The sequence below is a fragment of the Callospermophilus lateralis genome, unplaced genomic scaffold (assembly GCF_048772815.1).
Source record: "Callospermophilus lateralis isolate mCalLat2 unplaced genomic scaffold, mCalLat2.hap1 Scaffold_66, whole genome shotgun sequence".
Taxonomy (NCBI): Eukaryota; Metazoa; Chordata; class Mammalia; order Rodentia; family Sciuridae; genus Callospermophilus; species Callospermophilus lateralis.
In genome coordinates this window covers 6291183-6435361 of record NW_027514882.1, presented here as the reverse complement: position 1 = coordinate 6435361, position 144179 = coordinate 6291183, and the positions used below count along the sequence as shown (strand labels likewise).

At 45.2% G+C, this 144179-nt stretch overlaps 2 pseudogenes; one reads left to right on the top strand and one right to left on the bottom strand.

The window, feature by feature from the left end:
- The first annotated feature begins 827 nt into the window (after positions 1-827).
- On the top strand, positions 828-2102 carry LOC143389859 (zinc finger FYVE domain-containing protein 1 pseudogene; annotated as a pseudogene).
- Positions 2103-30258: 28156 nt separating this feature from the next.
- LOC143389850 (paired box protein Pax-2-like) lies at positions 30259-108632 on the bottom strand (annotated as a pseudogene).
- Positions 108633-144179: the final 35547 nt, after the last annotated feature.

Below are 144179 nucleotides of genomic sequence, written 5' to 3'. Positions count from 1 at the left end.
ATAGTGAGAACTATTAGAAAACCATAGTTTAAGTCCTCTTCTTATTTAGACTTGAGTGAGATGAACTTTGAAGAAGGAGCAAGACCTTATCAAGGAGGACTTTTATGAATGACTAGAAATTAAGAATTCACCCTCACTTCTTACTATGGTGGGAGTGGGCCACGTAGGCAAAGGGAAGGCTGGACTCTGCTATTACCACTGTGGGGTTTCCATAACCTGCAAAAGGTCAGTCTGGAGAATCTTACTTCAGTTAAGGGTTTCTTGAAGACATCTCCGCCCTGAGCTGTTTATCACAGCTTTCCAGATCAACACCTACAAGTATGAAGCTCTTTCTAACATAATTCATTGATGTTTCTGACAAGCACCTGGTCTTTCAGAATCAAGTTTGGAATGACAGCCTGGCACCAGTGAATGTCTTTGCATAGATTTAATGACATTAAGATGCACAGACCATTTTATTTTTAGTTTTCGGCGGACACAACATCTTTGTTTGTATGTGGTGCTGAGGATCGAACCCAGGCTGCACGCATGCCAGTCGAGCGTGCTACCGCTTGAGCCACATCCCCAGCCCGATAATCCTCCTTCTTCAGCCTCCTGAATAGCTGGAATTTTGGGCATTTGCCAACATCCCTGGCTAGACTTTTCTTTTTAGAAAGCTGCTAAGACTGGCTTTGAACTTGTGATGCTCCTGCCTTAGCCTCCAGAGTTGTTGGGATTACAGATTTGCACCAGTGTGCCTGGCTATGACTGTTATAGTATCACCTGTCAGAGGTGCCAGAGAAGCTCATCCAGGACTGGTTCCGGAAGCTGGGTCGCTTCCCTGAAGCTTTTAGCTCCATTCATTACAAGGGAACGAGGACTTACAATCCCCCCACAGACTTTTCTGGGCTTCGTCGTGCTTTGGAGCAGCAGCTAGAGAACAACACCACCCGTTCACCCCGACATCCTGGGGTCATCTTCAAAGCCCTGAAGGCACTGAGTGACCGTTTCAGCGGTGAGATCCCTGATGACCAGATGGCACACAGCTCCTTTTTTCCAGATGAGTACTTCACCTGCTCCTCCTTGTGCCTCAGCTGTGGGGTTGGATGTAAGAACAGCATGAACCATGGGAAGGAAGGAGTGCCTCATGAAGCCAAGAGCCATTGCAGGTATTCTCACCAGTATGACAACCGAGTTTATACCTGCAAGGCCTGCTATGAGAGAGGCAAGGAAGTCAGCGTAGTGCCCAAAACATCTGCCTCCACCGACTCTCCCTGGATGGGTCTTGCAAAATATGCCTGGTCTGGATATGTGATCGAGTGTCCAAACTGTGGCGTGGTCTATCGTAGCCGGCAGTACTGGTTTGGGAACCAAGTTCCTGTGGATACAGTGGTGCGAACAGAGATTGTGCATGTGTGGCCTGGAACTGATGGGTTTCTGAAGGACAACAACAATGCTGCCCAGCGCTTGTTGGATGGGATGAATTTCATGGCTCAGTCTGTGTCTGAGCTAAGTCTTGGGCCCACCAAAGCGATGACTTCCTGGCTGACAGACCAGATTGCCCTGCCTACTGGAGGCCCAATTCCCAAATCCTGAGCTGCAACAAGTGTGCGACATCCTTTAAAGACAATGACACTAAGCATCACTGCCGGGCCTGTGGGGAGGGCTTCTGCGACAGCTGCTCATCTAAGACCCGGCCAGTGCCCGAGCGGGGCTGGGGGCCTGCACCCATGAGGGTGTGTGACAACTGCTATGATTCCAGGAATGTCCAGTTAGATGTTACTGAGGCACAGGTAGACGATGAAGGCGGAACACTCATTGCTCAGAAGGTGGGAGAGGCTGTGCAGAACACCTTGGGAGCCGTGGTGACAGCCATTGACATACCACTAGGCCTGGTGAAGGACGCGGCCAGGCCTGCCTACTGGGTGCCCGATCATGAGATCCTGCACTGCCACAACTGCCGCAAGGAGTTCAGCATCAAGCTCTCCAAGCACCACTGCCGCGCCTGCGGACAGGGCTTCTGTGGTGAGTGCTCCCATGAAAGCAGGGCTGTTCCCTCTCGTGGCTGGGACCATCCTGTCCGAGTATGCTTCAACTGCAATAAAAAGCCTAGTGACCTTTAACCCCAGCTCCCTCTTTCCAAGTCCTTCACAATTCCTTAGGTTCTCAGGGTTAGAAACAAAAGTCTCATTGAGGTAGGCCCTCCTCCCAGTCACCTGTTGTGGTATGTGTTCTCTCCTCTCCTCTTTGGGCCACTTTCCCTCTGTGGGGGTGAGCCTGACGGCAGGCCGAAGGCATAAACCCCTCAGGGCAAGGGACCGAGCAGCTCTAAGCAAAGGGTGGTGAACCCAAATCTGTTGCATTTATTTCAGCTAAAAATAATATATATATATATATATATATATATATATATATATATATATATATATATATATAGACATATACATATGAAAGGAACTTGGGAGTGTATTGAGGCTGCTACTGGCTGTGAAGACTTACCCCAGTCTGTCCCCACTATAGGGACGGGATGGCAGTGGTAGCAGGTCTTCCCCACAAAGCCAAGCCAGGTCCAGAGCCACTGCGTTGCTGGTCGCCTTTTGCTGCTTCTCTGCAAGCCTTGGCAGCCTCCCTTTCCTGACTTTTCCCTTCCAGCCCCCCAGCTGCCTGATTGGTGGGTCTCCCAGCAATGCCTACTTGAGGCAGCCTGAAGGGAATTCTGCTTGGGCCCTCAGGGAGCTGAATCCCAATTCTTGGATTAAGCCTGTTAAGCCTGTTTTAGAGACCAACCAGCTTATTGTGCGGGTCTTAGGGGTGTATGGAAGGTCAGAAGTTGGGTCTTCAGTCCTGAGAAGTCAAGTTCAGGTGCTGTGATGTCCCTTGTAGTTGGGCAGAGTCCCAAAGGACTTGGGTCTTCCCCAGCAGCCTTTCCTGCTCCTTAATGCTTCTGTTTCCACTAGGCTATTCTGGAAGGCCGCACTTTTGCTCCTAAATCAAAGCACCTGCTACCCTCCTCCCCCTTGTGCCTATCGTCTGCTTCTGAGTTTCACACTAGAATTTTTATTGCATAAAGTGTCTTAATTCTTTGTTTTCAGACACACAACCCCTCTAGCTATTGGAGGGGTAATCATGAGTAACCTTCCAGGGAAACAGAGCACAGAATGGACTGTTAGTTGTTTTTTTAAAAGTATATATAAATATTTCAACAGATCATAAAAGAAAAATTCTATGTCTTTGGTCCATGCAAGGGAAGTCAAATGAATGTTTCTCATCAAGAGCTTGGACATTTATACCTATCATTACTGGAAAGAGACTGTTGTGCCGAAATCCTGTCATCGGGCAGAGTTTATCTTCAGTGGCCAAAAAAAGAATTAAAGCAACATAGTTCCTGACTGACCTGGCTGGTGGGTGGAGCTTTGGGGAGGTGCATTGGGCGGCCATTCCTGGCTTGAGTATCTGTGGGATATGAGCCCCAGAGTGAGTTAGTCTCAGACCTGCGCCTTCCTGTCTCCTGTGGACCAGCGACTGAGGCCCTACTTGAACTGTGTATTATCAAATTCGCCATCATAAAAGAATCTTCCTGCTGAAAAAAAAAAAAGATGCACAGACCAGAAATGATGATATGCAAGACACATCTTAAGTAAAACTCAATTTTCCAGAAAAACCCATATTTTTCCACTTCTTTTTAATTTTTTTTTTGGTACTGGGGATTGAATTCAGGGGCACTTGACCACTGAGCCACATCCCCAGCCCTATTTTGTATTTTATTTAGAGACAGGGTCTCACTGAGTTGCTTAGCACCTCATTTTGGCTAAGGCTGGCTTTGAATTCACGATCCTCCTGCCTCAGCCTCCCAAGCTGCTGGGATTACTAGCTCGTGCCATCACACCTGGCCATATTTTCCACTTCTCTCTGAAAAAAAATCTGTATCAAAGTTCTATGGATTCAAAAAAGATGGGAGAGAGTCATGTGGTTGGTTATGTGTTGAACAGTACTGATATGGTTATTATAGGTAGAAAATAATTAGCCAATGAAGCAGTATCAAAGGAAATCAGAGAACAGAGGAGAAAACAGCAGTCGACACTTTCTGGAAAATATCCTGAGGCCTACTTGAAAAACGGCATGTAATACTAAGCATAAAACATGTCTGCAACCATGAATGGAGGAAGGGTGGATCCTGTGTTGTTGTCCATAATTTATAAAGTGGTTTCTTTCTGCCTGTGAGTGATATCAGTCATCAACATTTATGCACTTTCTGTGTGTCGACTCACACACGTAATGGCCTCTAGTTGATTATTGAGACAGTTCCACCTTAAGTAGCAGTTGGTTGAGAAATGAGGACAAGTTATGAATATGAGCAACTCCTGAGAAGTTTGGCTGGGAGTGAAAGAAAAGATAGTAGAAGAAGATGAAAGTGTGTAAGATGCACTTTCTTTTACTTCTCACCTGTGCAACACAGGCACAGGTTGTTCACGTGACCCAAGCAGTATCTAACAGGGTCACTAAAGGATTTAATGTCCGTTTATTGGCTCCTAGCACAATACTGATATTCCCTCAAATCAGAAAAATGTGGACGGGAGGCTCCTGGTTAGACTTTTGAGAGAAGGCTGCAGAAGAGAGCTAGATTGTTCCTAGGAGCCTGGAAGAGCATTTGAACCTCAGTAACCCTCCGTTAACACACACAATAACAAAAACATTTGCAGGGCATTTACTACATGTCAGATGCTAATTGTACACCATCTTATTTTATCTTCATAACAATCCTATGAAGTGTGTAATATTATGTTCCTTCTAAAGGTGAAAAAATTTATGCCCAGAGAAGTAAAGTAACTCCCCCCATATGATATCAGTACAGAATATAGTCTTTGACTCCAAATCACAGATTATCATCCCCTACCACCTCTTACAATTATCTTACTGGGGGAAGGGGTGGGGAAATGTATAATAAGGAGGTGTTTAAGGTCTTCAATTATCTGTTTTCATCTATCTCCTGATTGGGAAGCAGAAATTCTAGTCACTATTACCTGGATACTATATCAGGACGGATTCTCATCTCTTCTTACATTGCCTCCAGACTCCTAGAGAATAGGCTTGATTTTCTTTTTGTCCAGGTCTGCAATGGTTGAAGTCTGCTTCATTGTCACAAATGGGTGAAAAAATCTATTTTCTCGAATTCTAGTACATCAGATGTGAAGTGAATGCTACAAAACTGCTTAATGAGTCTTGAATGTGAACAGTGTATTGGCATATTTAAGACACATTGCAATTGTCAGAAATTCCTTTGTGGTTTCCCCTCTAGCCTGTGAATGGAGGTAAGTTAACTCTGTTTTTCTGGCACTTTTAATCTCTAATATATAATTTTGTTTTCTTTTGGTTTGAAACCATGAAGGATAAATTATCTGCTGAATGCTTTTGGCAGATGGAGGGGAAGCATCCCAAAGGTCTCAAAGTAAAAACTCTGTACCAACATGTAGCTAGCATGATCATGCAACTTCCAAGGGTAAAGAATACTGTGCATTAAAATAATAATAATAATAATAATAATAATAATAATAATAATAATAATAATAATAATAAAGTAAGAGGCCAGAAAGCTTTCCTAGGAGACAGGTTTCTTTGCTTTTGGGATTCATCAGTCATTGCCACACAAAGGGCATTTCTGGTGTTAGGAGATAGAGAATAACAAGGGGAATATTTTAAAGAATCTGCTCAGAAGTAGAAGACTGAAAAGCAAAGTTTAAGTGGAGCAGACAAATAATATTTCAGGCGTGCCAGATTTGAATGTAGCATGTTGTGTGTTCGTGTATGTCTGTCGCCTTGACATGTGTGTGTATGCTGGTCCATAATTTACCTTGTTAGAGGCATCAGCTGATTTAGGAGTGACAGGGCTTTTAAGTATTTACAATATTTCCTAATTCTCTTGCTCCTCTGACCAGAGGACTCCAAGTGTGGCTTCGCAAGGGCCATCCCTCAGCACCTGCCCTGAGGGACACTGTTGGGGGCGGTGGGGGGAGCCTCACCTTCCATCTGAAGCTCTCCCACTGAGTGATTCTAAAGTCCACTTCCTGGAAAACATCAGCATTAAAGATCAAAGTGGTGTGAGGCCACGTGAGAGAAAGGAAGTTTTGTAATCTGAACCCTGGGGCCAAGAGGAGTTATTCTTCCAGACTTTGTTTTGGAAGTGGCATTGTTTTGAAAGGCAAAAGGCCAGCCAAGGCCTGAAAAATCATGGCCATTGTTTCTGAAAACAGCCGGGGTGTTGATCAGATAAAGCAAGGCCAGCAGGCTGCATTTTGAGTGAGCCCTGAGAATGCTTGGGAATGTGTCTGTCTTTGTGTATGCCACATCAGCCCCTGGGCCTTGTTGTCACTCTGATGGATAGCTGGAGCTAATGCTGTAGGTGCAAAGACAGCTGGAGGTGGGGAAGGGTGGCACTTTTGAGAGAATTCTGGTTTAATCTAGGGCTGTTTTTCTGAAAACAGAGGTTTGGGTAGCCATAAAATAAATGTGGCACATTTTTCTTAGTAGTCAATTTTACTAGAAGATTTGGGGTGAAAACGGTCTTCCTTGAAGCTAAAAGGATCAACAAAGGCATTGTGAAATAGAAGGCAAAAACTGTGTGAACTTTAAATATAAATTCAGGTATTTTAAAGAAAAAATTAATTTCAAGTAGATAGATTCCTGCTGCCTCCCCTATCCCCCCATCCCAGTGAACAGGTAAAAGCTGTAGTGTGCATTTATCAGCCCTGCATTGGACATTTTTGAGCAATTAGATATAATCCAGCATGAACCCAAAAGGGATTAAGGACATTTTGTTGATTAAAACAGAAGCTTTAAACTGAAACTTGAAGTTGAAAATTGTCAGTCCACAGGCTGAGTCTGACGCACAGGCCAGATTTAATCAACAGCACGTTTAGTGTGGTCTATGCTGTGTTAATTTTTTAAAAGTTAGTTGCTAATATTTGTAAATCAAATTCCTCCTAATAATCTAGTTTCTCTTAAAAAAAATGGTGGGGAAGGTTTGGCAGCAGGAAGCCTGGGATCTTGCATGGCAACACTTAGCTGGAGCTGCTTGGTTCACTGTGAGTGACAAGCCAGGCTGCTTCTCTCACTAGCTTAGCTGCCTGGTCTCTGTAGACACTTCCTACCAGTGATGCCTCCCTCAGCTGAGATACCTCCAGAGTTTTTCCTGTGGTCTAATCTTTATAGCATTTACCCCTCTTTCTCATGTGGTCATGTGGCTTCCTGATGACCTTAGCTCTCATGGTAGCCTAATATCTGGATTCTTTGTATTCTGAGGCCTAGTTCTTGCGTCTTGATCTAACAGTACACAGACAAGCTGCATGTATCTGACTGTGTGAAGACTCAGCCCAGACACTGGTGTTTGCTACATTGGTATCAGAGACCTACAAAAAGCTGCCCATCTCTACTTTCACCCAGTGTTGGATGAGGTGAAGATAATCCTTTAAATATTATTCATTTTAGAACTTATTATGACAGAGGCAGGCAGCAATTTTGGTACTGGGGAGAAAGTGTAGAGAACTCGGTTGCTTGGCGGCTTTCGTGTTGGAGAAAGACTCGGATGGGGAATTAGGGGCCCTGAGTGGCCATCCTGACTGCACCTGCTGTCCATTCTCAGGCATGGGATTGAGTTGGTCATGCATGGCTTCTTCTCTGATGTGGCTCTTGTCTTCTGAGCCTTGACTACCTCACAAGCTTTCTGAGAAGCTCCAATGTAATAATGTCAATGAATTCGCTTAGAAGATCATAAGAACATTACAAATCTAAGATAACACGTTCCCATGAAAGGTGGGCTGTGCCTTTGCAATGTGAACAATAGAATCCCCAATACATTTATATGCTTAGCAGTGGTAGTTGCTGATGGTGAGGTAGTTTCCCCCTTTAAAGACTGAAAATTCTGTTACCACAAAAGATATCTGTATTGGCCAAGTCAAGCCTTAAAATGATAAAAGAATATCTTGCTATCTTTTTGTTCAGTGAATACCAGAGTCACCTACTACCAGCTCCACTAAGAAATAATGGTTATATAAAAATGTGTTTGATTTTTATAGGCTCAGAGGTCACTGGGATCCAGTTTTATATTCATTATTTGCTAACACTATTTTCCTTTCATGTGCTATGGATTTGTGAGGGTCTTTTTCTTTCCAGGCAGTCAGGAATACGAATTTGTTTTTTATTGATCTGCTTATTTCAGTTGGTATAACAGCATGTTTTAGCAGATGTTCTGCTAGTCCTATCTCATTTTACCTTTTGTAAAAATTTTAGTGTTTCTTGTTGGTGGCAAAAGAAAAAAAATCAGTGTTTCTCCTTGAACAATTCTGAACATGTCGTTTGATGTTTTCTGGCTAAGCTCTTAAATCTTGTATGGTGTGACTTTAAAAAAAAGAGTAAGAGAGAGAGAGAGAGAGAGAGAGAGAGAGAGAGAGAGAGAGAGAGAGACATTAGAGATTCTATCAGCAATCTCATTCTTCAGAGCTTTCAAAAGAAAACTTTCAAAGGCACTAGGTTTTCTATAGCTGCTGAGATTTCTCGCATTTACATTCATGGACAATAATCTTTTTCAACCAGAAAGCAGAACACTATTTGTTCCATTACTTATGGTATCCCATGGTCAGGATTTTTTAAGCCATTGTAGAGTTTTAAATGTAGAGTTTAGGACCATGGATATACTAGAGGCTGTATAAAATCTTACAGTTTTGATTCCATACCTATTTCATCGAGGAACCAAGAAAGTATTAAGACTTGCTTTTTAGACAGATTTAGCTCACATAAGTACTTTACATGGTGGGTGATACAGAATTAACCTAGACCCTGTTATACATAGAACCACCTAACTAATGATCAATACCTCATCACACACATGTGCACACACACACGTACACACCCCAACTGTCAGTTGGTTATGAGGTCCTATGTTTCTTGAAGTGTGTTCTGTAGACCATTGGTTCTACGGATGCTTTCTCAAAGTAGGGTTCTGGGTTGAAATGAGCATTAACCCAGCTTGGAGTCAGCTCACAACTTGATCTCTCTTTGAATCTAGTTTCCTATCCTACAGGAGAACAGAGAAATCGTAGATAACAGGACCAAGAAGAGCAGTGCCATTATCTCCCTAGCTGTAGACAATATGTTGCTAACAGACTTTTGAGTTTAGTTTTCAACCTGATTGACATTTATTAGGAGCACAGGCTGGTACCCCTTAACTATGCCTAGGGCAACCACATAATCTATTATTTAAACTAACCACAATTTAGAGAGTGAAAAGGGGGGGTGCTTTTGATCATTATGCTTGACAAAAGGCATAATTGGGACTGCGTTGGATAAAGTAGGGCATAGAGTCACCCCAAGTCTGATGAACCTCAGAGCCCAGCTTACATCATAACTTTTCCATAATGCCTTTCTGATTTTCCCAATTGGAAGACATTTTTTTCACAACATGGAAATCTCTTTTATTAAATGTATAATGTTCTACTTTGTCTTAATAATTACTTAGGTACCTCCTGTATCCCCCCTATTAGGCTCCAAGTTCAGACTCATGATCTGTATTTATGCCTTCTGTCTGTCTGTCTATAGCACCCTTTCATATTAGCCTGTCATGGTGAGTACAAATGAATACTGTTGTTTGAGTGAATGGATGAATAAAAATCTCAGCACCAAAAGTCTGGTACCCTTCTCAACTCTACTGTTTTTTTTCCCCTTAACAAATGGTCTACCCTCAATGTGATCTCATCATCACACATCTTTCATAAATCTTATGTCCTACAGGCAATTTTCTCTCTTTCTTATTTATTTTCAATATCAGATCTGTTCAGGTGTCTATTGGATTTGTGTCTTCTTCATTCCTGTGGTCACAATTCAGGCCCAAGGCTTTACTCTGTTCTTCTTGGATGTACACTAGCTTCATAGCTCTTTACCTTGTTTTGAATTTCTTTTCAATTCCCATTTTGAACCTATACCTGCCCACTTTACCTGCAGTGGAATTTCAATGTTTTTTCCCCTATTTTAGAGCCAAGTAACCTTTGCAATAGCCCCTGTGGTGAAATTCGAACTCCTTGAACTGGCATCGAAGGCCACTTAATTAACAGAATATAATTTATAATTTATAAATTCAACCTTTTGAAATTTTTTCCTCTTCTTTAGAATTAATTGTCTTCATCTGATTCTCTTATGTGAAAAACCAAGTTCTTTAGGGTAGAGATATAGCTCAGTGGCAGAGCACTTACTACTTGCTAAGCATGTTTTAGGCTGTGAGTTTAATCACCAGTACAGCAAAGGGGGGAAAAAGAAGATGAAGGACCGAGGAAGATGAGGAGGAGAAGGAAGAGGAGGAGGAGGAGGAGGAGGAGGAGGAGGAGGAGGAGGAGGAGGAGGAGATAATGAAGTTCAAAATCTGGTTCTTTCTTACTTTTCCAGCCATTTATTTCTTCTGCTGTTTTTTTTTTTCCCTTTATAGTCTATACTCCGTCTACCACTGAACTATGCAATTCCCAGATTGTTCCTTAAATATCCATACTTTTGCATGTGATATTCATTCTGCTTAGAGAACTTCTTTTTATTAATACTGCATATTCTAACTCATTCCTTTAGATTTATCATAATATTGCTTGCTATGTTTGCAATTTTTTTCATTATTCTTTCTTCAACCACTCTTAGCAATTTGCTCTCTGTGTTTGTAAAGTTCTGGTACTATATGTATCCCAGTGAATTATTGACTAGTCTGCTTCTCTTCCATGTTGAGAATTTCTTGAGGCCAGGGACTTTTTTTTGCACTCTTTTATTGGGCCTAAGAGTGATTAGTATATAATAAATTCTTAACAAGTTTTAATTAGTATATAATAAATTCTTAACAGATATCAATTTGGGCACACACTTATTGAAAACTTGCTATGTGTTAGGTATCACCTTGTTCAATCTAATTTAATTTAATCACCGTGATTGGCATCTGACAAAGAAATCCATAATATCTCTGTTCTACACAGAGGAAATGTACAGACTCAGTAGTAACTTATCCAAGGAGTACAACTTTGGATGACAGAATCAGGGCCAGAAACCAAGCTATGAAATTGCAAAGTACTGCCTATGTTCATCAATATCTATCTCTAAATCTTGGCTTATTCATGGAAGAATTTGAAGGCATAGGCCCAAATTTACTTCCTGATTATTTCTTCCAGGATTATATCAGCCATATCTTATTCTATATCCACTCATTTGGCCACTTGTGTCATAAAGTTTATCAACTTAACATCAGTGGCCTGACGTGCATGATTTTCGTAGTCCACTTCTTGACTCACTCTAGACTTGAATTGTGTTCTCTTTTTAATTGACATTCTGCCCCATCCCGTGAGACACACATTTAACTAGAGTTCTGGACGGGCCCTACAACTTGAACATAAAGCTCTTGACTGTACATTGTATGTTCTCATTTTCCCCTGCAACAGTCTCTTTCAGATTGGAGTCAGGCTGGGAGTCTGCATGGTTAGCTAAGTTGAAGACTCTCTTGTCAAATTCTCTTCACTAAGGAAAAGTTAACTACTCTCCACCAAGAGAGGAGGTAGAGCAGAACAGACCAGATCCATCAGTAAATATTATAGCAAAAAGAAAGGGGGAATTAATAGGGAAGTGTGATGTGGGTGGTGTTCACAGTGATCAACGCATGACTCTGGACCTTGCTTAATAAGTGATATTTTCATAAGACCTGGAGGAGATAAAAATACTTGATAGTTGTTCAGAAAACATTTGTTGGGTGAATAAATGCTCTTTCAGTGAACGTGGATCTCAGAGGGAAAGGAAACTAGAATATTATTTTTGCCTGTTCCCTGAGGCTCAATGTCAATTTCATGGTGCTGCAAAAAGCAAAATGGTCAACAAATATATGAAAAAAAATGTTCAACATCTCTTGTCTTTAGAGAAATGCAAATTAAAACTACAATGAGATTTTATCTCACTCCAGTCAGAATGGCAATTATGAAGAATACAAGTAACAATGTTGATAAGGATGTAGGGGGAAATAGGTTCACTCATATTGCTGTTGGGAATGAAAATTGGGGCAACTACCTGGAAAGCAGTATGGAGATTCCTTAGAAAACTTGAAGTGGAACCACCGTTTGACCCAGTTATCCCTACTCCTTGGTTTACACCCAAAGGACTTAAAATCAGCATACTACAGTGACACAGTCACATTAGTGTTTATAGCAACTCAATTCACAATAGCCAAACGATGGAACCAACCTAGAAGCCCTTCAACAGATGAATGGATAAAGAGAATGTGGTAATTACACATGATGGAATATTACTCAGCCAAAAAGAAGAATGACATGTGGTCCTTGCCATTAAATGAATGGAACTACAGAGTATCATGCTAAGTGAAATAAGCCAATCCCCCCCAAAATCAGAGGCCAGATGTTTTCTCTGTGTGGATGCTATCACAAAATAAAGGGTGGGGAGGGAAGAATAGAAGTTCATTGGATTAAAGAAAGGAGAATAAAGGGGAGTGAGGGGGATGGGAATAGGGAGACAGTAGAATGAATTGCCCCTGATTTTTGTATGTTCACGTATGACACAACCAGGGTAACTCCACATCACGTACAGCCACAAGAATGGCATCCTAATTAGAATAAGTGATACTCCATGCACGTATAATATGTCAAAATGCACTCTATTGTCATGTATCTCTAAAAGGAACAAATAAATTTAAGAAAATAAAATACCCCCCCCCAAAAAAAGCAGACTTATTCTGCCTGAGGATGGAGTATGGAAGGAAGAGATGAGAAGAAGGGATGGTCTGGCACAGGCTTAGGGAGGAAGTGATGGGAGTCAGCCACAGGTGTTCAGGGAGACCCGTACCTAATACTGAGTTCAAAGGTCACCTGGAAGCCAAAGCAAACCCTGCGGGCTGGTCTATCCAATTCAGTCATCACTTTTCTCCCTGAGGTCTTACTTCTGCTTAGGAAGATTTGTTTTCCACCTTCTTAGAATCAGAGAGGCATATGCATTTTTCCCCCCCACGAGTCAAGCTCCCGATCATTAATTCCCCTTTTGAAACTTTTTCAAGCTGTTAACCAAAAATTAATGATCAGTAATTGCCAGTAACGGTTGATTTGTCTGGGATTATCACTGAAGTATGAAATGCAATTTAGAATCCCATTATGATTAGTATTCCATTTCACTCACTAAACAGGGTGACCTTCTAATTTAGAAATTTAAGATGCTCATTAGATAAATGTTAAAATGGTGCTGGTATAATTGTAATTGTCTTTTTTTCTAGTTTCCTTATATCATATTTGTTTTTATTGGATTTGGGGGATGGGGTGGGGAACTAACTGCCTGTACATTGTATGTTCTCATTACATTGTATAAAGCTGGACATTAAAGAGGGTTGTAAAACCAAAATAACGACATTGTAATGACTATATTACTTTTGAGAAAAATATAGTTTTTTCCCAAAAAACATGTTGTTAATGTTAAAAGAATTTTTAAAAATTTGGGGTTTTTTTTAGTTATATATTACAGCATAATGTATTTTGCATTCTTGTAGTTGTACAGGGTGTGGAGTTACACTGGTTGTGTATTCATATATGAATGTAGGAGATTTATGTCTGATTAATTACCCTCTCCCTTCCCTTCATTAACCTTTTGTCTAATACAATGGACTTTTATTCTTCCCCTCCTTACCCTCCCTCATTGTGGGCTAACATCCACATATCAGAGAGAACATTTGGCATCTGGTTTTTGGGGATTGGCTTATTTCACTTAGCACAATATTCTCTAGTTCCATCCATTTATTGGCAAATGCCATAATTTCATTCTTCTTCATGGCTGAGTAATAATCCAGATAATGGTTTATTATTGTTTTTAAATGAATTCAGTATTTGATTTTTAAAATTTTTATTTCTAATATAATAAGTATCAGGAGGTGTAACTCTAAGCCAAGGATCTTTAGTGTCCTCAATGATTTTTAGGAGTCCTCAGGCCAACATATTTGAGAATTGCTGATTAGAGGTGGAGCACATGGGCACAGAATCAGACCTACTGCTTGTCACTGAGCATCAGGTGACTTCATCAAGATAGATACCTGTGCAATGCCAGATACGTCACCTGTGAAGCAGGAGTGGTCATCTTTCCTGCCTCCTCGAGCTGTGACTCCTAGAGATGTGACTGAGTGAAGGCCTGGGAAAGCAGAGCATGGTTGCTCGTAAGCTTTCAGTGAAGCTTCTCTATCTTAATTTGCCCAGCTCCGTATCAGTGAGATGAGGAAGCTGAGGTCATCAGAAGGAGTGCCTTGCCTGAGGTGACACAGAAAGTCTATTGGAAGTTGGAAGTCTATTGGAAAGTTGCTATTGTAAAGTTGCTATTGGAGCATCTATTGGAAGTTGTCTCCTGATTCTCACTACCCTACTTTGGCTCTCCAGTAACTTCATCAACCATTCGTCACCTTGTGATTTCCCATTTGAAATTAAGGGGGGGGGGGGCAGATATGATCTTTTCTATTTAATTCTAATATCCCAATCACAATAATTCTTGTTCATATATTTATCTGACCACTTTCAATCTGATAGTTCTCTAGCCACTTTCAATATGATGGTGTTTAGCCCATAAAAAAAGCAGAGAAGGTGATTTTGTCTCCATTTAATAGATGAGGAATTCTGGGGCTCAGGGAAGGTTAAATGACTTTCCTAGCCATTCATGACAGAGCAGGTGTAGAGGCCAGGGCGATTAAGTCTCTTGTGTTGTATTTTGCAGCTGTTTGGCATTGTAAATATTATCTAATCTAACCTCTTAATTTCATAGAGGAAAATGAGTTCCAGAGAGGTGAATTGACTTTCCAAGGGCACAGAGGACCTGAACAAGGTGCAGAAGAAGCTTAAATAGTAAGTGTGATTTGGAGGATTCTTTTGGTTTCTTTGTTACAGGTTTTTGTGTACTCTAGTTTAATGAAGATAATTGTACTTCCTTCTGATTCTGGGTTGTATACACATGGCAGAGCTATTGTTTTAGTGTTTTAAATATCACGGGTTCAGTGATGTGCATTTTGCCTAATCAGCTTAGGCTGTTTAATGACCCTTGTTCCTGTGTTCTTGGTGTTTAAATCCTCAGCCTCATTGAGTTGTGGATCTTGTTGGAGGCAATAGGCGTTAACTTGCACCAGGGGATACACTGATTGTTTCTCAGGACTGAACTTTACCTCAGATGCTTGCAAGTTTCAATTTTATGTACTTTTTTGTGTTAGATTCTGTAGTATGTATATTTGTTTGTTTGGAGAGAGAGAAAGAGGAGGGAAGGAATGATTGGTATCAATATCACTGATGGAGCATTTTTGGAGCATTTTCTTTTTCTGTAAGAAAGACATACAATTCACTGTCTAAAAATAATATTTCTATCCTCTTTGGGGCTTTATATTAAAACAGTTGCATGTCAGCATACTATAGTAATGTAGCTGTGGAGAGCAGTGACAGTGATTGGGAGATCAGTGTCTAAGATTGGGGTCCCTAATGTTTTCATGGCTGTGGCATGCTTGGTGTCTGGGAAAATTTCTGTGCAAAGATGCAGGATGCCTGGTTGCTATGGTAATGCCCTCCATGAGGAGGCTCTGTGCTAGAGTCTTATCAGCCTTGACCTTGTTCTCAGGCACACAGCTCCTGGGAATGAAGGAATTCTCTTGCTAAGACAACCACAATGTTTCACTGGCTCTGCTGTTCCTGAACCTGCCCCCATAATAGTAATTTTAAACAATGGGCTTTCTTGAGAACTACACAATGCTCCTAACATTGTACATTGCAACTGTAGAATGTAACTGGGGAATAAGCTGCATAATGTTGCTAACCCTGTAACTTTCACAAAGACAGAGAATAATGCTTGCATAGTCTTTAATCTAATTAATGAGACATATGTGATAAATATTGCTGGCATAATTCTTTAGATCCACTGCTTCATCAGAGAGCAACACTCCACCCGATCCCAGCTAAACAGATTTGATTATGTTAGTCTTTATTTTTCCAATCTCCCACCACCTCTCACTGGAACCTGCTAGTTTGGCTGCACTGGTCACAGCACATAGCTACATCAATGTTCATAGCAGCTCAATTCGACATCGCTAAATTGTGGAAGCAACCTAGATGCCCTTTAATAGATGAATGGATAAAGAAACTGTGGTATATATACACAATGGAATATTAGTCAGCATTAAAAGAGACTAAAATTATGGCATTTGCAGGTAAATAAATGGAGTTGGAGAATATCATGCTAAGCAAACTAAGCCAATCCCAAAAAACCAAAGGCTGAATGTTCTCCCTGATAAATGGATGGTGATCCATAATGGGGGTGGAGGGCATGGGAAAAATGGAAGACCTTTGGTTGAGCAAAGGGGAGAAAGGGATGGGGAGGGTGCACGGGATCAGGTAGAATGAGATGGACATCATTACCCCAGGTACATGAATGACTGCACATATGGTGTGACACTTATTGCTACATGGTACACAACCAGAGAAATGAAAAGTTGTGCTGCAATTGTGTACAATGAATTGAAATGCATTCTGCTATCATATCTACCTGATTAAAATAATAAATTAATAAAAAGTTGCATGTAATTCTTTAATTGAAAACAAATTAGGAGAACAAAGTAGAAAAAGAACCCAAAGTCTCTTTAGCGTTCTTGTTTTCCACATGACATTGGTCCTGTCCCAGGTGGTCTAAGAGAAGGGCAGAGAACATGGGGAGGATTCAATGACTGGGAGAATGGGCTGTGGTTCTCTTAGGGTTCTTGGGACTTCAGGAATGTGACCAAAGAGACTATTGATACCTTAACAAGACCTGGGAGTGTCTGTTTCAGGCTAACAACTTGATGCTTCTTTAACAAATGTACTTGAGTATTTGTTCATTTAGAGTTTGAGCTGTGCATGGGGTAAGGATGAAGAAAGATCCACACTAGTGACAACCCCCAACTTAATCTTTGTTGTCTAAGTGCTAGCCCCCAAATGTATATGGTCCAGTTGGCAAAAATCACACTTTGAGCTCCTCAAATCTACCCTTCATAGGAAGCAGACATTTTGGCTATGTCTTTGTGAGATTCACAGAGCACACAAGGAAGTTCATTAGGTAATCCTTTCCAGTCCCATACATTGTTTTCTACCTGGACTCCTATGAAACTTGTGTTCTTGATCTCATCACATTTGCAATAATCACTCAGTGCCCCAAAACTATGTTTCAGCTCCCCTATTTGATGGGGCCCTTATTACTCAAGTGGTTGGTTTATGCCTAATCTATTTCTGAGTCTTTGTTATAGAATTAATCTTCTATCTTCTATATACAGAGAATGGATACACGGAGCATGGACAGGCAATGCCTATTTCTTGAATGGATGAATTAAGACATATAATGTGCAAATTTCATTTCACTGACTTGTGGACACTTGAAGATTTGAGATTCTTTTTTTGAAACATGGCCTGTTTATGTTGAAAGCAGGGAAAGCTAGGATTGACATTTTAAAGAATAAAGGCACTCTCCTCATATGTTTGTCTCATCTCTAGGGATGAACCATATGCTTTTGCAAGGTATTAAGAACTTTAACAAGAGTTAAAATCTAACCTTGTAAAATTTTAATAAGAGCAAGGTGATCATGTTTCCAACATACACAGCCATATTGCTAATTAAACCTGACAGCGGCTCCCTGGATCACACATTGTCTAAGTGCCAAAATCAGGAAGAAATTTAAGTGTTCAGTTTCTCAATCTACTTCATCCTTTTGCCTTGGTTCTGGGAAAGCTTTTGTTTTATATCAGCATATATTCTTCTAGGGATCTGTGTCTGGGAGAGTTTCATTGCATGCACCTTCCTCTGCACATTCTCTGTAGTAGAGGTGAATTATTTCCTCTAAGAAGACATCATTCCATCAGCTTCAATGACTATCAAGTGAAGGGACACTTTCAGGCCGGTTGGAGCCACAAGCTAGTACTTGCTAGCAGACATTTCTCTCTTTGGCAAATAGTGTTTCTCAAAATACTTCCTCCTGTGTACCCTCCTCCTATAGTCTGCCCATTGGGTCAGGTGATCTAAAAAGACCATTGGCTTTTATGCTTTTGCATGTTCTTGGACTTCACTGACATAATAATTAAGAATAAGAAGCAGGGAGTTGTGAATTTGTCCAGGTTTATGGAAGAGGTGCCTTTCTTCCTATAATGACTTCCAAAGGCTATAGAGTGGGGTTAAATTTTACTACTCAAATTAGATTCACTCATAAAGTGCCATTTTAATTCTGCCATCTTCCACTCAGAAAACCCAGACCCTGCAGTTGCCACATCACTTTTCTGCAGGCTCTGGGATTGGATCTTTGGCCCTGAATCTAGGCTTCTGAAGTGCCCTAGGCATTTCCAAGAAGAAGAAAAAAAACTCTGTAGTTGTATTTATAGATGATTATTAGCTCTCCTTAAAATGGGGTGATTGATTAAATACTGAGAACACATTGGACCCTTTGACAGACTTATTTGCCTGACTAGTAACACATAATAAAGTAAAAGCATCCTACTAGAGAGTCCTCTAGTTAACAGTGGGAGAATGATCTATCCCAGAAGATTTGGCAAATCTTAACTTAGATATACAGAAAACTTGAGAAATCAAGGAAATAAAATGCCTCCAAAAGTCTATAACCCAGCAACAATTGAATCCTCAGATATCAAAGTAGATGAAATGCTAGGAAAGGATTTAAAAAGTTGATGGTTAAAATGAACAACAAACTAAAAGATATAATGAACTAAGAGAGATAATACAGGAGGTAAAAGATAATTTCAATAAAGACATAGATATCCTGAAAGAGAACTAAACAGATATCCTGGAACTAAATAAATCAATAAGTCAAATTAAAAATTCAGTGGAAAGTATCACTAGTAGATCAAATAGGTATATGAAAAATTGTAGCATATATGTGTAATAAGAATTGCAATGCATTTCACTGTCATGCATTTCACTTTATTTTTAAAAATCAATTAAAAAAAGAACATGTAGAAGACAAATTTTCACATCTTGAAGACAAGACATACAATCTTGAAAACTTAACAATAAAAATGATAAGAGACCATGACCAAAATATTCAAGAAATCCAGGACTACATGAAGAGACAAAATATAAGGATCATTGGCATTGAAGAAAACAGTAAGATTAAAAACCAAGAACATGTATATCCTTTTCATTGAAATTAAATCAGAAAAATTTCCAGATCTTGGGATTGAGATGTATATTCAAATACAGGAAACATTCAGAACTCCAAATAGACAAGATCAAAAAAGGTAATCTCTATGACATCTACACCTTATAATTAAATGTCTAATATATGGAATAAGGGTAGTAGTATTTTTAGATGTTCAAGAGGAAAACAACTGGTCACATTTACAAGTAAGCCAATATGAATCACCATTGATATCTCAGACCAGATTTTTTAAAAGCCAGAAAGTCTTAGAATAATATATACCAAGCTATGAAAGATAATGTTTGCTAACAAAGATTGCTTCATCCAACAAAGCTATCCTTCAGAATTGAAGATAAAATAGAAACCTTCCCATATAAGCATAAGCTAAAATAATTCATGACTACTAAACAAGCACTACAGTAAATATTTAAAGAAATATTTTATGTAGAGGTAATGTAAGTCAAACTTCAGAGCCAGCAAATGAATGAATCTCACTAGAAGAGTAGCTTAGAAAAGGAGAGCCAAGTCTGAATAAAACATTAGAAATAAATCAAAATGTCAGGAAATAATAATCATCTCTTTCTACTGAATGTAAATAGTCTAAACACTCCATTTAAAAGAGACTGGCAGAATGGATTAAAAAACAGGACCCAAAAATATGGTGTTCACAAGAGACTCACATAACAGGAAAACACATTCACAGACTGGAGATGAAAGGTTGGAAAAGATATACCATAAAACAAAGACTGAAAACAAGCCAGAGTAGCTATTCTCAGATCTGACAAAGGAGTCCACAAGCTAAAATCGATCAGAAGAGACAAGGAAAGTCATAGTGATAAAGGGTTCTATCAACAAGAAGATGTAATGATTACAAATGTTTGTACCCCAAATATTGTTGCACCTAATTACATAAAACCAACATTACTTGACATAAACTCCCAGATAGACTCTGATAAAATAATATTGAGTGAGTTCAACACACCCCCTCTCACTAATAGATAGGTCATAGATCATTCAGATATAAACTAAGTAAAGAGTTTTCAGATCTGAAAAATACTGTCAGTCAAATGAACCTAACAGACATGTATAGAATATTTCATCCATTGACAAATGAATTTACTATCTTCTCAGCTATACATGGAACCTTCTCCAAAATAGACCATATTTTAGGACACAAAACAAGTTTTAGGAAATACAAATTATTGAAATAATTTCTTGCATTTTATCAAGCCATAAAGAAATGAAATTATAACAGAAAATGTTTTAACACATGGAGCTTGAATGATACACTTTGCGGGGGTGGGGGGGGGCAGTATTTGAATGCAGGGCTCCTTTACAACTAAGCTACATCCCAGATCTGTTCTATTTTTTATTTTGGGGACAGAGTCTCACTAAGTTGCTTAGGGACTCACTAAGATGCTGAGGCTGGTATTAAACATGTGATCATCCTGCCTCAGCTTCTGGGGTTTCTGAGATTACAGTTGTTACATCTTAAGGTCCTAGGAAAGCAAGAACAAACCAATTCCAAAAGGAAATAATTAAAATCAGAACCAGGAAATAATTAAAGAAGTCCGAAAAGAATTAAGATTAGAGGCAAATTTAATAAAATTGAGAATAAAAAAAAATATAAAGGATCAATGCAACAGAATTGGTTCTTTGAAAAGATAAACAAATCTTAGCCAACCAAATCCAAAGAAAAAGAGAAGTCCCAAATCAACATAATTAGAGATAAAACAGGAGATAACACCATAAACATTGCTGGAATCCAGAAGGTCTTTAGGAACTCATTTTGAAAACTTACATTCCAGTAAGTTGGAAAATCTAGGGAATATTGACAGATTTATAGACACACATGACTTGCCCAAATTGAACCAATAGGATATGGAAATCTTAAACAGACCAATATCAAGCAATGAGATTGAAGTGACAATTAAAAGCCTTCCAACAAAGAAAAGCCCAGGACCAGATGGATGATCAGCCGAGTTTTATCAGACCTTTAAAGAAGAACTAATGTTGCAGATCCACCCACAGCAGCCTGTGCGGAACCCAGGCTCCCAGTAGGCCTGGGTCTACCCCTTTACTGATGGGGCAGACACCCACTGGAGCCCAGCCTCGGGCACAGGACTGCCTCTCACCACCAGCAGACTATTGCAGGAGCCCAGGCCCAGCCCAGATCTGCCCACACCAACTTGTACAGGACCCAGGTCCAGGGTAGGTTCAAGTTCACCCCTCCCCCTCACCTGGGAATCTAAGCCTAACCCACTTCCATCTTGGAACATGGCAGTCATTGCCATAGCCTTCCCCATGCAGTAGACCCTAACTTTTTGACCCCAGACAGGGCCTAGAAGCAGATGCATCTGAGAGCAGGCATCCCAAAGAGTGTGAGGCCCACCCTTTCAGCCCCATCTCTGTAAGACATTGCTTCCATCTTGGGGCACCTTAAATATTACTTTGAGTTACCTCAGCTATTGCCATCACCACATTTAGATGCAGTAGCATACATTGAGGGACACCAGCAGGGTCCGGAAGCCCAACATCAAGGTGAGGTACAGACAATCTGCACAGGTACTACAAGAACACAGGGAAAAAACTATAATATCTCAGATCCATGCTTCAAGAAAGGAAGACACATAGACAACATGAAAACACAAGGGAGAAAAGTGCCCCAAACAAACCAAGACACTATAATAATAGAACCCATGGACTGTGAAGTTGATGAAATGTCAGAGAAGGAGTTAAGAAGGTTCATAAATAAGATGATCTGTGAATTAAAGAATGACCTAAATGAGCAAATACAGGCAAAGAGATAAGAGAGCAAATACAGGTAGCAAAAGATTACTTCAAGAGAGAGATACTCTCAAAAAACAAACAAAAAACTTTCACACAGAAATCCTTGAAATGAAGGATACAATAAACCAAATAAAAAACTCAATAGAAAGCGTCACCAAAAGACTAGAAAACTTGGAAGAAAGAACGTCAAATAACGGAGTCAAAGTATACAATCTGGAAAATAAAGTTGATCACACAGTGAAGATAGTAAGAAACCATGAACATTCAAGAATTATGGGACAGCATCAAAAGGACAAATCTAAGAGTTATTGGGATAGAGGAAGGCACCGAGTTTCAAACCAAAGGAATGCACAATCTCCTCAATGAGATAATATCAGAAAACTTCCCAAGCATGAAGAACAAATTGGAAAACCAAATACAAGAGGCTTACAGGACACCAAATATACAAAATTACAACAGATCACACCAAGGCACGTTATAATGAAAATAAATGCCTAGCTACAGAATAAGGATAGAATCTTAAAAGCCTCAAGAGAGAGGAATCAAATCACATATAGGGGGAGACCAATTCGTATCTCAGCAGATTTTTCAAACCAGACTCTCAAAGCCAAAAGATCCTGGAACAACATATACCAAGCTCTGAAGAAAATGGATGCCAACCAAGAATCTTATATTCAGCAAAACTAAGCTTTAGATGTGATAATGAAATAAATACCTTCTATGATAAACAAAAGTTAAAAGAATTTATAACTAGAAAGCCGGCACTACAGAACATCCTCAGCAAAATATTTCAAAAAAAGGAAATGAAAAACAATGATGAAAATCAGCAGAGGGAGGTATTACACTAAAGGAAAATCTAATCAGAAGAGAAACCAAGTCACTTTAAATACCAAAAATAAACAAAAATTGCTGGGAACACAAATCATGTTTCAATAATAACCCTGAATGTTGATAGCCTAGGCTCACCAATAAAAAGACATAGACTAGCAGATTAGATAAACAAACAAACAAAGAAACAAACAGAAGAAAAACCAACAACATGCTTCCTCCAAGAGACTCATCTCATAGGAAAAGACATCCACAGACTGAAGGTGAAGGGTTAGGAAAAATCATATTCACATGGACTGTAGAAGCAAGCAGGGGTTTCCATCTTCATATCAAATAAAGTAGACTTCAAGCTAAAATCAATTAAAAAGGATAAAGAAGGACACTATATATTTCTCAAGGGAACCATATACCAACAAGTCTTAACAATTATAAATATATATGCCCCACACAATGGAGCATCTATGTTCATCCTATAAACTCTTCTCAAGTTAAAGAGTCAAATAGACCACAACACAATAATTGTTTGTGACTTCAACACACCTCTTTCACTACTAGATAGATCTTCCAAACAAAAGAAACTGAACAAAGAAACTACAGAACTCAATAATACAATTAACAACTTAAACTTAACTAACATATATAGAATGTTTCATCCTTTGACTAGAGAATACACTTTCCTCTCAGCAGCACATGGATCCTTCTCTAAAATAGACCATATATTATGCCAAAAGCAACTCTTAGCAAATATAAAAATGTAGAGATACTACCCTGCATTCTATCAGATCATAATGGAATGAAATTAGAAACCAATGATAAAATAAGAAATAAAAGCTAAATAATATGCTACTGAATGAACAATGAGTTGCAGAAGACATCAAGGAGGAGATTAAAAATTTTTTAGAGGTGAATGAGAACACAGATACAACATATCAATATCTTTTGGACATTATGAAGGCAGTTCTAAGAGGAAAGTTCATTTAATGGAGTTAATTCCTTAAAAAAAGAAAAAGTAAACAAATAAATGACTTAACATTACAACTCAAAGCCCTAGAAAAAGAACAAATCAACAGCAAAAGCAGTAGAAGACAGGAAATAATTAAAATTAGAGCTGAAATTAATGAAATTGAAACAAAAGAAACAATTGAAAAAATTGACAGAACAAAAAGTTGGTTCTTTTGAAAAAATAAATAAAATTGACAGACCCTTAGTCATGCTAAGGAAGAGAAGGAGAGAGAAAACTCAAATCACTAACATACGTGATGAAAAAGGAAATATCACGACAGACACTAGATAAATACAGAAGATAATTAGAAATTACTTTGAAAACTTGTCCTCCAATAAAATAGAAGATATTGAAGGCATTGAAAAATTTCTAGAGTCATATAATTTGCCCAAATTGAATCAGGATGACATACACAATTTAAACAGATCAATTTCAAGTATAAAATAGAAAACACCATCAAAAGTCTACCAACCAAGAAAACCCCAGGACTAGATGGACACACAGCCAAGTACTACAAGACCTTTAAGGAAGAACTAATACCAATACTCTTCCATTTGTTTCAGGAAATAGAAAAAGAGGCAGCACTTCCAAACTCATTCTACGAGGCCAATATCACCCTGATTTTAAAACCAGGCAAAGACACATCAAAGAAAGAAAACTTCTGATCAATATCTCTAATGAACACAGATGCAAAAATTCTCAATAAAATTTTGGCAACTTGAATACAAAAAACATATCAAATGAAAACTTCACTGATATTTCATCTCACTCCCATTAGGATGGCACCATCAAGAACACAAATAGTGGGGCTGGGGTTGTGGCTCAGTGACAGAGTGCTCACCTAGCACAGGCGAGACCCTGGGTTCAATCCTCAACACCACATAAAAATAAATAAATACAATGAAGGTATATTTAAAAAAAAGAATACAGATAACCATAATTGCTGGTGAGGCTGTATGGAGAAAGGTAATTCATGCATTGGTGATGGGACTGCAAATTAGTGCAACCACTCTGGGAAGCAGTATGGATATTCCTCAAAAGACCCAAATGAAAGTACCATACGAGACAGCTATCCTATTCCTCAGTATTTATTCAAAAGAACTAACATCCACATACTACAGTGATACATGCGTACATACCAATGTTTAAGACTGTAATTCATAACAGCCAAATGATGGATCCAGACTAGGTGTTCCTAAGCAGGTGAATGGATAAAGAAAATGTGGTATATAGACATGGTAGAGTTTTAGCCTATAAAGAAAGATGGAATTCATTTTCTGTTAAGTGGATGGAACTGTAGAACATTATGCTGAGGCAAATAAGCCAGACTCAAAAGGTCAGGGTTGACTGTTCGCTTTCCTAGGTAGAAGCTAAGAGGGAAATAAAGAATTTAAAAAGGGGAATCTCAGGGAAATAGAAGGGAGAATAGTGGAGGAGAGAAAGGAAATCAGGTGGGAAAGGGGAGGAATGGGAAAGGAAAGGAAATGTAGAATAAAAATCACTGAAGTATGTGCATGTATGACTATATCACAATGAACTCCACTTCTATGTATGACTATAATGCACCATTTAATAAATAAATTAATAGAAAGAAGAGCAGTAGAGCCAAGGGGAGCGATCAGGGGGAGTAAGGGAAAGATGATAGTACTGGGAATTGAAAAAGAGCAAATGATGTTATGTGCATTTTCCAGTATGCCAAAATGAACTCCATGATTATGTAGAACCAAAATGCCCTATTGAAAAAAGAGAGAAAAAAAGAAAAAAAAAATGTTCCATTTCATCGTGGGTTCTTTTCTTTTAAATTACTTTTTTTTTTTTTGTAAAAATGAGTCACATTTACCATCAAAAAATTTACCAAAGTGGGCTGGAGTTGTGGCTCAGTGGTAGCATACTAGTCCTGAATGTGTGAGACACTGGGTTTGATCCTCAGCACCACATAAAAATAAAATAAATAAAATAAAGGTATTATGTCCATCTACAACTAAAAAAATTTAAAAATATTAACTAAAATATAAATTACAAATAAAAAGTCAAAAATTGTCCCAAATCTGACCTGAGAAAACCCATTATCTTTCGGCCAATACCATACAAAGTCCATTTCTGGAATACCCATGTGCCAAAGATGATGTTATACTTGTGTCTGGTTCTGTTTATGTTTTAGTTTTCTCCCAGGTAGGAGGGAGACCAGAAGTGACACAGAAGAAGAGGTTCCCAGGGGACCCACAAAAGTACCTTTGGGTCCCAGTTTGTTGGATTGGGCAGGGCAGAGCTACCTGTCTGGGGAGACCTGGAGGCAAAGTCAGGTGCTGGAGACCAGATGCCTGCTACATATCATGAAGGTGGTGTTCAATGGGCTACTCTGGCCTAACCCAGTGCCCTGGAACTTCTGGGAATTCTCTTGATGCATACCAAGCAATGGGAGTCATGCTGGGTTTTTGTGAGCTGAGTTCTGAGGAGGTTCTCCAAAGTGGAGTGCATGCCTTTCAGGGATGCAAGAAAATCCAACTGGGTGTGAGAAAAATATATTAGAACCTCTATTTCTTTTTCAAAAATATTTATTTATTTATGTATCTTTAGTTTTAGGTGGTTACATTAGTTTTATGTGGTGCCAAGGATCGAACCCAGTGCCTCATGCATGCTAGGTGAGCACTCTACCACTGAGCCACCACTCCAGCCCCTAGAACCTCTATTTCTATTTTTATGTTTTACAAAATTCCTAATGTGTTTGTCTAGTACATTTATGGAATGTGTGAATGAGTAAATATATATTGGAACGACATGAACAGAATTTTATTGCAGATATAAGACCCCTCTTTGGTAAAGAGGGTGGAAGGTGGGGCTGCCATTTGCTGAGAGGGAGAATAAAGAGGAGTCACAAATGAGGAGGGAGAAGGAAGAGGTTGAGTTTCTGCTGATTTGTTCTGCATATTCCTGAGGTGACATGGGTAAGTTTGGGAAAAACAAGGCTTCTGCATCTTGGTGGGAAGGAGGCATCTGGGAGTCACTGCCCCAGGCAAGAAGGAAGGTCACTCCTGAACCTGTCCAGCAGAAGCCCTGCTTACAGCCCTTTAACCTGGCAGCTCAGAGTTTCAAGAATGTTTCAAGTGGAAGGAGACTGAGAGGGAAACTGCTGGGGAGATTTCTTGGGGTGAAGAAGGAAAGTCTCCCAGTGTGGAGAGCAGATGAAAGCTGGGGCCTCTGTGTTGGCAAGAATGGGGTAGGATAGATCTGAGAGGTTGCTGAAGGGCCTCGAAGAAATCTTTGTTGCAACAGGACAATCTTGGACAATCGTGACATCCTTTTCCCAAACAGGAATAGACACAAGGACAGACATACAGATCCTTCACTGTCATCTGGCACAAGAACAAGGTGTCTAAAAAGACAGTCTCCTCCTACGACAACCTCAGATCCACCCCAGGGACTCATAGGTCCACAGGGACAAACAAAAATCTATTCACATGCAGTAAGAAATCCACTCATCACCCACCACCACCCTCCTACCCGACACAGGCGTCTGTACATGCTCTCAGGGACACACCCAGACCTCAATACAGGACCACCACTCCCAGAGGTTGCTCGCCAGGGCCTGAGACTCGGCAAGACACTGGGGTCGTGCGAGGTCCGTTAGCAGGCTCCAGGGTTCTCCGCCGGGCTGGCGCTCTCCTGGTGTAGAAGTGAATGCAGAGAGAGGCAGGAGAACCGGGTCTCCGTGGTCTCCACGCAGACTACCGGGATAGAATTGCGGCTGCGCGGCAGCAATTGGCCGGCTGACGAGCGGAGGGAGGAGACACACAGCACCCAAGACTACCCCCGCCCACGTTTTGAGGGCCTCAGATGTAGCGTTCGGAGATCCTGCACCCTAGTTCCGGATGCAGGGACAGTGGCAGGAGCACAGAGTTGGCCTGGTACAGATGCACAACTTCCAAGTTATCTCTGAAGTTTCAGAAACACTCCTTGACCTGAGGGCCTGGGTGGGTGGAGGAGTGCAGATGCTGAGGGGCAGGCTTGTCTTGGCCAGCCTGCTCTCAGCTGTCGCCTAGAGGAGGCAATAGTTTGGTTGGAGTCACAGAGAGGAGTTGCGGGGATCATTGAGAGGATTATTGGGGATCAACCTAGGCGAGGGGAGGCTGGTCCCAGAGACAGGGAGAGAGAAACCTGGAGCCATGGGGAATGACATACAAAATTTTATTATTATTATTATTATTATTATTATTATTATTTATTTATTTATTTATTTATTTCTCATGTGCACAAAAAAAAGAGAGAAAAGAAAGAAAGAAAAAGAAAGTAAAGGGACAAAAAAAAAGAAAAAAATAATCAAAACGAACCGACGCATTGAAAGTGGCCAAGGAGACCAGAACCTTCGGGGGACCTTTCAAAGATTAAGCCTGGTCCTTAGTCCCGGGAGCTTCTGCCCGGCCAGCCTTACAAGGACTGGAATGGGCTTGACCTCGGAGTTGGGACCTGGGCGCCCTCACCGTCCTTCTCGGGCCACAGGAGCCAGGCTGGGCGCCGGCAATTCCCTTAAATTATTTTCTTTTCTCGCTTTCCCTTTCAAATACAAAGGCTCGAAGGGGAGAGAGATCTGGGCAAGGACTCCAAGCCTTTTCGGATTTGTTCAAGGATTTTTATTTATTTATTTATTTTCACTTTTATTGACTTTTGTTTCTGTTATTTCGAGTTGTCACGATCCACGGGTGAGGAGACGTACTGAGAGAGCACTACAGGGCGGGGCGGGGCGGCCCAGTCCGGCCGGGCCCAGCCGCAAAGGGCCAGCGGGGGGACTGGGATGCCACCTCTGATCTAGGATGCCACCTCTGATCTAGCCTGCGAAGGCAGGATGGCCGGGGCTGGGCTGGGGAGAGAGCCCAGGGAGGGGCAGAGACGGAGACAAGCGAGGCAAGGACAGACAGAGACAGAGACGAGGGGAGAAAAGCAGAAAGAGGAAGGTGGTGAAGAGAGGGGAGAGATGCACTGGGGTTGAAAGCGAAAACACGGAATTACAGAGAAATAGCCAACAAAACAGGCGAGAGGAGTCTACGGGACCATGTTCGTCATTTTGCATAGAGATTTCTTTCGTAATTTTTTTTTGTAACATAAAAATGCCCCCCTTCCTGGACGTGCTGTGCTTTAGTGGGCGTGTAGCTGTGTCCCCCCTCCCCCCAGCGAGCGGCGACTCTCACAGCACAGACAGCGGGGCGTATCTACAGGCAGGGCGGGCGACAGGAACTCTACGGGGCGGGACGGAGGGGGAGGGGTTATATACACCGGGGTTCGCCTTCACGCGACACACACCATCTTTCTACAAAGCAGCAGCCTGTTGGTATTTTTGTTTTGTTCCTTTTTGCAAAGATCATATTAAATAATTGTAGACTTTTGCGGTTCTGTTCAGTTCTTGTGGGAAAGGAGGCTAGGGGCGGGGTGGGGAGTAGGCAGCCCCCACTTCCACTCCACGGCAGCTCGGACTTCAGCTCAGAACCGGCTCCTGCCGCCGGCAGATTGGGAGTCTGTGTCGGGGTCGGGGGTCACTAAGAGACTGCTCGGGAAGACCGGTGCCCGCTGCCGATGGAAACTGGTCCCCCGGCGGGTCGGGAGAGCGTCCCACGGGGCGGCAAGTTGGGGACCAGGGACCTCAGGACGTTGATGGATGGGCAAAGGAACCTCAGGAGGGAAAATTGGGAGGATGTGAGATGGAAGTGACGCTGAGGTAGGGGCAAGGCGAGGCCGAGTTGAGTCACGTAGCAGGAGATGCCTGGGCCCTGGGGAAGCAGGCAGTCCAGGTAGAGGAAGCGCATCCTAGAGTGGGGCTTGGTTGGCGCAGGCCGCTGGGGCTGCATGCCTTGGATCCCAGTCTTGGAAGACTTGACACCCCCAAGCGCCATTCCTAGAGCCCCCTCACGCCCCCTTTTCCACCTTCTAGGGCTAAACACACCCAGAAAGCAGGGGGCAGTCCGGCTGGCTCAGGGGGTAAGGAATTTTCTCCCAGGGTTCGGCAGGCGGTTTTCCCTTCTTTTGCAGAAAATCCGTTTTGTTCATTATTTCTTTTGCCCAGCCCCTCCAGCCAAGCCTCCTGGCGACCAAGCGTCTGAGACAGGCTGCTCCGGGGCTGGGCCACGCTGCAGTCCGCGCTGATTGTGTGTCACAGAAATTTATCCGGCGTGTGCGGCGGCGGGCCGGGCCAGAACCTGCTGGATGGCAGGCCGGCTCTGAGACCGCTGGGCGAAACCCAAGCGAGCTGGGCCCGACCCACCTCAAGGCGCTGCACAGTCCAGGCAGGCGGGGAGGGGCGGCGGGCAGGGTTGGGGGCGGCGGACCCGGGCCTGAGGGTCCCGCCCACGGCTTCACTCGTCCTGTCCGGTCTTCGACGGGGTGACGTGAAGGGCTGCGGGGATCTTGGGGTGGGGTTGGAATGGTAGCCGAGAGAGAGGCATCGCGTCGCGTCGGTCCTCCCTCCCTCCAGGGTGGGTGGTCAGACCGGGACGATGTGGAGGCCGAAGCGGAGGCTGAAGCTGTCGGCCTGAAGCTTGATGTGGTCCCCGCGGTACCTAGTGGTGGTCATAGGCAGCGGCAGCAGCGGCAGGGGCGGAGCCCCGGGGGGGGGCGGCACTATAATAATAAGGGGAACCTGGAAGTTAACACAGGAGAAGAATGGGCTGGGTGAGAGGACAAAAGGAGAACAAAAAAGGAAAGAAAAGCAAAGCAAAGATTTCCCCGAGCTGGGGTCCAGCGGGATCAGGGCTGGGAGACCATGGCTGGGCTGCACGGCCTTGAGGAAAGCTGCGTTCACTGGTCGGGAGAGGTGACGCCAGGCTGAGGACCCTCCAGGGAGAGTGACGTTGGCGCATAGCCTTCTAGTGACCCGGGAGGGAGGGGGAGGAAGGGAAGATGCAGGAGGCGCTGGCGTCCTTGAGGGATCCCAGGGAGTTAGTGTTGCACTAACGAGCCTGTCCCCTTGGCAACCCAGCACCCGGAGGTTGGGTTGCCGGGAGTGGGACCCGAGTCCCGAAGCGACCCTGCGGAGCTGGCGGGCGGGCAGGCGGACGCTCAGAGCCGCCGGCCAGCTAGGTGAGGTACTCACTTAGTAAGGCAGGGTTGCTGAATCTCCAAGCCTCGTTGTAGGCGGTGTATTGGGGGTGGCTGTACGGGTTGCCGGAGAACTCGCTCCCTGCGGGAGGTCGGGGGAGTGGGGGTCAGACTCGAGCACGCTGGGGTGGACCCCCGACGAGCCCTGCAGGTGTTTTTGCCCTTCCCCCCAGTTCTGGGCCGCAGGTGTGGCAGGCAAGGCAATGGCTGGTGCAGGCCGGTCGGAGGCGGGACAATCCACTGGGTCCGAGTGGGGCTAGAGGAGGCGGGAAGTACCCATGCTCTCCAGCCCAGGCGCTTCGGGACATCCAGGAAAGGCTTGTTCTGGCCTCGGGAGAGCTCATGCGACTAACTTGGGGGTCAAGCGCTTTTCAAGTGGACACTCCGGTTCTAGGAGCCATAGTCCCAGAGGTTAGAAGAGTACAGGAGAGTGGTGAAGAAAGGCCACTGGGACATTTTTTCCCAGCAAGTCCTAAGAAAGGCATCTCAGCATGTGCCAGTGCAAGGTGGTGTGTGTGAGTGTGCGTGTGTTCCCGCGTGCGCTTGCTTCCTTTGCCTATAGAGGTTCTATACATGGGCCAAGCGGCAGGGGAAGGACACTGTAGGAGCAGGTGGGCTGCCCACTGGTCCAAGAGCAGTGAGCGTAGGTCCCCGTGGGCTGGGAGCCATCGGAAGCTTCCTCCCTCCCTCTGGGGAAGAAAGGCCAGGCCTCTGGGTTTCCCCCTCGCCCTTTCTCCTGTGTGATGACCCCAGACTGTTTACAGTGATCCCTAACCGCGGGTTAAGTAGAGGAGAAGGGGCCCCTCTCTGAGAGGGAGCTGGGGTGGGGGTGGGGGATGCAGCCACTGGAAAGCCTGTTTATTGACGAGGAGGGAAAGCATGCGTGCAGCAGGATAATGAGCTTCTGAGCTCAACTGTGACCAAGAGGAACTGAGCTATCTCCTTCCCCATCGCTAATGAAACAAGTGTAATTTCCTCATCAGCACTAGATTCTGTTTAACGACTCCCCCCTTGCCACCATGAGCTCTCTGCTGCTGGGCTCCCCTCATCCCCACCTCCCTGCAGACTCCCCACCTCCATCTCCCCACTCTTTCTTCACCCCACCTCTCTAAGACCTCCTCCAGCCTCCACCTGCTCTTTGCTAGCACCTTGCCCCCCAAATTTTCTTTTCCCCAGCAATACTTCTACTTTCCAAAATCTGGGCAGGAATACCTTCACCCACACTCCTACTCCTGTCTATTCTGTAACACTCTGCAGCAACAATCTCCCTTTGCCTTACCCCCACCCTAAACTCTGCTTACCCAGGGCTACCCCTGAAATGCTGAGGTCAATCACCCTCTTCTATCCTCTCCCTCTCCCCCTACCAGCAAGAGTTGAACTTCAGGGACAGGGCACACAAGAGAGTTGCTAGAGGCAGTGGATTACAGGCCTGGGTAAGGATTTCTCTCTTTAAGAGTTTTTTTTTGGTGTTTCTGCAGATAGGAACTTCTACTCTCTTTGGCTTCAAGCCCTGCTCCCAATCTGGGGTGAGGGGTCTGAACAGCACGACCTCCAGCTGTAGTCATGGCCCTAGCCCTAAATACAGCCTTTGCCTCCCTGATCCACAAAGCTGAACCTGATGCCTCTCCGGCAAGGGGTAGATCAGCCCTGGAACAATAAGGACCTGGGTTCTTGAACAGATGTGGTGGTATCTAGCTTGCCTCTCCAAAGCCAAAGTCATTTGTTCCTGTCCTCTGTCCCTCTTAGGGACTATATCCCTCCTTCCTCTGGTTTGGGTTGGTTCTCCTCACTGATCTTACCCTGTGGTTTGGTGTAGACCAGGGTGGCTTTGTCTGAATGACTGACATGCCCCTGGAAATGGTTCTTGGCTCCAAGTTTCCATGGAAACCAGGACAGGCTCTTCCAAGCAGTATCAGCTGGCTGGGGCACTGAGGGAAAAGCTGAGACTGAGTGCTCCTGGGGCACAGGCTCAGATGGGTGGGTGCTGAGGAGGGGCCATGACATAAAGTGGGGTGCACAAAGGGGGAATTTTTGCAAGCTTCCTCCCTGGGTTACTCATGAGGGAGGATGAGGTGCCAACTGCACCCTCTAGGGAGAGAGGGGAACAGAATAACAGTGATTTGCAGGGAGGGGATCTTGGGTCTTACCTCACCCCCAGTCTCAGACTATAGACCACTCAGCAGCTCACTCACAATTTAATTACCCTCACCTAGATTAGGCAGCTGCAGTATTGTCACCTACCAGGCACCATTCCTGCCAGGGTGGAGGTGGGGTAGCTTCCCTGGCCAGTGGGGGGCACGTGAGGGGGATAACCAGGCAGAGTGGTGCTCGCCATGTCACGACCTGGAAAAACACAAAGGGGAAGGGGTGAGGCCTGGAAGAAAGGGGCCTGCCTCTGCTTGCACCCAGGCACTCCAGGAAGAAGAACTCCTGGAGAGGAAGGACCTCTGTGCAAACATGCACCTGAATGTGCAGGTACCGGAGTGCCTTTGAATGGGTGTGTGTATGTACAAGCGGCCAGGTGTACACCTCTGTGTAGCTCTTTGTGTCTTTCTCTATGCATTTGTGTGTCTGCCTTTGCCTGTGTCTCTGTGTTCCAAACCCAGATGGAGATGGGAGGAGATGACCTGGTTTTACTCCTCCTTCTCTGCAAGATATTAAGTTGTGGTCTCTCCAGTAGCCAAATGTCTTCCATCTCCCTTCCCTAACACACCATCTTTCCTTCAGGTTTTGAGGACATCCCATCACCAACCTTACAGGGGCTGATGGACCTTCCTTGTCTTCTACAAATGGGGCTGCAGGTGCTGGATCTGACAGGTATGGAGGGCCCAGGACCAGCAAGTAAGCTATTTTGCTGTTATTGTTTATGGCAGTTAAATGAGAGAAAATTATCCCAATTTGGATCAAGAGCTTTGAGTCAATAGTGCAAGTGGATCAGATCAAGTTCCAATGAGCAAAATCTGCTTCCCTACCAACTGCTGGGCTTCTTGGACTTCTTCCCTAGAGTCCTCTATTAGCCAGGGCCTGGAGAATGGGAAGCAGGACTTTCCTTGCCAGTGTCCTGGTGTGGAGGTAAAGTGAGTCAATGTTAGGGAAACATCTCTGGTCCATAGACGGTTCCCCTGGAACACGGCTGCATGGACTGGTTTTCCTCCTCCATTGCTATGAAGGTAATGCTGCACTCACGGCAACTTAATGTGTTCCAATCATTAATGACAATATTTGCTTCTTCCCTCCCCCATACTCCCACATGCCAGACTGCTCTATGCTCTCCTGGGGTTCATTTGTCCCCTGCAGATTCTCCTTATCCTCACCATCCAGTGCCTCATGCCTCTGTCCAGACCTTGGAAGGCAAGGCATGTACTTCTCCCAGTTCACTTTCTTTCCCTCAGTTGGGCCTTGGTTGTCATCCTTCCCATGGCTATTCTAAAGCATAGTTCTGGGGCTGGGAATGTAGTTCAGTGTAGAACATCTGCCTGGCATGTGTGAGGCATCACAGGGGGAAGAAATATTAAAGCAGAGTCAAAGCATCTTTCTTTGCTACTGTCCCCTTGAAGATGACCTCACCTCCTGTGTTGCTGAGGTGTGTGTTTTCCTGCCCCTACCTTGACACAACTGAGTGATTCATTCTTCTCTAAGAACAGAGTTACAGCTCAGGATTTTTAATTTCCAGCTTCCTACTGAACATTTTCAGTAGCTGTCCCACTGTTACCTCAAATCTAACAGGAATCAAGGCTGATTCATATTATCCCCAATCAGTTCTACCAATCCTTTTATTTTTTGTAATACTAGGAATTAAACCCAAGGGTGCTCTACATCCCCAGCCCTTTTTATTTTGAGAATTGACTTGCAATTTTCCCAGGCTGGCCTTGAACTTATTCAAATCCTTTTGAAGACCAGCAACTCTGGGGTCATTGACATAGCCTTCTTCTTGCCCTCTCTACATGAAGTCAGATACCAGGTGTGGTTGATTTTCCTTAGCCAAGTTTGTTACATTTGCACATTTCCATTTCCTCTACCACTTTTAAAACTCAGCTAAGCACTTGATTTTGGTTTGCACTTGCCCAGTGGTTTTCCTTTGCTTGTATCCCTTGTCTCTATATTCTTATCCCTCCTAGCCACCCCACATGTGGCTTCTTGGCCAGCCCTCATGAAATGTTGCTTTCATCACACCACTTCCCCTGTAAAAGCCATCATTGATTCCCGTAGGCTACAATTGGAATGGAACCTCTGCAGACTGTCAGAGCCTCCCAGGAACTCTCTCCACCCAACTCTCTCAGCTCTGACTCTAAAACTACCGTTTTAGTTGGACTGTTTTCATTGTGTGCTATGAAACCTCTGTGCTTTTGCCATCCCCTTTTCTTCTTCCTCATTCACGGTTTCCCTCTTCTTCCTGCTCAAGCCTCAAAATTCCTACTATTCTACTCATCAAGGAACCATTTCTTTCCATGGTTTACCACATCATTACATTATATAAATGTGTCATCCCTGTTATTACATATCCTGGTTTGTTTCTTCAAATAGATCATATGCAACCCAAGGGCAGGACCTGTCTTCTGCTCTCTCCTACATAGTTGGGAACATGGTAAATACTCAATGAATAATTGTTTTTTAGTTCTCTGTCTTTCCATTGCATTTATAGCCAATTCCTAATAAGGTTATGATTGTTTTAAAACTGTTTCAAATATATTAATCTCCTACAAAGGGGTAAAGCTGGGCAAAATGTAATGTTTTTATCTTTTTTTCTTTAAGGACAATTTAAACAATTGTTTATGAATTCTTATAGGATGGTGAAAGATTTGTAGGGAGAGGCTCATCTGTTGTGATTCAATTTTATCATGTCATAGAATGTTTTTCCTATATCCCTACCTAATATAACTGATATCTCACATTTCTTAAAATTCAAGAACAAATAGAGAAGAACTGCCAAACAAGAGATCACTTATGACTCCCAGGGAGGTAGAAGAATCTGTGTTTGCTTTTGTTTTGGATTTTCTTTTATTCACTTTGATTGTCAATAAAAAGTATATATCTCTTGACCATCTTTCAGTGAGTAGACCTGAAGTGGACAATGACAGCAACATTCACTTTGTAAAGAGATTAATAATATGGAACTTACTGGTCACAAAAAGCCTGAAATAGAAGAGAACTAGGGAAGATGTGGAGGTTTTGAAGCTAGGTAGTCATAGGAAACAAATTCCTCCTGTCCCTATGATGTGCATGTCTACAAAGCAGCCAGAAAAAGGAGTAAGGCTTCATCTTAACAAACAGAAATTTAAATGTATCTGAGTTCTGGGTTTTCAACTGCATGGTTCTCACAACCTGTTGCAGATGAATTGCTCAAAATCTAAGGTTTTGTCAGAAAATCTCCTCCCAAGCTTCAGGAGAGAGAAGAAAAGCTGGGTGACTTGAAAGCTGTCCCCAACTAACCCAGAGGCACTTCAATTGCAAAGTTTATTCCTTTTTCTCTTTTGCAAAGTGGTACAGCCAGGGGCTGGGGGTATAGCTCAGTGGTAGAACAATTGCCTAGGATGGGTGAGGCTCTGGGTTCAATCCTCAGCACCACATACAAACAAATAAACAACAACAAATACATAAAATAAAGGTTAAATTCTTTAAAAAAAAAGTGAAAAAATTGGGCTTGGGATATAGCTCAGTTGGTAGAGTACTTGCCTTGCATGTACAAGGCCCTGGGTTCAATCTTCAGCACTGCCCCTCTCCCCAAAAGAAAAAGTGGTACAGCTAGCTTGCTGAAAGTCACATACTAAACTATTAATTATAAGGCACATTTCCAAATTCTATTTTAAAAAACTGAATTTGGGAAGCACCAGGCAGCAGTTTTTAAAATGTGAGAGAAGAGGCCCACAATGGAAAAAGCATTCCAGCTTCCTAGCGTTTGGCATACAGCTGTGCTCCATTCTGTCACACATTGTCACTACAAAGAGGTGTCTGTTCAGGACCCCTGAGCCAACAAAAGTGCAAGCCGCTGCATACAAAGCACTTTCAATGGCTTCATTAGTACACAGGTGACACCTGAAGAGCAGGAAAAAATTGACCAAACTCTTCCCAGAGCCATATATTCCTCTGGAACACCATTGTCAATAATGAAAAACACATATTGCAGGAAGTTTTCAAATTACTAAGATCATCATACCATTTGCCCAGCAGCATTCTCTGAGAAAGTCTCCTTTAGTGAGGGAATATAAGTGAGTAATGGAACCTGTGCAAGGAGGAATCCACCGAGCACCTGGTATTGCAGTACTACAATGATGCAGTACTAGAATGATGGACAGACAGGAGTGAAGACAGACTCTAAAACTGTAGATGGGCTGGGTACAGTGGTGCACACAGGTAATCCCAGAAACTTGAGATTGCCTCAAGGTAGGAGGATCATGAGATTGAGGCCAGCCTGGGTAACTTAGAGAGACCATGTCTCCAAATAAAAAATAAAAAGGGCTGGGGATATAGCTTGGTGGTAGAGTGCCCCTGGGTTCAATCTTCAGTACCACAAACAAACAAATAAACAAACAAAACCAAAACCCTCTATAAGACAGCACAGCCACCTCCTTTACACAAACAAACAAAAACTGAGAAATAGGATAAAATGGCTACACTGCAGAATGGAATGGTTATAAAATATGTGCTATCCAACAGGAGACAGGGAGCAGTAAAGTATTTGCTTTGCTCACTGACAATGCCAGTAATATGAAAACAGCACCAGGAATCACAAATGGATAAAAACTCACATGTTACTAAGAGAGAATGGGGCTTTCATGTTGCTGCTTGCTTTCTAAGCTTTTAAAGACAAGAACCTTCCAGACGATTAGTTTAACACCCTTGTTTTAAAGGTGAGAAAATGGAGGCACAGAGAGGCACAATGACTTTCCTCCAGTTACATAGCTAGTAAATGGTGGAGCCAAAGTTTGAAGCCATATCTATGCCACACTGCTTTTAATGACAACATGCAGCCAGATAATCCCCCAAAGAGCCAAAGAAAAGGAAAAGAAGTCACCTGACAGGCAAGTCTCATACCATCATGCTATCATTAAGATGAGACAGGAAAAAAAAAGGGACACAAAGAATAAATAACTGACATGAAAGGTCTGTAATAAAACTCCATGGGGTGTAGTATTAATCTCCTTTGAGAGTTTTCTGAAAAAAACAAAGAGGCTCTTCAAGAAACAGTAGTAGTTGGGAATTTTAAAGTACTCAAAACTGTTAGAAGCACTGTACTGGATGAGGATGCCTTCTCAGTTCAACTGCAGAGTCCCTGAAGATTCTAAAGCCAATTTCTACAACAATCACCACATCTGAATCAGACAGTGCGCTTTTGTCAGACATTCCTTAGCAAATGGGCCAGAGCAAATCAACTGTTTTGGAGAATCTAAGAGCAGCCTCTCTTACAAATACAGAGAAAAGCAAAGCGAGAGATTTTATTAAGAAATTGGAAATTTTTAGTTATCAGATAATTTGCTACTTTGTCAAGTATAAGATCCAAGGCCAGAGTTATATTTTTCCTTGTACCTAGGTTCCATAGCATTCACTGAGCACCTACAATATGCTAAGTTCCGTCCTTGATATTTTATATTATCTCATTTGATCCTTATATAAAACTTATGATGACCTGTTTTTAATCCCTACTTAATAGATGAGAAATTGAAACCCAGAGGAGATATGTCCAAGATTCACAGTTAGTAGACAGTAGAACCTAGACTACAAAGAAAACTGTATGTACACTTGGGAACTGATTTTGGAATGATATTCTCAAATACTGTAGACCTAGGTATTTAGTCCAGGAAAGTAACCTAGGATCATGCCAAACTAATCCTTCCTAGATGAGAACATCCCGCCATTGCTTGTTTCTTTCATGTCTAAGCTTCTTTCATTTTTTTTAACAGTGGGGGCTTTCAATTGGTGCTCATGGCCTGAAATGACCCATAGATGCATTTCAGGGGGCTATAGAAAGCTATTTATAAAATGTTATAGACATTCTACATGCATATCTTTCTAGGTAGATAGTTCAGATGTATTCCTGATTCAAAGATTAATAATCAGCATTTATAAAAAAAAATCAAGAGAACCTCTGGTGAAGCTGGTTTGCTTGCAATTGCTTGAATGATAGCAATAAACAAGATCATACAGAAAACAGCACAGTGTGGGCTGGCAATGTATCTTAGTGGTAGAGCACTTGCCTATCATATACAAGGACATGGGTTCAATCCCCAGCAAATAACAAACAGCAACAACAAGAAAACAGCAAAATGTGGAGTAGCAGGGAGGCTTATCTCAAGTCCTAGCAAATGTCAGCACTCAGAAGACAGAGGAAATAATAAAGAGAAAGCTGCCCAAGAAGCAGAAACTGCTGCTCGTGATGGCTTTGGCAACAAGACTTATTAGACACAGATTTATACAGCAAAAGTTATATCCCATGCGTTTAGAGATGCGTTTCCTCAGCATCTTTCTCTGAAAATGAGCACTTTTGCTATCCACTTGACACTGTGGAGGACCCTAAGGCCAGAAAACATAACTCTTGTTTTACTATCCTATCCTCAAGTTTTGTCTCCTTCTCATAAGGTGGCAAAAATGAAGACATTAGATTTCTTCGAGGTTGGCAATCTGTGCCTGCATCTGACACAAACATTTATAATACTTACAATAATACAGTTATTAAATTTGTAATTACTGCCTAAATATCCCCTACCTTTATATTTGCTATATCATTATGGCCCTTTATGACCAATCCAAGTTATATATAATACACTAAAGTAACAATTTGAATCTGTAAAAGGTGCTTTAAGAGGAAAGGGAAAGGGTTTTTACATATTTCATGTTTTTTATTTTTATTTCTCATTTCCAAGTCCTCCCAAGGATTGTCCCCTGGGACACAGCTGCCAGAGTGAAGATCCCTGGCCCTGGCTCTGTTTTGGTCCCACATTAAACAGGAGGCTCAAAGTTCCAGCAGAGGGGGCTGTGCCCACAGCTCAGGGTAGCTCCTCTGGCTGATCTTGAAGCCCACTGACAGTTGGACCTTTAGTCCCTGGGGTGTCCTAGATGGGGATGCTGCCTGGATCTGCATGGGCTAAGTGAGGTCTGATCCTTGACCACCAAACAGCTGGACACAACCAGTCATCCTGTTCCCAACCCTGTTTCCCTTAGCACACAGCTGTTGAGGTGACTGGTCCAGGGCCTCATGGGAGATTTTTCCTTCTAACTCAGCTGGACCAAGGATGGTGCTGTGATCTCAAGATCCTGGGATAAGACTAGGGAGCAATGGAAAGAGGACAATTTCAAAGGGCTCAAAGGGAACTTAACTATCCATCCCCTAGGCCAACTCCCTGATTTACAGAAGAGGAAACTAGGCTCAGGGAGGGAGAAGAAATCTCCAGTGCTGTCCTCCATTCACTTCCTGATGCTGCCTTCTCTGGCTCCATCAGCAAGTCACAAGTGAAGAGTAGAGCTGGGCAGGTGCTGGTACCTAGGCGATTGGGCCCAGGCTCACAGATGGGCTCAGCACATAAGAGACCCTCATGCTGGGTGGGCAGAGGTTAAGCCTGTTTGCACAGTCTCCTGATACTCCAGGTCTCCCAGTTCCTCTCTGGCTTTATTTTGTTCTCTGAGAGCACTGAATTTTCAGCTCTAATCCTTTTGAAAGCGCAGCGTTTTTCAGGCGCTCTGTGTAAGTGAAACCCTAATTCCAAGGAAAACGGCCACTTAAGCTGCTGGAGCATTAGTCTGCTCTCAGAGCCACTGCAGGATTTCCTCCCTCCCTGCCTGCCAGCCCAGCCGCCACTGGGGAGAAGAGGGGAGGATTCCAGGCTGAAGGCATGCAAAGCCCTCTCAGAAGCGACAATAGTGGCAGAGCTGCCTTCCAAAGCTCAGGGTTAAAAAAGCACTGGCTCCTTTGTCCTGAGGCTACAGCTAAGAGTGGGGGAAGAAGGGATTCTGAGAACCCTGGGGAAGGAGGAGGAGGGGTCTTCCTGTCACCTGGGGGTGGCTGGCTCTCTGGGGGTCTTGCTTAGATGGCTTTGAGGCTACCAAGACATTTCTGAGTCCTTGTTCCCAGTTTATACCTGTAACATTCATTCTGACACCACTATTGAGAATTTCTGGTAATTCAGAAAAGATTGGGTTGGTAGTGGATCTTACTTTCCTTTTCTTCTTAGAACACGTCAAATAATGGAGTAAATGGTCTTGTGCTGGAGGATCCCCGTTTTGCAGGACTCTTTGGGACACCCCAAGCATGTCTAAACAGCATCTATAGCAGCTGAGAAGTTCCTTCTCACCTAGCAAATCACAAAAGCAGTGTCCAGTGTGCTCAGACACTACCCTTTTTTAGCCTGAGTTGGCTATTATAGACACTTAAAGATTATTAATTTTTAAAAAATTTGTGGTGCTGGGCATTGTTGAATGAAAATATTTTGATCAAATTCAGACTGGTCTCTCTCCCTGACCTCTAAATGAATTAAGACTACTGTGAAGGAAAAAGCAGTCCATTTGGAGTGCTCTGCCTCTAGGGTCTCATGGATGAGGTGGCAGGAGGAAAGATGAAGGGAGGAAGTAGAAGAAAGGACCAGGATATGGTCCAAATTTGGGCTTAGAAGACCAGGGGCTGGGGATGTGGCTCAAGTGGTAGCGCGCTCGCCTGGCATGCGTGCGGCCTGGGTTCGATTCTCAGCACCACGTACAAACAAAGATGTTGTGTCCGCTGATAACTAAAAAATAAATATTAAAAAAATGCTCTCTCTCTCTCTCTCTCTCTCTCTCTCTCTCTCTCTCTCTCTCCCCTCTCTCACTCTCTCTTTAAAAAAAAAAAAAGAAGACCACAGAACTGCATCTTTACTAAAAGGCCCCCAAACTTTCATCTCTTCCTCATCCTCCCTGTGACTTTCCTCCTCTGGGTAACCCCATTATCAGCCTGCATGCTGCTCTACCCTGGGAAGGGCAGTTGGTCATTGCTGGGCTAGCTAGAAGACACAGATAGGGATGTGGGGTGGGATGGGGGCTGGAGGTAGGGGTGGTACAGTTTTCATTCTGCTCAAAGTTGACTGCTGTCCATAGTTCTAGAATGGGTTGGTGCCTCTTCTTTTCAACATCCTTTCTCTCTAGAGGTGGACTGGATAAAGGAGGAGAGAAAAGGGCCTGATCCAATAACTCCCTAGGCTGCAGGCCCAGGGCACCCGCAATATCTGTCAATGTCTCATTGCTATGGAAATGCCCCTATAATTAAATCAGAGTGAGATCTGGGGGCTGTAGGTCCTTGGGGATGTGTCTGGAGGCCTCGGGGATGTCTGGAGGAAGACAGCCTCTTCTCTTTGGGTATTCTTAGCCTAAATGAAGGACCTGGGGCCTATGGGTGCAGAGGAGAAGCCCTCTATCTTGGTTTGGCCTCTGCAGTAAGGGCTCTCTGACTTGCCACATGTCCCAAGTTGCCCTCACCCTCTCCTTTCAAGGTTGGAGAGGAACTCTGATGTGTGTGCCCTAAATTCCTCCAGCTAATCAGGGGCTTTGAGCCGACAGACAAGACTAGGAGACTCCCAGCCTCCTTCAGAAACACTTCTTGGCCTTTATTGCCCTCTCTTCCCCTGAGGGGCTGGCCAAGGGCTAAGTGTTTTATGGAGGGAAATGCAGTTGCATTGGAAGGGGGTTGTTAACTACAGGAAAGAGGCAGTTCCTGGAGGTCCTCAGGACTCCCTGAGCAGGAGGAGGAGGTTTCCCAGGGTCCACACCTCTATCTACTAAAAGGCCACTTTGCTGCTCATTGCAGATGGGGGCAAGAAGTCTGAGCTGGGGCTGCTGAGAGTTGACACCCTCTCTCTGAAGCTGAGCCTATATCCCTTTCCCTGGCCTCCAGGATACAGGGGGCCAATGGTGCTGCTCAACTTTGAACTTTGGCTCACCCGCCTCCCTACCTCTGCTTAAACTTGCCGGTTCCAGGAGTCCAGCACTTCTGCTGTTCTCCCTGCCTTGGGCATTTCCCTCCTGCACAGAATCCACAGATCCCCCTGGACCTTAGAGCTTCCATCAGAGTTGCAGTCTCTAGGCATTGAGAGAAGTTTCTCCCTAGCTCTTGAACCAAACCACCTTCCTCCTGCCATGGTGGGGGTGTAAACTGTCCCCCCCCCAAAAAAAATCACCACACACTGGGAAGAAAACACTGTCCTTGTCCCTAACTCTTCAATGTTCAGACATTTTCCCAAAGAAAAGTTAAGATTCTCTGCTGAAGACTAGCAGTCTAGGAGCTTGGATAAGACAGAAAACAGGCTCTACTCTCAGAGATGCCTGAGACTCAACTCTCTCAGTTCCTCCAAGACCCCAAAATAATGAGCTATAGGTGTGGCCTTCATTCTTGGTCCTTTTTGATCTCCATTATCACACAACTTGTTGGGCAGTGGTGAGGAAGGGACCCTGGTTCTGTAATAAAGGCAAAACTTATACCTCTTTTGATCCTTTCTAGAATATGAAACATGCTTAATTTATAGTTCCTTTTGGATAATTCTATGATCTCCAGTTCTTGGGGGTAATATTTCTCCTATGTATTGCTTTGGCTAACTTTCACTTATGATAGTTGGCATTCACATGGGATGTGTAATTTTTTATGGTGAGCTCATCTTTAATTGTAATTATTTTTTTTTCTTTGTGGGAGTTCCTTGTGCCCTGGATTGTAAAAGGTCCTGATAAAGAAGGTTGTTTTTTTGTTTGTTTGTTTGTTTGTTTTTTTTTTAGTTCTCAGGGGACACAACATCTTTGTTTGTATTTGGTGCTGAGGATCGAACCCGGGCTGCACGCATGCCAGGCGAGTGCGCTACCGCTTGAGCCACATCCCCAGCCCGATAAAGGTTTGCCAGCAGCATTTCTGCTGGGATTTCCGAGTGGGTAACTATCCTGGAAAATTTTTAATATAAGTTCTTGGCTTGGGGTTCCTGCAACACACTCATTGCATAAATGTGGATTCTGATCCAGGCTCAGGCTTGGGGTCTTTATTTCTTATGGTGACATCTCCCCCACAACCCCCTCCATCCCTTGCTTCCCTGGGCCTTTGGTCTGTACTTTCCTGGACAGAGTTGTTTCTCTTCTGTCTCTGACTTTATACAGGATAATACTCAGTTTCTAGCTTCCTGCTTCTCTTGAGCCCAAGGTCATGTTTCCCATCAAGTGTGTTACAAACCCAACTTCCCCTAATTAGGGTCTCCCTCCAGCATGATACCAGCAGTCTCCCACATACTGCTCTGGCATTGACTTTTCTGGAACCAGAAAGTGAGGTTTGGCTGTGTATTAACAGATTTTGTGTTATGTTTTACCCAGCCATGTTTGGCCAAGGTTAGCTTGCCTTGGTGGATGGCTTCTGGACATCTACCTCATTCTTCCATTACCTCTATGCCACTAAAATGAGGGAGGTGAAACCTACACTATACAAGGCTCTCCCAATGCTTGGCAGCAATACCCACTAGAGGCCAGTGAAGTCCACTCTGTGCAGCAGCTCGGGACAGGTGTGTTCCTCAGCTTCAAGAATGAGCATAGAGGGCTGGGGCTGGGGCTCAGCAGTAACTCACTTTCCTGGTGTGTGTGAGGCCCTGGGTTTGATTCTCAGCACCACATATACATAAATAAAATAAAGGTCTATCAACAACTAAAAAAAACTATTAAAAAAAAAAAGAATGAGCATGGAGCTATACAATCACTGACTTCCCTTAGCACCCTCTTGGCTCATATGGGTCCAAAGTAGGAAGCCTGGTCTCTCCTCCCAGCTGTACTTCCCCAAGCCAAAGGAGTCTAAATGCTCCAAAACATCTCCAGGAACTTTGGGAATTCTAAAACTAGTTTTCATCTTTACTCAGATCAACATTACTGCCAGGGTCTCTCTGTAGGCTCTCCATCACTACAGCCCTGGCCAGGCCCAGGTAGGGTGAGGGTAAGGTGAGAAAATCGTGTGGAAGATGGGCTCTCATTTTTACTAGTGATGGGAGATTTTAAGTTGCAGCCACAGTTATCACTGTAGAGGCCCTGACACAAAGGGTCCTGGAACTGCTGAGGGGTTAGTGGCAGTCCCCTGCAGGGTCTCTTGCAAGAGTAGGAAGGTGGTGGAAAGCAGCAGCAGGCTGCCAACTTGAGGAAGCCTGGGCCAGAGTGCCCCCGACCCATTCTCTCATCTAGCAGGTCTCTTCTTCCTTATCACTTAGGAGAGACTCGGCTCCGTTCCAGACCAGCAGCCTAGAGCAGTGGGCTGGAGAGAAGAGATGCCGCCAAGCTAAAGCAGCCCAGCGGCGGAAGGGAGAGTGGGTGATAAATTTAAATAACCAGCTTGACTTGGCAGCTTGCTGAGTTGTGATGCAGTGAAATTAAAATCTCGGCAGAACTTGCAAACACCACTCTGAAAAATCAGTCTTCGCCTTGGTTCCATGATGGAAGAGCGGGTGGGGGAGGCTATCGGACTGAGCCCTAGCCTCTGGCAGCCACCCTTGCTTGCAATGTGATTAGCTCTGTCCTGGCCCACTGGGCCCCACTCTCCCCTCCACACAATAGTGCAGGCTCCTCTCTCCTCTCAGTCCTGACCTTGTGGAACAGCTGCATCAAGTGGCTGGTGAAGTTTGAAATCAGCCTCCAGTGCCAGGAGGCAGCAGGAATATCAATAAGGTCTGCTTTTCAGGTTGAGACAATGCCTTCCTGGGCCATTTCCCTCAGGACCCATCCCCAGAGGTTTGTGGCCTCTGCTGGCTGTGCTCGGGGAGAAAGATGAGCTGAGAGCTATGATGTTGGGGATAAAGAGGGCTCCTTGAATACCTTGGCACATCCAAGCCAGGCTGTGGGCACAGGATGATCTTGCTGCTTCCTTACCTCAGCACCCACCTGCCCACAATCACCTGCCTACCAGAAAGGGCCTCCCTTTCCCTTCCACCACTGAAGTCCTTAGTACTTTCTCCTATGAAATAAGTTTTTAAAGAATCTTTGAGGGGAAATTCTACAAATACACCAAGAACCTCTCCCACACCCCAGCCCTGTTTGGAGCCTAGTTCTCACAGATGCCAATGAAATCTTTCTAGAAGAACTCACCTAAAGTCTACCTCTCCTGGGTGTCCTTGCATTATTGCTCATTGCTACCCACAGAGTCCTGCCTGAAAGCCACTCTGAGATGGCCTATCAAGTCCCTGGGCAATGCCCAGTTTCTCACCTTGACAGTACTTCCAGCAAATTCTGTTTGTCCCCATAATAAACACATCATGAATCATTCATCTTTAGTAGATTATGCAAATTAGGAGGACATAAAATCAACAAAGATCAATAGCTGCAGTCATTTAATTGCCAGCAAAAACATTTTAAGAATGAGCATAATCTGCAGCCCTTTCTCGGGTAATGGCACTATTAATCCAAACATTGGATCTTGGTCTAAGTGTGAAAAAAATCATTCCCTACCCCCAACTCCACCTCCCCTCCCCCACCCTTCCACACACTTTTTTCTTTTTGGTAATTTCCAGTTTCTGAGCGAGTTTCCCCGTCATTACCACTGGTGAACAGCTCCGAATGTTAATGGTTCTGCTTTTGTTACTCCTCGCTTGATTGAAATGTCGCATACAGATTGAGATGTTAGTGCTAACTTGCCACCTGGGAATGTCAAGCTGGGTCTGAAATGAACTTTTCTCACACTTGGATCCAGATGGATCAGCCGGAGATGTTCCCAGGCTGAGCTGGGACTGTTCCAGGGCCATGGGGGGGAGGCGGGTGGGGGCTGCTCAAGGTGGAGGCACTTTTCTGTACCAGTCCCAGTGTCCCCTGCGGCAGGAGCCCTTGCCCTGAAGATCCACATCTTTACCCTCCTAGGAAGTCCCTGCCTTTTAGACTGTTGCCTTGAGCATAGGGAAGTGTGCTGGGATTAGAGAAAAGTTTCTTGCACACTGTTTCACCAATTGCCTGGAGTGGGCCACCTTTGGGAAGTGACCACTGACCAAAAAGGTGGTCTGGCCTGCGTCAGAAGATTCAGTGGGTCAGAGAGCTCCCAAGTTGGGCTACAGAGGGCTCATGCTGAAGGCCAGTTAATATAGGCTATGTCCTGACTCAGCTGGCACAGCTAAGGTCCTCATTCCCAAAAGTCACCTCTGCAGCACTTCCAGAACTCAGCCACTGAGCCCATAGCCAAAGACTGCAACTTCTTATAGGTTGGACACAGGTGTACCAGGACACCCCTTCATTAAGGCCTGGGAAAGCTCATAACAGGAGGCTGGGTGGCTACTCCAAACCCATATCAACCTGAGCCAAGCTCAGATCAGCTCTAAGTCACAACCAGGCCCTGTCCTGGAGCAGGGCCACCCCTGCTCCCTGTCTTTGCTTGGGCTGTGATGCTGGTTGCCTGTATCCCTGCTGCCAGGTCCCTATGCCTCCTCCACTCACTCGGCAGGTAACGCCTCAGTGTCTCCCAATCCCCACTGAGATACTTCTCAATCATTCTGTCTCCCAAGGAACAAACGGCACATTGGCTTTAGTGTCTCCAGAATAATTAGGTGAATTTTAATAACGCCTCAATGTGTGTCTCTCCCACTTGGGCAGTCTCCTGGCCTGGAAACCCTTTGCAGTGCCAAGAGTCTTCTGTAGCCTACAACTCTGCAGCCTGGAACTTCATATGCTGGCCCTCCCCTTCATGATCACTCCAGCTGCCTCTGTGGCTCCTGATTCATGGGGGCTCCTGGTCTGAGAGCCCTTCCCCTGCATGTGACCCTACTTGACCTTAGTCTCAGTGATTTCTCCAGGAAGCAAGAGAAAGGTTGTGATAATTGTGCTCCTCTGTAGCTCAAGCCCAAAGCCACAGCCACCTGTTCTGCCTGGAGGGTGAGGAAAGTGGATCCCCTAGGAGCCTTGGGGACAGAGAAGTGTAGAGACTGGATACTGGGCACCCATGATATCCATTCTCAACAGCCTGGCCTATTACCCTCTGCATTTTTCTGCACAATCCTAACAAGAGGCTCAGTCTGGACACCTTGGGGGAGACAAGAGAAAAGACAGAGGGAGGACAGGAAAACAGGCAGAGAGAATGGGAAGCAAGCCCCTAGTTTCCACCTTTCCAGGCTGAAGTCCAGACCCTTTGACTACCGTGTTTTCTCCCCACATCTGCACACATCTGTTTAGGAAGCACCCTGATTTTTGAAGGCTTTCTCTCCAGGTGCCATGGCAGGAGGCCCACTTATCACACTGGGCCCCAGATGGCATGGGCTGAGTAACCCCCACCCTCCCAGAAGCCCCCTTACCAGTCACCACAGGATATGTCTGTGTGCCTGACACGTTGCTGCCCAGCTCAGGGTTGGTGGATGCAGATAGACTCGACTTGACTTCATCAAGCCCAGGGGTCAGGGCTGGGAGGGAGTACTCATTCCCCTGGGAGGAGAGAGAACAGCGACAGCTCTCTATTGATGAGCACACATAGAGAAAGGGCTCGGTGTGCAGATGGGAAGGAAGAACGGGGAGCCCTCCAAGATGGGGTGGAAGGAGATAGCCGGGTGGGAGGGGGGGTATTGGGAGGGGCAGACACTGCAGTGATGGGGAGTTCTGTGAGGGTGGAGTAGACCTGACATGGTGAGCCAGAGGTGCCACCTACCCATTGTGGGTGGTTTTCCCTGTGCCCTTTAGTCTTCTCTAGCACCACCTGCCTAAGAAACCCCAGGGGAAGTACAGCAATGGGGAATCTCCTTGCTGAGAGACATGGGGTGTTCGGATCCTCCTGGGGTGGGGACCCTGTGGGAGGAGGGGCAAACCTTGACATGACGGCAGAGGCAGCAGTTGGGGAAGGGTCTATTGGGACCTCCAGCCTGGCACTGGTGGGCTGGCTGATAGGGTATGGGTGCCCCTTTTTTAAAAACAAACAAAGGCAGCCCCACAGGCCCCTCGCTCTCTGCCTGTGCACTGGGGTATGAAATTGGGGAGGGGGAGAGTCCACATGGCTAACAGAAGGGTGGGAGGGGGCCAGTCATTGACTCTGAAAGGGTGTCCTGCCCGAAACACTCGGGTAATTGCCTTTTTATTGCAGCCACTGCCAAGCCAGATCCTGGAGCTGGGCAGACCAGGAGCCTGCACAAAGCAGGAAAAGTTGCTCTGATTAATATTACGTTAAATTAAAACTGATTTTCTGCTCTTTCGGGTCCGTTTTTTTCCCTTCCGCTTCCTGGCCCCCCCAGAGGACCCCCTCCCCTCCCAGGCTGGACGGGATTACCTCGTCATTTCCAATTCCTTCTCATATTGAGCTTCCTGTAGAAATCAGTTTTGTAATTAGCTGCAAATTAGGCCTTCTACTGGGGGTGAAGCTGCCCCCTGATTTATCACCAGAGTAATTCGCTGTGATCGGAGAGAAATTAAAATGAACTCAATTAGGCTTCGGATTTGCTTTATGGGCCCTGCTCCGAGTTTCAGGGGGAAAAATGACTGTGCTGGTGTTTAATAGTCTAATGAAAGTAAATAAAGGTTATTCATTGTAATACAGCCGGGGACTCAGGGAGGGTGCACCGAGCCGCCCGCCTCGACTGCCTCCTCCTTTGTTGGTTTATGGCTCAGGGCACCTTAAAAAGACTTTTGATTTTTGTTTTATGAAGACAAACAGCTTATGGGATGAAAGGACGGGCGGGGAGAAAGGCGAGTGGCTAGGAGCTGTTGGAGTCTTAGAGTAGAACTGTGCTGTGTGGAGACTGTGAGTCTTCGTGGATGTACATGTGTATGGGTGTACATGCACGTGTGTGTGCGTGTACATGTGCAAGCATGGCAGGCTATACTGTGTTGCAGGCGTGAGTCTGGCCTAGGCCATGTATGGGAGGGATGGTTGTGTGCTTTGTGTGTGGGTGATTGCACTAGAGGATACACTGGTATGTGGGCAGAGGTGTGTGCTAAACGTGGCTTCATGGGGCTGCTGGGGTTATGGATAAGGACTGTGGGCTCTGGGGGAAAGGGAACAAGTGGACAGTGGTGGTGGGTAAGCAACTGTAAAATGTGAAGAGTTAGAAATATGTTTCGGTGTGGTGTGTTTGGCTAATGTGTTTATGTTGCATCCCATGCTGGGTTTTGGTCTGCTCTCTGTAGGAGGTGTCAGGTGTCAGGGCAGGAATCACACTGAATGGCTGGAAACAGGAGCCAGGCACAGGTGGGCTCTCTTCCTGATCCTGGGAAAGAGGAGCTCCACAGATTTGCACAGACTTTCTGTAGGACCCTTGGAGGAGACAGGCAAAGGACATGGCAAGAGGGCATTCCTGGGTGCCTGGGCCAGGACCACAGAATGGTAGAGCTGGAAGGGACCTGATAGACCATACACTGAAGCCCTTCCCCCTACATAGATGGGGAAACTGAGGCGCAAAAAAGGGAGAAGATTTTCTGGGTAACCTTGCACCCAGAACTTATCATTTCTATTTACTGCATAACACAATGATTTTTCTTAACTATATCCCGGTGTCCTTGTGTGAGCATTTTATGCAGCACACACACGGTGCCTCCCATGAGCACATGCGGTGCTGGGTGTTCAGTGTGAGTTCTTGGGAGGCCCTGTTCTGCTCAGTTCCCTTCCACTTCTGCAAGCAGGAAGCGCCTTCCTCACCTGTTCTGATTTGATGTGCTCTGATGCCTGGAAGACGTCAGGGTAGGAAGGACGCTCAAAGACTCGATCCAAAGCCTCCAGCTGCTGCTGGGTGAAGGTGTCAGCTCGCAAGTGCTTCCGCAAACTGTCCACACCACTCTGGGAGTCTCCATTGGGGACCGAGCCCTCAGAAACATCTGAGAAACACAGGGATACTCAGGGCATTAGCATCAGGCCAGCAGAAGCCCAGGAAGAGGGGAAAAATGGGTGGGTACCTGGCTCTGGCCCTCAGGGCTCTGCATCCCTGCCAGAACCCCTTACTTCCAGCTTATAGATTGAAAGGGGCTGCCTCAGAGGTCTGGCTAAGGAAGCCAGAACCTAAAGAAGCTGGGAAGAGAAAGGGAGGCAGGAGGACTTGGTAGAGGTGGAGCAAGAGAGGGCTGTCTCCCAGGGTATGTTTTCCTGGGCCCCCACTCTGTTCCCCAGCCTGGGAGAGCGTAGGGGAGGAGCTGGCTCTCAGATCCGTGTTACTGAGCCTGTGGAGAATTGAACTCGGCTCCAAGATGAATTTCAGTTCCACTGATTCCAAGGGTTGAAAATCATCAAATCTCTCAGGCCGAGTGTAACGCGGAGACTGGGTGAAGTAATTAACTGCCCCCTGAGGGAGGAGGGGCTCTGAGAGCAAAGCTAAGGTGCTTGGTTCAGGTTGGGTTGGGCAGGGCTGGAGACCAAGCAGGAGGAAAGAGGAGACATGTGGGCTTCAGAGCAATCACGTGGGTAGACCACAGAGATTATGTGGTTGCTGCTGTGCCCTGGCCACTTTCCCCTAGAGAATTCTGGTTCTGGCCTCCTTCAGGAGCCAGCTCCTGGGTCACCTGGTACTTGCTGTGGGTTTCCACAGGGAGCTGAGATCTGTTCCATGAAAGAAGGGCTGGTGGTGTCCCACTGGTGTCTGCTCCCTAGGGGCCACAGGTCAGTCCTGTCTCTGTGTCAAACTCTACCTGGTGTTATCACCACGCTGTTATCACCATGCTGTTATCCATGCCTCCTCTGTCCCTTCCTTCCAGGTCTCTTGGAGCTTTTAAAGTGTATGTGGACCAAATGCCTCTCCCTGAACCCTGACCTAGAAACTCCCCAGTCACTCCTTGGCTTCCTTAGCCCAAGACCAGCTGATAAGCCTTGAGCCTGGAGCCAGCCCATGCTGTAGTCCCCAGGGTATTCCTCTGGGACTGTTATATATATCAGTTTATAGGTGATTATATGATATGATATAATCAATATTGCATTATGTACAGTAACACCGTACAGTATCATTTGGGAGACCATAGAAAATATTACATATTGATTAACCTCAACCTGCAGCCATCCTCCCTGGCTGGCCTTCCAGATGGAGCTTGGGGCTCTGCTTTCCTAAAGGGATCTCCTATCTTCCCTCCACACTCTACTCTGGAGAAGATGGGAAAGCGAAGAAAGTGTGTGTATGTGAGGGGCAGGGCAGGTAAGAGAGAGGGAGAGAAATATGAGAAAGCAAGACCAAGATCAAGTCGGAGGCAGGCAGAGGCAGCTTTGATAGTCTGCCTATGTTCCCTGTGGACACAAAATCTGGTAGTTGTGCTTTTTCTGTGTGTAGTTCTGGAATAGTTTTCAGTCTTTGAGGGTGTAGGCATTTCTGTGTGTGAGTTGGGGTGCGGAAAATATTCATTTTTCCCTCTTGTGAGTATTTGCCATGTGTGCACTTGTATATAATAAACATCTGGATAAATAAGGGTCTCTTTGCGTTTAAGTGACAGAATAAGAACCCTTTTGAAAGGATGTATGTGACTGCATGGGAGCGGGAGCTCATGTTGCCCTTTTCTCCTGTGACTGCTTCTTCCACCAGGATGTGCATCACCCTAATTTGACTCACTGTAGCTATTTGCATGTTCCATTGTGTCTAATTCTCTCTTCCCGGAGCCCTCCTACCTTTTGGGGAAGCCCTGCTGCCAAGGCCAAGGGAGGCTTTGAGGGTCTTTGTGAATTGGTGAGTGCAGTGTCACCAACTGCATCCTAGGGAGTAGAATGAGCATTTGTCTGTGAGCCTGTTTATGCATTATGTGTGGGGGTGTTTCTATGTACATGTGTGGCAGGATTCAATTCCTGCCTCTCTGAGGTTTGCGTACATGCCTGGGTGTAGCTTGTCTCACCCCATGCCTGTGTGTGTGTGTGTATGTATGTGTGTGTGTGTGTGTGTGTGCGTGTGTGTGTGTGTGTAAAGGGCTGAACTGAAGCTTTGTCCTCAGGTCACTGGCTGGAGGAGTCTCTTTGCCTTCATTTATTCAGGGGCCCTTCAGATCTTGACAAATCTGTCACTCTAAATTTGCGAGAGATTATGGTGCTCTCTCCCCAGCCCGCAGAGAGGTGATATATGATATCTGCTGCCCCTATTGATTGCCTGAGCTGGTGGCAGAGGCCGGCGAAATGAACTTGAAATGAACATCATGCCTCAACTCATTGTGCGTATAATACACTACTTAATCCCACATTTTTCAGCCGCTATGGAATTCAATTGATCAATCATGTTCCACTGATAGTACTGTTTTAGGGGTTATTGCTGCTCCCTCCACTCACTGACCTTTTTATTTATTTATATTTTTGTGCACTCAGGCCCTGGTGGTAAGACAGGTTACAGAGGCGGCAGTGCAGGGAAGGGGAGGGTAGGAGGGGAAGCAGAAGGAAGAGGTGGCCCTGGGAGGCGGAGGCAGGAAGAAGAGGAGAAGGAAGGTGGGGGGTGGTGGGTAGCGAGAAGGTGCTAGAGAGCACAACAACAAAGTGGCTGATGAAAGCCTGCAGAGAATCTGCGCAGAGGCTAGAGGAGGCCTAGAAACTCCCAAGGGGGAAGGCAGCAGTCATGATGAATGGGGAAGGAGCACAAAGAAAGTTATGGGGGGACAAGGAGGTGAGCCCCAGGGTGAGGAAAGGGCAGTGGCACTACTAGTGGGGGACAGGGACTCAGCCCCCCACTCAGCCACAGGTCCCACAGGCTGTCAGGGGCTCTCTCTAGAGGAGGGGGTGATGCCCTATCCTCAGCTAGGGAGAGGAGGAAGGAAGTAAGGTGAGGGGAGAGGGTAGGAAGGGCAGGGGGGAGGGAGGGAGAGGCCCTGGGTCAGAGGTGCCAGGAGCTGAAGCTCTGGGAGGAGAAGGTCCAAAGCAGAGGAAGAGCAGGAGAAAGGAAAGGAGAAGAAAGAAGGCTTCCACACCAGAAGCTGAGGAGGCACTGGTTGGGTGAGGACACTTGGCGCAGGAATGACACCAGCTGGCCCTGCTTGTGCTGACGCCTGGTGTTCAGCTACAGAGGGCAGCCTGGGGCCTGGACAGGGTGGGTTGGGAGGTACAGGTTGGAGGAGGAAAAGGAGAAGACAGGAGCAGGGAAGGATAAGGAAAGAAAGAAAACAAGGACAGAAAGAACAGAAAAGGAAAACAAAATGAAGCAGTTGACAGTGCTGACCACCTGGCAGGTCTTCCCAGGATGATGGAGAAAGAGCTCAGAGTGGCACTTTCAGAGGGACAGTAAGGGAGAGGAAGAGACGGTGCTAGCCCCAGATGTTGAAGGGCTCTCTGGCAGAGTTGGGATAAAATAAAGGCTCAGGCAAATGGAGGTCTGGATCTGGGTTTCAGAGTGGGCAGGGAGGGAATGTGTGGGAGTAGATAACATCCACTCCGAAAGATTCCTCACCTGACAGCCTCAGTGCTGAGGAGCCAGGCTGTGAGCTGCTGGCGAGCAGGGATCATCACTAATGCATTTCTATAGCTCCAGTGCCAGACATGGCACATGGTTGGTCTTCAATAAATGATTGATTGAATGAATGAGACTTTCCTGGGTGGCATTCATAACCAGAACCTGGAAGAAGGTTTCAGAACTGGCCATCCGACTTGTGGCATCTAGGATACTCGGTCATTTGTCAGGCAAGTTCCATGCATCCCTGGCTTTCAGGGGATGCAGAAGTTCCTGCATCAGGTCCCTGGTAGACTTGTTCCTCTTTTGCACTCATCCCACTGCCTGTTAGCCTAAAACAGCATCAACTCGGGTCCCCTGGAGGCCCTTCTCACTCTGAACAACACCATCTGGCCCACCTATGGTGCCTCAAGCCAATGGACAAAGAACATTATGCTCTCAGGAGCAGAACTTAGCCTTGGAGCATCAGAGCTGCCAACCAAAGTGGGTGGCAGAGGCTGCTTAAGGAAAGGGCCCTGAGAAGCCCTCTATATTTGTACTCCCTACACCAAGAGGGCTAGAGTAAGGTGGCCATATGTTCCTCTCTGGAACAATTCCTATTTCTGATACTGTTTCCTACTCTTAGGCCATATTTTCAAGTTGCAGTCAGAAAATGTGGCTGCTATAGGTTTAGAAAGACCCCATAGAGCTAGGAAGGGACCATGTGCTGGAATAACTGTCTCCAGCCGTGGAGGACTTGGCTGTGCTCTCCTTCTGCCCCCTGCCCATCTACACTAGCAGCACCCAAGTATCAAGAGCCTCTTACATGCCATGGCCAGATATCAGAACTCATTTTTTTTTTATTGGTCATTCAAAACATTACAAAGATTTCAGAATCACATCGGTTACACATCCACATTTTTACATAATACCATAATAGTAACTGTTGTATTCTGCTACCTTTCCTATCCTCTACTATCCCCCCTCCCCTCCCCTCCCATCTTCTCTCTCTACCCCATCTACTGTAATTCATTTCTCTCCTTATTTTTTTCCCATTCCCCTCACAAACTCTTATATGTAATTTTGTATAACAATGAGGGTCTCCTTCCATTTCCAAGCAATTTCCCTTTTCTCTCCCTTTCCCTCCCACTTCATGACTCTGCTTAATGTTAATCTTTTCCACCTGCTCTTCCTCCCTGCTCTGTTCTTGGTTGCTCTCATTATATCAAAGAAGACATTTGGCATTTGTTTTTTAGGGATTGGCTAGCTTCACTTAGCATAATCTGCTCTAGTGCCATCCATTTCCCTGCAAATTCCATGATTTTGTCATTTCTTAGTGCTGCGTAGTACTCCATTGTGTATAAATGCCACATTTTTTTTATCCATTCATCTATTGAGGGGCATCGGGGTTGGTTCCACAGTCTAGCTATTGTGAATTGTGCTGCTGTGAACATCGATGTGGCAGTATCTCTGTAGTACGCTCTTTTGAGGTCTTCAGGGAATAGTCCGAGAAGGGCAATAGCTGGGTCAAATGGTGGTTCCATTCCCAGCTTTCCCAGGAATCTTCATACTGCTTTCCATATTGGCCTCATCATTTTGCAGTCCCACCAGCAATGTATAAGAGTACCCTTTTCCCCACATCCTCGCCAGCACTTGTTATTGTTCGACTTCATAATGGCTGCCAATCTTACTGGAGTGAGATGGTATCTTAGGGTGGTTTTGATTTGCATTTCTCTGACTGCTAGAGATGGTGAGCATTTTTTCATGTACTTGTTGATTGATTGTATGTCCTCCTCTGAGAAGTGTCTGTTCAGGTCTTTGGCCCATTTGTTGATTGGGTTATTTGTTTTCTTATTGTTTAATTTTTTGAGTTCTTGGTATACTCTGGATATTAGGGCTCTATCTGAAGTGTGAGGAGTAAAAATTTGTTCCCATGATGTAGGCTCCCTATTTACCTCTCTTATTGTTTCTCTTGCTGAGAAAAAACTTTTTAGTTTAAGTAAGTCCCATTTGTTGATTCTTGTTTTTAACTCTTGTGCATTTGACAAAGTACAGCATCCCTTTATGTTCAAAACATTAGAAAAACTAGGGATAACAGGAACTTACCTCAAAATTATAAAAGCTATATATGCTAAGCCTCAGGCTAGCATCATTCTAAATGGAAAAAAACTGAAGGCATTCCCTCTAAAATCTGGAACAAGACAGGGATGCCCTCTCTCACCACTTCTATTCAATATAGTTCTCAAAACACTGGCCAGAGCAATTAGACAGACGAAAGAAATTAAAGGCATAAAAATAGGAAAAGAAGAACTTAAATTATCACTATTTGCGGATGATATGATCCTATACCTAGAAGACACAAAAGGGTCTACAAAGAAACTACTAGAGCTAATAAATGAATTCAGCAAAGTGGCTGGATATAAAATCAACACGCATAAATCAAAGGCATTCCTGTATATCAGCGACAAATCTTCTGAACTGGAAATGAGGACATCTACCCCATTCACAATATCCTCAAAAAAATAAAATACTTGGGAATCAACCTAACAAAAGAGGTGAAAGATTTATACAATGAAAACTACAGAACCCTAAAGAGAGAAATAGAAGAAGATCTCAGAAGATGGAAAAATATACCCTGTTCATGGATAGGCAGAACTAACATCATCAAAATGGCAATATTACCAAAAGTTCTCTATAGGTTCAATGCAATGCCAATCAAAATCCCAATGGCATTTCTTGTAGAAATAGATAAAGCAATCATGAAATTCATATGGAAAAATAAAAGACCCAGAATAGCAAAAGCAATTCTAAGCAGGAAGTGTGAATCAGGAGGTGTAGCGATACCAGATTTCAAACTGTACTACAGAGCAATAGTAACAAAAACAGCATGGTACTGGTACCAGAACTCATTTAATCCTTCCAACAACCCTATGAGATAAGTACTCTGATACCCATTTTAAAGATAAGAAAACTTAGGCACAGAGAGGTTAAGTAGCTTGTCTAAGGCCACGGAGCTAGTAAATGATAGCTAGGATTTGAATCCTGATCTGTTCGATTCCAGAGCCTGCCTTCTAAATTACTGTGCTCTGCTGCTGCTGCTGTCAAACTCAGGGCCACGGCTGAGGGCCACTGGCCTTATCTGGGCACAGCCTTCCTCATGGCATCCCCAGTTCTCTAGCTGGCCACCTCCCTATACTGAGGCTGAAACCTGTGGCATGTGTGCTGGCTGAGTACAGACTGCCCAGATGATTAGGGGACATCTGGCTCAAATTCTTCATGCTATAGTAAAGAAAACTAACTAGGTGAGTGTGAGGTGGGTGGGCCACTTATCCAAGGTCACACAACTGGGTAGCAGGACACTCGGGACTGGAGCCCAGTCTAGGTGCTCTGTCCACACCAGTGTGAGCCCACTCAAGGAGGGTGAGCTACCACAAGTCCTTTTTGGAACATTGACAGGATATAATTACATTAAATTAATTAAATTAAACAAACTGCTGAGTTAAAGCTCACATTTTCTTCTCTGACCACTTCATATTCACTTAGTACTTAATGCAGTCTTCATAGATCTTATCTTATTTGGTCCCAACCATTCTTCACAGTAAGTAGGAATTAAAATTCCTTTTTTATGGTGAGGAAACTAAGACTCAGAATACCTGAGGTGCAGATTAGGTGAGGGTAAATGTCTGACTCGAGGGCATATCTGCTAGGGAGCCTGACACAGGAAAGGTGCTTGGTAAACAGCTGTGGGCTGAACTGGTGGACAACAGCACTGCCCACACAGCAATATCCAGAGCCGGGGCTCCCAGCAATGGGGCCCCAGACTTCATGCAAACAAAAAGAACATAAGACCAAAGATCATCTTGACTGAAAGAACTACCACCAACATGGTGACTGTGGTTACTTCCTTCTGCCCTCTGCCCATCTACACTAGCAGCACACAAGTATCAAGAGCCTCTTACATGCCATGGCCAGACTTCAGAGCTCATTGAATCCTTCCAACAACCCTATGAGTTAAGTACTCTGATTCCAGAAGCAATTTTTATTCTCTTCTTGTCTAAGTTTTCCATGTTGTCCAGACTTTGTTCAATAAGCATGTACTACTTCTAGAATCATTTATTAAAAATGTCTTGGGGCTGGGGGTGTAGTTCAGTCACGAGTATGTGCTTAGCATACTAAAAGCCTTGGGTTCAATTCCCAGCACCAAGAAAAGAAAATGTCTTTTAATGTTGATAAAAAGATCTGATCTTCTCAGTTACCCCCCATCTGTTCCTAGGTTGCCCTGGAGCAGAACCCTCTTCACACCTTTCACTCTAGGCCAGAACCCTTGCACTGGCCAATCATAAATGGGGTTGTCTAGAGAGGTCTCAGCAGCTCAGGGAAAAGGGTAGTCACTGAACACCATGTCTTGGTCTAAGGCTAAGGAAAAGGGACATAAGTATTATTTCTTGTGCATTTACATCTTCTGTGGATTTCCAAAGTGATCACTGCAAAGGTGAAGAGATAGATGGGGTTGGGCATGGTGGTGCACACCTCTAATCCCAGTGATTTGGGAGCTGGGGTAGAAGGATCACAAGTTCAAGGTCAGCCAGCATCAGCAATTTAGTGAGACCCTATCTCAAAATAAAAATAAAAAGGAGCCACGGATGTAACTCAGTGGTAGAGAGCCCCCAGGTTCGATTCCTAGTACAGAGAAAGAGGGAGAGAGAAAGAGAGAGAGAGAGGTACAGATAGGGATCAAGCACTGGCCAAAAGGTAGGTAGAGTGGTGGGAATACACAGAATGAAATGATGCTATTTCCTTATTCTGAAAGCATGAGGACCCCTCAATGTTTAAAAAATCTGGATGAGATGAGCAGGGCCTGCCCACTGAATCCCAGGAAGTATGATTAGGCATTTGAGAAGAACTTTTAAAAAGTATACCAAAAAACCATACTGTCAGGTGTGGTGGTATATACCTATAATCCCAGCTGCTTGGGAGGCTGAGGCAGAAGGATCATGAGTTCAAAGCCAGCCTCAGCAACTTAGCGGAGGCCCTAGTGAGACCCTATCTCTAAATAAAATACAGAATAGGGCTGGTATGTAGCTCAGTGGTCGAGTGCCCCTGAGTTCAATCCCTGGTAGCTCAAAACAAAACAAAACAAAACAAAACACATTCTAACTTCAGTTTTCTAAGCCCAAATACAAATATCTACTAGTCTATGGGGAAACTAACACTATCTGGGCTTTCACCTATATTCATTATACCTGTTCAACTTTATGAGGCACTTATTATTTAACAAATTTTTTTTCAGTTGAAGTAACAGTCTCAGAGAAATAAAATGATTTGCCTGACATCCTATAACTAATACAGTATGTCTGACTCCAAAGCGCTCTCTATTTGGTCAAATTTGCCTTCCTCCCATGTCTTCACCATGTGGCCATCATTTATTGCACACTTCCTATGTCCAGGCAGGCTTGAGGTACTTCACACACATTACCCTTAGAACTCACAGAGCACTTACAAAAAAGATGCCATTCGCTCAATTTTACAAATGAGGAAACACACTCAGGAAGGGTCCAAAATATGCGCAAGATCCCACAGCTGACAAGACACGATCTCGGGGAAAGTAAATCTTCGTCCACAGGCAGAAAATGACCTCAAAAAGTGGCTTGGGAAGAAAAAAAAATCACGGAGGAAGTGGAAGCAGTGGGTGGGCGGTGGCCTCTCCACCTAGGCACCTCTCCACACCACCTTCCCCCTCGGAGGGGGTCACCCCAGTGCTGACCCCCAGTCTCCCCAGCTGCCAGTTGTTGCAGTTTCAAACTCAATTGTTCTCCCCGGTACTGAGGCAAATGGAGTCATTAATTACCTTCTATCTGCTGGGCTGAGTTCAGAATGCGATCAATATCCCCGCTTGTCATTCAGGGCAGCCCGCCTGTGCAGCCCCAGCCCCACCCCCACAGCAGCAGCAAGGCAGGACCCGGAGGTCTGAGCTGCCACCCGGGGCCTCCCATCTGATTGGGAACAGGGAGTGAGGTTTAGGAAGCTGAGGAATGGGGCTACTCCCCAGAGCTGGGGTGCCTTCCAGACAGGGATTGATGGAATGGGAAGAGGAGGGGGCAGAAGAGAGGATGGAGGAGGGAAGAAAAATGAAGGGAAGGAGCATGAGGGAATGAGGAGAGAGGGAGGGAGACTGGAAAAAAGATGAAGGGAAGATGGGGCAGGGTAGGGGAAGGATGAGGGGGGAGTAAGGGCGAGAGAGGAGGGAAGGGGTGCTAAGATGCCACAGCATTCTGAAAGGGGGCCCAGAGGGCCAGGCTGAGGAAAGAGTTGTGGAATGCCGCTTGTCCTAGGAGATAGATGACATACCCCCATTGCCTCCCAGATAAACTGGACAACCTATGAGTCTGGCCTGACCATGAACCCCAAGCCAACCTTGGCAGGCATGAAGAAGCCCTCAGAAATCTGGCTCAAATCTTTGGCTCGGGGCAAGACCAGGTCTGCCCATTCCACTAACCTTGGCAAACCACCTGCTATCCTTCACCAAGCCCAGCTTCTAAATGTTCACTGCTAGGGTGAGAGGCTGGGGGTGGCTGCAGCCTGTCTGACCTCAAGCTTGCTGTGCCCATTCACAACCACTTGCCTCTGGGGGCAGTAACTGCTTTAGGGACCTAACATAAGGCTGGACTAAGAGTAACATCTCCTAGGTTGAATCCTAGTTTGTTGCTCACTTGCTGTGTGACCTTGGACAAGTCCTGTGGGCTTCTCTGGACTGAGTGTCCTTAGATATACACAAGTGATGCTAGAGCCTCCCTCAGCAATATTAATTTTTCCTTTCTCTGTGTCCAATAGCCATCTCTTCAAACCTATACTGCAGAAATAATAACAATAATGACTAAAGCAAATCCAGTTCCTATTACAGTACCAGACCCCTATTATAGCACTGATTTAATTCTTAGAATAACAGCAACTAACATTTATTGTTTACCACACACCAGGCACTTGTCTAAGAATTTTTTACAAATCAACTCATCTAATTTTCACAAGAAAAACTTAAGCAGGAAGCTTCTTATCTCAGAAATGAAAGTGCAGAGGTTATGGAACGTTCCCAAGGTCACACAGGCACAATTAAGGAGTGACAGAGGAAGGCCAGGCAATCAGCTTCCAGCAGCTGAGTGCACTCCTGAGAAAGTGAAGGCTCATGAGGAGAAATAACTTCCTACAGCAAATAAGTGGCACAGCCAAAAGTAAATTCTATATGTGCCATATTTTTAAAAAATGCTTGTTTCTTCATTAAACTGTGAATTTTGAAGGCAAGGACACCATATTTTTCATCTTTAAGAACAGCATGGAGCCTGATACATGATAGGTGATCACAAACATTGGCCAATTCGTTGAATAGATTTCTAAAAACAAAAGCCTGATGAATTCTTAACTTGACTTTCTCAACGTTTTACCTTTCAGAAGGAAAAAGAAAGAAGAGAAACTACTGCTCTGGATTCCGTGTCATTCACATTTTATAGTTGGAAAGTTTCATGGAGATAATTTAATCTGATTCCCTCTTAGAGATTTAAAATTTAAACCAAACAGAAAACAACAACAACAACAACAAACAAACAAACAAACAAACAAAAAACAAAACAACAAAAGCAGGCTCAGAGAGGGTACATAATGCTCCCATGTCACAGAGCTAGGCATTGCTAGAATTAGAACTCCTAACCCAAGGTCCTTTTCACTATTTCAGGTCACTTAATTCTGACCAAGGAAGAAAAATGGATAAAAGGGAAGTGATGGGTATCTGGGGGCAAATCAACCATGTCTAGAGTTGACAGTAGTAAAGGAAAGGGGCACTGGCAGAATCCAATCTGAGGAAAGCAAACTGCTCTATGTAGAGGAAAAGAATAGGCAAGGGACCCCACAGCAAGAGAGTCTAAAAGAGAATATAACTCCATAAGGACAGGATGCTCTAAAAATGAAAGTCTGCTTTCATAAGCTCAAACAATCAACCTGACCAAGTAAAGAGAGTAAGAATGGGGGAGGGGTGGAAAGAGAAGGACATTTAAGGAAAATCACCACTGTTGCACACGACTAAGCTTTAAAATATGATGAGCTTAGATTTTAAAAGGACATGTACATTGAACAGTGGAAGATTATGCAGCCATTAAAAAATCATGTTTTCAAAGAATATGCAATGATATGTGAAAATGCTCCTATATAAAGTTAAGTGAAAATAGCAAGACATAAGGCTGTGTATACAGTACCATTTTAATTTTGATTAATAATGATATATATGTATAAAGTTAAATATGCACAGGAAAAAAAGCCTGGAAAAATGTATCAAATTCTAACAGTAGTTATCACTTAGTGATGAGATCATGGTTGATTTTCTTTAGAGCTTTATTGTTTTTTCCAAACATTTTACAATGAATATGTATTGCACTTATGATCAAACAAAAGCTATGTATTTTTTTTTCTCTTATAAAAGACAGAACAGCTGGGTGTGATGGCACATGCCTGTAATCCCAGCAGCTTTGAGGCTGAGGCAGCAGGATTGCAAGTTCAAAGCCAGCTTCAGCAACTTAGTGAGGCCCTAGGCAACTCAGCGAGACCCTGTCTCTATATAAGATATTTTAAAAAGGGGCTGTGGAAGTGGCTAAGTAGTTAAGCACCCCTGGATTTAATCCCTGGTACTAAAAAAAAGAAAAGACAAAAAAGAACAGATGAAAGGAGAGACCAAACTAAAGATGGCATGAAAGTAGCATGCACCTGTCAGGAAGACAAAAACTTGGAATAAGATGAGACAACAAAAAAGGACCTTTGTTGCTATGTATGGGGCAAAGAACAAAAAAAGAAGATGAGTTTAAGTTCAGTCCTTGGGAAGAGGCAATACTGAGAGAGGACAGGGAGGAGGCAGAATTTCTAGATCTCTAGCTTGCCTTTGTCTTCTGCACCAAAGGCTGAATCTTCAAAAGGCAATCAGCAGGAAGGTCCTGGTGCCCTGGTGGGAGGGCCTGGCAGGTAACCCTGAGCCATGCCAATTGAGTTAACTTCCCCAGATCATTTGTATGTCAGGACCCTGCTTTTGATAATACTTGAGCCAAGAAATGATAAGGAAAGAGTGAAGCAGTGACAAACCCAATGCCATCCTGCCTTGCAGGAAATGGGGAAAGGTAAGGGTAGGCAAACTACACTACAATAAATTCAGTATCAGGCTCTGAATATCTTTTAGAAGAAATTATTATACAGCTAATTTGTGGACACTAAAGAAGAAAACTTGGTACTCCAGAGCCTGCGCACACTCACTAAGTTGTGGCACATTAACTCAGTATCAATGCTAAGATCAAATGCTACCTTGAGACTTTCCCAAAATTGGAAGCAACTGTTTTTTTTTTCTTTCTCTCTTTCTCCCCTCACCCTTCTCTCAACATTTATCACAGTCTCTCAAGCCTTAATCAGAGCATTGACCACATTCTGCTGGTATAATGAAGTACACATCTCTTCCCTAGATTACAAGCTTCTTGAGGTCAAAGACTGTTCTATTTTACCTTTGTAAACTGATTTACAAAGCAGGCCATTTGCTCATCAACTTAAATTGATTCTTATTGATTGATTAAGGAAATTCTGAGGGTGTAGTAAATGTTAACATCTGGCAAAGAATCTCCTTCTTAGTTTTATGGGCGAGGTGAAGAGAAGTGAAATGGTTAATGGCTATTGGGTAGGCTCAATAATACCTAAAGCATTCGTTTATTGCAATCAGGAGGGAGGTATCTACTGGTTGGCCATGCACTTTCCTTTATTTTCAAGGAAAAATAGCTAAAGGAAAAGAAAAGGAGCTACTTGGGTGATGATATAGAAGACATCCTTATGACCTTAATCGGGTAGAATTAAGAACCCAAACCAACAAGATGAAATTCAACATGGATAAATGGAATGCCCTATGTTTAGGTTAAAACAAATCAATTCCACAAGGCAGAATGGGGTAGGCCTGGCTTGATAGCAATTGATGTGAAAAAGATCTCGAGGTTTTAGTTGACCACGAACTCAATATGGGCTCGAGTCTGACACGGCTGCTAAAAAATCGAATGTAATCTTAGGCTACATTATGGATGTAGAGTCTCCAGACGGAGAGGGGCAATGGTTCCACTGTACTTGGCATTGGCTAAACTGTCTCTAGGGTTCAGTGTTCCTTCAAGAGTGACTTTAACCTTCAAGAATAAATTCCAAGATGGGTAACTAGGATGGTGAAGGAACTCCGGCAAGGGCAGGAACACGTCATGTGAGAAGCTAAAATCCATACAGGACTTAGCAAAGTGGTCAGTAAATAGAGTTGAATGAATGGAAAGAAAGGAAGGATGGAGGAAGCCAAATGGAGATCTTGACCACCATCTATCACTTCAGTGGCAAACTTCATGGTCTATATGTACTTGAGGAAATTGAGATTTTGAAATTATATAATTAGCTAAAGCAAACAGGAAGTGGAAGTGGAGTCCATTTGGACTCCAACCCCTGTGTTCTTCCCTCAATCCCACAGTGGTTCAGTATAACAGCAAAGCTACAAACAATAGCAACTTTCCATTTACGCTTTATATCCAGGCAGGAGCTGTGCCTATTAGGCAGAACTACTGGAAAGGAGAGTTCCATGGTAAGGAGCAGGTAAGATCTGATGACCCTCAAGAATCTGAGACTGTGCCTCGTTTCCACTCTCAGGCCAGCCCCTGGTCTCTTTCCATCCAGGAGGTATCCCTGGAGATGGTCCCTCCCCATCTTAGCAGCGCCCCCCACCAGGCTGAAGTCCATTTCTTGCTGTCTATTCTAGCCAGTTCCCGTCCCCAGTAGACTGGAAGCTCCTGAGATCCCTGCACACAGTCAAACACAGTGGGTGCTCAGGCCCACACTGACACAAAAATCCCGAGAGGAAAGCTACATGTTCTTAACATTCCACCAGCTTACACTCCAAAGTCAAGTTTCTCAGTCTGAAATGCACTTGAGGACAGAAGAATGGCCTGAATGACTATTAGGGCCCTCATATAGGGAAGAGGGAGAGTCCAGGAAATTTACCAGCAGAGTTACTTTCCCATTTTGAATAAGTTAGCTCTCTCTCTCCCCCAAAGCCCCCAGGTTACCCACTGCTGAGGCATAGCCAGTCCTAATGTGTGACCTATGTGTGGAATAGTGGAAGATGCTGAGAGCAGAGATGGGGGAGGAGGAGACAAAGGCCAGAGGCAATGGGAAGGGAACCCAGGGATGGTGGGAGAGAGAAAAGAGACTCATGGGAGGAAAGGGAGGGGAGTCCCTGGGTGATCAACTTCCCTGCTTGGGAGCACCCTATGTGCAGTCCTGCAGGCATGCCCACAAAGCTGGAGGGCAAGGAGGGCTCACTGAAAGTCTGCAGAGTCCCCAGATCTCCTTTTGCCCTCCTTGGGCTGGCAAGTAGGGGGTGGGGCTTTCTACCTGGTTCTGCACTGCCCCCCTCAAAGCTGGGCTCCAGCCCAGGCCAGAAACAGTTAGAAACCTCTCTGGAGCCAGGAGGGAAGGGGGCTTTGTTAGCTCAAAGGACACAAGCAAGGCGAAAAATTACATACCAGGCAGCCCTAAGTATGCTTGTTTAGAGAAACTGCTTGCATTTATGAAGTCTTTGGTGCGGAAAGCAGGGTTGCAAATGACTGCATCAGAGCGTCAGTAAAGGCCATTCATTTCCTGTTATGTTTTCCTGTGTTGGGGGCTTTATTAATTTAATTTTACACTGTCGAACAACAGCGAGAGCTGACACTGCCACACCGCCACGGCTAGGGTTTTCTTTTGTGTGTGTGTAGCAAGGCTTTGCCTGACATGCAAATCAACGCTATTACCAGAACCAATAAAGATGTGTGGAGGGAAGAGGGGAGGGCAGAGGGAAGGAGGGCAGAGGAGAGAGCAGGGGACAGAAAGGGCCAAGACTATCCTCCACCAGTTTCTGCCTTCCTCTGTGCCTAGTATCTCCTGGCTGCCCAGGGCATTCTCCACGATCAGCAATTTCTGCCCACCCTTCACTCTCCCACTTCCCTTCATTCTCTGTCTGTAGTCCTGTGTCCCAGCTCCTGAACAGAGAAAGACATGAAGTCTCCAGGAAGAAGCAGGAGACAGACTTCTCCTTACTGTCTGTTCCCAGTTGAGGCATTTCACAGAAGCCACAGGGACAAGAGACAGATGCTGCCATACTAAGAGAAAGCTCTTGCTGCACACTTCACTTTGGGTCATTCTCTCTTCCACATTCCCATTCCTCAAAAGCCAAGGATCCTGGCCCACTTACACATTACCGGTGCACACATGCACACACCCATATTCTCATGCACAGGAAGAATAGTCTGGAAAGGAAGATCCTCCAACTTGCTTACAAGTCCCTCTGAGAGTTCCCATGCTATAGCCCTGTTGGTCATTTATTTCCCTTGAATTCTCAGAAAAAGGAAAAAGGTCTCAAGTTATTTCTCTTTAAAAGAAACTCCAATGGCTGTCCTCAGCAGCCACAATACCCACTTGGTCAGTAGCCACAATATCCACTTGATCAGTATTAAGAGAAAAGAGAGGTTCCTGGAAGATCCAAGAGTACCACATTCTGGTTTTGTTTTTTGTGGTACTGGGGGTTGGAACCCAGGGCCTGGATCATGCTAGGGAAGGACTCTACCACTGGGTTACATCCCCAGACCTTTTTATTTTATGTCAAGACAGGGTCTTATGAAGCTGCCGCCTACCCTTGAACTTGTAATATTTCTGCCTCAGGCTCCTAAGTAGCTGAGATTACACGTGTGTGCCACCACACTTGATTTCAATGGTACAATATTCTGATTCCTTTTCCTACATAGGGGCTTGTACCCATTGCCCCAAGACCACCCATACCATCTCTCACCCAGAGCAGCTTCCATGATCCGGCTACCCCAGGCAGTTCACACGGCCCCCAGCTTAGCTTTACTATACCACCAGTCTTCCCAGCACTCATACTGATGGCCACACTGCCTGAGTGGGTAGAGATGGCAGGTGGGCAGGGAAGAAGGGGGAAAGTAGCTCCTGGAGCCACTCCTCCTAAACACACCATCTGCATTCTCCCATCCCAGGCTTCTCAGGCTGCTGTGGCCTAGGGTGATGTATATGTGTGTGTGCTTGCTGGTGTCCACACATCTCTCCCTATGTCACTGGCTTGCTTGCTCTCCTGCCCACACTTTCTGCTTCAGGAGCTGTTTGGCAGCCTCGGAGAGGCTACTGGAAGGAATCCAGTTCTCCTGAGGAAGAAGGCATAAACTTCATAAACTGCATTTACTTTAATGCAGGTTCATGAGGCTGCTTTCCTCCAGCTTGTTTTCCCTCCCCGTCTACTACATCTCCATCACATTCTATCCCCAATCCCGTGTGCACCCAGATTACATGCTATAGCCAGACCTCTTGAAAAGACAAAGCCTGGGGCAGAGAAGGGGTATGAGTATGAGCTCCACTCATAGGAGAACTCTCACGGCAGTCCTGGACAGGCCCCAGGAGATGCCTACACCCTGTCTCCAGTGGAGATGAGCACAAAGGGTGCTTTGAAGCAAGCAGGCAGGCTCAGGGAGGGAGGGGATGCTGACATTTCTTGGGGATGGCCAAATGAGGAGCCACCTGGAGGCTGGGCCACAGGCTTTCAAGAAAGGAAGGGAGATAAGGCAGGGCCTCGGCCAGTTTGAGGTTTGTGAGGCCTCTCTTGTCTGCTGCTTTCAAGGTCAGCAGGTTCGGGTTCACCGAAGGGTCAGGATGGTTTGAATTACTGGCTCTGCTGCAACTCCGGCTCTGAGGCTCGTGACTATCTTCCAGCCCCTGCACCAGGCCCCACCCTCCCCCAACCCTCCTGGCCTTTCTACCCCCACAGGCAGAGTGAGAGGGTCCCAAAGAGCCTGAAGGCCTGAGAAAGGCAGGGTGGGAAGGGGTCTTTCTCTGGGCTCAGTGGTTCAGGAGCCTGCCAGGACCCATTCTTTGGTGGGCATGATCCCGGGGTCTCCCTTCCCCTTTAATATCTCCAAACCCATTTTCCAAGGGGTCCTCATGCCAGCTGTCTGCCCTTCTCACTGCCCACTGGTCCGCAGAGGAGGAGGTGCTTTGGGAGGCAAGCCCACAAGCAGCAGGGCCTGGGGGACAGCCCTGGGCCTGGCTCCTCCCTCCTGTGTGCACAGCCTGCTCTGGGGGAGAAGGGCAGAGCTGAGGCAGCGGATTTCTTGCTTGGTGCCCTTGCCAGGAAGGGAAAGGAGAATGATGCCTACCTGCAGTGCTCGAAGACAGTTGCCAAGGGATGACCAAGAGGTGAAGATGGATTCTAACACGATGAGTGCTCATGAGAGGGTGAAAATAGGGCAGCGGGGTGGAGAACCTCCTGGCCTTTGCTGAGGGATTTGTAATACCTGTGTTGAACCTACCCAAATATCTGGGGGTGGAGGGACACATGTACCCCCCTCTACAACAAATCTGTGCATTTTTTCCTAGGGATGGTCCACCTATCTATTCTGGCTTCTGACACTATATGAAAAAATATATGCTCATTTGTACTAAACCTCAAAATACTTCCTCAAACAATCTACTCTTTATCCATAGTAGTATGAACTAGTTGGGAAACAAAGGTAGTTAATAATTTGATTGATCTCTGGTACAAATGCACGGTTTTATAGATAAATTCATGAGCCTGTCAGTCTCACACAGCCATGGATAACCCTGGGTACTTACCCACAGAAAAATACAGTCACCTGCATGCAGGGCCCTCAGTAAAAGTCTTAATAGAACATCAACATAACCTCCAAAAGCATTCTACATCTACCTCTGTAGAGTGACATAGTGTGTTCAACAGGCTCATGGCCAATATTACCCAGAGAGTTTGGCTAAAATATGTGATTCAACTAAGATAGGAAAATTCCCCTCTCAGGTATGACCAGTCGAATTTCCCTGGTTACTATAAAGATATACTCATGACCACAAATGTGTTCATAAGTGGGTTTTTTTCTGGTGTCTTAGTGAATGTTGACCTTTGAACCTTAACTTTTTCTTGAACTGGAGTAGATGTTAGCTAGGTTTATAATATTAGTTGGAAAATGAACACAGACTGCTCTTTGTTAATGCAGTTAAATTCAGGAGCTTGTTTAGATAGATGGTTCCCTTTGTGTAGCTTTCCTTTCTGGACTTTCATAGGACCTGTCACATAGGGGCAGGGTCTGTGACATGTGCTAGGCAGTATAGAACATGTGAAGACATATAATCCTAACAGTAATTCATAAGGCACCTTAGTCCCTACTTATCCAAATTTTACTTTTCAAGGTTTCAGTTACCTACAGTCAAGTATAGTCTATTAAATGGAAAATTCCAGAAATACACAATTCATAAGTTTTAAATTGCATGCCTTTCTGAGTAGCATGATGAAATATTGAGCAGCCCCCTCTGTCCCACCTGGTATGTGAATCATCCTTTTGTTTGGCATATCTATGCTGTACCTGTTAGTCACTTAGTAGCCATCTCAATTATCAGATTAACTGTCATGGTATCAATGTATGGCTACAATTATTCTATCTTATTATTAGTTGTCGTTAATCTCTTATTGAGCCTTATCTATAAATTAAACTTTGTCCTGTGTATATATAGAGAAAAAACAAAGTATGTGTAGGACTGGGTACTAACCTTGGTTTCAAGTACACACTGTGGATCCTGAAACATATCTAGTGGATAAAGGGGGGCTGCTGTGTTCTCTAAGAAGGAAATCAGAGTGGTGTGTGTGTGTGTGTGTGTGTGTGTGTGTGTGTGTGTATTAGGCAGTAAACAGACATATTCGTGTCCAAGTGCTGGGTTTAGTTTAAGAAATCAGTGAAACCTCATTTTGTTTACCCAATACAGTGCAACCTCATCATGTCTCCTGGGCCCTCCTTAGCAACCTCTCAGCTCCTTCAAGCTGAATCCCATCCCACTAAAATAGTGCAGACTCAGCAAAACTTCCCCACGCTCTTCTCATTCAGGGTGAGCTTAGGTCCCTCTCTGGTTCCACCAGCTCCCTGCACTGGGACCAAAGGCCACCAGGAGTTTAGGTTAGTGTTGTAGCCTCTGTTTCTAAATGCCCACTCCATGCCCTTTCTCTCTCAGTTCAGAGCAGGCTCACCTACCAAGCAGGGCTCACCTGCACACTTCCCCCACCAGCCTTGGCCAACACAGCAAGCTGCGCCCAAAGACCCAGACCCAGGGCCCCCCAGGTGGCAGGGCAGTGGCAGATTTTCCTCTTCCCTGGGGTCTCCTCACCTGCCTTTTCTGATACTGACTCTCCTCCCACTGCTCCTCCAAGGGAGAGCCGGGAAGACAGCTTGGTGACCAGGGCATGCCTGGTTTCCATTAATGAGATACACGGAGCGCAAGCCAGCCATGGAGGCAGCCTACAAAAGGAGGCGATCGGGCGGCCAGGAGCTGAGCTGCTCAGGTAATTGGTTTATCTATCTGGAAGCAGGGGGAGCAATCTCAGCACAGACAGACTAGCAGTAAAGTCTCTTCCTTAAGGCTATTTCCTTTGTCTTTTCAATTGCTTGCACATCCATGTGAGAGAGGGAGAGAGTGTTAAAGAGAGAGGGAGAGGGAGAAATGTTAATTTGTGAATTAATGGCTTTTCTCAGCGGAATTGTAAATTCAAATGTCACCTCACACGGTGACACCATGGCTGGTCTGCTGAAGAAGCAATGATAAGATCCCCCACCTCCCTTGGTGCCCCTCCCTCCCCAAAGATAGCTGTGGAGTGGAACATGCTACTTTTAATTTACAATAACAACACAACAGAGGTATGCAGTAATGACTGCCTGCTTCCACCCTCCTCCTGGCTTCCTGCCCCCCAGTCCAGGTGGCTCCCCCATTTCCTCTCTCCCCAACCCCTTCTGAGACAACACCTCACCTCACCCTGGCTGGCCCCCACCCCACCCAGCCAGTGCCTGATCACATGGGGGGGGGTGCCTTTGGAATTGACAATGCTGCAACCCTCTCTTCTCCTTCAATAATCAGGGAATTAATGACCCTAAAGTTAAAGTGAGGCTGATACTGAGGCCCTGCCCAGCGTTGGGAAAAAGCCTTCATTGTTTTCAAGCAGGAGGCGGGCAGCAGTGAGGGAGATTCATGGATGGAGATTGAATATGCAATTTTCTTTCACCTTGCCAAGAGCTGCCCCTGGGCTGTGCCTGGCCTAAATTTTTCCTTTTACCATCTCTGCCTTATCCGGCCCTCCCACCTCCCTTCCATTCTTTCCAGAAAATTACCTTCAAAATTGATTTCCACTTTTACAAACAAATATAATGGGAACACAGGAAAAAACTTGGGCCGTGATGAATTAGGGCTGTCAGGTGCTTCCAGGTCTCCTTTGCTTTTGTTTTACTACCCGATCTGCTCTTTGTTTTTCCAAGGGCTGGAAAAACTGCCCCCCATGCACTGAGTGCCTGACCCTCCAGGCCACCAGGGCCTCAGTCCTACACCCCCTCAGTGGCCCACGGTGGAAGCCGATCCAGGCCCTGAGACTCTGTTAGCCTCTTAGGTGCCCAGTGGAAGCCTGAACAGCTGCCTCTTTTCTGTTCTCTGTCCTTAGGAACCCACTATTTCAATGTTCTCTAACCACCACCCTTAGCTATTTCCCTTGACCCCCACACCATGATCCCTCTGGCCCTCATACCTCTTAAAGTCCAGACCAGATGCAAACCTCCACCTCCTCTAATGTGGGCAGGATCAGTGTATACCTCGACTAGAGCAAATAAGAGACAAACACTGAGAGATCTTGAAAGACAGGCAGGTAGAAGATTGGGGGCCATTCCCTGAGACTGGAAGACCAGACTCCTCTTCAAAGGGCTGCAAGGGTTCTGAGCTGCAACTCCCACACAGCCTGAGCGAGTGAGGGTTCCCAGCTTCAGTCTCCCTAGGGTTGGCCCCAGCCATCCCTGGAGGCAAACTCAAGACATCCCATCCATTTGCCAACAGATGTAGAGAAGGTTCTATGGGCCAAACTCTATTTGCATGTCTGTACCCAGGACCATGGACACTCAACTAATTCAGGCCTAGCTTAGAGCTCTCCTCAGTCATTGGTGCTGGTAGACACACATATGGTTATACTGGTACTCTCTCTAAGCATGCACACTACCTAGAAAACTGAATGATGATTCTTCCTTCTTAGACTGAAGCATAGCCTGTCTTCTGGGGACTTCATGACATGACTTCCTCATCTATCGCTGGTCTGTCTATCTCCTGGGAGTTTCTGGACTCCTGAAGGAGAGTCACAGCTTCTAAAGTGGCATATTTCTCCAGGGAAAATCTGGGGTTTTCCACACTCCCACAGGCCAGGACATGGCAAGAAGTCTCAAGCAGCCCACAGTCACCATCAGCTTTTCCCCAGAGTCACAGCTGATCGTCCCTTTACTAATATCCCCATGGATATGATTGCTGCAGATACTAATAATGCTGTCCATATTCTGAGTGCCAGTGCCAATAACGCTCTGGGTATTATCACTGTGAACACCAGTAACTACTGCTGAGATTGTCTCCACTAATGCCAGCACATGCTGCAGTCATTGTCCTCGCTAATGCCCACCACCGTGACATTGTTAGAGCTGAAGAATGGGCCGCACTGTACCCAGAGGCAGGAACCGGAGCAGCTTCCTGGAGGGCAGAGAAGTACCCAGCTTGCCCTCAGGATATGCCACTTTCAGGGAGATGCCACAGTGCCTGAGGCCAAAGGAGAACCAGTTTGGCAAGGGGCATCCAAGGTCCTCCTGGAGGGAGATGTGCCTGGCCTTCCATTCCCTCTAGAGTCTAGTCCCTGGACATGCATCCTCAGTCCCATCCCAACATTCCTCAGGGCCCCCAAGTCAGTTTCTCTTTCGCCTGCAGTATTGGCCCAAGAGCTGAAGGACATACTGGGTGTCTGCGCAGCCTGTGCCCGAGGCTGCCTCCTGTGACCGGCCTGCCAGCTGCTTTGCTACCTTGGCCTGACTGCAGAGTTGGGCTACATCATCTTGACACATAATTATCTCCCCTATTCTTAATCATCTGAGCTGCTCCCTAATGCAAACTGGGTCTGGCTGCTTGGAGGCATCAGGAGTGGGGGAGGGGGAGGAGGGCTGCCACAGATCTACCTTTGCTCTTCTCTCCCTCCTCTCCCTTCCCACCTGGGTCCCATGGATCAAGAGCAGGGCAGTGGTCAGGAGAACCTGGCCTCCCCCACAGTCCTGGCCTCCAGGGAAAGGACAGCTGTATCTGGCCTGAGGTTGGTCAAGAGAAGAGGGATTCAGGACAAAAGAACCCCTGCTAAAAAAGGACAGGGCCTCTGCTACTTCTTGCCACCTGGCTAGGTAAGTGTTTAAGAGGAAACTTCAAGGTCCCCATTATCTCTCACCTGAAGATTTCAACTGCTTCCTCACTGTCTTCCTGCCACCATCACTGTCACATTGCTGGGAAGAGGAGTTTCTCAAATCCAGCTGTGCTTCTGTCCTTCCTGCCCAGACACCTTCAGTGGCTACTCCTGCTTTCAGGAGAAAGGTCCTCCCTCCTTACACAGCTCAGGCTTGCCCTGCTCTCCTGCTACCTGAACCCACCTACTGAGCCTTACCTTGCACCATTTCCCTTCATGCCTGTTCACTCCTGCCAAAGTTGCCCTGCATTTGCTGGTGACAAGGTTTGCTCTATTACATAGGATTTCAGGCTGCCATTGTATGTAACATCTTCCTCAGCCATGGTCAAGGCCTCTCCTCAAAGAGCAGCCCTACCTGGCAGTGACCTCCCTCCCCACCTCCTTCTCACTCCCAGCTCCCAGGTGGCCAGACCTCTAACATGCACCATATCTGATGGACCTTTCTGTTCTTTGGACTCAGTGTTTATATGCCCCACTGGAAAATAAGCTCTTTAAGGACAAGAATCATATCTTCTTTTACTTGGGGATCCTCTGCACCAAGCTTTTCTTGCAGCTGATGTGCAGGAAGTTTCACTGAATTAAATTAACTCAGAACAATGAATGTGCGCAACTGCTCTGAGAGGACAGCACTCTGTCCTGGGCCTGCCAGGCCTAGCCCTGGGTGGCTAAAGCCTCAGGCCAGTGCCTTCCTACCCCAGCCTCCCTTCATGGGATGTCCGCAGAGGGCATGCATGCCCCCAACCTCAGGCCAAGGGGGTAACGGGGTAGGGTGGACAGAAGTGGTGCCTCCCTGGCCCCTGGACATCTCATACTCTGAATAACACAGGGGTTGGTAGCTAAAGAGAAACGCTTAGGGTTTGAGAGGCAGATTCTACCAAAGCACTCAGGGTGCCAGGGAGCTTGGCTAAGGCCTGAGTATGGGAAGTCCCAGGGAGAGCTGGGACTTAGGGCCTTTCACGCTGCCTCCCACTGCCCATCAGGGGCTGCCGCCAAAACAACCACAATGAAATTTAGTGAGTGGCAAAGGCCGTGGCAGCCAAATGGGTTTGGATATTTTGGAAGAAGGAGAAATAGAGCCAGACAAGCTGTTTCCCTGTGAAATGAGGCTATTAGGGCTTCTGGAAAGAGGCCAGCACCAGGTCATCACTGTCTTGCCAGACCTAGGCCTCTCCTACACTCCATCCCGTCTGCTAGAGGCCCGGCCTCACACTCTTTCTTCCCTCTGCCTGGGCTCAGGAAATCCAGGCTGTGGCCCATGGAATATCAGCTTTGTCCCTCTTCTCTATTCTTCACTTGCTCAAGGGCTTGTCTATGCTTGGGGTAACCACAGGACAAACTGTCCAAACAGTGCATTCTTGAGAGAAAGGGAGGTGTTGCTGGGTCAAGATGAAGAGACAAAGACATAAATTTGGAACTTCTTGGGCTAATGGAATATATATGGTCACCCTTTATGCTCATCTTTGGAGGATTCTGTCTCAGAATTTCATGGGAGATTCCTTTAACTACTGCCTTCTACCAAAGCCACTTCCCCAGCTAGGACCATGAGAAAATTGGGGCAGGAAGCAGGCCTGAGACACTGGGCTCTCTGTTTGTCTGTACCTGTCAGTCCTGTGCCCTGGCCTTGTGCTTCAGAACAAAACCAGATGGTCACCAAAGGAACCCTATTGCCACTTCATTTCAAGCTCACCCCTACCACTCTGTCCCTCCCTCCGTCCCTTCCTTCCTTCTTTCTTTCCTTCCTTACTTCCCCCGCTGTTTCTCTTTATTCCCCTTCCCTTGAACTCTTCCCAACCTGACGGTCTGGCTATTTCTGGAGTGCTCCAAGGGCATGAGGGGAAGAGCCAACAAGAAAGTGGAGTGGTGTTTTCTCCCATGGAGAAGAAGAAAGATCCCATGTCCAGTGACACAAGTGGTTTTAATGAGGCAATGTCCTTGTGTTACAGAGAAAGGACACCAGGGTCAGCTGCACCTGCCATCACCCATACCTTCTTATGGGTTGGGATCAAGTGAGAATAAAGTAGGCTCACCTTTCATCTTTGGGTCAGAGACCAACTGTTCCCCATACCTCCAAAACCTTCCCTAGGTAAATGGTTCATGCCTTTCCTGAAACCCCACAGGGACAGCTGGGGTGAGTCTCAGCTGAAGGTGAGGCAGTCAGGGCTGAGCAGATGGTTAAGCTGGTGGCCCCACCAGTAACCTCCCTCCCTCTCTCCAGGAGCCAGCAGGGCAGTGGGGGGACCTGGGTTTTGCTACTAAAACTGATCTCACAGCAGAGCAGCTGCAAGGCCAGGCAGAAACTGGAGATCTGAGTCCAAGGACAAAGCATGCGAAGGGGAAGCCAAACCTCTTCCCTCCTCCCTACCTTCATCACGTTTCCTCTTCTCACCATTGGAGTGAGGAATCCCCAGGATCCCATTGATGGAGTAGGATCCCACTGGGTCATTGGAGGCGCTGGAAACAGGAGGGGAGGCCGTGCTGGGAACTGGGCGAGAGTAAGGAGGAAATGCCATCAGGATAGCAGTCGTGATCGTAGGCCAAAGCCCCAAGGCTGGGGGCAGAGAGAAGCAGAGGACAGAAGGAGGGATGAGGAGCCCATATTCCTCTCTTCCTCTGAGGTTTAAGGGGGGAAATGTGTTACACATACAGTTCAGGCTGTTATTACTTCTGTCCAGCTTTAGTGATGAGCAGTCAACCTAGGCCTTCTCTGAAGACCTGTGGGTTTCAGTGGGTGCCTCAAACTCTTTCCACCATGGATAGATGGTGACAGGCCCAGGAATCACCAAGGCTGACTTCTCTACAAGGTACCTTGTAGCCCTCCAGAAAGCACAGCTCCTGGGGTGCCTTCTGGCACAGCTCGACCAATCCCCAGAGCTGGGCAAATCCTTCCAGACAAACCCCATCTCATTTTCCTTAGTCTCCAGGGCAGTCTTTACTAACTGTGATTTACAGCCTGGGGCTTTCTAAGAGCACTGTGATTCTGTGGAGATACAGGATGGTCTTGAGGTTCCCAGGAGTACTCAGTTCTTTTTCCCAGTTACTTTGGTGTTAAAATCACTTGAGAAGTTCCTCAGTTTCCCCTCAGGCACAGACTAGTGAGCACATTCACTCCACAGTAACCAGCTCAGGCCCAGCCCAGCCCCACCCTCCCTCCTAGCACAGGTTGTAACCCAGGTCTGGAAAACAAGGGTTCCTGCCAACTCTAGGAGGGCTGGGATCAGCCTCTTCTACTTCCTGCTGGTCAAGAAAAGGACAGCTGCCAAAGAGGCAGCAGGAAAAATTTAACCATATCCTAGTCCTCAAACCCCAGATCTCATCTATGGCCACAAGAACACAAATTGTCCATGGGCCAGAAAGGAGCCAGTCTACGTGTGTCGGGGGACAGGAGAGTGTCAGGAGGTGTTCTGGTAGGCCTAGGCCATGTCTATGAAAGACCCTAAGTACAGGCAGAGAACTGAGGAGGTTGGAAAGAGGCAGAGAGCTACAAAGTAGATAAGATAGAGACAGAGATCAGGGATACAGGCGAAGAGAAAAGAGGCCATTAGGAGGGAAGGTGAGGAAGAGGGAAAGATCCAGAGCTAAACACAGAAGAAGAAAGGAGAGGAGAGAAAGGAAAACTCAGAGAGAGGAAAATATAGGAGAAGAGAGAAGGATAATTTTGAAAATTAAAAGCAAAAACAAAGATGGGATAAGAACGTAGACAAGAAAGAAAGAGGGACAGGTAGGGAGATAGAGTCACATAAATAAAAGGTGATAGAGAAGAAGAGAGGAAGAAGAAAAAGAAGAAGAAATGCTAGAAGAAAAATGCTGACTTAAGAGTGAGAAAGGAGGAAAAGGAGAACATAGACAGACTGAGGCAGGGTACCAGGTGGGAACAGAGACCAAGTGTAGTGAACTAATCATATTTAGGAGACCCTGAGCCTCAAGCAGATGAAGAAGAGAAGGGTTTGGGAAACATGGCAGGTCCTGAACCTCACTGGAGGGGGCAATTCCCAGGGCTGGTCTTTGTTTCCTGGCTTTCCCTGGGTCAGGGGCAGGCTTCCCCCATTCCCTGAGCCCTCTTACCAATGGTATGGCCAGGGGTGGTCACTCCTGTCCCTGCCCCATCCGGCGTTGGGTGGAAAGGTTGCTGAACTTTGGTCCGGATGATCCTGCAACAGCATCACAACAGCATTATGAATCCTATGCCCATCTTGCTCTGACCAGCGCCAGTCCAGCCCGGCAGAGGGGCCCTCCCAAGCTCCTCAGCTCCGTCCTTGCCTGTCTGCTCCTTGTTCTCCTGCTCTCACCAACTGCATGAGTTTTCTCTCCTGTCAGCTCTGTGGATCACTACTACTATAGCTCTGGATGGAGGCTCTGCTCCTGTTCTGCCACAAGCGTCATCTGAATTGTATCTTGATTTTTGCTAGCAAGGATTAGAGCACAGAGTCTTCTCTTCTGGGGGTTGGCAGAGCCAGGTGACTGGTTTTCTACCTTTGCCTCCTCAACCATATATGTGCACTTTCTAGTACCAGAACCCCCTGAATCTGGAGAGATTTTGGAGCTGGCTTTCCTACTGGGAGCATGTCATAGTCCTCCAGAGCCCAGGTGAGGTGGCATGTTTTATCGATATCCTGAAGTAAGGCAACAGGCAGGAAATGGTTGGGTAACAGGTAACCCTTTTGTCCCCAGAATTCCAAGGATACCACATGGTCCCTTTGACAGATGTCAGGCCTTCACAACCTCTTCCTGAGCCCACTCACTGCTCTCAAACCAGCCAGAGCCTTGCCTCCACCTGGCTGACTGGCTCCATCACCTCTTTATCAGCCTGGCTGAGAAGACTGTTGCCCTCCCCACACACCCCTGGGGGCAGAGGGTCAAGTCAAACAATCAGGGGCTGGAATGAGCCTACCTTTTGGTGATCTACAAAACTTGGGGCTCAATGATACAAAAGACCAACTCAGGGGCCAGGACTGAGGACTCCATCTGTGGGTCCAATGAAAGGCCTGTGGATGCATGAAATCCATCACCTTGTCACTTTTTCCCTAGTTTCCTCACCTATAAGGGGGTTGTTCTTGCTCTGCATCCTCTGGCACTGACTGCCTGATCCTCTTGGGCTACTCACTTTCTTTGAATATAAATCTTCCTTCCCCAACTTTCTAGCATTAGGAGGAGGAGCCTTATCCCCATGGCCTGGTCTGGTCTACAGGATTGTTACAATCTCTTTCCCGGAAAGATAACACAATTCTAAAATGAATCAACAAGCAGAAGAAAGGGTGTTGTATGAGGAGCTGGAGGAGGGCAGAAGTATAGCAGGGAAGCCAGGGGAGCATGAGGCTTCAGGGGTTAATGCCTACACCTAACAGACGCCATTTATGGATTCATAAAAGAGACAAGAGGAAATAAGGCTGAAAACTTGGATGCAATGATTAAAATAGTTATTTCCCACTTATTGAACATCTATTATGTGCTAATATTACACAATTTATATTACTTGTATGTACCTGTTAAGTCTCACAGCAACCTCTGAAGTCAATATTGGGATACTCATTTTGCAGATTGAAAACCAAGCTGATCAGGGTTACATAGCTTACTTAAGATCACACCACTGTCAGCTAGAGCAGAGTCTGAATTCAGTCTCCCAAACCTGTGTCTTTTGCTATTCTGCCATCCTTCCAACATGTGGGAGCCAGGTTTAGAGGGTCTCCAGCCATGAGTAATTTCTCAAACTAGAAATGGCATGTAAAAACAATTCCAGGAAGGTGACATCTGGGCATGACGTGATAAGGAGCTGGTCTTAGGAAAGAGAGGCAAGGATTTGCAAGACACTGTGGACAGAATTTAGCAATTAACTGGAGGTAACCATGGCTCTAAAACCTCAGTGCTATGCCACTGGGAGCTCTGTAGTCCATGTCATTGTTAAAAACAGGCTGCAGGGAGGTAACTGGTTTTGGAGGAAAGTGGTGATGTTTACTCTAGACATGCAGCACGTGAGGTGCACACATCCATGCATTGCTGATGTGGCAGAAAGGGATTGGGGAGTCTGTTGGGGAAAGGAGTGCTGAGGGGAAGGAGAGGCCTCAGGATAGATACAGGTGGAACCTGGGCCTTGTAGGCAGCCCACGGAGAAGAATGTTTTAAGAATAACATAATTTAGGTTGGGGGTGTAGCTCCCTGGAAAATTACTTGCGTAGCTGGGTTTTATTTTATTTTTGGTGCTGGGTTCTATCCCCAGCACCAAAAATAGAATAAAATGGGGATTTGGGTGTTTGGGTGACCATTAGTTATCCTGGGGAGAACAGTAGTCTCGGCATAGTGTCTGGAGTAGAGTCAGGTAGAATGAATGGAGGAGTGGTCAGGAGGAGAGGGAGGCAGTGAAAGGAGACTCCTGTGTGGAAATCAGAGAATGGAACTGTCTACCAAGTGAAAGGAGAGGGTTTCAGGGTAGGAAATACCTGAATAAGTTTGTGGGCTGAGGAAGAAGAACAAGTGAAGAGGGAGAGACCGAAGTTGCCAGAGAGACTCTGCATGACAGAGGGCAAGGCAGAACAAGGAAGAGATGGAGTGAAGGGCACAGGGAGGAGTAAGCAAGAAAAAGCATTCTTCCAGGTGGGCTCAAAAGCTTCAAAAATGAACTTCGGTGGCTTTTATTTCTCATCAAAGCTGAGAGTTAGGAGAAGGTTTGGAGCCTAACCACAATAGGAAAGATCAGAAAGTAGGTGAGGGCAGCATAGGCTGATCTAACAAGAAAAGTCTAGAAGGATGCTGAGCAGCTCAGAGAAGCTGCCGCAGATTCATTACAGCACAAGTGTCTAGAGCCTCCCGGATCCTGTGAGTGGCTCTACTTGAGAACTGATAGGCTCTGGACTAAGGGAGTCCCAGGGCTGGGGCCGGGTGAGACAGATAACTGGATGGGCTTGTGGAGTTTCTGTCTTTGTTACCCAGAGCCTCTGACCCCTGGGGCACTGGTGCAGATTTAGCTGAGGCAGCAAGTGATGGAAAATCACTACTCCCTGACAGCGGCTTGGTGCAGGGGAGAGGACTTAGGCAGGGTGCCTGCTGCGAGTTACTAATGTTCTTGGTGTCTATCTATGACCCCAAGCAGTAGGCCCTTGACAGTCCCCAGAGCTAATCACAGGGAATTTAAGAATTAGAATAGTGGAAATCTGAAGGTCATCCAGTGCACTCCTGTATCCTGTATACAACCCAGTAACTCATAGGAATGGCACTAGGGCTGAAAACAAGAGGTAAAGCAGGGTGGCTGCCTGACATTTCTCCTCCCCATGCCTCCTCCTCTTCCTCCAATTCTTTTCCATCCTTAGCTCCACAAGTCATCAAGACATGCCAATCTCCTCAATGGCCCCAGGAAGGTTTATCCAGAAAGGTCAAGTCCCAGGATATGGATCCTTGGAGGATGTGGACAGGACCCTGGAAGGCACAGCTAGGAGGTGTCATTTCCCATTTTCATGGAGAGACAGGGTATGGTCCCCCACTTCCTTTTCTAGTAGGCTTTCCTCCATAGGAAGCTCTTTCCTTTCCATTTCAAATGAGGGCTTGCTTTTCCCAGGGTTTTCGCTTGTGCCTAGTGCAGGGCTTCTGAGCACTCAGAGTCTCCCACACTCACAAGGATGGAAGTAGAGCAAGGGAATTTGCACAATGAGCTTAGTTTACCTAAAGTGGAATACTAGCTCTATTACTTATTGCCTGGAAAATTCAGTTGTTTTTTATTCACTTATCAGTAATATAAGATAATACTACTAGGCACTTTCTGGAACTACAATAAGAATAATCTACGAAAAGTGATTAATATGATGGCTGACCCCATATATGATAGCCATGACAATAGTGCCCAATAGTATTATTATTTCTATAGGTGACCCCTAGGCCTGGCTGCTTTCAATTTAGGGGCTGAGCCAGCTGCAGGCAGGAGACCTTCCCATGCAACATATTCCAGTTTGGTCAATGCTGCAAGCTACAAGAACTGGGAAAGAGTACTGTGAAGACAGGAAACAGCAGCAGCTGAGGCCAAAGGTTGACCCCAAAAGATGTTGCACTGAAAGACTTTCAGACAGGGTAGGGGCCAGATAAAGCCCCATTTGGGGATACGAGGAGGGATCCACAGAGGACCAAAGAGATGATAGGGGTTTGAGGCAGAGCTCTAGAGGAAAGGATGGTGAGGCAGGTGCAGGTGGTGAGGTCACTCTCTCTTTGGTTCCCAGGGGCCTCCACCTCCCACTACTTGGAGATCAAAACAATTTGCATGGGCTATGTGAGTCAGAATGGAAGCCATGAGTGAGTCTTCAGCAACAGTCTGTTAGACTCATGAATGAGGAGAGACACTCTCCTCCATCTCCAGGAAAGCATATGGAGACCTCCCCCAATGCTCTTTTACTTCTACCCCCTCTTCTTCTTCCTCTCATTGCTTCCTATTTCCTTCTCTCTCTCTCTTTCCCTCTCTTTCTCTGCCACATTCTCACTTTCCCTCTCTTTGTCCATCTGTCCAGTCCTTGCACCCTGAAGTCCCACTATGGCTATGTGAGTTTATTGATTCCTGGGAGCTGGGGAAAAGCAGGAGGCAGGGCTGGGGTGCAGGCTCAGGGATGGAAATAGAAGGCTATAAATTATTTGTGACAGGAAAACAATAGTGGCAGAGTGCTGAGCACAAGTCCTGTGTCACTATTAGATTCCTTTTAGCCTGATGACACTGTAAAAAAGGTTAAGTGTCTGCTGGAATCACACACCTGGGGGGCCTGGGCAGCCTGGGAGCAGAAGAAGCCACTGAGAGCAGGTATATCAATTCTCCAGGCCAATAATATTCCTCTCATTGATCGCCACGCAAAGTTCAAAAATCTCATTACAGCCAGGCAGACCGGGAACTTTTTACAAATCAATAGAATGATATAATGTATGTATACTTAGTACAAATGTATCTATTCATCTATCCATCCATCCACAGTCTGCCTCAGGGTTTTCAAGTTAACCTACCCATGATATTATGTTATGTTATGTATGATATTATATTGCATTATATTATATGATAATAAATGGTGTGCAAAAACTTCCCCTGAGGTGGAGACAGGAAGAGGTCCTATTAGCATTGAGGCAACCTCAGATAGCTCACCTTGGCAGGAGTGAGGTGGCAGCATTTCCAGGACTATGTTGGTCAAGATTTCTAGGAGTGATGCTTCCTCAGCAGGACTTCAGTAATAAAACCAGTCTACTGCATGTTTACTGTGTGCTAGGCAATGCTCTCAGTGCTTCCAACAAGTGGGTCTCTGAATCCTCACAACAACCCATTTTTCAGATGCAGCATATTATAACTTGCCTGAGGGCATTCATTTTACAAGTGGCAAATCTTGGATTTGAATTTAGGGACCCTAACATCTTCACCACTAAATTATACTGCTTCCAGAAAAAGAATCCCAAAGCCCAGAATCCAAACTCCTGGATTCTATTTCTAATCCCATGTTCTAAGAAATGAAGGCAAGGGACACCTCTGAACCTCAGTATTCCTCAGTAGAAAATGGAACCAGCGCTGAAAATATGTGTACATGGGATCTGCCACATGTCTCTATGAAATCTTGTCCAGGTACTTAGAACAGTCTGCTGTCCCAACTTTGGAAATATTTTCTAGAGAAACAGTAGGTTGGTCTCAAGCCTGGTCATATCATTGGTTTTTGTTCAAAGAGCCTTAGAAGCAAAATGTCAGCTATCTACATACATGTGTTATATACATGTATGAATCAGCATAAATTGTCCTGGGGTTTAGAGTCTGCAAAAAAATACTTAAACCCTAGTATGGGAAAAATTTTCCCTGATTTGGTAAATCAGAGGAACTCCAAGGTAGAGAATGTTTTAGGCTAGATGGCCCCACTATCCACTGAGCCAGACAAGCTGTTGGTGAGGCTTCCGTCAGTGACTTCAAGTTGCCTGAGTATGCATTATAAGCGGGATCGTTCTAGAGAACTAAACTACATTTACTTCAGCAAAGGATATTTTGCCTGACTAATGCTGATAATAGCTAGGACTGGAGTCTTTGAGAGCTGCCTGTATCAGGCGTGGATCTCAGGCCTGGTCCTGAGGCAAGTCAATAACACAAACAGCTGGAGACTTCTCATAGCAGAATCTCAAGGGAGATATCATAGATCACCCAGGAAGTTTTCACCTCTCCTGAAAATGGTCCCTGCTCAGAGAACTCTAAGGAATGAGAACATTCCTTTTTTCATATCCCAGAAACTGAAAACTGAAATTTAGTTTCTTTTGGGCTCCTTATTTTCTGGCAGTAGCAGGACTCAGCTGGGATACACAGGTTGCTAAGATTTCTCCCAAATGTGTCAAGACCTTCTGCCACTTTCATCAGCTCTCAGAAGTCAAAATTAAACTCCAAGAAATGAGAACTCTACCAAAAAGCTTGCAGAAGGGTGTCCTCAAAGTATTAACTTGAACTACCTGCATTAGAATCTCCTAGGACACTTACTAAAACACAAACCTCTGATCCCTCCTCTGACATCCTGAATTCAAGTTTCTTTTTTTTTTCAATCATTTTTATTTTTTAAACCAGGGATTGAACCCAGGGGCACCTGACCACTGAGCCACATCCCCAGCCCTATATATTTCATTTAGAGACAGAGTCTCACTGAATTGCTTAGCACCTCACCATTGCTGAGGCTGGCTTTGAACTCATCATCCTCCTGTCTCAGCCTCTGGAGCTGCTGGGATTACAGGCGTGTGCCATTGCACCCGGCCATTTTTTTTTTTAAATCTTATTTTGAGACAGGATGTCACTAAGTTGCTTAGGGCCTTGTTAAATTGCTGAGGCTAGCTTTGAACTCCCAATCCTCATGCCTCAGTCTCTGGAGCAACTGGGATTACAGGCCACCCCACCCAGCCTGAATTCAAATTTATGTACTCTAATATTTGAGACAAGCTTAATCCAGGGGGTGAGGGAACCACCCTACTGGTTCTACATGGGGTCCTTGAGAGAGTTAGGAGGAAATCTTAGTGAGTGAAGAAAGTTCCATACTCCTACCATATACATTTCTTACCATTTGTTAAACCTGACTCTGACTGATGCTGTCATCCAAATTCAAGAAACTACCAGGCCCTCTGTGGAAACTAAGCTATTGGTCAAAAGTAAAAATCATTTCAAAATAGTTTTTGTACATTTCAGGATGATATATTCCCAGTGGTTTCCTTGATACCAGGCATATTCTATGCATCAACTTAGCCTTCTCAGACTGGCACTAAGGGCAATAATCCTTCTACCACGTGTCCCTTGGAGCCCAGGCCAGAGACAATTTACTGGGCTAGATGGGCCATGGGCCTGGCCCAAGGGGGCAATAGTGATGGTTTATATGATGAATGGTAAGCATATGGATTGATTTAACTTCAAGATATGCATAGGTTTAAAAATTAAGGGGCAATGTGTTTAACTAACCATTTGGAAACCAGTCTGCGGTGCATGCCAAGCCCAGAGCGTGACCAGACTAGCTCCTCTGGCCACAGGCCCTGCCCTCATCTGTCAAGGCTTCTAGCTGGAGCTGGGGTCTACCGGCTGTCCACTCCATGGTCCTGCTTGGAAGATTCAGGAGGCTTTAGGACTCCACAGTATAATGGAGAGTGGGGGCTGCTGCTGGGCATAGGCACCCATTCTGTTCCTCTCCATCCTTCTCCACAAGCCAGTCCACCTCCATGTGCAAGCAGAAGGAAACCTGGAGGGGTGTTTACCTTGGCAGCAGTAGGTATAGACCCACTAGTGACTGCCTGGTCTCCCTGCCTCTAACCCTTTTCACCTCTCATCTTGTTACTCAGGTACTCAAAAGCAATCCATCAGCCCCTCTCTGACTCCCTCTGAAAGAAAGTGATGTGGCTAAATCCCACAATTGTTTCTTATTACCTACAGGATAAATTCAGAATTCCTCAATCTAGTCTTCAAAACATTCCCCAATCTGGCTTCCCCTGAGATTTCCCATCTATTTCTCCCTATTTCCCTCTTCCCCTTGGGCTCCACACAGAACTGAGTCCTGATGCCCTGCCTACTCAGCTCACATTAAGTCCTCCCTTGGACTCTGAGCTCTACAAGGGCAGATGTCCCCACCTAGCACCAAGGCCCCAACTGAACATAATACTTAATAATTATTTGTTGAATAACAAATGGATGCTATTAATATCAATAACAACAATAATAGAATCTAAAGGGATACAGTGAGTTAACATAATCTCACCATGTACCAGGCACTGTGCTAAACACTGTACAAAACACAATGATACTAATTTTCACAATTACCTATGGAGATTATTATCTCTGTTCTATAGACATGGAAACTAAGGCTCAGAGAGGTTAGGTAATTTGCATAACACTACACAGCTGTTAAATAACAGAACCAGATTTGTGTTGGCGATCAAACTCAGGGTTTTGTGCATGCTAGGCAAGTGCTCAACTACAGATTTACATCCCCAGCCCAGAACTAGAATTTAAACCTAGGTGTATCTCTCCCGCACTCGTGCTACTAACCACTAGGTAGAATAAATCAGCCATATCAGGAACAGATGCTAGAATTCATGAGAAAGTAGGCCTCACTGAAGAGGTGCATATAATAAAGGTAAAATAATAACTATTCTTTATTCATATTCACTATCTGATAGGTATTGCTATCAGTGTATTTTCTCATTCAAATCTTAAGTAATACAACTTTCTTCTTCTCTTTTTGGTGTCAGGGATTGAAACCAGGGGCACTTAACCACTGATCCATATCCCCAGATCTTTTTATTATTATTTTTATTATTATTATTTTTAATTTTGAGATAGAGTCTTTCTAAGTTGCTTAGGGCCTCACTAAGGCTAGCTTTGAACTTGCAATCCTCCTGCCTCAGCCTCTGAAGTTACTGGGATTATAGGTGTGCACCACCATGCCCAGTTTAACCACAACTCTCTTAAATAGGTCTGCTCTCTATTTTACAACAACAGAGAGGCTAAGCAACTTGCCCAAGGTCACATGCTTAATGGCACGGTAGCCAGACTTTAGATTCAGGTCTGTGTCTCTAGTATCTGAAGGCTGAATGATAGGACCTCTGGGAAATTTCCATGTTAATAATTTTTGTGTTTATTAATTATTTGAGCACAAACACATTTTTTTTAAGTCTTTCCACATGCATGATCTGCACAACTAAGCAAATGTATCTGTAGACAATTAGCAGCGGATGCATTTGGCTATGATTCTAAACATGCTTGCCCTTTATGTGTGCCATAGTTCATTCAATAAGAATCACATTTGTCACAAATGAATCATAATTTATGAATCATTAATATGATTGCATAATACCACATATAGATGTGTTTCTTGGTTTCTGTGCTTTTAGAAACTATTTCTATGATTAGTGTATCTTTATATTCCTGTTGGCTCTAATGCATTGATCCAAGATTTATAACAGTAGATATCTTTATCAAAATCTACTTCATGAATATCTGCCAAGTTGTGTCTATTTCTGTTAAATATGTTAGCCATGGTGAGACTCCACGCCCATCACTGCTCTCTTCTCAGGGCATCTGAGATTCTCACATCACAACTGTGTTTTTATACTGGTCTGTGCATCGGTATTGACGTGCATAAATGTGTATTTGTATACCTGTGTATCTCTCTGTCTATGGCCAGGATGGGGTGGGGTGGGGGATGTGGAAATGAGAGAATTATTAAATGCCAAGTAGATGTGCAATAAATGCCATTGATTTTATAAACTCCAACTTGTCTTCAGTCTCCTTCCATTCTTTATCCTGGGGGCACTGCAACAAAAACCTATTTTAAATACCTTGGCTTCAACCCTCCCCCGCCCAAAAAAGTGTCAATATTTTATTTGGATTTTTAACTTTGCTCCATAACAGTTGTTTGACCTCCTGACTCGTGCAAGTCACATAAATTCTGGGACTTTATTCAGGAGCCATGTTCCTGCTATTGAATAAGCAATTTGGGAGGGTGAATTAATGACTTGTGCTGTTGCTGGAAAGTCCCTGAAGAAATATTAAAATTGCTTGCAGACTGAATCGATACTCAGTGAACACCCAGCAAGAGGGCTTCAGCTCTGGAATGGCCACAGAAGGCAGGAGTCAGAGGGGAATTCCTGCACCCAGCTTGGCAAGCCACCCCCACCCCCACCTTTCCCTCCATCCCTGGAGCTCTGTCATTTTCAGTAACAGCCAAGTCTTATTAAACCCCAACCAGGATAGAGCTGATTTGTCCTGTCTCAGGAAGGAGGCTCAGGGGACAGTTCACTCTCTTACTAGCAATGAGAGCCCGGAGGCCTTATTGGAGGTGATGGTCTAGACACATCCACCTGCTGGAGAGACAGGATGGTGCTGCTGCTCTCTGGCAGGCTGCTCCCGAGCTTCAGAAGACTGCAACTGTGACCATTTTCTGCAGGGTGTGCAGAGGGGCTGGGTGTTGCAATGCTGGCTCTCCTCTGTGTATGTCTGACCAATGTTTACCATTGCTCTGGTGGCCACCTGACTCTAGCTTTTGTGTACAGAGTGCCTGTGGGGTGGGACTGAGAGTTTGAAATGTGCTGTGTGTTACTGTGTATTGAATTGTGTTGACGCATTCTGGCAGGTGGTGGAAGGTTCGTTACGTGGTGTTGTATCAAGGTGACTGTACTTTGTGTAACACTGAGTCGAAGGAATTCGAGTATTGTTTGGTGGCAGTGTCTGTGTTTCTGTTTTGAATTATTGTGTTCATTGATCATATCTGCATCTTTTTATTCATAAAGTATGTCTCAGAGATTAGGTTAATGGGTGTCTCCTTGGTGATGTGGGTTGAGTAATGATATTGGAGCTGGGTGGTGGTACATGATTAGGTAATTGCTCTAATTGCCTTCTTGGTGTGGTTGTGGGTGAAAGGGCCCATCCTTTGGCTTTTTTAGCCTACTCAGGCCTGGTCATTTGTGCTGCTCCTTTCCAAGGGGAAGATTCTAGAAATGAAAAAAAAAATCTCTTTTTGGGGGAGGGTACTGGGGATTGAACTCAGAGGCACTCAACTACTGAGCCAAATCCCCAGCCCTATTTTGTATTTTATTTAGAGAGAGAGTCTCACTGAGTTGCTTATCATCTTACTTTTGCTGAAGCTTTGAACTCACGATCCTCCTGCCTCAGCCTCCTGAGCCTCTGGGATTACAGGTGAACACCACCACACCCAGCCACAAATCTCTTCTTGATGATCAAATATAAAGTTCTGTTCTTCTTGAAACAAACTGCTTCTGCTCCACTGAACAGGTCTGACTTTACCACAGGCTGAGGTCCTGATGCCACCCTCCCTATGTCTGCCTAAATTGGAGAGCAAAGCCCTTAGGTGAACCCCTATGCCTGTTCAAAGTCTAAGTCCCAGCGGGGGCTAGAGTAGAATGGATGGGAGTCAACTCTTCAGACCTAATGAGGATAACATGAATTCTAGTTCCAAGAACTCCATTCCTCTCCATTCTGTGGCCATGGCCAGCAGCATCTTCTTCCTTCCTAGTATCCCCAGATGATGTGGCTTAGCAGCAGCTTGCACACAAAGGGAGGTTACAGGTACATATAGTAGGTGTGACCTTCTAATAGGGCACAGGGTCCTTGTTCTGAGCTTGTAAGTAAAAGTACGAATGGGACTTAAGACTACAAAAATATGGACTGGGGTTGTGGCTCAGCGGTAGAGCACTCATCTAGCACGTGCAAGGCCCTGGTTTGAACCTCAGTCTCACATAAAAATAAATAAATGAAATAAAGGTATTGTGTCCAACTACTTCTAAAAATTAAAAAAAAGACTGCAAAATTATACAAAATATACAGAGCTTTCCAAGAAATTACCCATGCCTGCACTTCCATTTATTCTGAGTGCATATGAAGTGTGACATGGCAGACAAATGAGTACTTCATGGGTTCAAGTCCTAGTTCTGCTATGCAACTGGTGACCTCCAGCAAGTTATTAACTTCTCTGTTCTCCAGTTACATCATCTGTAAACAATCCCACAAAGCCCTGTGGGGTTGTTCATGAGGCTTAAATCAATTAATACAAGCAACATGGTTAGAACAGTTCCTACTGCAGTAATCACTGGTTAGCTATGACTGTGAGGAGGAGGAGGAGGGTCAATATTAGGGCTTGAGTAAATTGAGTAAATCAGCCCTAAGATTAGCCAATGCACATATACAAAGAGGTTTACAAGTGTGTTGATGTACATAAGATCCTAAGGCAAATCAAGAAGAAAGAGAGAGAATGTGTGTGTGTGTGTGTGTGTGTGTGTGTGTGTGTGTGTGTGTTTTAAGCAGAGAAGTTCAATAAAAAAGCAGTCAGGTAGCATGGGAAAAGGAAGCAGCTCCTTTCTGGTTTCTGGTCTATTTGGGCAATGCAGGGGCTAGGGGTTGGTGGAGGCCACCATTGCCCATCTCCGTCTTGAGGTGGCAGCCAGCCCTTTGGTGATGAATAGGCTGAAAGGAAGATGACAGCCCTCATGCAGATTTTACACGTATAAAAAATATACTTTGAGGATAATTCAGCTCTCACAATTCCAATTCAGCTCATTTAAAATTTTTTCTAATTAAAAAAATCTGAACTTTCACCAGTTAATGGGTATAAATGAGAGATAGTAGAATGTAGGTATTAAATTTGACAACAAATAAAAGGGTAATAAAGTAACCATTAAGACATCAGACAAATGACCATTAGAGCTGTTAGGATCCTTGGAAGTTCCCCAAGTTGAACTTGGTTAACTAAGCCAAAGGGGCAAGGAGAATTTCAGGCAAGAATGAAACTAGAACTCAGACTCATTCTATAGAATTTCCCATGGAGCTGGAAGAAACATCATTGTGTATTTGGGAAACCTTTGTTTTGATCTTTATTCTTGCCAGACACAGAGTAAATAGGCGTAGCAAATAGATTAAGTCCAAATTAAATTTTGTTTCTTGAACTCTTTTTTTTTTTTTTGGTGGTGGTACTGAGGATTGAACCCAGGCACACTTTACCATTGAGCTACATTGAAGCTCTTCTTGTTTTTTTTTTTTTTTTTATTTTGAGACGGTCTTGCTAAGTTGCTGTGGTTCTCACTAAGTTGCCGAGGCAGGCCTTGAACTTGCAATCCTCTTGCCTCAGCTTCCTGAGTTGAGGTGATTATAGGTGCACCTGGCTCTTGACTTTTTTTCTTAAAATTATTTACTCCTTAGCAATGAAAATAACTACAATGATTATCAAATTCCCACGCTCCCTGGGAATATCCAGATATGCAAGACCCTCGTTGACAGATTTAGCTTGAATTCATCAAATATTTGTTTGCTCCTTCCTCTCCCTTTTCATCCTTTCTCTTATCTCCATTTCGGCCCTCTAATCCCCTACTCTTCCTGTTTACCTCCCTCTCCTCTCCTGTCTGTGACATTTAAGAATCATAGAAACCGTTCAAACCCATCACAAGAGGATTTTTTTCCTACTATCATTTCATTTTATCTTTAAAAGAAAAAAAAAACACCCTACAAAATGCAAAACACCACAACCCATGAAAATGTCATGCAGTTGGGAAAATGCCAACCTTCAACTCCTCAAGCCACAGCAGGCTCATCCAGAGGAGGAGTGCGCACTTGTACACAGTACACACTCACACACACACACACACACACACACATACACACACACACAGGTTGAGCTCACAAAGTGAACAAAGGGGACAATTACCTGCCCAATTCTGTTCAATGGTCAGAGAACTGAATTGCAGAGACCCCCCCACTTCCTGCCATTAAAAAGCACACAGAACAGATCTGCTTCTTAAATCTACTGGGCTCACAGGATACCATAATTCTCACTGGCCTTTATGATACACAACACTATTCATAGAATATCCTTGTGGTTCTTCAAGTTTTCTTTTTAAAAAGATTTCAGTGTTTATGCAAACACAAACCAGAATGCACACACACTGATATAGACACATAACAAGAAATACACACTAGCTGGGTGAGGCAGCACATGCCTGTAATCCTAGCAACTTGGGAGGCTGACTTGGGAGGATCATAAGTTCAAGGTTAGCCTCAGCAACTTAGCAAGTTCCTAAGAAACTTAGCAAGAAGACCCTGTCTCAAAATACAAACATAAAATGGGCTGGGGATGTGACTCAGTGGTTAAGTGCTCATGGGTTCAATCCCTGGTACCAAGAAAAGAAAAAACTTATAATAAAAGGAAAGAAACACACACTTAACAATTACTACTACAGTAAGAATAACATTTGTCAAGCCCTTAATATCGGCCAAGTGCAAGTCTAAGCAGGTTTATGTAGATTAGTTTATTTAACCCTCATGACAACCTATGAGAGACCTACATGATTATACCCATGATATATGAATGAGAAAGCTGAGGTCTAGAGAGGAAATGAAATTGCTCAAAACCATGTAGCCAGGGAGTAATGAAGTTAGATTCAAAGTTTTCCCCAGAGCTTCCTTTCTTACTTTATGCCACACAACTGTATGTGAATTGCCTAGCATATAGTAGGTGCTTAGCAAAGGTTTTCTGAATGTATAAATGAAAGAATAAATCAATAAAAAATCAAATCTATTAAAAACCTGATTGTCTCCTTAAGATGGCAAAGTGGACCCCCTGATGAATGACAAATAAGCTTCAGCTTATGTGTACAAAGTGATCTTCCTGACCAAAATATTTGGGGAAGCAAAGTTCCTCTCAGCTGCCCCCACTAACTTCTTCCACTACCCAGTAAATGCCAGCCTTCTTTCAAACCAGAAATCAGACCCAAATGCAGCAAAGATACTTTCTAGCTGGGCACAGTGGGGCATATCTGTAATCCCAGCTATTCAGGAGGCTTAGGCAGAAGGATAGCAAGTTTGAGGCCAGCCTCAGAAACTTAGACTGAATCTCAAAATAAAATAAAATCAGCCTGGGGTGTAACTCAGTGGTAGAGCTCTTGGGTAGCATGCTTGAGTCCTAGGATTCCATGCCCAGAACTGGGGGGAGAAAAACTAACCACAACACTTAGTTTCCTAGAACATTTTTCTCTGAAAACAGGTGTTTCCCAATGTGTTGTTTCTGTGCCTGCATAAAAACTGGGAAATCCAATCAATTAGGTGAATATTTCTAATATACCAGATCTTTGGCATCATATGGACAACCTTTATAGATGATTGACTAAAGTTTTTTGTTTTCATCCAGATGTTTGGGAGTTGCCACAGTCATTAACCTGTTTGTCAGCAAGTGCTCATGCATTTCCAAGACACGTAAGTGAACACTAAAGAGGAAAAGAATAACCCAGAATAAAACAGACTAAAGAGGACAGGGGTAGCAGCTATTCGAAAAATCAGTCAGGCAAATGGCATTGTGGGAATGGGTTGCTACCTTGGAGATCCATTAGAACATGGATCTAGCTCACAAGAGACTCATGTGCTTAAATACCTTTAAAAACCTCATACAGCTGTATCCTTGGCTGTCTAAAGAACCATATCAATCAGATCCCTGCACAGCAAAGCTGATGGATCAATCCCAGCATCCAGCACAGCAAGCAGCCTGCCCACGGTGCAACCAATCCACCCTCTCCACACTGCCTCTTCTCCAAATGCCTGTGTGTCTGTGTACTCGGTGTCTCTACGCATTGGCAGTCTAGGCTGTAGATTTTGCAAAGCTTGGCGTAAATCTGGTTTGTGACTTTGTATATGTACCTCTATTTGTGATTTAGTGTTCTGCCTTTTCTCACTTCTCCTACCTCCATTTCCTTCTCCTCTGTGTTTTAATGCTGTTTACAACTTCCCTAATCATAGAGCAGCAGAGCTATCTTTCAGTATCTCTGATACAGCCAAATGATTTTTCTTACTCGGGTTTTTTCTCCCCTGGACTTAATTTATGTTTTTGCAAATAGGAACTTTAGATTGTTCTATTCAATAACATTTAGGGTTACTGCTTTTATCAAAGGGGTTAGGGCACTAAAAGACTCCTTTCAAGGGACATTTGTTTATTCTCATGAGCAACTGGCTCTCCCTACGTGTAAGAAGGCTGAGTGCGTGCGAGTGTGCATGCACAATGTCCTCTTCAGTTTGTGCCTCTATGCTCCACTGCTCCGTGTCAATGCCACTTGGCACTGGCAGGAAGAGCCCAGCAAAACCATGATGTAGACAGCAGCCCCAAAATTCCAGAGACAAATCCAGGTGGTGGGCCCATCCTATAGATGACCACTGAGTCCTCTTAGGAGGGGATCCACATATAGCTTATAGGGCCACTTCCTCCAAATTCCCCCATGCACTCCTTCATCTCAGAGAAGGCTTGCAATGACATTATTCACAAGCAAGGTGTTGGGATTTTATTCTACAGGTGTGAGTTGGAGGGAAAACAGGACCATGATTCTCTTTATCCTGGGCCACTTATTGCCCTTTTTCCTTCTCTTTAATTCGTTTTACACCTTTTCCCCTTTCCTAACTCTATTTGACCTTGGATTCTGGTCTCTCCCTTCACACAAAAATCTGTCACAAGGGGCACAATACCTCCAGAGAAGCAATTACCTGGCCTGACAGGCCTGGAGACCAGTAGCCAGAGAGGCCAGCCCATCACTCCACTCCTGGAAATAAATCCCATTGTATTTGCATTCTAATTTTCCACATAAACAAAGGCCAGAGTACTCGCTTGGGCAGCATCACTGGACGAATTTAATTAGAAATGAAAAGTTTATAGGGCCCTCTTTAATGCGATTAATGCTCAGTTAACATTTATCACATTCGTCTGCTGGAATCGCCTTTTCTAAGCAGCCACTAGCCATGAAATGAATTTCTCTCAACTTTTTTTGTACCTGCCCTGGGAGGTCATCTCCTAAGGAGTCCGCATGACCTTCCGAGCTGTCTCTTAACAGTCAAGTTAACGGGCGATGAGAGTGGAGGAAGAGGCAGATGTCATCTGCTGAGTGGGAGGCAGGAGGCTGAGAGTGAGGGCCAACACTGTTCTAAGGAGCAGCTGGCCCTGAACTGGGGTTGTCCCCTCTATAGGGAGCTGAGTGCTTAGTTCTGAAATCTAGGTGAAAGCTTTCAGAGTGTGCATGCTTCCCCCTTCCCAGTCTATTTTTGTGGCCCAAACTGACAGTGTGGCTGGTCAGTGTTGCTCCAAGCAGGCTCTCACTTCTCTCTCCCTGTCTTCTGCTGTTTGTCTTCTACCTCCCCCAACCCTTATTCAGGATCCTGTTAGGCTTTCCTTCCAAGAACCACAGTGATTGGGGTCAGAAAGCCAAGCCCCAACCTCAGTATACCTCTGTCCCTCTGGTTCTCCCCGAGGCCGGACAGTCACAGTCAGTCGGAAGGCTGTCTGCCCTTAGAGAAGCAGAGGGGAGAGGGAACATGAAACCTCTGTTGGTCCCTAGAGGAAGGATGGCCTTCCTTATCTTATCAAGTTCTCCTCACTCTTCAATTAGAATCTACCGAGATTGGCTCCTGAGTGTAGAGAAGGAGAGAGAGGAAGGAGAGGGAAGGAACTGTGGAAAGGGGGTGTTCACTCTGCTGATGTTAGAAGGAGATAACTATCCCAGCCCTTGTCCAAAGCACTGTCTCCCTTTGAGGTGACACGGCAGATAAAATAATACAACTGCTACCAGTTTACCTAGCAGGATATTATACACACTTACCACTCCAGCCGTCATACACAACTTGACACTCACCTCCAATGAAGAAAACACATGCTGCTCACCAGTGGACACCCCCAGACATGTGCATGTCCACAGACTAACAGTGTCAGGACCCTATGTGGACCTGCCCTGACCCTTACCTATTGACCCATCAGGATGTCTACTGTCCTTTTGACCCTGTGCTCTCTGTATTGCATTTGCTAACACCCAAACAAGCAGGCCCTCCAAGTGATGGCAAGGACTCTTGTTTGGGGACCAAATAATCCTATCAACTGGAAACTTGAATAGTAGAACACTTGGGCTGACCAGAGTGACGCCTTCCAGGAGCTCCCTGGAATGCTAGGCCATTTAGACATGGGCACAAAAGCCAAGCTTGGCTAGATGCCACCAGCCCATATACATTTTCTAAATCAGAGCTACACAGAGGCCCCCACCACATGTTCACCAGCTTCTTTCAGGGTAACACACTAAGGCACACAACAGAGCTCACCCTCTAGAATTATAATGAGAGCTGGCAGAATAAGGGGCCAAATGAGGGGCTCCTCCCTGACCATCTCCATGGTCCATCAGGCCAGTACTGTCCATAAAGCTCCTGGCCTCTTCAGCTTCCTTCATTTACCTACCAGACACGGGCAGGGCAGCAGAGACCAGCCAAGACTCCAGGGTCAAGAGGGAGCACCAGTATTATGGAGCGCTGTCCCCAGCACTTGCTTCTATTTGCTTGAGCTCTGGGGATTTTTGTTCTTCCTTTTTACCCCTTCGTTCTCTCCCAGTTCTCTCTTCTCCTTCCTCTCTGATTTCTTAACTCCACTTTTCCCTTCTCAGCCTGCTGCCCTGTCTTGCCTCCCTCCAGGAGCTGCCCAGCATATCAGCTGGCTTCCTCTGTTCCTGATAGCTGCAAAGGGAGATGGCTATGAGTGGAGCAGGACTGAAAGCAGGCAGAGCAAAAGTCCAGAGAGAAGTTACCAGAGGCTCTGAGTTGAGGGGCCTCTAATGTGGAAGCCCCAGGAAGCTAGGCTGCCCCCCCTTCTTCCGGGCCTTTCTCTCACTCTTCCTTCTCAGCCTGCTAGGGACCAGGCTGGAGCGCCTGCACTGCAGCAGCCCCGTGGATACTGTTGGTGTTGTGCAGTGTGCCGAGGGGGCAGGGGGCAATATCCACCTCCAGAGCTCCGGTGAGTCCCTCACAGAAGGCACTACACCACTCCCAGCTCTGCAAGTTTATCCCCCCAATGTCACTTCTTTTGTTCCACTCTCTTTTCAGAAACTTTCCTACTTTCTCTTCCCTGGCCTCTACTCTTTTATCACCTCTGAACTGCTCCTCAATGTCTCATCAGCCTGGACCAGCTGCCTGGAGCTGTTGCTCCCTTCAATCACCTTAGAGACCTTGAAGGGTATCAAGGACTCTGGCTCAGATGAGCAGGATCCAATTCTTCTTTTCAAGCTCTGTGGATGCATTCTCTGACCCTGCCACATGCTCCTGTCCTAAGGAACCCCAGCCAGATCAAAGCAGCTCCCAGACAGCTCTTTTTCACCTTTCAGCTTCCCACCTCCCTCCTCACTCTTGCAGTCCACATCCTCACCTCCTGTCCCCTTCCCATTCACGTCTCTTCTCCTCTCCTTCCCATAGTCCCTTCCCCATGACCTTCTGGACTAAGGGGCTCAGAAAATGTCCTATCCTCTAGCACTTGCACTGAGGTTACTTCTCTGGCCTAAAGCAGAAAGACTAGTCAGTGCATTGAGTTACATAGACCAGAGGCTGCCTATCTAGGGCCAGGATGAATCAAGCCCTATGTCTAGCACAGAGTTATCAAAAGAGTCTTCCTGGGTTGGGGATGTAGCTCAGCAGGAGAGAGCTTGCTTAATGTATGCAAAGCCCTGGGTTCCATCCCCAGCACCCTCCTCAAGCTTTCCTATATCAATGCCTACAGGTCAGGCTCCCATAAGCCATGGATCCTCCCAGAGCCATGTACCCTCCTTGCCAGAATCTGGAAGACATTTGTGTTGTAAGTAGCTGCCCCTTCACCACTTTTGGCAAATAAAAGTCTTGACAGTCTGGACTTGTGGGCACTAACCTCCTTCCCCGACATCCTGATAATAAAATGAATAGAATGCTGCCCAGTGACTCAGTGCTGCTCCTCTCTTTAAACACAAAACTTCTCATCGTGTCATCTCTCAAGAAATGTAGGGAGGGGTCCTGCTATTTTTATGATTGAGGACAAGTTATAAGGTGATCCTAGCTCTATGAGCACTCTCATCTGCCTCCTACACACCTTCCTCTCTTACCAGAAAATTCCCTGGTACGTGGGGCCTGCTCCTTTTCCTCCAGGCAAGGCCATTTTCCTCTTATTTCCCATATGCTCATCAGCTCTCTGTGCCCAGCCCTCCTCAGGAGGCCCCAAAGCAGCTGCCTCTGCCACCATGCCCTGCCTGGCCTCTTAGCCAGGTCCAATCATGCATTTCTGACCCAGAGCCTCTTCCTCATTTCTTGGCACCCGGATTATTGGGGGAGGCTTTGAAGACTAGGCCTGGGCCTGTCCTAGGGAGAGCTCTGCCCATGACTATGTCCCAGTGCCATGCCTCCTGTTGGAAGACCTGGCTTGTGAGTCACTGGACCATAGCTTGGGAGGAAGAGTTATACTGGAAGAGTGTCTTCTTGGTTGCTGATGTGGTTGGTCCCTAACTAGCATTGCCAATGGATCTGGGGCTGGAGTGTTGAAGCAATGATGGACAGCTGGTCACACAATTGTATGTCAGACAGTGATATGGCATTAGTTCAGCAAATTCCCTCTGATTGGGAGCTAATTAAACTATAGAGTATTACTATGCAAATAATTAAAAAAAAATTTTGGTCCCAGTTTTCTGAAATGAGGCATCCTTAGCTCAGCCTTATTACTGCTACCACTTTGCCCACAGCCCACTGACTTATTGGGCCCAAGTACAAGGTACCAGGCCTTTGCCTGTGACTATAGGTCATGTCCTGTGGGCCTTCCTCCCTTTCCTCCTCTTGGCCTCAGAGGTCTGCACCTAACAGCAGACACTGGTGGGCACACAGAAGACCCACACGTAGAAAACATTGACCTTTATGTCTATAATCCATCATGAATATATTCAAGCTGTGCAGTGGTAGTACCACAACAGAAAACATGACCAACAGGAGAAAACACCTCAACCCAGAGGTTCAGTGGTAGATAGATAATCCTAGGTGATGTCACTTTTCCCCACCTGGTATGTCTCCTGTGCTATGGAGATTGGTTGGGAGATACTGTTTCCCATTCCTCAGATCTCAGTTCTCACTCTGCCTTCTCCAGATGCACCCAGAGTGAGTGAGCTGTGCCTGCAGCTGTCTCCCTTGCAGGAATCTGAGCTCTGGACACTGGCTTGGCTGGTCAGAAGGTATGAGAAAGCAAGTAGGGAGCCAGAGAATTGGCAGGTCAGGTGAGTATCCTTTACTGCATTCCTTTAAGGAACAGGAAGTGAAGAAGGACTTCTTTCTAGTATATTAATTTTCCTCTTAATATAAGAACTGCAGCCCTAGTTAGCAGTAATGCCAGACCTGAGCACCAAGAGGCAAAACTGCTAGAGATGCAACTAGAGATGCAGGTCTAGGAAGCTGGGAATGTACAACGGGCACCTGGATTAAGGTGTTCCTTCATTAGCCTTGCTAAGAGGACGAGGGAGCAGGACCCCCATCCCACATGGGTTTATAAGAAGCTCCCTTTTCAGAATACAGGCTTTGGGGGAAGTGTAATTAATCTTCTGCACCAGTTACTATGATTGCTACTCTTTGTCTAGAAGCTATCATGTAGCCCGTGAGCATATCCTGTCACATTTACAATTACACCATCCTGTGTGCCCCCAAAAAATACCCATTTCCCAACTGCCCTCCAAAACAGGTTCCCACCACCCCAACTTCCAATGCTGCTTCTCTATCCCTGACTCTACTCTGCACAACAAGCCCCCACCTTATGTCAATAGGCATATGAGGCTACTGCTCTCCCTTGCCTCATCCTCACTGCCTCCCCAATCTTCTCTTCTCTGGTCACCCCTGTTTCCCTTCTGTAGGAGCCATTCCTGCCCTGCCCCATCTCCACTTGGCTAATTCCCCTTGTGGCCCTTCTATTGAACTGTTGTGTTATCCATTTCCCTGTGACAAGGGCTCTGGTTACAGAGTTATTGATTGGTTTTCATGCAGACAGATGGGCCCTTCCCGGGTTCCCATCGAAATACCTGGCTGTATGGGCTGATTGTTGCCTCTCTGGGTGTAGGATTGCATTGGAGACCACCCTCCATGCAGTCTCCTTTGCTGGGGTCATGGACGGTAATAAATGGAGGCAGCCTGAGCGATAATAAAAGCAATTGAGTAGGTTACCTGTGCAGACACAAGATTTATGCCTCTTCATATTTGATGTGATTGTTTTATTGAGTTCTCGGAACAGTTGGGACACTATTTATTTACTTATTTAGGGTCTCCCTCTCTCTTTTCTTTTTTGCATCATCCTCCAAAACCCACCTGGGGCTTTTGTTAGGAATAACCCTTCCTGTGTGCCTCTTCTTAAAAGTTGCCAGCTGACATAGAACTCAAGGCGACTAGTCATTGCCCTCAACCAGAGGTGATATTGTAGCCTGAACATCCACAAGCCAGTCAATAGGGAGACAGACAAATACAACTGCTGGCCAAGAAGTCCAGGCTAAAACAACTGAGGAAACAAAATGGGCTTTTCAAGAGTCAACTCCAGCTCAAGTTAAAGAATAGGATGGATAGTCATGCCTGCTTCGCATGTTCTAAGGATAGGAGACCTTAACAGCTGGAGACACCCTCTGGGGTGGGCATGGCTTCTTAGAAACTGCTGAGAATAAACTGTTACTTGCGGCCCCAGTGTGCTAAGCCTAGTGCCCCAAAAGCAGGTTCTCTGTCCTTATTTCTCTCACTCCTCTGTGGACTTTTTTTTTTTTAACTCATTGATCCACTCTGGCTTTTTGCCCTGAGTCCAAAAGCACTGACCACCAACAGCTATGAGGATATGGAGATATGGCAGGCAATGCCACCATGCTAAGCCAGAATCAAACATGCAATGTTTTGGAATGTGAGTTTCAGAGAAAGAGAAACAGACCCTAGCCCTGAAGTCATCTTCAATATTTCAGGTCCTGGAATGACTAACTCCCAGCTTACTTGAAAGGACAACTGGTAGACCACTGTCACCCCCACTGCCAGACCTTTGATAAAGACCTGAGAATGACACAGTGGTGTTAAGAGGAATCAGAAAACACCTGAATGACAGACTGGAATTTTTTAACACGTGTGCTGGGGCTATCACCTTGTTGCAGCCAGCGTTGCCACAGCTAGAAGGAACGTGCTTATTTTGAACCAAATAAGCTAAGGGAGAGCACCAGTGGTTGGTGGGCAGTAAGGAGCAGACTCTGGAAAGGTCCACTCCAAAAAATGTAGGGGTGAGGAGTCACTGGTTCCAAAGAGTGTAGGACAGCCTCAAAAAGTTAGAAAGTGGTGCCCTTATTGTCATTTCACTCCAAGAATGCACCCTCAGAGGATCTCCAGTAACCCTAGACTTCATCTGGAGTTCATGTTATTCTTTCAAAGGAGCTGTATTCCCTGACCAGAGCAACAGCCAAACCAGAAGACTCTGGCACATAATCAGGGAAATCCTCTCCGCCTAGTCATTTGCTCAGCCATGTAACTTAGTGACTTTTCCCTCCTTTGGTAGCAGGGATCTCCCTCCATTTCTCCCTGCTCCAGGCAATTTCCCATGCCAGGTTTCAATCCAAAGTCACCTGGTTATAAACACCAGCCCTCCACAGCAGTGGCGCACAAGCTGAAGAGCTGGCAATTCTGTGTCAGCGATCAGTAACCCAATATTAAGAATGATTCGGAAAAATTCCATGTGTTAAGCGACCCAGTCAACTTGAGGTTTTGGACAGTGTTCTCTGGGAGTACAGAGGCCTCCCTGGCACACTCCTTTGGCCCAAAAAGGCAATTCCAAGAGGATTTGCTGATGGAGAATGGAGATTGGACACTAAGCTTTTATCGCGACAGGATCAGAGAATGCCAAAACCATTTTTAAACACAAAAAGCAATTTAATTTATAGCCATAACAGCATATTTCAAGGGCGGCGACAGCATCTGTTTTGGGGAGGAGAAGGTGAAAAACCTTTGGCTCAGGTGGGTGAGCATGTGTGAACTTCTTTTCTTGCCAATGCTGGCTCCTGCCACCCTTACTCAAAACTGTTTGAAAGGACCTAACACAAGTGGACAACTCTCCAACAATAAATCTCTGAACTTAAAACTCCCCATTTTCCCATGCACTAGTCTCCGCACAGAGGAAAATCTCTATGTTCTTCCTACAGAGACTGAGAATTCTCAGAATTGAGAAAGAGCTAAGTTTAAAAAAAAAGCACCAGTAGAAACATCCTGTCATTATCAAGTGTTAGGGTGAAGCACATCTCAAAAAAAACCCTCTCCTTAAGAGCAGAGCACATACCAGAAGGATGCTAAGGATGGGGTATCCTAGCAGCTCCTAGAATTCTTTCCAAAATATGAACTGTGGGAGAATTCTGCCCAAAGCAAAATCAAGAATAACCTGACTGCTTCTTGTTGACAAAAGAAGCCATGAAGCCTAATTTTATACCCAGGGCTTGCCACCGTGCTACCAGTGACTTCCCCATTCCTTCCTCATATTCCCTCTCCATCTCCAGCAAAATCTAGCTATTTCTCTGCACCCAAGGAAGCCTCTATGCCCCTCTGGTGATAGGGCCCTTTGCTGGGTAGTTTCTGAGGTTGTCAGAGATGTCATGTGAGGCCATGCATCTCACAGATGGCTCGCTTGTCTACTTTTTCCCCCAGTTCTGGTGAGTGTACCTCAAGGTCTCCGGAGCTTGATTCTCAGGTCACCTGTTGCCTACACTCTATGGCTTTTGAGGATGAAACATCCCACACTTGTGCCTAAGCCAGCTTCCAAAAACATCTTTTGTGTTAGATAGGGCTGCCATCACAACTACTTTGTTGTTCCACTCCTCCATGCCACACAAGGAAACGAATCACCTTAATTATACACATCTTGGGTTCTTCCAAATGCTTGAAAATCCCATCACTGACAACAAGCATTTCTCTGAAATATTACCCAGATGTCACCACCTAGTTCAGCAACGCAGGTCCTCTACTGGGTCACTCTTGGCTCCAGCTGCTCTCCTCCTAAGACCTCAGTTCCAACTCACTGTCAGGGCCAGTAGCCAGCTGAGACAGTCTCAGATGGCTCAGAAAACAATGCTTTGTCCCCTTTTTTTCCCTAACCAGCACTCTTGCCTCAGCACTCAGCTTCCTTAGCCTCCTCCTGACTTTCAAATGCAAAGGACTTATTCCTCTCCCAAACCACCCAGCCTTTTTCTCCAGCTTCTTTGGAAGGTATCTGAATGTCAAACCATGATATTTTCAATACCTAGCTAAGCCAGACCCAGGGAGCTGGAGGGTTTCGGAGGGTGTATAATTAGCTGATCAGTATTATGTTACCCTGTTCATAACTGAATAACCATTTTAATACAGATGGCACACACTGGGATAATTTCTGGGGTCGCCTTGCAGTACGTTACAACACGAGTGTGGCAGAGGGAATCTTCTTTAGCCAAGGTACATTCTACCAGCTAATTCTACCTGCTGTTTTCAGGATGATTTGGGATAATTCCATATCATTTGCAAAATATTTTAATAAAAACCCTGTGATTGGTGATGCCAGTTTCAGAAAAAGGCACCATCTGAATTATTAGTCACCTTGATAGTGAGCCTTTAAAAGAGTGCAAAGAATAATGGGGTGTGGAATTCTTAGCCCTCTTCTCTTTTGGGAAGAACCTTAAAATGGAGGTCCAAGGCTATCTGAAACTTACTTCTGACTGGTGAATGACTTGTGCAGGATCTCTGTGTATAACTGTCAGGTTGTACAGTTGCACAACGGTGAAGCTGTCCTGGGGTTCCTAAGCCCAACTGCTGCTTGTGTGTTCTGCAGCCACCCAAGAAAGGCATGCTGACATACTGGCTGTGATATATATGCATGCAGCATGCCCATGTATTCTCCCAGAGAACACACTGAAGGAGTTTGGGAATTAGAGTTCTAACTATCTTACATGTTAAGCTTACTCTGGCTTGTGTCATCCCTACTCTTGAACCTGTCATCAGTGCAAAGACTTCATCCTGGAGATATGTACCCTAGGTGGTTGGGGCATCTCCAAAGCTTCAGTCTCAAGGTCTGATTTCTCCCTCCCTGCGTGGCATCCTACTCCTTGTCCAGATCCTCAATCCTGCCAATAACTGTCTGGTGGTTGGCATTTGCTCTGCAGACCTGGATGCCAGTACTTCTAGGCCAGAAATTTGTGCAGAGCTTGCTAGCAAAACCTGGGCTCTTGGGAGGCAAGCTTTGTGGGGGTTGGCTAAGAGGGCAGGGGAGCCAGGACTGGTGGCTGCCCCTGGGAAAGAGCGCATGCCTTTAGAAAGGGAAGTCTGTTTGAAGGCAATGAATAGACACTGGTCATTTTAAAGGCTTTGCTATGGGCTGTGATTGTCTCTAGATCCCGAGGCGCATAATCTTGGAGTCTTAATTACCACAAACACTTGGATTCATTTCCAGGACGCAGGCAGGAGAAGCCTGGCAGGGAATACCCAGCTCTGAACTGGAGACAACCCTGTCTGTTTGTCTATCTCTCTGTCTCCCAAGAATCCTCTCCCTACTCAAAGGACTTCAAGCTGGGAGCTGGAAGACAGGGTGGAGGCTGGACAGACCTGGTTCAGGGAGACACCCCAGAAGGCAAAAACTGGGAACTGGAGTCCCATCTGCAGACCAGGGTGTGAGTTCGGGAATAAAGAATTGCTGTTTGAATCTACAAGCTGTGTGGAGACTCGTGATTTGTGCCCAGCCAGAGACTGCGGCAGCTCACCTGTTGATGAAAGAGATGCTGGGCACTGTGTTGTTGTCGCAGATGCCCTCAGCCAGGAGCCGGTCTCAGATCTCCCAGGTGAACATAGTCGGGTTCTGTCACTTGTATTCAGCAATCTTGTCCACCACTTTGGGCGTTGCCACCTTGGGCTTGGAACCACCGATCACACCAGGCTTGATGCTGCCAGTCTCGTAGTACCTGCGCTGGGAAGGCCGGCAGGGTCAGCAAGAAGCAGGGTGGTAGCAGGGGCAGGGGGGCTGCAGGCTCTGAAGCCACTGAGCCACTCTCCCACCTGAGGCAGCAGCTTGGAGGGAAATGGACCACTGTGGCTGAGTCGAGACTTCCAGAGGAAACTTGGCTAATGTGAGAAATGCTGCAGAGGCAGAGGACTAAGGAATGCTCTCTCCTAGGAGACAGCCACACCAGGGGTGCATATTGGTCAGAATAAGCACCGGGGGAGTGAAAGCTCAGCTTTTCACTTGGGAAGAGCAAGCCAGGAGAGGCCTCAGGTAAAGCCAGGGCTGAGGCACCACCTCCAGCCCTTTCCTACTGAGCACAATGCCCTATGGGAACCAGGACCCTCCTGACTCCTGAATGCTGTCTTTTCTCCTCTTGGGGACCCATTTTGCTCCCCACCCCATTCCTCCAACATCTTTCACATTAACTGGCTGGGAAAAGTGTCCCTCCCTTTCTGAAGCCACAAATGGAGCTTCCTCCCCTTGGAGGTTCCTGAAGCAGGGCAGGCACTGGGTTGATCCTGCTCCACTCTTCCTCCTAGGGCTGTGCCACCACTTGATTTCCCTTTCCAAATGAAACAGCTCTTTAGATCCCTTCTAGCTGGGGGTCTCCCTCTCCTGTTTGGCATCCTCCACTTTTAACCAAGTCCTAGGGCCAGGGAAGGAGGAGGGCGTCTCCAGGGATAGCTCCGGCCCTCACCTGTCCAGGATTTTGCTGACACAGCTGTGGCTGACCTGCAGCTGTCGGGAGATGTCACAAGGCCGCACACCCTGGTGGGCCAGCTCCACGATGCGCTGCCTCACCACGTCGGGTAGGGGCCGGCCATTCACAAACACCCCCCTGAGCTGGTTCATACCCCCGTGCCCTGCTGGGGAGAGACAAGAAAAAAACACAACACCCCACACACAGCAGGGACCAACCATTAGTCAGGGTCCGCGGCCCCAGACTTGCTAAAGGAGCAGGTAGGTCTGTGGGGCATATTCCTGAACTCGAGAAGGAAGGGGCGGGGGGACTGACCACAATGTGGAGGATTAGGGGTTGGAACTCCAGGGGCCCTAGAGAGGAAAGCGCAGACGTTGGACAGAGGGCTGGGCAGAACGCGACTCTCAGACCAGGTCTATGCGAAGGAGAAAGTGAGGGAAGGAATGGAGAAGTCAGGAGAGAAAAAAGAATGGGAAGGAGGAGAAATAAGGTAAAAGGGATTAATGCCAGTTGGGAACAAATACAGGACAGTGAGGAGATGAAGTGCCTGGTAAGACGGAACTAGCTGGAGAGGGATCCCTCCTGCGCTGCATGCAAGGGGCAGATTCAGTGCGTGCGAGGGCTTGGAAGCGGATGGGAGGTCCGGGTCCCCTTAACTCTGCTCAGCCGAACCCCAAGCATAGAGAAGAACACACAGACACACACACACACACACACACACACACACACACACACCTTTGCTCTCTACCTCTTCCTTTGTATTTATTTTTAATCGGGATTGCACTACCTCTTTCCCTGTGCTTTTTGTTTGGTGTGTTTTTGGCAGGGAGTTTTTCTTCCCTTTATGTTTTCTATCTTTAGATATTTGGGAGAAAATCTACCTTCTCATCTCCCTAGTGTCTAAAGTGGAACGAAAACCAGCTGAAGAAGGGAGAGTGGAAGAGACAGGGGTCGGGCATGTGATGCTGTCAAAGACAAGATGATGGCCTGAGAGCTGCCTGAGAGCTGCGCGGTTCCCCGCTGCAGCCGAGAACACAGGCTGTTTGGGTTCGCCTGTCAGTCGCTAACTGCTTCGGGCTTGGTGCAAACCATTTCACCCAGGTCTTACAACACAGGCTGCCCTATCCGCTGAGGACTCACCTGGCACCCTTTATAGCCAGCCCAAGCCAGTACCAGTCCCTCTGACCTCTTAGAGCCCAGCCGCCCAGAGAGCCCAGGGAACCCAGCAACAAGAGCGTTTGCTCTTCTGGCCAAAAGGAGGATTCTGGGTTTCCAGTCCTATTAGCTGGGTTTCCAATACAAGAGGCAAGGTGGTCACTGGGTGCCAGACTTGAGGGTTCTGCCCCGGTGCCCCATTCTCCCTGGCCTACCACAGACTAGAAATCCTGTACCTAGAGCGATCAACCTGCAGCGGCATTTAGCAAGCAATCCAAGCTCAGAGACTTGTAGCAGCTTAGGCCAGACTGGGCCAGCAACCTGCAACCCCTGCCATGCTGGCCTCAAGCGAGTTCGGAAAAAGCGGGGGGCATCTTGTGCCCCCTTCGCTTTTTCTCCCGTCCCCTTCTGGGGAAACCAAAAGAAATCGGGTGAAATACCTGGGAAGAGGCCTCTGATTAGGTAGCTCTTGGGAGGCCAGAACCTCTTATTTTGCCCCCATCCCTGTATCTCCCCATCTCTAGTCCCACTCCTCACCCCTTCCCTCCTTCCAAACCCCAACCATCAATAATTTAGGCCCCGGGAGAACTCGCGTTACCAGCATGAAAAGGCGGCAGCTGCGGGCAGATTAAAGATGAATAATTCAGCCTCCCCGGGCTCCGGGCCTGGCCCCTCAGCCCCAATTTAAAGGGTGGAGATGGGAAGGGGGCACGGCAGACGTCCGGGCCGGTGGTCGACCGGAGGCCTGAGGTCTGCCGGGCTGGCGCTGAGTCAGGCCTGGAATGCGCCACTGCCGGCGGTGACGACTCGGACTGTAGCTGCTGGCCGGCGAGTCAGCCAGCCCGCCGGCTGCGCGGCGACTCTCTCCTTTCTTCTGACCACCTTCTGCTGTCCTTGCTCCCTTTTGGGTTTCAAAGTGGCTATCAGTGCGCGGCCCAGGCGCAATCTTCCAGAGAAGAGAGCCAAAGCTGTGGCAGCCGGCTGCGAGACAGGCGGGCTGGGTGAAGACGGTGTGAGGACCTAATTCCACTCCTGAAAAGGAGCAAGGCTTTCCGGCCCAGCTTGCAGCGAAAAGCAACTGCCTGAAACCCTCGGCTTGGGTTTCCTGTACTCAGAAATTATTTAGGGAAATATATTTTATCCCAGGAGTAGTTTTTAAAGACCCCCCCCCCAAAGCTAAATATATGCCTAGAGAAACACAGCTCTTTCTTCTTGGCTTTCTTGTCTTAAGCACAGAGGTAAGCCAGGTCTAAAAAGTTTCCTTGTGAAAAGTTGCAAATTACCTTAATTATTAATTTACAGATGGGGAGGGGTTTTCTACTTAGAATCTTATTTATCTTTTTATTTTAAATGTCTGCTTAAATATCTCATGGTTTTCCAAGCTAAAAAACATAATATGAATTAGATAAATTTAAATTTCATTAAAACAATTCTTTTTCCTGTTTCTTTTCTCCTTTTCTCTTTTTTTTTTCTGTATCATCCTTTCAATTTTCTGTCTTTGATTTCCTTTCCCTTGTTTTGACTTCTCTTTCATTTTCCCCCAGTTTTGGGGATTTGCCTTCCTTTTGTTCTTTCCCCCTCATTTTTCCTTCTTTGCTGACCCCCTACCCAGGACACTGACTGCAAGATCCTTAACAGGGAGTGGGAGGCAGGCAAGAAGGCTTCAGAACTGAGCAGAGCTGCACTCTGCCCAGGGGCCAGCTTGGACGGCTGCCCTCATTGCTCTCTTCTTGACTTCGATTTCTCCTCTAACCCCTTTTTGTTTTAGAACATCTCCCAGGGCAGAGGTAGGGAAAGACAATGCCACGTCCTGCCAACCTTGGATTCTCAACTCAAAGGGAAAGGAGATGGAAGGGAAATGGGAAAGAGAGAGGAAGGAAATATTTCAAATCAGCCCAGGAGAAGTTTTGACTAGGCTGGAAGGGCCAAAAAGATGCTGAAAGCGGAGGGTCAGAAGGGGGCACCCCACCCCCACTCTCTTCTGACCAACTGTCCTAACACTCAGGTTGTCCAAGCTAGAAGTCTCCTCCCTGACACCCACAACTCCAAGTCTGAGAAAGGTAGAGATGAGGGAGTGGGGAGAAGAAGACAAACTGAGAGAGGGTGACAGAGTGAGAGAAAACAGAGAGGGAGAAAAACCACAACACCCTAAAAACTGCCTGTCAATTAGTCCTCCAGTCTAGGGCAAGAGGCTGACTAGGGAGCTGGAACCCCCGCCTAGGGCTGTGGGTCCCACGACCTAAGAAGGAGCAGGTGGAAGGAGCAAAAGCAGGTGATGAGTACCAGGGAAGGTAGGAAGGCAGGCAGAGGAATAAGCGTGGGTTACAGAAGGAAGAAGGGAGAGAAGCTAAAGGCGTTAGAAACACCGGGCAAAGGAAAAGAGGTAGAACGAAAAGAGAGAACGGGAAAAGCCAGCGTGGCCTCCGAGATGGGACCTGAGTGCAGGGGCCGGGCTGCGTTGGGATTAGACAGGGTTGGAACCCGAGCAGAAGCCGGGCGCCGGTACTCACGGTGCATCGCGGAGAAGGGGTCTGCTTTGCAGTGCATATCCATGGGGAGGCAGAGGAGCGGGAGCAGCGCGGCGCCACCGCCGTGTCGCCTCGCAAACTCAACTTCAGGACTTGAGGAGAAAAGTGAGGGACGGTGAAGGAGGGAGGGTGAGCGGGCGCCCGGCAGCTGTGGGGCGCGCGGGGGCGGGGGCCGCTGTGCTGAGCTCCCCGCCGGGACTCCTCAGGGCCAGCGGGGGCTTGCAACCGCAGTGCCGGCAACTTCCTACCTTCGGGGCGCGGGACTGGACAATCAGCAGAGCGGCCCCGGGGAAATGGGCCGGGCCAGGGGCCACCGGGGGCGCATTGCTCGTGCAGCAGCTGCTGCCAGGTCTGAGGCCGGGCCGGGGAGGCGGTTAGCTCAGCTCCCCTGGAACCCGGTCATCCACGAGGCGTTGGTCAGAGAGGGCGTGGGGCGGGGGGCGGCCCGAGGGCGCCGGGATGGGAGCTGGGTTGCTCCAAGTGCCGGCAAGTTGGCGAAGTTGGCAGAGAAGTAGCAATCCCTGGGATGTCCGAGCGGGCGCCCGCGGGAGGGGAGCGCGCGAGCGGGCCCCCCGCCCCCGGAATAGGCAAGCGCACGCCGCCGCGGCCAAGGGCCGGGAGGGAGGGAGGGAGATAAGCGGCGCCGGCAGCGCTGGGCTGGCCCCAGGTGGGTTGCGGCTTCGAGAAGACTCGGCCGGAGACTGGAGCCTCGGCTCCCGGTGTGTGTCTCTCTAAAAGCTGCAAAGCCCCCTCCAGACCCCCTCCCCCTCCCCGCGCCGGGAGATGGATGACTTGTCAGACAAAGGCAATAGATTCCACCACTCTGTGATTCGCCAGCGCCAGAGCCCGCTTTTGTTCCCAGTATTTGGGCACCCCGCGTGAAGCCCGGGAGGCCTGACTCCCGCCTGGCCCCGCCCGCCGGGACTGTTGGTCCTGTTGAGGCTGAGCACGTGCTGGGCTTTTATCCTCCCTAGCCCCTCCCCCTCTAACCCTGCTTCCCCTCACTAGAGGTCCCTGCGATCCGCCGGACCCTTCACAGTCCCTTTGAGGGGCAACGACAATGCAAGCCACTTGGCCACCAAAGCGGCCTTTTAGCGGCACGGGTCAGCCAGGTGGCTGCCGCCTGAGGGCCACTGGACAAGGAGGCTGAAAAATAGTGAATCCAAGAGAAATCTGGCCAGCAGGGAGGGTAGGAGAGGAGGGCCCACATCAAAGAACTAGATAGATGAGTGTGTGTGTGTGTGTGTGTGTGTGTGTGTGTGAGATGTGTCAGAGAGATCCTAGTCCTCCTGGCTCAGACCTGACACCGCCTGTCCCCCCTCCCCAGACATGCATGGACCTCTGTACAGCTAAAGGGATCACTCATTCCACAGCCTACAGGAAGGACCAGCTGCCCCTACAGGCATAGTCCCTTTTCTTCTTTATGCCTCAGTTGTTTCACCTGTAAAATGGGGATACTTGTCTACTCTATGGAGCTAACCAAAAGGCATTTTGAAAAACAAACATTTCTATAGTAGATTAAGGAACAGCTTTTTGAATCCTTGGCCTTCCACAAAAAGGAAAAGGAAGGATCTGAGAGAGGTGTTTTCCATTGAATTCCAATTCTGTAGAGCTTTCTGGGGACTCTTGCTGCAGACCTTTCCTGTGTTCTTCTCTTTTGGATCTTCCCTCTTTTCCTTTTGACTATACTCCATCCAGGTTTATCACTCTGCTTTATCCTTCTTGCCACTCCTTGGTTCCCACTTTCCTACCCCCCTCCACCAGCAGCTGGAGGATCAGTTAAATTCCTCACACACACACACCCAACCGCCAGGTTAATTGCGGCCTGAGGCGCGGTCCCCTTCGGCCAGTCCTCCAAAACCTCTGGGAGGAGCTGGGCCATTGATGGAAATCCCGTTGGGTCTGGTTGCAAACAAAGAGAGTTGGTCCTCCCAGGACTTGAAGTCAACTTGCCAAACACACAGGGGAGATGAGATGGTGGGGAGAGGCCTGGCAGATGGGGGAGACAGAACGGCTGGAGAGAGAAGGAGGAGAAAGAGGATGTGAAAGGGACAGGGACGCTAAGGGAACTGAGAAGGCACCTGTATCCGGAAGGCCTGAAGAGGCTGCTTTGGGCAAAGCCAAAGTCCCCACCGAGCCAGCTCCCCTCCCCTCCCGGAGCTAGGGTGAGAAAGTCCGACCCAGGCTGAGTGTTGGTGGAGAAGTAATGATTAACCCTCCTCTCAACCGGGCCGAGCCAGCGGCCTGACTCGGCAGCGGTCGAGGGATGTAGTGAGGGCGGATCCGAGGCGACCCTAGCGCTATCAGCCACCGCCACTGCAACAGTGGGGACTGCGGAGGGAGGGGACAGACAGCATCAAGAGGCAGCCAAAAGGGATCGGAGTGCAAGGCAAAGGGATCGCAACTGCGGGTGTCAGGAAACCAGGGAAAGCGAAATAGCCACAGACAGTACGTAGAGAAAGTAAAGGCCAAATGCGGGCCTGGGCGCGGGGCTGGGCAGCGCTGAGGAATAGTTGGAGAGGGGCGGGAGCACCGGGGCTGAGTTTCCCCAGAGTTGGGAGCAGACACCAAATCTACCATCTCGGATCCATCCGCAGCGCGCGCTTTCTCCCTTCCTCCTCTCCCAGCTGCTGTTTGGACGCGAGGAGCAGGCCGTGCGCGTGCCAGAGCCGGGAGCGGGCAAGGCAGGGGGAGACCCGCCTGCGAGACAGGGAGGCCGGCCGAAGAGCAGGGCCGCCCAGGCGAGGACAGGCTGCAAGGTGGCTGGAGACAAAGGACCGGAGCGAAGGGGAGAGGGGACACCGAGTCAAGAGGGGCTGGCTGAAACAGGGAGAGGCCCAAGGAAAGGGCATCTCTCAGGGGACCCGCCAAGGTTTGTATATTCCTGCCTTCTCTCACGTCCAGCCTAGAGCCAGGACGCCCTGGGGGTTCTTGGCTCGCCGTTTGTGGCCTGGGGTTGGGCTAGGGGTGTTGCTGCAGCTATGGGGGCCGTGTAAGTGTGCATGCGTGTGTGAGCGCGAGTGTGTGTGTTCGCACGCGACGCTTTGGGCAGGCGAGGGAAGGGATAGGGAGGGGAGGGCCGGGCCTTCGCTGTAGGGTTAGACCCCTGCCCCAGGCGACTGCAACTCTCTGCCCTCCACCCTCCGGCAGCCAGAGATTCCCCGCACTTGAAACAAAAGGCCTGAAGTGAATCATTCAGGAGACAGGGCAAGAAAAAAAAAAGTGCCTTGATTTGAGATTTTAAGGGTTACCCGCATCCAGAATTATCGCTTAACTTTCTGTAACTGTTCCTAGAAAAGAAAGGGTGCGAAATAAATCTGGGATATTAGGTCCAGGCCCCGTAGTTTGTCCTGCCACGTCTAGACCTGCGGTAGGGTCTAGACCCGCGGCTAACGAATATGTTGAAGAAACTGACTAGTGGAAGAATACTCTTGCAATTTCTAAATCAATTAAGGAGAATTTGGAGGCAGCGCATCTTTTGGTGAGGGGATGGTGTGAGTCTGTGTTTAAAGTGTTGAGGGTGCATAAAAAGTATGTGAGGGGGGTGGTCAAGGGTGTTTAGGCAAACAGCTGTGTTCCAGGCGGGGCTGAGCTGGGAGCCAGGCCCCGCATCCAGCACCTCCCCCTCCTCGCTCTGCCCTCAGCCAGGCTGCTTGGAGGCCAAGGCCTCCTCAGCCTCTTCCAGCGGGGCCGCCAATCAATCCTGCAGGTCAACACAGCAATTAATAACGGGGTGAGGAGGCCTGGCAAAAGAGGGCGGGAGGCATCTGGCTGTGTCTCCCCCAGGCTCTGAGGACCCGGCAGCGGGACCAGGGAGAGGGAGGGGTCTCTGAGGGTAGAAAGAAGCCTGGGAAGTCAGCGTGAGTCATAGAGTGGGTTCAGAACCCCAGGAGGGAGAGGCAGAGGAACAGCGACGGGGAGCCAGAGAACCAGAGAGCCACTGGGACAGATAGCGGAGAAAAATGGTGGACATAAATAAACGTCTTATTTTTATGGCTCTGGGGGTACAGGCTACACTATCTGAAGACCACAATTGACCTAGTTACTGAATCTCTCCCCTTTCCCCTTCCTTCACCCTTTCCTGATGGTTTTCGCAGCTTAGAAACAGGCTCAGCGAGACCAAATAAAACCCGCATCCTTCGCAAACCTGGCGCGGCGGTTGCGCCTGGGTGTCCGGCAGGCAGGTTGGTTAGTGCGTGTCTGTCGCTGTCATTTTGAACTCATGGGGAGGGACCAAAAAGGGCACAGGGCCAGTCCAGGGGACAGGGCCCCCAGGGAGTGGTACCCCGGCCAGACACGGCTTTGGTAAAGAACAGGGAAGGGGAACCGGAGCAGTGAAGAGAGAAAGAAGGCGGCGAAGGGGCGAGGGCGGAAGACCCTGCGGCTCAGCTGGTGGGGGGCGCCTTAACCTGAGGGGAGATTTCCTCCTCTCCAACACCGCCCTGCCTCAGGCGCGGCTCCGCGGCTCCTCCCCGCCCTTGCTGAGCTGCGCCTGCCAGAAGTGGGAACCCCTCTTGGGGAAAGGAGGGAAGGGAACCGGAGTCTGGTATGCAGGCTTGTCCTACGGTCAGGGGTCAGGATAGGCACAGGTTCCCCGGGTATGCGGAAAATGCCCTGGTCTCTTCTAAAGTATCCCAAGTAATTGAGGATGAGGACCCTGACACTTGCACAAGGATGTCCCCGTGCTCTGCCTCCTTCTTCCTGAGAGCTGGGGAGGGGGACTCCACACAACTGCTGGAAGACTTGCTGAGACTGGGAACCCACTCCATGCACCTCAGGCCTGCCTAGAGGGAAAATAGAAACGTGGTAGCTCCAGGAGTCTAAGCAAACCGGACAGAGGAAAGGGCATCAGAAGGCAAAATATATTCTGAGAGAAAGAAGAAGAGAGAAGCCCTGGACAGGAAAGGAAGGAAGGGGGAGAGAGGTTCCCAGGAAGACCCAGCCATTAGGTCTGTCCTTGGGCTGCATATTTATATGGTCGAGGGGGTGCACAGATGGGCTCTCAATTGAATTCCATCTTCAACACCATCAGAGATTGATTTTGTACTCGCTTTTAATTTTGCCATAATTAATTAGATTATTACAACTGTTTGCTATTGATCTCCCTACTTAAACCTCTGTTGCAGAGGGTCTGCCCACAGCCCTAAAAACCCAGGAGGCCACAGTTTACACTTCTAAAGGCCCAGGTTCTTCCGGTCAGGGCAAGAACTGGGAGGAGAATGGGGACAGCCCAATCAAGAAGCTAGAGCAAGGGTAGTACTGGGGGTGGGGGCGGACATGCGTTATCAGCTGAAAAAAAAAAAAAACACAAAAAACGGGAACTTGAGCTGGGTGAGTGGGGAGGGGAGAAATGAGATTTGGGAAAGGTGAGGAGTGAGGCTTTGACCTCTATGGAAGTATTTGGAAAACTCTGGAAACCCAACCCAGCCCTCTTCCTTCCCACCAATCCCAAACTAAACTTGGGTTCTTGGCTTGCTACCCCTACACTACACCAGGACACCTAATGGGCAGTCAAAGCTGAGTTGGCAGGCCTGGGGGTGGAGGAGAGGAGAAAATCAGCCTTCAGTCAGCACTTGAGTAGACAGTTTCAGATTCTCCTCCCTATCTGGGTCCCCTAGGGTGCCATCTTTTCCCTAGGCCTCCCTTGAACCTCTCCTGATTTGGAGGGCAGAGCCTCCCCTCCCCCCCCACCCCATAGGAGCATCAACACTAGTGCTGGTAATCATATACAAGACTCTTACAAGTGCACACAGGTATGTGCACTCAGTGTTTCCTACCCACTAGCATAGGCACAGAGGCCCACACTCACATCTCCCTTCCCACTAGAAATTAAGGCCTTCCCAACACTCTCAACTTGGAGGAAGTTGGGCAAAATATATATGCTCTGAGAAAAGTTGAAAGATCAAGTCCTGAACACCCAAGAGGAAGGAAAAACCAAGTACTCCAAAGACGTATGAGAAGTTGTAAGACTAACGTTTTCTGGGTGGAAAGTTTTCATTAGAAGATTTAGAGGACACCGGGAGGGAAGGCCCTGGAAGTCCCAGGGGTGAGAAGAGTCCGCAGGGATTCTGTCCCCAGCCCTTAAGGTACAGCTGGGTACCAAGCACAGGAAAGAAAAAAGAGTGGGATGCGTTCTTGGTTTGGCCGCCAGAAGCCCTCTGGTGCTCCCCGCACCCTTGCCCGAGACGCTGACCAGTCTCTCCTTGCTCTTACCTGCCCGACCCGCATGCTGTTCCATACTCTGCTCCCGGCCGCCTGGGCCTGGCTTCCCGGCTTCTCTGCAGCGGGACAGTGCGTCTTGCCTTGGCCGCCGCTGCCCGGAGATCTGGGATCAGCCACCCAAGACCGAGCAGCTCAGATAACCCAGGCTGCCCGCCGCCTCGGCGGTGTGCTTGGCTTGCGCCCGCGCTCACACAACCCGCGGCGCCGAGGCACAGCAGCCAGCAGAGGGGCTCGAGCCCCGGGCTCTCCGCCTCGCGCACACGCGCGTACACGCGCGCAGAGGCCCCCAGCCAGCCGCAGGCACCCTTGCTGCCTGAGGCGCCTAAAGACCGAATCCCGGGTCTAGACGCCTGCACACCCTCTCACCCCACCCCCTCTTCTTCACTGTCACACGGTCCCCTTCAGTATACAGCCTCCAGCGCAGGGGCGTCCTCGCTCCCCAACTTTGTGCTGTAACCCTTCCCCAGGACTCTGGGCACTCTCCCCCCATCCTACTCTCTGGACCATCAGGTTCCACTGCCTGTCACACGCCTTCAGGTCTCAGGCTCAGTCTCCAAGATACAGTAGTGCTCCAACTTTCACAGGCCGTGCAGTCGTTCCCAGAGGTCCCTGTCACCAATACATTCATTGTGAGCTGCTCACGAAATCCTTCATAAGCTCTCCCACTCTGAATCACTTTTCTTCTTATTTTTTTAAAACAATCAAACGAAAAGAAAAAGTACTGGCTTCCTTGCGTCTGAAGAGATGAGGAGGACCAGGGAAAGAGGAGGAAAGTCCCATCCCTCTCACACTCATTTAGACTGCCACTTGAACATGCCCTTCTACCATATTCTGGAATCCCTTACCCTAAGACTCCGGGGCCCTTGGACTCACACCCACTCTGAGCACACTGATGTTTTAATCCCTTTCAAAAGTCCAACCCTATTCCCTACACCAAACCCTCCCAATCTGAAATTTATAACTCTTACACCTTGGTCTAATTCTCCTTCAAACCTTCCATACTCCACTTTTTTTCATAGGTACCAGCTTGTAGTCCTTCCTACTTTTTTACACACACATACACCGCTCACGAGCACTAGTGTTTCCATACCTATCCTCTCCATGGTCTCCCTATTCATTTGTTCCACTTTATTCTGCCACCCACTCCGAGAGGTTGTCAACTCTGAGAGGTTGTCAAGGAAAATGTGGGGTAAGCCCATGTGCAGACAGAGGCCTGTGGCTGGCTTTAACTCTCTCTCTCTCTTCCTCTCTTTCTACACACACACACACACACACACACACACACACACACACACACTGGCCCAGAAGACAGGTTCTAAGGCAAGGGGTGGAGCTCAGGTTCACAGGGCTCACAGGCCCATTTCCCTCAGGAACTGAGGTTGTCTCCTGGAACTTCAACTGAGCTTCTTCTAGAAAGATTATGCATCTACTAACAGGAAGCTCCAAGGCAAAACTTGTATCATGGTTCCTTGACTTAAGTTTTAAAAAACCCTTCCCACAGGAACATGACTCTGCCATTTCAGACAAATCCAATCATGGTCAATTGTCATCTGACCGATTTTGTTTTTAAACAGTGCTGGGGATTGAAGCCAGGGCCTCCAGAATGCTAGGCAAGTGCTCCACCACTGAGCTACACTCTCAGTCCCATCTTACCAGTGTTTTAAAATTTAAAATGTTAGACCTCGGTGTTTTTTTTCTCTTTTTTATTGGTGATTTCCCAACCCAAGTGCATAAAAACAAAACGATTTTTTTTCTTTTTGTTATAACTGAACAACATTTCCAAGGGCAAGGATAAGAGAACAGCATTAATAAATGAAACTTTAAGCACACACACATATAATTATCATGTGGTCATTCCATTTTATAAACATGAGAGGATCACACATAATTAGTGTCTCATTGTCACCTATTCAGAACCACACCCAGTCCCACACAAGGGATGTGACCTGAGCATACCTCTGCACAGCTGTTTTTGCCTTTGTTTCTTCTTCTCTAAAATAGTGATAATAATTTCCCTTTCCCTTTTCAAAAGTTTCTTGGGAGAGAATGTGCATGCACCTGATTCATAAAATGTAAGGTATGACCATACGTAACATCAGGTGCTCTTGACAGAGACAGAAACTGAGACCCAATGTCCTTGACTTGACACATAGGGAGGTACCTAATTGGGAACCAGGTGTTTTGAACTGGGGACACACACACTCAGCTTAGTGCCTCCTGCTTGCTCCTGAGCTGTCTGGTCACAGTTACCTGAACACAGGGCCCAGGGTTGGGGCAGTGCCAGGACCAGGGCCTGGGCCCAGGGGAAGGCAGCTGAGGCCATTGTGCTAAGCAGCCTGTCGCATACCAGAGGGACTATGAGGAGGAAGGAAACTTCTTTGCTCTTGGATCTGATACTCTTTCTCCAAAGCCAACAAAGTGATGCTACAATGTTGAGCCCTATATCTCAAGCCCCTCCAGCCTCCTCCCTTGGACTGTGCTTCTCTTTGTCTCCTAGCCCTCACCCCTGTCCCACACTGTCTCTGGAGCCCATTTGCTCATTGCCCGTCCCATTGATTGAAAGTCTCTCTCAGGTTCTCCAAGGAATCCCAGGAAAAATGATCCGCCAGCCTATTGATTCTTCATTAGAATTACATTTTCACGTGTGCTAAATTGGTTTTAAAAGCTTTTTCTTTGTTATTATCTTGTCAGACCCTGCGGTCCAGGGCAAACCAAGTTTAAACATTGTGGCTTCTTAGGGGGAAAAAAAATCACCACAGCTGGGTCTGTGATTACTTACTTTTCTGCCTTATTGTTGTCATGATGACAATTGTGATTTGGTTTAAGTATCTTTAAGAAAAGGGCCCTGTAGGAGACTACTCAGGTCAGGCTGGAGCTGGCTAGTGAGAAATCTGAAGCCCCTGGAGGAAAGACATCAGAGCAATTTTTCGTTTACTGAAATTAAACTTAGCACTTGAACTTGTATCAATTGCTTCTGGGACAAGAGGAAAGGCAAAAGTTTAAGAAATCATTTTTATTTCCTTATTCCCCTCCCAGAAAGAATAGAGAATAGAAAACACAGCCCCACTTATTCTAGCTCTCTTCTTGCTCCTTTAAGTAGCTGGTGTGTGTACTTGTGTGTGTGTGTGTTTTCTACCAGGTGCAAGAGAGTGGCCACATCTCCTGCTTTTAGCAGGGCAGAAGCCCAGTTACTAGGATACTGGTAAACATTATACTCTGCACTGGCCAAGGAGGAGAGAATATAAATAAGGGGGAAGAAGAGGGAAGAGAGAGGCAGAGATGGGTAGAGTAAGGAAAAGAGAGACCCAGAAATGCATGGATTCTAGCCCCAGACTGAGGGGTGGGGAGATAAGAAAGAGGGAGAGAGAATCCGGGACAGTCTGATGGACAGAGGCAGAGAAGCAAAGGTCAGAAGAGGACAGGAAAGAAAGGAAGGGAAGGAGGGGCAAAGGGAAAAGGAAGGAAGATGACATCAGAAGAAAAAAAGGGGGGAAGGAGAGACCAAGGAAAGGAAATGCACAGAGGAAGGGAAAGAGAAAGGAAAATAAGAAAGGGAAAGAGGAGGCAGAGAACAAGCCCCAGGGAGCTCCCAGCCTCTGCAGCCTGCCCTGCCCCCAGCCCCCTCCTCCCTCTGGCTTGGCAGCAGGCAGGCCCTGCCGGAGAGTGGGCATTGGTGGCCACGGAGCTGAGGCAGGAGAGCCGAATGTCTCCGTGATGTGTTTATCCCCTAATCAGTTCATTAGTTATAAACAACATGACATTAGAAGTTAGGAGGCAGTTGATATTAATTTTTATTTAACTAGTTGATGTTTAATCCGTCATGCCAGGCTGGGTAGCAGCGAGAAAGATCTTCCTGACACAAAATCAGTTAGAACTTCATAAGGCGCAATCAGTGTCCGCGCATTGAAACAAACAAGAGAGACAGAGACTGAGAGACACAGAGAGACTGAGGCAGCCCCGCCAGAGACAGAGACAGAGTGACGGGTGGGGAGAGACATAACCCAGGGAGAAGGCTGGGGGAAAATCAGCTAAGAAAGGCTGAGAGCCGAGAGATGATGGCTTGGCAAGGGACTGGCAGCCCTGAATTCCCGCTCCAAATCCAGCAGGGTCCTCTACGTAACAATCAGGGACGCCAGCTGGCCCCTGGGAAGGCCCGGGAGGGGCAGCGGAGAGGTGAGGCCAGGGCCCCATCGAGGCCACTCCAACTACCAGAGCCTTTGAGCGAAGAAGGCGTCCAGTGTCCGGAGGCCTGGCGGGTGGCCAGGGGCTAATGTACCAGCAAAAGGAGGCTCCAGCCCTCTCCCGGGTCTTGAAGCTGAGAACCTCCTCCCTCTCTGCTTCAGAAAGAGCAGGCCTGGCAAGAGAGGAACGGAAAGGAGTTTGTGTCCAGCCACTCAAGTTGGACAAAGTTTGAATCAGTACACTCAGAACAGAGTGTCTGTGCGTGCGTGGGCTCCAGGGTGCTGGCAGTGGGCAAGGGGAAAGTCTGGGTGTTCTACAGGTCAGAGAGGGCTTTTCCTTGAGTTTGCCTATGGCTTCACGAGCGTCCCTCCGTGTGAGACTTGGCGCAGGCTGTTGGCTGTGTGCTCCCGGTGTGGCCTCACTGGCCCCAAGCCTGAAGTCTCCGGCTTGCATGGGCTAAGCGCCCCCTCCCCATTAAACTCCGCCCCTGACCAGGAGCGTTCGGCTTTTTCCACCTTCCTCCTTTTTCCTAGTTACTTTGTACATAGTTGTTTCACTGGAAATGCCTTTAATCAGGTCAGAGATCCTAGAGTTTACCAACCCACAGCAGTTATTTTCCCTTCAGCTCTTTTTTTTATGATACCATCAGGTATTGGGAGAGTCTACCAATTATGTGTCAAGGAGTGAGAAAAAGTGGAAAAATATTACTTCCTGCTAAGAAATTGTCATTTGTGATTTGAAAACAAGCTGAAAACCTCTCTGAACTGGCTTCCTGCCCAGGAGAATCATTGACAAGGGAAGAGTCGCCTTGGGTTTGGATTTTCTATTCCCTATGAAGCACTTAAGACATACCTGGGCTTTCATTTGGTTATAGCTTCCCTGCACTGTGTGGTCTGTGTCTATGATGAAGGATTGATCTTTCCTTAGCATGAATCCAGAGACTCGTGTGGTCTGAAAAGGAGACACCTCATGGGGTGACTTCTTACCTCTGGAATTTCTCTGGCAGCACCTCTGTAGGTCATCTTTTTTTTTTTTTGAGTGGCTACTTTTGTTCTTTGGAGCAAAACTTGCCTTCCTGATGCAGTTGTTCAAACCCTCTGTAAATGAGATAGAGATGACCTTTCTAAGTGCATTTCCTGCCTCCTCTAAACATTCCCTGTACTCCAGTCAGTCCTCAATGTCTTTCTTTCTTGGCTGATGCCATTTTCTCTCCCCAGTAATGACATTCATCTAGAAAAATGTCACCACTCCCACAGTGTCTTCCTTCCTAAATGCCTCTGACCTCTTGTGGCATTTTAGCTGTTCCTTTTTGTGTGTGACACTAATAATTTTCTGTTCTATGCTGTAGTTTGCTATGTGCCTGTCTTATTTCTCCTAGAAGCATCTAAGCTTTTTTGCGAGCAAGATTGATAGGATTCTGACTATTCTTTCTACTCCTTCGATGCCCAGGACTTTGCCTGTTTTACACAATAAGTGTTATGCAGGAGGATGGATAAACTAGAGTGGATCTTTAGTTGAAAAATCTCTGTGCCAGTAATGTTAGAGGATGAAACTACTTCCATTTGGGGACAATTTTAGTTGTTAGGCATTCAGAATTAAAAAAAAACAAAAACAGTGTTGTATATATCCAGGGTATCTAGAGTCAGCAGCCTTCCACAGACAATGAAAACATCTGCCCAGTCATAATCAGATGAGTTTCCTGATAGGTTAAACATGAATTCATCCTTTGATTTTGCAATTCAGTGATTACAAAATTACCTGTACACCATGACTTTGTCTCTTTTTAAAAGCACTGTATCAAACCCAGTAATGCCTCCCTAACATTCTTGTATAGTCTTTTAATTTGGGGATAACTTAGCTAAATTTGTAGTTGAAGTTTAATCACGTGGAACAAGTGTTTTTTGACCATCACTGTGGCTGTTCTGTGTGTTAGACTCTGTCCATCCTCAGATTTGTCAGGAGCACTGTGTGAGGTCATGCAGAGTATGTGCTGTCTGGTGTGAGAATGTACCATGACGTGACCCTGGGAACAAGCCGTCTTAAGCTGTAAACTGTACCTTTGGACAGCTGCAAGGAAATGATAGTCAGGGACATACACTTGCAATTTGTAACTGTGGACGGAGATTTCTGGGCTGCTATAACAAAGTACCACCATTTGGATGGCTTAGAAAACAGAAATATATTGTTTCACAGTTCTGAGGCTAGAATCTGGCAGGATGTGTTCCTTCTGGGGGCTATAAGGGGAGGATCTATTCCAGACATCTCTCCATGGACTGTAGATGGCTGAGTTTTGTTTTTTTCATTGTGTCTTTTACATCACTTTCCCTCTATTGATGTACAGATTTTACCTTTTTTATAAGGATATTATTCATAATGGATTAGGGCCTATGCTAACGACCTCATTTTAAATTGATTACCTCTGTAAAGATCCTGTCTCCAGATAAGAACACATTCTGATGTATTGTGGGTTCTGACTCAAAAATATCTCGTTTTTGTGGGGCTGGTGGGTGAGGAGAGAAACAAATGAGCCCATAAGAACTCCGTGTTCAGGACCTTGGAGAGCTCACTTTGAATCCCCGCTATGCTGCTAGCTGTGTCCTGATCAGAGGGGAACATGTGGGCCTGTGCCCCAAGCCACATTTGATAGCAAATCGGGCTATTCTGGAATAATGGATAGGGCTATAGGCAGGAAAGGATAATGTGGTATCAATCAAGAAACTGAGGCAGAAACTTTGATTGTAGATTAGGCCAGGCATTACTCCACATTTTCTGATAATGGTACTATGATAGGCTGATTTTCAGCACCATTTACTTCAGGAAATATGTGTGTCTGGAGGGGATCTGGTACAATCTGGATCATTTCAAAAGCTTTTCTATTTGAAGAGCCTGCCCAGCTCTGAGGAGTTGGGAAGAACAGGGAACTACACATCCACGGACTCTTGTGACAATACCACAAGACACAGAGACAGCTTCCCATAGATCTACAGATGCTGCCTGTGCTACAGGAAATTCTTGTGTAGCCCTGATTAGTCTTCCAGACATCCTGGTAGTCTCCACCTAGGTGTCATAAAAAGCTTGTAGTGTTGAGAATACCATAGCTGGCTTTTGTGGAGATATGACTGTGCCTTTATCACCTCAAAATGCCATGTAATGTAAGTGGAAATTTATAACACACATGGACACACAGACACACACATTGCATGCATGGAGACATTTGGAATACACACACACACAAACACACACACACACACACACACACACTACATGTTTTTTCCAGAGGGTCACGTGATCCAACAGGGAGGAGAGAGATTTTAAGTTATGAAATAAATATTTATTACCCTTCTGGGGAATTGGGGCACACCACTGCATCCTCCGGAATCTGTCAAAAACTTTGATCACCTTGCCCAGTGGCACCGCCTTGTCCATCTCAAATTTACAGACTTCTCCGGACTCCTTGGCCAAGGTGGTTCTAGATAACCTCATGGCATTGGACTTTCTGTCAGCTGGGTGAGGGAGAGTTTGTGCTATCACTAATACCTCCTGCTGCATTTATATCACCACCTCCTCACAGGTGGAGACCGGGATTGAAAAGATCAGGCAGTGAGCAACCTGGCTACCACAGACCCTGGACCACCACACATCCATTCTGGATGGGATGGGGAATAGGCCTCACTGACTGGTTCTCTAGCCTCTTCTCTTGGATACCAAGAGGTATTAAGTCTATTTTACTGGGTCTTCTCTACCTCATTCCAAGTACCCTTGTCATAAATGGCCTTGTGAGTGTGTCATTCCATTTACTGCTCTGATGCTGTTCCTCCCTTTGCAAATATGTCACAAAAACCCAGAAGAGAGAATGGCTACAACAAGTAGAAACCTTCCATTCTGCAGACTCCCTTCAGCTTCCCTTTTTGACAGGAAGTAGCTTGGAGATGTCATTACTCACTTTCCATAGAAGTAGAAGCTAGAAATTGACAGTGGGGGAATGTAACAGGGGTTCATTTGATGCTTTGATGACTATATATCCCTTACAGCTTTAAAACAAATGATTTTTTTTTTCCCTGACTCTCTCCTCCCCAAATTTCTTTTTCCTAACCTTCTTCTCCCTGATCTTCTCCTTCCTGATGCCTCCTCTCTAATATCATTTCTCCAAATTTCCTCTTTGAAAAACCTCTGCTCCCCATGATGGGCAGAATCACAGGCTCCAGGACAGGAGTCCCCAAGACTTGCCACCATCCACCAAGATTAGTTCTCTTGAGTGGTTTCCTTGGTGCTTTACAGAGATTCAGTCTCTTTCCTTGGAGACTTGATTCAAGAGAAAGTTTGGGACATATTAAACTTTCCTTCTCAAGTCAAATGGTTAAGCACAGAGAACAAAGGTAGATAGTTAGCTGGGGAGTGGTCTTTGAGAAAAGAGTCAACACACTGGTCCTCCTACCCCATCCTTCCAATCTTACCTGCTCCAAAGTCAAGAATGGAATCCTGGTGGTGCTATTGCAGATTCACTGCCCTCTATGGCACTCTTTACCTCCTGGCCTCTTTTTCTCAGGAATGGTTGTGAAGAGTGTCAGAGGTGGGTGTGGTATGCATGGACAGAGGGAATATTCTTTGCAATAGAAGCTGTATCCAAATAATCACCCCAAATAAAGAAAAGATCTATACCAGTGTCCAGAAGTAACCCTCTTTTCTTTGAGCGGTTGCAAAGGAATCTTGAAGACATCATGAATGTGATCTTCATTTTTCTGTATATTAGGACTGTGATTTTTTTTAAAGCATTCTTTTTTTAACCTTTATTTTATTTATTTACTTTTATGTGGTGTTGAGGATCAAACCCAGTGCCTCACATGAGCTAGGCAAGTGCTCTACCACTGAACCACAACTCCAGCCCCAGGACTGTGATTTTATCAAAACTTTTAAAGTTTTTTTTTTTAACTGTTTAAGTTATTTAACTTTTTAAATTTTGTCTTTTAGAAGAATAAACCTTATCCTAGATTATGAATTAAAAATATGCATGTTTTTTAATCTTGAATTCAGTGTTTCAAGTTACTCCTTAACATACAAACTTAGTTACTACTCAATACAATGAAACCTACAGGCACCTATCCCAAGGCAAAATTTAAACCTTTAAAAAAATCATATACAACATGTGTTTCAAAATATGCCATGGCACAAAATAAATAGTGATTTATTTTGCATTCTATCAGATCATAATTGAATGAAGTTAGAAATTAATGATAAAATAAAAAATAGAAGCTACTCTAACACCTGGAGACTAAATACGATATTACTGAATGGCCAATGGATAGTAGAAGACATCAGAGACAAAATTAAAAAAAATACTTAGAGGTAAATGAGAATCACAACACAACTTATCAAAATTTCTGGGACACTATGAAGGCTCTTCTAAGAGGAAAGTTCATTGCATTAAGCACATTCTTTAAAAGAATAGAAAGTCATCAATTAAATAACTTAACATTACATCTCAAGTCCCTAGAAAAAGAAGAACAAATCAACACTAAAAGTAGTAGAAGACAGGAAATAATTAAAATCAGACCCCAAATCAATAAAATTGAAACAAAAAAAATTTGCAAAAAATTATATGAAACAAAAAGTTGGTTCTTTGAAAAAATAAATAAAATAGATAAACCATTAACCAAGTTAATGAAGAAAATGAGAGAGAAAATTCAAATCACTAAAATTTGTGATGAAAATCACCATGGACACTACTGAAATACAGAAAATAATCAAAAACTACTTTCAAAATCTATACTTGAGTGAAGTAGAAAGTCACGATAACATCGACAAATTTCTAAAGACACATGAACTACCCAAATTGAAACAGGAGAACATAGAAAATTTAAACAGGTCAATTTCAAGCAATGAAATTTAAGACACCATCAAAAGTCTACCAACTAAAAAAAGCCCAGGACTAGATGGATTCTCAGAAGAGTTCTACCAGAATTTGAAAGAAGAACTTATACAAATACCTCTTATTCCATGAAATAAAAAATGGGGAAACCTGTCCAAATTCATTCTATGAGGCTAGTATCACCCTGATACCAAAACCAGACAAAGACATATCAAGGAAAGAAAATTTCAGGCCAATATCCCTTGTGAACATAGATGCAAAAAAAAATTCTTAACAAAATCCCATAAAATCACATACAAAAAAAAAGAGAAAGAGAGAGAGAGAGAGATAGTGCACCATAATCAAGTGGGATTCATGCCAGGGATGCAAGTTTGGTTCAACATATAGAAATAAATAATCACATCAATAGTCTTAAAGACAAGAGCCACATGATTGTCTCAATAGATGCAGAAAAAGCATTTGATAAAATTCATCATTTGTTCATGCTCAAAACACTGGAAAAACTAGGCATAGTAGGAGCATATCTCAACATTGTAAAAACTATGCATGCTAAACCCAAGGGCAACATGATTCTAAATGGAGAAAAATTGAAAGCATTCCCTCTAAAAACTGGAATAAGACAAGAATGCCCTTTTTCACCACTTCTAATTAACATAGTCCTTGAAACCCTAGCCAGAGATATTAGGCAAAAGAAATAAATTAAAGAAAGTGTGTTAATAAGAATATTACTCAGCCATAAAGAAGAATGAAATTATGGCATTTGCCATTAAATGGATGGAACTGGAGACTATCATGATAAGTGAAATAAACCAATCTCCAAAACACCAAAGGTCCCATGTTCTCTCTGATACATCAATGCTGATCCATAACAAGGCGGGATAGAGAGGGTAAGTATAGAAGATCATTGGATTAGACAGTGAGGAATGAAGGGAAGGAAAGAGGGATGAGAATAGGAAAGATAGTTGAATTGGACATAATTTTCCCAATTTCATATATGAATACATAACCAGTGTAACTCCACATCATGTACCACCACAACAATGGGATGAAAATTGGAATGGGCTAAGAGATCAGGAATGGTAAGGAAATGTCCCAAAGATATGTAAATGGGCACCTTGTACATTTTTTAAGAATTTAAAAAAAATGTACAAGTTTCAGGCCACACATTTTATTTATTTTCAGTTTTATGGCCCTTGATCTTGGTGTTTTGCTTTCTGCCAGTCAGGCGTAGCCATGTACAACGCCACAAAATCATTGGTTGCATGTGAAAATAGCTACACTTGTCAGGTCCGGGTAGAGAGTAAAGAAATTCAGTCCAAATTAAATTGCACATTAGATTCTATTCCTGCAATTGAAATGTTTATGTACTTAATAAATACGTGAATTGCACAGGAAGGTATCAGAAGCTGCGTTCTTGGTTGAAGCACACTAGTTTTGACCCAAAAAAGAAAGGGTTTCTCGGAAGCCCTGTGACTGGGGCCAAACTGCACTATTTTTGCCCAGGACACAGACTGCTGGGTAAAATTACCCAGGGAATACAGTCTAAGAAAAGCCAACACTTATTTCACAATGAATATTTAGCCTTTGAAATTGTTCTGTGATCTTTTCCTATTAATATTTTAGTATGACCACTCTCACCACCTCTACTACTAAAAAATAAATAAACAATTCATAGCGAGTAAGCACTGATTAGGGCTAAGTATGGTGCCAAGAGATCTACGTGCACACTCTCGTTCATTTATTGGTGTGTTTTTCATGGCTTTTCCTGCTCTCTACTGTTCTGCCCTAAGTGGGCAGCGAATGAAAACAAAGTAGTCCCACTGGTCTCCTTGCTCATGATGCTTACATCTTAGTAGGGAAGATAATAAAAAGTAAACAAACAACAAGATAACTTCAGAAGTACTAAGCGCCATGGGGAACATAAAATAGGGTAAAGGGATAAAGTGTTCTTGGGAGTGGGGTGGGGCAATTTTAAACAGGAGGACCCCAGAGGGCCCTTCTGAAGCGATGGATGCATATAGATCAGTCAACAGAGTCTCAGAAAGACAGAATTTTGAGGCCTAAGGCATGAGGCAGAGAAGAGTGTAACCATGTCCTGAAGTTGGTAGGTTCATCTGTGTGACTTGAACTTTCACGAACCCCGATTTCCTTGTTTATAAAGACAAATTTGTTAGTGTATTTATAAAAATTTAATCGAGCATTTATTATCTGCCAGGTACTATTTAAACACCTGGGATATATAAAAATAAACGATGTCACTGCCTTCAGGGAGCTGATGATTTGGGAGAGAGGTGGGTAGACAGACAAGGAACCAATACAAATCAAGTTAAGTAGTGACTGGTGCCTCAGGGGAAAGCACAATTGAGCGAGGAGACAGAGAGTGAGGGTGGGAGGGGAGTTTTAGGGGAGTCAGGGAAGCCACTCTGTAGCAGTAACATGTTTTTAGAGACCAGAATGATGAGAGGGTAATAAGCAGAGGGCATGTGTGACTAGAGAGGGTGGGGGAGCCTTTTGGGTGGAGAGAACCGGGAGTGATCTCGGTGTGTGTTCAAGGCACGGTGAAGGTGCCAGTGTGGGAGGATTTGTGCCAGAGAGGAAGTCTGGAGCCAGTTCATGCAGGACTAGGCCATCCTAAGAAAAACCACTGGAGGGTTTGCAGCAGGGCTGTGAGAGGAGTAAGGGCATCTACAACCAGATGTTGGGAGAATGGAGGGTAAGGAAATGGGGAGCCTCACACAGTGCCCTGTGCTCCATATGTGCTTAGAGGCCTCTTGCTCACCTTCCTCCCTTCCCTCCTCCCTTCCTTTCTTCACACATTCCCTCAGTGTCTCTTTCCTGATTCATTTCCTTCTTCCTTTCTATATCGACTATGCTCAAATACATCTCAGCATAAGATGCCTTCGCTTGGTGTGATCTGTTTACTTGCCACCTTCAGGCTAGTTCACAAGCTCCTTGAGGACAGGAGAGGCGTCTCCTTTTTCTCTGTAATTGCCACATCACTCCAGTGCCTCATGATTGGAAAGTGGTGGCATAATTTATTGAATTGGCATTCAGAAATTCTGCTCCATAGGGAAGGGGGGACAGACTCCTCTCGGTTGGGACCTATGTACAGGCTGAAGGCTATCCTTGTCTGGACCGAACAGTCCTGAGATTGGTCAGGGCTTCAGGAGCATGGTTGTTCACAGAACACCTCCCTGGTTTACCCGAGGCTTGGAGCCAGGGCCAGTTCCAGGGGGATTTAGGCCAGTCACTTAATCTTCCTGAAATTCTGTTTTCTTGTCTGTACAGCAAAGATAATGATCCACAGGACTCTAGGGGGATTGAATGAGATAACACATACAAAGCTCTAAGCACAGTGGACAGCTTTGGATGTTTAATAAATATGAGTACCATTGAAGGTGCTGTCTCAGTTTCTTTCCTTTCCCCCAATCAATCAATGCAACCCTAGCAGCTAGGAAAAAGGAGCCTGGCCCTTCCCCCAAGAGGTGCATTCTACCCTTTAGTTGTAATTATAGCCCAAGTCTGGTGCTGGGCAGAAGGCTGAGGACCTTAATGATGGCTCCACCCATTCAACCTTGCCTACCTGTCTGAGTTGTCGAGAGTGAAGAAGTTCTTTAATTTATCTGTTATGGTTTAGAAATGAGGTGTCCCTCAAAAGCTCTTGTGTGAGATAACAAAAGAAAGTTTAGAGTTGAAATGATTGGGTTATGAGAGCCTTCACCTAATCAGTGCATTAATCCACTGGAATGGATTAACTGGGTGGTAACGCTAGGCAGGTAGAGTGTGACTGGAGGAGATGGGTCACAGGGGGTGTGCCTTTGGGGTTTATAGTCTGTCCATGGTGAGGGAAGCTATCTGGCTCTCTCTGCTTCCTGATCCTCGTGTCCATACTCTTCCATCATGATGTTCTGCCCCACCTTGGCCCCAGAGCAATGGAGCTAGCCATCTATGGACTGAGACCTCTGAAACCATGATCCCCAAAATAAACTTTCCCTCCTGTAATTGGTCTTGTCAGGTCTTTTGGTCACAGTGGCGAAAAAACTGACCGAAACATTATCTTTATAGCAAAGAGGATAATAACTTGCCTGAGGTTGTGTATCCAATAAGGGGCAGAGCCGGCTTTCAGGAAACTGTGCCTCATTCTGAAGTTCATAGGAACAAAAAAAAGCATGCTCTCCTAAGAGGCAGGAAACATGATGTGGGTCCTCTACCATTTATCAGGCCACCTTGGGGAAATGCAGTGATCCTTTCTCAGGAGGAAGGACTACCTTCCTGATTCCCAGCCCCATGCCCTCTCTGTGGACACCCTGGTGGGTCATTTCCACATACACTAATTAAAGACGATGGCAGAGAATCTGGCCGTCCCATATTTTCCTACGTCGGGGCTGATGCACACACCCAGGTCCTTATTCCTGACCTGGTTCTGTAAGGTAAGCTTTCTGCCAAGAGATCTGTATGATCATGCCAGGCACCAGCTCCACCAATACTCGATCCAGGCACTTAACACTGAAAACTAGTGCAGAGAGTCACCGTGTGTTTCCTTCTGGCCACACCCTTTCCCCAGCCTTACGTTTTTTTTCTTTCTATCACTTACCTTCTGCTTCTTTTTTCTCCAATAGGGACCTGGAAGATAGGGAAAATAAATAAATAAATAAATAAATAAATAAACAAATAAACATCTGAAAGACAGATCTGTTGCCTTGGAGAGATCAGAGGATTGTTTATTTCTTTTCTTTTCTCTCCCTGAACAGCGTGATCAAACCTTGGCTCTTTTCTGATAACTCTTCCAAGGGCTGGGTAGTTTCTTTGCTAATTAAAAGGTTGGATAATGAGCATTTAGTATTCTTGTGATTAAGACCGCCTCTACCTCACAGGTCAGCACCACCTGAATTAATTGGCACCTTCTCAGTTGGGGTTCGGTTTTCCAGACTTGTCCTACCAAGAATGGCATTCAGAGTTCTCCGTAATCCAGCCTCCCACAGTTTCTCCCCCATCACCACCACTTGTCTCTTCACTGGATGATGTACCCTCTGCCACTCTCTTGCTGTGTAATTTGCTTCCTTGCACATACATGCCCCGTTTCTCCCTGGAATGGTAAAGTTATGGCTGTAGACTCAGGCGACAGTCTTCATTGAAATCATTGCCACTGATTCTGTGACACTAGCTGTTTCACTTCAGCTCTTCCCTCTATAAAAATGGTACCATAATAGCTGACTCACCTGATTGGATAGTTGTGAAGATGAAACAAGAGTGTAATTCCAGCGACTTGGGAAGCTGAGGCAGGAGGATCATAAGTTGGAGGCCACCTTGGTCAACTTAGTGAGACCCTGTTTCAAAATAAAAAAAATAAAAATTGGGGCTGGGATTGTGGCTTAGCGGTAGAGTGCTCACCTAGCATGTGTGAGGCCCTGGGTTCGATCCTCAGCACCACATAAAAATAAATAAATAAAATAAAGATATTGTGTCCAGTTATAACAAAAAAATATTAAAAACATAAAAATAAGTAAAAATTACTGGGAGTGCAGTTCAGTGGTCAAGCACTTGCAAGGCCCCAAGTTTTATCCCAGCACTATAAAAAAAGAAAAAAATAGTATAAAGTGTTTAGTGGAATATCTGTTGTATATTAAATGTTAATTATTATAATTTTCCCCTTACACCTATTGAAATCTCACTACTTCTGCACTGTTCCTCAAAAAATTCAAAATATACTTTTCTTACTTTCTATACTAGAAGACTTTTGGACCATTTTCAAATCCAAGGTGATCTTTTCCTCCTATGTTTTTTTTTTATTTTTATGATTTGTATGGCATCACATGATTAGTCCAAGTTTATGTTTATAGTCCCTACCTACTCTGTGGCCAGAGACCTAAGCCTCTAGCACAAATGTCAGGCACATTGCTGTAGACTGAAATTGTTATTGTATGCCTCTGAGTTAAGGGAGTTTCATTTTGTGGATGTTGTCTTGGATTCTTGAGAGGTTTGATTGATTTATTGAATGGTCCACTGAGACACTGGTGTCCTGTGTGTCTTGCTTCCAAGAGTGTAATCCGTTCAGGCTACTGTTTTAAACCAAGGACTAGGCTGTCTGGTAAGCGATGGTAAGGCCTGATTTGTACCACTAATGTTATATGCCTTTGAAATGCTAAAATACAGGATGTTTTGAAAGAACCTTTAGGGTAAATTGCAAATCTCATTATGTGCAACTGAAGTTAAGGCTTATGAAGTGATGCTTGGTTCCTGATTTTCAGTAGCAGTCTTATCAGATTTTTTAAAAACTGTGAGAAATTTCACATACATTTTGCCTCACAAAATACTTATAATTAGGTCAGAATTCAGGAAAGTGGGCTTCCATTTGCATAGAATAACATTAATTCTGCATTTTCAACTAGCAAGGTTGAAAGAGGATTAATCACTTATTCATGCAAAACCAACTTGCATGAATCATTTATTTATCTTGTTCTGGTAATTTTGCAGAGCTCATTTTTTTTTTACATGCCTCAGTTTGCAAATAAAGCAAAAACTCAGAAGGTGATTTACCTTCCACAATAAAGACGTGATGGCCGTGTAAACAGCATGCTTCCTATAGGAAATCAATAGGTAACAATGGAAATGACTCCACAATGGGAAATTCTAGCTTCTTAGGAACAAATCATCAAAAAAGATCAATTATAAGATGAAAAGGCTTTGCCTGCGCCCTTACCATTCACAAAGGCTTTCAGTCAATGTGAGGAAGAACATGTGCTCCTTGGTGCCAGCAAAGAATCATCTGAAAGATTCATTGAGAACAGACACTGCTTCTTACTTTCTGAAGTTTGAACTGGAATGTCTGGAGCTCTCTTACTGGAACTCTAAGAAACATCTCAGGGCAAGACAATGTCCCAGAGTACACGCTGCTTGAATTCTTAACCTAGCCTGATTTCCAGCATCGGTGAGATCTTTGACAATCTGTTAGAAGGAAAATTCCTTGGACCAATTAAACTTAGTAGAGTGGAGCTGAGCAATTATAAACAAAGCAAAACAAAGTAAAACAAAACAAAAAAAAAAAACTGTTTGTGAATCAGGCAACCCTCAATAACAAAGCAGGTTCAAAGGAGTCCAACCAACAATGGGATCTTGCAGTATTTAGAGAAAACAGAAGTGAGGCATAGAGACATAGTAATTGCTTATAGGTTAATTGGTTATACAGCTTTCCACAATTAATTTAAAGCTTAGCTCTGGTGACTAAACTCCATATTAGTTTGGTCGGCTGCTGCTTAATACAGGAGTCCAGTCCAAACTAATGGACTCCTATAATTTCTATTTTACACATCTTACTGGCCCTTGACTTCCTCATCTATAAAATAAGTGGCTCAGACGAGCTTAGGGATGGGGTCTGCTGTAACCCAGTGATAGTGTTAGCGCTGCCTGTGGGACATCATCTCACTTTCTTTTCCTTGGAAGACATTACTAGTCAATTCTGGCATTCTTTCTCACTGACCCTAGACAGTGTTAGAATTTTTATTTACACATTTTTCCAGACAGCTGCTTCCTGTGGTTCTGATTTGTCATGTGTAGACATCCATTTGGCTGCCTCTCTGTTATTTTTATTTACTTATTTATTTTGGTACCAGGGATTGAACTCAAGGGTGTTCAACCACTAAATTACATCCCTATTCCTTTTTTAAGTTTTTAAAATTTCAAAACAGGGTCTTGCTAAGTTGCATAGGGGCCTCACTAAGTTGCTGAGGCTGGCTTTGAACTTGCAATCCTAATGCCTAAGCCTTCCAAGCTGCTAGGATTATAGATATGGCCATGGCGCCTGGTTCCTCTCTGTTATCTTTAAGGTTCATTTAGCCCTGACATTATAAGAACTGAAGAATAGTTATAAGAACTAAGTGTTTATTCATGTCCATTCAACTATACTTACGCATAGAATCCAGTTTTTAATTTTTAATTAACAATTAAAAACTGTAATAATGATTATGTCTTAAGACAAAAGAATTATTTGATCTCAGTGTAGTAACAATGTTTATTCAAATAAAAAATATTATTGAACTACTCATTAATGAAAGTGGAATGATATTTATAGCTCTGCTGATATCCATTTAATTTGTCAGCTCAGAGACACTGGTAGCCAATCTGATGGCCATTTGCTTGCCTGGTCTTTTTGTTTTTCAACAGTAGAGGGCAGCACAGCTAGTGTCTTCTTAGGGAGTCATTTGTACATGACCTTGGGCCTTTGTAGGAGGTTTAAAGATGTGGGCTGTGGTGAGTTGCAGAGGAAAACTATATTCGTGTGTCCAAAGAGCTACCTTTGCCACATAGTTTAGATTAGAGGGTTGAATTTTTTCTTTGAGACTTTCAGAAATCACCCTTTTCCTAGTTGTTTTTATGCATTTTTAACATTTCATAGTGATCCCTTTTATTTTGTTCTTTTTCTGATTTTCACCTGTGATTATTTGTATCACCCAAGAAACAGTATTATGTATGTGAAGAGGGCACTGCTTTTGGCTTGTGAGTGTGTAGACTCGAATTTCAGCTCTCTCTGGCTAGCTCTGTGACTTTTAACTGGTCAGACTCTGAGAACTTCAAGAAATCTTCTTTTTTTAGGACAGAGATAGAAATACACAATTTCTCTATTATCTGTCTATTTTGTAAATCTGAAGTAAAATCAATACATGTGAAAGCACTATTGAAATACAGGTTTAAAAAAATGATGAACCTTCCTTTCTATGCCTTTAGTTTTAAGAACGTAGCTTTTAATTCAAATGAATTACACAAATAACATTTATGATTTCTTTTTAAATTATAGGGTGGAATATATCATTGGGTAGGTTTGGTTGAAGGTCATACTGGGATATCCTTGAAATGGTATACAGAGATACACAGGTTTTATGTGAATATTCACTTTATCCTGAATAAATACTAATATTGATCTCTGAAACCTATCTGACCTAACATCTCCTCTTAATTCTCAAATATAATCAGTAGATAATGCACTCTATCTACATTCATAATTTTGCATAGAAAGTAAGTTAATATATTTCCCTAATTTTAATATCAAGTTTTAGCAAATGTAAAGTGATTAAAACTAACATAATGTGTGTTTCAGTATGAAAGTGCTTGATGCTGTTTACACTAAAATATTTGATGAAGTAATCAATCACTTGTTCTTAAAGGAAGAGTAGAAATAACAATTGTAAACAGACATGGGAGCTTTGTACCTGTGACTTAGATCTCAAGAATGTCATTGTATTATTGGTGAAGTGATTTTTAGGATAGTGAACCATTTTGCTAACGTTCCAACTAGATTCTTGTCTTGATTTTACTATCCCTAAAGCCTATTCTGGGAAATTTGATGCATATTATAACTTACTACAAAAAAATACTTAGGGATTATATTAAAATAATGTTAGCATCTAGTCCCTCTCAGATATGAATAAAAAGATTTTTCTTCAACATGAATATGCAGATGAGCAAAGTACAACTGATCTTTGTGTGGACTATCTGGTGCATTTGCTGTAGGATGTCCCTTTTCCCTGACAACCACACTCTAAACACTAGTAAAAGTGAGCAGATTTTATAGCTGTGACAACCAAAGATATCATCAACAATTTCAAAAACATGCCAGTGGAGGCAGAACCATTTCCACTGAGAACCAACGTCTAAGTAAGGAGTCTGAGTAGCAACCTGTGTATGTCAAGAGTGAAATATAGTCCAGGCCCTGCCTAGTTTACAGGGGATGGAATCCAGTGAACAGAGAGCAACAGTGTGCAGGTAGCACTAGCTGGCTATCGAGCAGTTAGCTGGATGGGTACTGTGCAGGTAGCAATAGCAAGACAGAATTTCAGCGCTCAAGCTAACAGGCCAGGGTTCCTTATGGGCACTAATAGAGAACAGGAAACTCAGACAGAAACCTAATAGATAAGACCTAGGGCTTGGGGATGAGGTGAAGGGGAAGATTGTAACATAACACTGCCCTAGGTTTGTAATTCACTTTATCCCAAGAAAATGGCGGCAAGGTTAATTCTGGATTCCTACCCACTTGTGGGCCTAAGTCTAATTATTTTGATCATCCTAGTCCCCATATACTCAGGCACCCCACAAACCTGTGGCCATAGACCTACAGAGTTGTGGAGCCTCTTCCTAAAAACTTGTACAGAAAAGCAAGGAATCAAAAGCATAAAAAAGAGAGTTACAAAAACATAGGCATTGGTTCCAAATTGGGAAGAACTTCAAGGGGAATGGTCAGCCTTGTGTCATGGTGACCTACCACAAATGGAAGTAGTAATCTCTTACATTTTCAAGAAGAGATTTCTTATCTTCTATTAAGTTTCAGTACATTATCTTATGTCACCCATGCCTTCTGTTATCCATTAGTCTCATGGTGCATTGGCTGTAGGATGTCATGTTGCCCTTGTCATTTATTATTAGCCATCTAGAGAGTTCAATTACAATGAGGTGGTGGTATCTTCACATTATTTTCCAGAAGCCTCCGTGTTTAGAATAAAAAGCCACTGCTTATCGCCCTAGTTTGAACTGGTTTTCCATATAGGCCGTGTTTCAGAATCACCTGGAGACATGTTGGAATTTTCTCGTTTGTTTGCTTTTTGTTTTTGTACTTGGGATGTGGGGATTGAATCCAGGAACACTTAACCACTGAGCTACATCCCCACCCCTTTTAATTTTTTTTTTTTTACTTTGAGACAGAGTTTAGCTAAGTTGCTTAGGTCCTCGATAAGTTGCTGAGGGAAGACTCCAATTTTCAATTCTCCTTCCTCAACCTCCAGAAGAGCTGGGATTAATAGACATGCAGCACCACACCCATCCCCACCTAGAGAGATTTTTTAAATAAATAAATATTTATAAAATATAGATGCCCCAAACCCATTCATGCTATTTAGATTTAAGATAACAATTATGGAATATGTATTTATTAATTTTTAATTTCAACCTGCAGTACAGGTTAAAAACAACTTTTCTCAAAACATAGTTTCTTTCTTAGAATGTAAGTATCTTTAGCTGGGAATTCAGTTAACCATACTCCAGAAACACCTAGTTTTTGTGCCAGACACAGAATTCTTGTACAACGAATGTTTCTTGAAAGCTTAATGTACAATTTTAGGGAGCCGGAAACAGTGGCAAATGCCTGTAATCCCAGCAACTCAGGAAACTGAGGCAGGAGGATTGCAACTCAGAGAGGCCTTAAGAAACTTAGTGAGACCTTGTCTCAAATATATATATATATATATATATATATATATGGACTGGGGGTGTAGCTCAGTGGTTCGGTGCCTCTGGGTTCAATCCCTGGTACCAAACAACAACAACAACAACTCCTAATGTAAAATTTTAAGCACTATGGTGTGTGTGTATGTGTGTGTGTGTGTGTGTGTGTGTGTGTACAAATACAGCATTTTGGAGCTTTGTGGGGCTTTTCTAACACTTTTCAGTTTTTAATATCACAGTGGCTTACTTCCTACACAACCAAGTCTGATCCTAATCCTACCTCCTTAGCAACTTATTATCCCTTCTATCTTGTCTATTTACTGTGTCTCTTTTCCTCCAACTTCTGTGTTGAGTCCCTAAACATAATGTGATTTTATTTGAAACTGGGACCTTTATGGAATTAATTAAGGTTCAGTGAAGTCATAAGGGTGGTACCATAATCCAGTAGGAGGGAACTCTTTATTGGAAAAGGAAGAGAAACCAGAGAGTTCCCCCTCGGTGTTCCCTGAGAAAAAGTCATCTGAAGATATAGCAAGAAGACAGTCACCTACCAGTCACCTTGTTGGTACCTTGATCTTGGACTTCAAAACTGAGCAAAAATTTTCCTTTGTTTGGGTTCCTCAGTCTGGTATTTTGTTATGACAGTCTCCCATGGTCTGAATATTCATTTACGCCCCAAATTTGTATGTTGAAACCTAATCCTTAAGGTGATGGTATTGAGAGGTGAAGCCTTGGGGAAGGGATGAGGTCATGAGGAGAGCCCTTGTGAACAAGGTTGGTGCCCTCATAAAAGAGAGCCCAGAGAGCTCTCAGGCCGCTTCACCATGTCAGGACATAAGGAAGAGGGGTCATTTGTAAGCTAGTAAGCAGACCCTCATTGGAAGCCCAGAAGGCCAACGCCTTGATCGCACACTTCTCAGCCTCTAGACCTGTGAGAACCAAGTTTCTGTGGTTGATAAGCTACCCAGTTTATGATATTTTGTAATAGACAGCCAAATGGATTAGGACATAGCTCATGCAGACTAATACATTCTTGTCTACCTATCGATCATCTCTTTCTGGTGTGTAGCAGTTTCCTGGCAGATAGTAGCTTTTTTCACATTAACTCAAAGGTATCCCAGAAATAACCAAGTTTTTTTGTAATTATTATTAATAGCAATTCCTGGCACTACATTTTCTCTATTGTATTGCAAAGAGAAGTGGGTGGCATAAAACATCCGATGACCTAGATATTTTTCGGTCCTGGGGCTTGAGTGACAGGCAGTTTAATAACACGGCTGCTGACATCAGGTACAACTAATGAGACTTTTCTTTAACCCCGGGAATGAGTAGTTTGAGTAGCTCGGGAGGTCAAAGGAGAAGCAATGTCTTCAGGCGCTTTTCTGCATAATGAAGTTTAATGAAATCTATATTTTTAGATGCAGTGGCTAAGCTTCACTTTCTGATAATTCATGAGAATAACGAACTGAGACAATAAGGTGGAGAAGCTGAGAATTTGTGAAGCATTAATTTTAGTTTACTGTCTCATTGCATTTTTTTTGTCTGTAGACTCATTTCCTCTCATTTTCACACTAACCAACAAGTTTAACACCTTTATAATGGATTACATGCCCAGTGATGAAAGAAAGACCAGACAGTAATTTTCTCTCTTATAATTCTGTTTAATACAACTAAATCATACTCCAGGATCTGCCTTTTCAGATAACCTTTTATGAGCTCTAAGAATGCAGCAAGGAAAGGATTTGAATTTATGAATCTGTCTAGGTAGAGTTCTAAATCAATGCCAAAGCAGTTGTACGTGAAAGTTTTTGGATTGACGTTTGGACTTTAGTTGGGTTGAAATGCTTCCTTGGGGGTTTCAATGCTGAAAATTATTCTTCCACTTATGATTTATCTATGTGTCTATTTCCCTTAAGAACTCATTTCGTGTATTCTCTCTGTGTCACCCTCAGCACCTAGCTTTCTACAGAAAAGGGCGGGCATTCATTCATTCGAAATGTTTATCAAACAGATAAGTACTTAAAAGCCTATTGTCTTTAAGACCTTTTGCAGGCTTGTTTGAGAGATGCACTTGCATGTAGACACATAATTAAAACACTCTCTAGAAAATATGCAAAAATTATTATAGGAAAACAAAGGAAGGAATAAGGAACTCTCCCAGAGAGGCTGGAGAAGAGGTAAAGTTAGGGATCCATCAAGAAAAGCAATGGGGAGTTGGCATAGACGAAGAGAGAAAAGGGTTCCCTGACAAGGGGTGCAGTCTAGACAAAGGCGAGGAGAAACAGCGATGGCCTTTACAGGGCCTGACGGAGAGGCCTTATCAGATTAGGTCTGGGGAAAACCAAAGGCTGCCTGGCTTTTCCTGTGGACTATCTTTCACACTTTATGCTTGCTGCTTCTCAAATATGTTATTCACATCCATGCCGTTGTCCTCCGGGTTGCTTTACCCTGGAATACCTATTACTCATCCTTCGGGGCTTAGTTCCTCTTTGAAACCTTCTTTGCCCTTTGTAAGTGAAATTTCTTTCTCCCTTTTCTATGGTCCCACAGAGTTTTGCTTGTATTGCTGTGTGTGTGTTCTATAGCACTCTTGTTTATGTTGACTTTTGCCTCACTGGATTGTAAGGTCTTCTAAGACTATTAAAATATATATATATATATATATATATATAATGTATATGTACATGGATATAATCCATATATATGTAAATATATACATAAATATATATGTGTCATTCATGTGCCATTCACGTGGCATACATGTGGCATGCAGGTGATATGCAAGTGGCATGCATGTGATGCACACATGACATGCACGTGGTGTGCACATGATATGCACATGGCATGCACTTGGCATGCACATGATAGGCACCATGCACATGATATGCACATGGCATTCATGTGAACGCACATGGTTCACATATGATATGTGTGGCACGCACATGATACACACATGTCGTGCACATGATACACATGGGGTGTGCACGTGGCACGCTTGCCTATGACATATATTTTTTGGTGCATCTTTAGAATATCTCTCTGTCTCTAGATAGTTCTCTAACTGATCTGCAGAAATAATAATAAATATAATCTATACATTATATATATAAAGTAATATATATTTCTTTTATATATATTTAAAATATATATAGAGAGAGTTATATATAAATATATATATATATATATATATATATATATATATATATATATATATATATTATTTTTTTTTCTTTTTGTATTCCTTCTAACTAACATAATGACTGGCCAAAGTATGTGCTCAAAATGTAGCATGAATATAGTAATGATGTACACATTCTCCAGAAAGAACAATTTTTTAGTTGTAGATGGACACAGTACCTTTATTTTATTTATTTTATGTGGTGCTGAGGATGGAACCCAGAGCTTCACATGTGCAAGGCAAGCGCTCCACCACTGAGCCATAGCCCCAGTCCCAGAGAGGATAATTTTTTGTAGAGAAGTAGGTTGGAACCCATGTGAGGGTAGTAGAGACTGAGATCTAACTTTCTTTTGCTTTTTGGTTCTGATCAGCTGTGTTACCAGTGAGATTTCTCCTTTCCTTCTGGGACTATTTTTTCACTCTTGTGGATAGAGTGGTATCTTATCAGCAGAAATCAGCAGATGGAATATAATGATCTTTTGAGATTCCTTCTAACACTGACAGTTGTAATTTTAAAGCATATCTGATGAATTGATTTTATATTTACTCACATTTTCTTCATTTTCCTTTTAAGTGTCAGGAGGCTATTATTTATCTGCTTTTCTGCTCTCATAAATAATACTTGGGGATTTTTTTTTATCATTAGGTGTTAGTGAAGGAAGCCAAAATCCTGAGTTTGTGCTCAGAATAGTCATAGGGTCAGAAAGGGTATTTGGAGCAGCTTTGGAATATCTTGCTGTCTCTTGATAGTTCTCTAACTGATCTTCTGCAGAAATAATTGTATGCTGTTTTCTCTGCACTGGCATATTAGCATTCTATCTCCATGAACTTTCTTTTTTAACTTGAATTTTTAATGAATTGATTAGCACAGAGATGACCAAAATCTAGGAAAATAATAATGAACCCTTTTATCAGTATTCACAATGGACATCTCTTGAAATTCTGAAGGAAAAAGCAAATAAATCAGAAATTCTTTTTCATCTGTTCTACATTATCAGGAAAACATGGTCAAACAAGTTTATCAGGAGAAGAGATGATTTTATGAAATATTTTGTGTTTTTCCAAAGAGGTGTTAGGACAAAGCATGTATTTGTAATGTTTCCAATAAGTACATACACAATCTTATATAGCTGTTCTGATACCTGAGGATATCATGAGTCTACTTCTTTTTTTTAGATATTCATTATTATTATCCTTATTATTTTGAACAGAGTAGTAATTACCATAGACACTGATGATACACCTAATTTTCAGGTGTCGTGGGTATTTGAAAGAGACAGTTTTGATGAGAGGGTCAAAGATGGTGACCTGTGGCCTCTGGGCACTTAGGAGCTTTCCAGAACTTTATCTGGAAAAGGTGTTTTGTGGAGAGGGCAAGAAGGGTTTGGTGGAGGGCTCTGTGTCTGAGCACTGAAAGATCTATGGCAGCTGAACCAGACTGAGAGATCCATGGCGAAGGAGAGACCTGTTCGTTTGACATCAATTTTTTTCTCTTTTCCCAGGAGGAGTGTTGAGAGGTCTTTGTTTTGATGTTCTAGTGTCCTATAGAGAGATGATGAGGGCTGGGCACATTTTCTGGGTAGCCATCTAGCTACCCCAACATGGCCAGACCACAGATATTAACCCCTCAAGACCAGAGTCTACTTACAGTCACTACACTGAGCTGGCTGCAATGATAACATGAAGGAGTTAATCTTTACACATGCATCATGTAAAGTAACAGTTCAACATTTTTCTGATTACAAAAGCAATACCTTATTATTTCAGAAAACTTAGGAAATAGAAAATATAGAGTATCGATAAAGAAATGAAAACCACCACAGATTGCACTAATCAAATAACCAGCATTAATATTCTGTGCATTTTAGCCTGAGATCAGAGTTTGTATAGAATTTTTCTGTTAAGCATTACATCAGAAACACTAAGCCTTTAAAATGCTGCTTAAGCATTATTTTAATAAATCATTTCATGGAAGAAGATACATAGTTTATATAATGTATTCTCTGTTCTTACACATTTAGATTGTTTAAAAAATTTCCTGATTACATATTCTATTGGAAGAATGACTTTTCCACCTAACATTTCATCTACCCTGTGCATTATTTCAGTAGGATGGTTTCTTAGGAAAGGAATCACTATGTCAAAAGATACACATATTTTTAAGGCTTCCAATCCTAATTTCTTCATTGGACAATTCCATTGCTACATCCTCTGTTTGAATTGTCTCTTCTTCTGACAATTTTCTTGATAGTGTGCAGCCTTTTCTGACACGGTGAGAGTAATGGTGGCTACCCACATTAGACCCTTAGGGCCAATCAGCTGATCAGTATGGGCCCTCTGATTTTGATATAGACCCTAAATGGATTTAATTAGAAGTGAAAGACTTGGTTATCTGTTGTAGAAGTTGGCGATCCAGCGAAACTAAGGAATGTAGAAAATTTCACAAGCAACTTAAGAAAGAATCTCTGTAAATTTCCTTCAGAGACTACATCTCCATTAGGAATATGAGGTCTTCACTGTCCAAATTCTCAAGAATCAGTGTGATCTTGAGCCCAATCCCGGGCTACCAATTGCTCTGGACTTCCAGGGAACAGGTTCTCTTACTCCTTGTTTCCCATGTTTTGACACACCAACAGCTTCCAATCCCTACAGGCTTCCCCTGGACAGCAGCAATCATAATAATGATGCCTAACACTTACTGAGCCATCATCCACCACACACCAGGTATGGAGTGAAACCCTTCATGTGCATTCTCCTGTTCTATTTGCCCAACAAATTTGCATCCCTATTTTATGAAGGATAATACTGACTCACAGCATGGATAAGAGATTTCCTCAATGTCATGCAATACTCAGCCACAGAGATATGATTCCAGCCCAGGTCCGCCAGTGCAGAACCCATGTCTTGAAGGCAATGCCACACAGCCTTGCACACTGACAGGGTAAGGAGTTGAGCCTTAGCCAGGTAAAGTTCCCCAGTGGGACCCTCTAGCTAGAGTCTAGTTCTCTTCATAAAGGCAGCTCTCCATGAAGGAATGTCCTGTTGTTTGTGGCCACAACCTCAGCAGCTGTTCTCTGTGGCGTCTCTCACTGGGTGCATTACTGGTTGGCAGTGCTCCTAGGAACTTGCCTATCAGAGCAATCTCATGGGCTCTCTGATGTCTGCTAGAGTCTGGCTTTCTGGGCTCTCAACAAGTGCACGTTTAGCCTTTCTTTTCACATCTCCTCTGAAGGGCACCTGACAGCCCTGCACCCCCAGATCTACATAGTTCTCACTCTTGGGAGGAATTAAGGAAGCTGGGACTTCCCTACTTTACTCAAGGCCTAAGTGACCAGACCCTTTGGCTCCTGGTGAACACTTATCCTTTCCCAGGATGCCCTCTATAGAACAGCCGAGTCTTAGGATATTATCTCGCCCTCCTTGCTATACTAAAATCCAGAGCCTTTCTAGATCTGCCAAGAGCCCCCAGTTTATCTTTTAGTGTTCACCCACGGGGCAGCAGCACTACAGAAATAAAGCCTCAGGAGTCTCTTCCCAAGCTAGATATGCAAACTCACCTCTTTTGCTGGATTCCATGTAGGTTGTATGGGGTAAGCATTATAGAAACTCAAAGAAGTTGTGAGTCAAGGCTGCAATGACCAGGGAAGATTCTTTGGAGGAGGTGAATCTAAGGTGAGTCTTAGAAATGACTGGCATGTGGACAACTGGGCTGAGGAGGGAGGACATTCTGAGAGGGAGGAATTATATGCCCAATGTCAGGATAGAGGAAATTGTGTGTACCAGAATGTCAGGGAGTTGGAGCTCAGGATATTCTGTCTTCGCAGAATGTGGGGCTGTATTTTTTTCCTCTTGTCTGTACAATCAGGTACAGTGGTGCACACCTGTAATCCCAGGGACTCAGGAGGCAAAGGCAGGAGGAGTCCAAGTTCTGGGCCAGCCCAGAGAGTTACTTTAAATTATACATGTGTAAAGATTAACTCCTTCATGTTGTCATTGAAGCCCACTAAGTGTAGTGACTGTAAGTAGACTCTGGTCAAGGTCCTGAGGGGTGAATATCTGTGGTCTGGCCATGTTGGGGTAGCGAGATGGCTATCCAGAAAAGGTGCCCAGTCCTCATCATCTCTATAGGACACTAGAAAAACTTTTGTTCCATACACCCCACAGCCGTTCCATTTAATGTACTATGTACAAGGCCAATGTAGGCCTCTCTGGGTGTGACATCTCTGCTTCTAGGCAGATCTCAGCTCCCTCTGAATACTGCCTGTTGAGGGGGGCTAGGCAGCTAACCACTCAGCACTTTCTTGAGGCAGGTGTTGTAGGTTTTTCTTTCCTGTGACTTTTTTTGGTTACAGAGCAATCCATGTCAGAAATGAAAAATAGAGAAAGTATGAAGGCTGTACTGGCTTGTGTAATGAACTGAAAAATTCAGCTTAGCTTTCAGGAGTGGCTCGATTCAGGAACTCAGCATTTCTGTTTCCACCTTTCATCTCTTTATTCTCCTAATTTGGCTATTCTCAGGAATTTTTTTTCATTGTGGGTCTAAATTTGGAAAAAAAAATGTCTTGGACCTTGCTCTCCATGGACTGAATTGTATCACATTCCTCGGGCAAAAGCAATAAGATGCACTCATTGGTCAAGCCTGAGTCAAACATGCACCATGGAGGTAGAGATGAAGCACATCTGCCCCAACCATGTGGACTGAATCTAGATCACATGTTGTTCTCAAGAGAAAAATAGGGATGATGTTAACAGATAAGGAGCAGATACATGCAAGGTGATTTAAAAAAAAATAAGAACAATCAGGTACAGTAGTGCATGCCTGTAATCCTAGTGACTCAGGAGGTGAAGGCAGGAGGATTGCAAGTTCCAGGTCAGCCCAGAAATATAACAAGACCCTCAGTGACTTAGTGAGACCC